The sequence below is a fragment of the Micromesistius poutassou genome, assembly GCF_964030765.1.
Source record: "Micromesistius poutassou genome assembly, chromosome: 21".
NCBI lineage: Eukaryota > Metazoa > Chordata > Actinopteri > Gadiformes > Gadidae > Micromesistius > Micromesistius poutassou.
The window spans coordinates 8131795-8275973 of NC_140291.1; the positions used below are offsets into that span (position 1 = coordinate 8131795).

A 144179-nucleotide genomic window follows, 5' to 3' on the forward strand; every position below is an offset into this window, starting at 1 on the left:
AAAGAATTCAATAATGCAATCAATCAATAAAATCATATCCTATAACAGATTTTTCTACAAATAAAAGATGCTTGCCCGTACCTCTATTTGTTTACATGCCATGTTGCATCTCAGTCTTCTTACAGTAAGCTCCCGAGGGAAGTGCTCCATGGGGGCCTTGTGTTTCATTGTGCTTCCATAAAGATCTCATTGTTTGAATGCCAATGAAGAGGTGGTTTATTCATGGACCAGAGTGACTCCGATGGAGACGTTGATATGGGGGATGAAGCAAAACAATGTTGATTAATAAGCTAAGGCTTAACTGGGATGAGATTGGCCTGCGTTGGGAGATAAAGCAGTCTGCCACTCACCACTCACCACACTAGAGTTGCCGTTATATAAACTAAAGCGCCCGATCTCCAACCTTCCCTTCCTAAGTTAGAGTAAGATCTTGGAAAGAGCAGTGGCTGCCCAGCTCCAACACCACATGTCCTACCATGAGCTCTTTGAACCACTCAGGTCATTCCCGGGGTGCTCCAGTGCATGTGCGACCCAGCAGCCTGCCCATCCATTTGTTTGTTTTTACTGTGTTTATGAGTATCTGCTGTGGATGTTAATGTTTATGCATGAGTGAAAGCACCAGTGACTCAGAGATGCGGCTTCTAAGGACTTTCTTATCATCTGTTCACAATATTTATTGTGATAACGCTACTGCTGGAACTCTCCGGTTCGGAGTACGGAGTACTTGGAAAAGTTACTCACAGTGGCGAGTTTCTGATCTCCCTACGAACATCGTCTGTCGGTATTATACCATCAGATATTCCGGTGGAGCTGTGCAGATTGCATGCACGGAGCAAACATCGGAAAAGAGGAAGAAGAGGAGGCCTGCATCGGAGACTCAAAAACCTCAGGCTCGACGACCGCCGTACGTACCACCACTCCCCACTATCTTGCTGTCAAACGTCGTTAAGACAAAAGACAGATGAGCTAGAAGCTTGGATCAAGTGTAAACCCGGCATAAAAGACACTTGTCTTCTCACCTTTTCTGAAACATGGCTGAGGGAGTCAGACCGGGACGAGGACTTAATCATAAGTGGGTTTGGAAGCCCAATTCGCCTGGATCGAGACCCAAAGACAACTGAGAATTCCAACAGCTGTTTTATATGCTTGTGTATTATTCACCCACGAGCCAATGCTTCAATTGCGGCGCAAGTGATCGCTGACATCACTCATAGACTGAATTCTATTTGCCTAGAGGCTCCCAACAAGACCTTAAGATCTTATGAACAGTATATAACTTGCTTTACAACGCAGAGGAACACCACCATAGATCTTTGCTATGGCTCAGTAAATGGGGCCTATAGATCCATGGCCATGCCGCCCTTTGGTGCCTCTTACCACAATAGTGTGTCTCTAATGCCTGTGTATAAGCCTGCTTTTAGATGCCTTGAGCGTGAGCATAAAACTCTGGACAGATTACAGTATTTTCACTCTACAGGGGTGTCTGGAATGTACAGACTGGAATTGTTTTTATGATACTTGTAGTGACATTAATGAACTCACAGATACAGTGTCTGCCTATGTCAAATATTGTGTTGATGAGGTTATTCCATCTAAAAAAGGTGGTAATTTATCCTAATAACAAACCATGGGTAACGAAGGAACTGAAAGGTGTTAGGGGTTGTTTTAGGGGACCCGCTAGAGAAAGAAACTGTCTCAAGAGAAGTTAAAAATGAAATAAGGAAAGCAAAAATTCAGTACAACAATAAATCTGAAAATCAATATAATAGTGGGGGTCTAAAGGCAGCCTGGCAAGTTATTAAAATGATGGCAGCCATTAATCAGCCTGTGTGCAAGACAGGGTAACCAATAAAATTGAATGGTATGGATGACAGTGATTTGCCAGACACTTTAAATCAATTCTTCTGCAGGTTTGAAAGGTCCCTTCCAGATAGTATAGCCACACTGACAGAGACGTTAACGCCCCAGAGAGCGATCGAAATACAACGGACGAAATTCACAACGCTATTTAAGAAAAAAAAAATAGGTATGGCTGCTGGTCCTGATGCCATCTGTGGGCGTACACTGCGCTGAGCAGCTTAGTGAGGCCTTCACAGTCATCTTTCAGAAATGTGCTGATAGTGGTGATATACCTGATTTATGGAAAACCTCTACAGTAATACCCATCCCCAAAACAAAATATCCTAAAGACCTTAATGAATTCAGACCAATCGCACTAACTTCCCTGGTAATGAAGTGCTTTAAAAAGATCCTGAAGGATACAATTATCTCATTGACTGCAGATAAATTAGATCCACTACAGTTTGCCTACCAGTGGTGTCAAAAGTACACACATTTGTCACTTAAGTAGAAGTATAGATACTGGAGTTTAAAAAGACTCTGGTAAAAGTTGAAGTATCAACTTAACCTCTTTACTCAAGTTAAAGTGAAAAAGTACTAAAACCTACTTAAAGTATAAAAGTATAAAGTAACCTTAATAAAAAAAAAAAAAACATTTAAGGCTAAACTAGTTGGTCGTCATATAATTGACACAACTGTAAGAAATAGAAGCTTAATCTAAAAGCTGATTAGTGCTACATGGTACATGCCAAGACATGGTATAATCATAAATCGAGCATTCTGCTTTAGTTCTGGCAGGCCGCATAGTCAAGCCCGCTGTCAGTTTCTTATTGGCTATGCCAAACCCAGCCTTCCTCAGCTGTTTCCACTCAGCTTATCGCTCCCTCGCTCGCAATTGACCTCTCTTAATAGGGCGCCTTATATAAACTGCTTCAGTCTGTTGTAGCAGAAACAGACTGTTAAGGACTTGAGTGTGTCTGTGTAAGCAGTGTGTTTGTCATTGTGTGTGGAGGAGAGAAATATATCCTCCAGTCAAGTCACATAAAAGTCTGCAGGACAAAGAGAGAGACCGAGCGACATCAGTGATAATGTAAACCTATGCAAAAGAAAACCCTTCAAAACATATTAAGTAACTCACATACTGTATACACAGCAACACTACACAAGTTTTGTAAATGGCACGGAGTGCAATCAAACGAGTCCCATCAAAAACTTGGGAGTAACAAACTAAAGTGTACCCTAGGTACATACCAAGACAGTCTATGTAGCTATGTAAGTGCTTGACTTAAATGTGTGTGTGTGTGAGTGAGTGTGAGAGAGAGTGATTCTAATTATGCCTAATTGATGATGTGCTAGATCCCTTCAAAAACTGGGCAGTAAAACGAGACATACACTTCTGAACTACCAACAATATTGGTGTCACAGGAGCATTTGATTGTGGTTCCGTGTGTGAGAGAGTGTGTACGTATGTGCAGTAGTAGTATGTTAAGTATAAATGTTTGTTGTGTGTCAACTGTGAGTCCCATCAAAAACTTGGGAGTGAGTAACTAACTAAAGTGTACCCTAGGTACATATCAAGACAGACTATATAGCCTGTGTGTGTGTGTGTGTGTGTGTGTGTGTGTGTGTGTGTGTGTGTGTGTGTGTGTGTGTGTGTGTGTGTGTGTGTGTGTGTGTGTGTGTGTGTGTGTGTGTGTGTGTGTGTGTGTGTGTGTGTGTGTGTGTGTGTGTGTGTGTGCGCGCGAGAGAGAGAGAGATTTAGAAAGAGAGATTTAGAGAGATTTTTATTTTATTTTAACAAAACACTATTTTAAGTTTTTACATTTCAACAGTTCAACAAAGTGCTAATGCTTTAAAATCCCAGTATGTTTAGAAAAAATAGCTTATCCAATAAAAACTTGTGCAAACACCAACTCTTCATCAACATTAAAACACCAGCGCCGTTTAAAAGCGTCCAAATCTCCAATGTGTTTATGAAATCTAAAATCTAGCCAGTCTCGCTCTAATATTGACCAGCCACACTGCCTTTGCCTCCTGCCCTTCCCTGTTCTCCTGCTAATGTAAATAGCCATATTTGCCTCACCTGAAAGGAAATTAAGGAGCTGACATTTTTATTTTTTCTCTTTTTTGTAGGCAGCTCCCATGATAAAATCCCTCACAGTAATCAAAAAAACTAAAAACCAATGTTAAAAGAGAGAAGAAGCTTGTGAGCCTCTTGCACTCTGTAAAAACATGATAAATAGTCTCTTGAAGGCAACAAAATGGACAGGTGTTAGGAACAGAAGGATTAAGAACAGAAATAAATGCATTGGAGGCTACAGCACCATGAAGAATTCTCCACTGGAGGTTGGCAGTCCGTTTTTTAGGGGAGGTTTATATAAAATCCTCCACTGTGGGCCGGGTCCGTTTGCTCCCAGTCTGTTGGACCACACAGTGGGGGAACGGTTGCACAGTCTGGCCTTGTGAATGGTTTTCACACAATTAAAATACCAAGGTTTTTTGTCAGCCTTGTGTATTGTCAGCTTCTCCGGGTGTGCTGTAGCCAGCAGGGGGCCGGTGAGTTCCCCCAGGCCTGGGCTCAGGGAGATGTCAGGGAAGGGGTCTGCAGGGTCCGGTCTGGCCTTTCTTTTCTCATAGTCCATGAGGAGGCTCCTGTCTCTCCCAGTGAGCTTCTGGCGCCACAGCTCCAGGAGCCTCGACGCCACCCGGACAGAGTGCAGGCCCAGGAGAGAACCCAGGGCCCTAGCATCACCCAGCGCCGGCCCCACTGCATCCACCAGCTGCTGCAGGCACAGGGTCTTGGTTTTAAGCAGCGCCACCGTCAGGCCGGGGGTGACGCTGCTGCTGATGTCCAGCTTGGCCCTGTGAATCAATGGCTCTCTCAACAACCAGTACAGCGAGTCAGACTTTGGGCACCTTTTACAGTTAAAAAGGCCCCAAGACTTAACGACACCCTGATAAAACGGAGACAGCCCACTTAATTTTAAAAGTTTAGAATCAATTAAAAACAAAGCAGCATCCAGCCCCAGGTAATCAGCATGTCTGAGAATGCAGCTGGCCACATCTCTCCACACTAGATCAGCCGGGCCTGTGAGATATTTCTGTAAGAACTGTAGTCTAAAGGTGGCTGTCCAGCTGGCCAGGTGGACGAGGCCCTGTCCCCCCTCCTCTCTGGTTAAAAACAGCACCCCTTGTGGCACTCAGTGTAGACCATCCCAAAAAAATCTACCATTTCTCTCTGTAATTGGGCTAGTAAGTTTGAAGGGGGGTCTACACAGGTTAATCTGTGCCACAGTTGGGATGCTACAACGTTGTTTAAAACCAATACTCTTTAAAAGGCATTTGAGGGAGCAGCCATTTCCACTTGGAAAGTTTCCCCTTAATTTTCTCTGTGACGCCCTCCCAGTTCTTCTGGACTATGTGTTCCTTACCAAGGAACACCCCCAGGTACTTAAAACCATCTTTTTGCCAAGTCAGGCTCTGGGGAAGAACTGGGAGACCGTCACGCCACTCACCGACAGCGAGGGGTTCGCTTTTTATCCAATTCACCCTCGCTGCCGATGTTACGCTAAACATTTTTACAGTGCTGGTTAAAATGTCTACATCTCTCTGGTTTTTAATAAAAACAACAATGTCATCGGCATAAGCACTTAAAACAACGCTACTATTAAAGCCTGGTAAAACCAAGCCCTGTAAATTGTTTCGTAAACTGTAAACAGGGAGAGAGCATGTGTAAAGCATGCCTGACAGAGCACAGCCCTGCCTGACATCCCTACACACCCTAAAAGGAGCACACAGACTGTTAAATTTCAGCACACTCTCAACATCACTGTACAGCACCTTGATCTTGGCTATGAAACCAGCGCTGAACCCAAATTTTTCCATAACTTTCCAGATGAAGTTGTGTTCAACGCGGTCAAATGCCTTTTCCTGGTCTAGAGAAATCAGACCAGTGCTATAACCCAATGAGCTGGAGACATCCAAAACATCCCGAATGAGGTGGATATTGTCCACCATGGACCTGCCGGGCACACAGTAGGTCTGGTCCCGGTGGACGAGATGCTCCATAGCTACCTCCGTCCTGGAGGCAAAGAGCTTGGACATAAGCTTGTAATCCACACACAGTACACACACAGTTGAGGTGGGAGGTGAGATCCAACATGGTGGCACACTGCTGCTGACAACCAAAATAGGAGAGCAACTTTTTCGATTTAAAACTTATTTCTCTTTTTCCCAGACCTAACAAATAAACGTTACATCAACTGTCACACACGTACTACAATTGGACTTTAACTGACTTGGAAGATTTCATTGACAACTGCTATTACCAACTTCATTCAATCATGGAAACAGAAACAGACAAACAACCCGATACCAAGAGGAGAAAACGAGACTCTGCAATGGACACGGACGATCTGCACACCACCGAAGTTGAGGTTAGTGTACTTGCAAGCATCAATAAAAAACTGGACATGTTGGTCACTATTCACGAAGAGTTAAACGACATGCGCAAAAGCCTTGAATTCACCCACAACCAGATCGAAACACTACAAAAGTCAAATCAGGATCTCAAAACTTCCATTGCAACTCTCACTCAGCAAATGCAAAATGTCGCAGTTGAAAATAAACAAATGAAGGAAACGATTCTAGACATCCAAACCCGCTCGATGCGTCACAATCTCATCTTCTCAGGAATTCCAGAAACGACACCCGACAATCCAGAACTATATATATATTCACTATATTCAAAACTTCATGCAAACTCAACTCAAACTACCAGCCGACATTGCCCGTAACATCACCTTCCACCAAATTCACCGTCTCGGCAAAGTGCAGGAGGATAAAATCAGGCCCATCATCGTCAAAGCAGGCCACGCCCATTTCGATGCCACGCCCTATTTGAAAATATGTTGACTTTATCTTGTTCAAAATTTGATTATGAACAACTTTTGTATTGAGATCAACATCATAGGAGTCCAACTTGATGTTGATATGAGCAATTAACTATTTTCGCGGTTTAACGCCCTATTTGAAAATATGTTGACTTGATCTTGTTCAGAATTTGATTATGAACAACTTTTGTATTGAGGTCAACATCATAGGAGTCCAACTTGATGTTGATATGAGCAATTAACTATTTTCGTGGTTTAAACCACGCCCGTTTTAGAACTCAATGGCTCATGGGTGCTCTGAACTTTATTCTACAGACTAATCTTTATGTCAGATTGATGATAATGGGCCATAGATGATATGTGCTAAAGGATTTTTGTCAAAGTCGAAAATCCTGGGATCGTTAGGCAATTTACTGTTTTTAAATAAATTAAAAATGGTGGAAAATCTGGGAACCGGAAGTCATAGGTTCTTGAGGCATATTTGTTCAGCATGTGTATATGCATGTGTTTGCAAAGTTTAATGAGTGTAGGTCAAACCGGTTGCGAGTTATGCTTGTGCAAAGTTAGCATTTTTGGGCAGTTGGAATAGCGCCACCTTTGCTGTCTGCAAATTTTGGGGCAACCTCTACCTCTACGGCGTGTCTAAAAATAGACACGCCACAGATAATGTCCGCAGACTGTTAACCTGTCAGTCTGTTAACTGTCAACCTATTCAATATATCACAAGAAACACAACAGAAAACCATTATCATTTCACTTCATGCATAAAAAGCTTTTGATAAGGTAAACTGGTCATTTTTATTCAACACTCTCCACAGGTTTGGCTTCGGAGAGTCATTCATCCACTGGATTAAAACACTGTACACATCACCAAGGGCCACAATTACCACTAATGGAATCACTTCAGAGTTTCACACTGCACCAGGGCACCAGACAGGGATGCCCCCTCTCACCTTCCCTCTTTATCATTTTTATTGAACCTCTTGCAGCAGCAATACGACAAAACAGCATAATCAAAGGTATTCGAGGTAGCAACACAAAATCGTACAACACAAAATCAGTTTATATGCAGATGACCTCTTACTTTACATACAGAACCCACAGGTGTCACTTAAAGAAACTTTCAATATCATCAATAGATTTTCTCATGTCTCACATTACACTATCAACTGGAACAAATCAATCTTACTGCCCCTCTCCGATAATGCATGGGATTCTGGAGCTCAGGACACTTCCCCCCCACTTTCGAACTGGCAACATCAAATACCTAGGGATTCAAATTTCCCCCAGGCTGTCATAGCTTTTTGGCCTCAACTATACTCCCCTCCTCAGGAAAATTGAAGACAATTTCAAACGCTGGTCAAAACACCCACTCACCGGAAGAATAGCTGCTGTCAAAATGAAAACTCTCCCTCAGATTATGATTACTCTCCCTCTTTTCTATTATCCCCACTACTCCCACAGACAATTGGTTCAAAACTCTCAATTCATTGATTTTTTTAAATTGGAATTTTATTGGAAATATAAAAAAAACAGAATATCACTCAACACTGCAAAATAAAAAATCACACGGCGGGCTTGAGGCACCAAACTTCCATCACTACTTCCTGGAAAATCAGTTACAATACCTAGTTAAATGGATCAACATAGAAAATCACAATTACCCATGGCTGGAACTAGAACAAAACCAATGTACAAATATCACAATAGCAGACCTCCCCTTCCTCTCACAATCAATCAAAAAAATCCAACTTCTGCCAACTCATTACCATCAATTCAACAGACAGCCTGGTGGAAAACAAACCAAATCACAAAATCATCACTAGCACTAAACAGGTACACCCCTCTCTGGCACAACCCAGTGTTCACATTACAGAATAAACCTTTTCACTTCTCCACATGGGCGCAAAAAGGAATCTCACATCTTCACCACATGTTTGACAACCAGCAATTCATGTCATTCAATACACTGACACAGAAATATGGGGTTGGGAGAGTACAGTTCCTTCAATATCAACAGCTTAAACTTAAAATTAAAGATAAAACAAGCCTCAACAACAACACAGTACAACCATCTGAACTTGTAGAAAAACTTTTTAACTTTAAAAAAATTAACCTCCCAGCTATATACAATGATCACAAACCTAAAAACACTCCCAACAACCAAGTGGGAAAATGACTTGGCGTTCTCTCCCAACCCTGATTATTGCGAACAAATCTGCAATAACACATTTTGACCACTAACACAAACCTACAGCTTATACAGTATAAAGTAATTCATAGATATAACATCACTCAAAGTAAAATGTTTAAAATGGTCTTGGCCAACACAGATATTTGTTCACAATGCACTTTAGGTAGCACAGACGACTATCTGCACGCCATGTGGCTCTGTCAACCAGTCTACTCTTTTTGGATCACAATCACTGAGGCACTCTCTACCATCCTGGACTCCAGAATCCCATCATCTCCAATACACTGTCTTCTTAATGACATCTCTAAAATCCACATTACGGAACACTTCAAAAACCCCTTGCTCATCTCTCTAACTGTCGCTAAGAAAGTAGTCCTCCAAAACTGGAAATCAAAGAAATCATGCCATATCCATCACTGGAAAAACTTAATCACAGAATACATTACAATAGAAAAAACATCATGCACATAGAGGGAAGCAAATGTCAGCCTTTGAAAATACCTGGTCCCCTTTTCTATCATTTTTAAATTCAACAAAAACATAACCATAAGCCCCCCCCTTTCTGTCTTAATTTGTTTATTTATATGATTAATTAATTAATTGATTGATTGATCAATTGATTAAACTTAATTTATTTATTTTATTTAACTATATTTCCTACTTTCCCCCCTACATTCACCATTCTACATATAGACACACACTAGCAACACTCAAACATAGCATGTTACCAAAGCCCTTTCCCATAACCCGACCATGACCACTCAGACCTTTCCACTCAATTACTAAGAATTCATCCCTATACGTAACTGCCTAGTCCCGTCCTGTCAGTTCTGTCATCATCCCGTCCCACTGTCTGTCTGTGTTTGTCTGTCTATCTGTCTGTCTCTCCGTCTCACTTGTCTGTCTGTTACCTTGTTGCGTTTCATGTGTTTGATGTTTCACTTCATACGTGGTGCTATATGATTCCAGGGTCACATAAATGGTTGAGGTAGGACAAACATGTAAATTAACTTAATGTAATGTATCATATTGTATTGCATTGGAAAAATATATTGCTTTATTAAAAATAAAGTTGTCCTCCGAAGGTGGTGGTGGGAAAAAAAAAAAAGTAGTAGAAACACAGGGTGCCAGTTTTTAATGTCTTGCAGGTTTCCTTTTTTTGGGAGCAGCGTGATTACAGCTCTCCTGCATGACGTGGGCATTAAACCAGAAGCCTGACATTCATTAAAAACATCTAAAAGATCTTTAGCAAAGATATCCCAGAAGGCCTTATAAAATTCCACGCTCAGGCCATCTATGCCGGGAGCCGGCAAATACTAAAAACATAATGTCATTTTTGTGTTATTTATTCATGTTTGCAGATCAGGGAACACAAGACGGCCTCCAAGTATGGATGTGCCAAAGTGGCTCTGACTAAGGAGGAGTTCTCATGGTTTGGCCGATTTGCCAGTCAACGCGCACACTTCCCGGGCTTCGGTAAAAAACCAGAAACCTTCTTCTTCAATTCACAAGGCAAAGCACTCAGAAAAATGCTTCACACTGATACATTACACACTGATACATCAACCGAATATTAAATAGCCTAATATTAGCTTACTAGAGTGTAGTACATTTTAGATCGTGGTAACGAATTACAGCTTATTTTTCAAACATCACAGAGGGCTAGGCTAGGCTAACTTGTAACTTTTAGGATCCTTCAGTAGGCAACTGCTAGCAAGCAAACCAAGGCAGGGTTGCCAACTCTCACGCTTTCAGAATCGATCTCACGCTCTCACGCACACGCAAGAGATATCACGCCAAATAGCCCATCTTTGAAAAAATAATAATAATAACTTTTTTCCGTCCATTCACTGTTGATCACTCACTACTAGACCACAGAATATACAGGAAACATGCTCGTTAGATCTATCTATCCATCCATCTATCCGGACCTACTGCATTGACTGAAGTGCAGGCTGATCTACACACCTTTAGTAGATGCAAAGCCCACTCCCCATCTCCACTCAGGAAGAACTCCATCTGACCAATCCCCATGCTGCTGCTCTTCTCTGTGTTACATGACCCCCACCCCATGGTCATCTATCTCCACATCAACTCCACCATTCAAATACTTAATTGCATTCATGGAGTCCTATCAATGATTAGATTTAGTAATAAATTATCATTTTGGATCCAAACAGTCTCTCCTGATAGAGCCCACTCAACCGCTCTCTGCATGCCTGAACCAGAGAATGGTGGGAGAGAGAGAGAGAGAGAGAGAGAGAGAGAGAGAGAGAGAGGGAGAGGGAGAGGGAGAGGGAGAGAGATAGGGAGAGGGAAGGAGAGGGAGATAGGGAGAGGGAAGGAGAGGGAGATAGGGAGAGGGAAGGAGAGGGAGATAGGGAGAGGGAAGGAGAGAGAGAGAGAAGGGAGGGGGGGGGGGAGCATGTAGCGGTTGATCAGAAAGGGGGCGGAGCAAAGAAGCATTGCACGCTTGTGTGAATTTGTGTTTGTGTGTGCATGTCTTTATGCTTGTGCGTGCGTGCGTGCGTGTGTAAATTAATGAGCGAGGCTGTGATGAGTTCCGGCTGGACAATAGGGGGAGTGGTTGTTTGAGCGAGGGAAGGCACGCGGCTCAGCGGGAAGGCGATGGGAAGGAATCCATAAACAAAGAGGGGAGAAAGAAAGGGAGGGAGGGAAGGAGGAGGGGGAGAGGGAGAACTGGTACCAGATGAGGTGGTGAGAGAGGAACGTGGAGCGGCGTGATAAAGGAGGAGAGAGCGACCAGAGCCGCGCATTGAGTGGAGACAACAAGGCTGAACCAGGTAGGGGGTCTGGGTGGGCTGCTGGTCCTAGGTAGGGGGTCTGGGTGTGCTGATGGGCTCCGTCAGGGTGCATCAGTCTGCTCCTGGATCATATCATGTCTTCTAGGTGTGTGCATCTTTAGCGTTAGGGTGCCGTTGTCTACTTTAAATCTATTTACCCTGTGCACATGTTTTCCATAAAATACAAATGATGGAATTATATTTTCAAGATAATACACTGTCTGGAACATTGTGTCATTTATAAATCGATATTTTAATACTGATGGAGAGGTCTCGCTCCTCGGTGTGAACGACGCAATACAAACCCCACGTGACTGGACGTGACCATTGACCATTATGTTAAATTTGTCTATTAGAATTATACCTAGAAAACAATAAACCTGATAACGTAACATTATATTCTTGGTGTCTTATCTTACATTGCAGAATACTGCATTGAAAATGAAAAGTTTGATAAAAGCAACGAATGGGGAGAGAGTTCACTGTTTGGAAAGACACCCACGTACAGAATTAATATCAGAACCAGTAGAGAGAAGTATTGAGGCATATTGTCCCCTTCTTTTATTGACACACGCAGACACACACACACACACACACACACACACACACACACCAACCACTCAGAATAGAAGGCAGATGGTGTTGGTCACTGGAATGGTCACTTGGTCACTTCAATTGGACAGTAAGCCTCTCGCAGTGTGAGTCAATGTGAACTTGTCTCTCTGGTCAGAGCTCTGTCAGACCTACCTCTCTCTCCAAGACATGACACTCGTGAAGAACACATCAGACGCTTTTATCCAATCTGTTAAAGGGCTCATGTCATGCCACAAGGTGTGGGTGTGATTAGCTGGCACAAGCCGTTTGGCACAGGGAAGGAATGATTTTCATAGTGACATCACAAGTGGGCATGTCCACCTAAATGTACACAGGATAGATCAGTGTACCAGCCTACCCAGTGGACTGTAGCAAACGTTGCTCATCTATCCTTCATATATCTGGGTGGACATGCAAATCACTATGCAAATCATTCCTCCCCTGTGCCAAACAGCTTGTACCAGCTAATCACACCCATACCTGGTGGCATGAAATGAGCCCTTTAACGTTATAATACGTTCGGTGTTTATGTTTTAGCATGCGGGCGGCCCCAGTGGGAAGGGAACCACGAACCTGACTGGAACTATACATGAGCTTTATTGTATCAAAGAAACAAAACAAAATAAAGCTTACAAATGAAAAAGAGACGTGATATATAGTTAAAATGCTGATCCAGAAGACACCAGAACTCGTAGTCACCCTGGATTGACCTGACGAGCAGATGAAGTTATTAGTTCATCATTGATCCGAACTGGAGGAAATAAAGCTGAAAAACAAAACCTATATTTGTGTTTGTGTAGCTGTGAGGTTAGTGAGCGGCACATGTTAGATTGTTAGATAGAGATAGAGAGAGAGAGATGATGGATAGAGAGATATAGGGATGGTGAAGAAGCGATGGGGTTCTTGTGTGGAGGGTTTGACTGGCTTAACTTATGCAATCGGGGAAATTACTGGTGTGTGTGTGTGCGTGTGTTGTTTTTCAGGCGGATTTACGTCAAAGTTCACATCAGAGCCGTGGTTTAATAGCAAAGCTTTAGTTAGCTCTATGATATGCCTACACAGTAGTATAGTTTGTTGCAGTGCAGGTATATACCGATATGAAAATGCTACAATGTGCTCTTATTTTTGCTGTATGCTGCTGAATCGACAAATAACAAACATAGGACTACGGCCAGATGCAACGTTGGCCACTATGAGGATGTAGAGAGACATGAGCTGAACACTATCGCCACACTTCGAAAAACACTTGGAACAGGACAAATTTTTGAGTTTATGATACTTTATTTTAATGTAAATATAACTATGAGTAATTTACAGCCTCACATATAATACAAATAAGAATAAGAATAATAATAATTATTATATTATTAATAATGATTATATATTTAATAGCAACCAAAGACATGCATATATGACTTATTGTCTTATCTCTGTGCCGTGTGTGTGTGTGTGTGTGTGTGTGTGTGTGTGTGTGTGTGTATCAAACAACTGCTCATTGATTTCAAACCTCTGCATGTGTTCATTGAGTAAAAGTAGTGTATGTGATGATCATCATCCTCGCCCTACATCCACTAGGATGGACAAATGCAAAGGAAAAATGGACTCAAAGGCACATGACGGCCTGTCCATAATGCGCTGTGTTTTAGTGTAATAAGATCTGTAATGATAATGGCTCCTCTCCCAGCTCATCTCTCAGTACGTTTACATGCACAGCTTAATTTGATTAAAGCCATAGCTAGACTATGCTCCTCAATTGGACAACTGCAATTGTCCGCGTATACATGGCGGTGAGTAAATCGATTCATTGGCCGAAGCGTGTCATGCCCCGGTATGATAGGTGGCGCTGTACCCATTTCAACTAGTGGTAATAGAGCCACCGGCTGACCTCTTTACGTCACCAGCAACAACAAACTCAGGCGGCATTTGAGAAAGATGTTTTCAGATGTTTTCAGACAGCTGTCAGTTCACTTTGGGTCCATATCATTTCTCTGACACTCCATTGTTCCGACTTCTCCGTCGTATGCCGACTCCTCTGGCTGCTCTGCCGGTGGAGGAGTCCGCATACGACCGAGAGGAACAATGGAGCGTCAGAGAAATGATATGGACCCGAAGTGACACCTGTGACACCTGTCTGCTGAAACATCGCTTTCTCCTCCATGTCGCTTTTCAATCTGGACTTCAGAGGAGTCTTTCCATTAGGAGTCTTTACTTGTTGTGGAAGTACCCGAGAGTCGGAGAACCAGACGCAGTCTGTAAGATTCATAATATCAGAGAATACCCCCGTCAGTTCGGCCGCGGCGCAATGAATGAATAAAGATCGTAGTTATTTTACATGTTCATTGTTGATGAGAAACATTTAGAAAAACATGTACTTTTAATTCAGCCTTGGGTTAAATCGAAGCGTAGTGTGTACTGAATGCATGTTGATGATGATGCACTCCTTATAGGGGGTAACTACATTGGCACAACACTGGCTTCCTCCATCTTCTGTGCCAGCTTTTTAAATAAATCGCAGACCCGAAGTGAGTTGACAACTGTCTACTGAAAACATCTTTCTCCCGCCGGAGCAGCCCCTCCGCCGCCCGTCCGTATACATTCCCCGCCGCAGCACAATGAATGAATAAAGATTGTAAACACGTCGGGAGAAAAAAACATTTATTTTGACAGATGTGCCCGAAGTTACTACTTTACAACCTCGTTGATGACCCACATTTAGAAAAACATGTACTTTTAATTCAGCCTTGGGTGAAATCGAAGCGTAGTGTCTGTGTGGTTCCACCTTTAATGAATGCATGCCATGCGCGCTCCCGGGGCCGGAACACAATTCTTATAGGGGGTAACTACATTCACCGGCTTCCTCCATCTTCTGCGCCACCTTTTTAAATAAATCGCAGTTTCTCGTTATCCCTTATCCGACGGCGGCGACAACAACACGACTATCGTCTCCTTCTACTTCCGGTTCACGGCCCCGGGAAAAGATCTCGAGCATGCTCAGAACGCAATTCAACGCATAATCCAATTTGACTCTGTACATGCAGGCTTAGCTCGACTATGAATCGCATTATCTAGGGGTTTTAATTCGACTATGAGTAACCCAATTCATTTTGAGTATAGCTCGACTAAGGTGTAAACATGCATTTTAGTAATCCAATCATAGTTGGACTAAGCCAATAAGTCGACTTTCTTGAGTGTCATGTAAATGCATTGACTGTAGCCTGGATATCATCTTCACGAGTGTAGATGATGGGGCAATTATCCTTCAGACCATGCAGTCGTGCTGGAACATCATGTCCTATTCAAGATTCTACTTTATTTAAACGTTATTCATTACAACAAGGACCAATCTATGTCGTACAATTTAGAATAGCTATCTATATCTTGCATGTAAAAGGTTAACTAGGTCCTGGTCCAGGTTTGTGTTGGGGGGGTCCTGTTAACTAGGTCCTGGTCCAGGTGTGGGGGTCCTGTTAACTAGGTCCTGGTACAGGTGTGTGGGGGGGTCCTGTTAACTAGGTCCTGGTCCAGGTGTGTGTGTGTGTTAGGGGGGAGGGGGGGTCTTGTTAACTACAGCTCTACAGAGCTGCTGTCACTGTAAAACATGGCTGCTTGGCCTAGTAGAAATAGAAATACAGTTTCCTCACGATGAAACACACACACACACACACACACACACACACACACACACACACAGAAGAGCCAAATCTTTATCTGTCAGTAAATTACAAAACAACCTCTCAGCGTTTCCTCCGTGGCTTTTGTCTCCTCACAGCTTTGTGGCCGCCAGGCGCCAGGGGAGGAGGCAGAAGGCGGGAAAAGGGTCCATCTTTGTTTACCTCCCTGCAGCCGTCCATCTGGAGCCCCAAGCTGCTCCGTCGCGGCTGGAAGCCATGCCCATCGGCTCCGCGTGCACGGGTGTGTGCGCAAACGTGTGTGTGTGCATTTGTGATATATGTGTGTGTGTGTGTGTGTGTGTGTGTGTGTGTGTGTGTGTGTGTGCTCTTAGGTCTGTGTGAGTGCGCTCTTGTGAGAGTGTGAGTGAGTGTGTGTGTGATTGTGCTTGTGTGTGTGTTTGTGCGTGTGTGCACGTGTGTGTGTGTGTGTGTGTGTGTGTGTGTGTGTGATCGCTCATGTGAGTGCTTGTGTTTATGAATAACATTTGACTAATGAACCTATACCATTGTGGGATTAGTAAAGGGAGAGGATTTGTCATGGAGGATAATCATGGAGTCATGTTTCTGATATTCTGGCTGGGTTTTATAACTTAATGCAATAAGTCTCTGTTGTATGAATCCACCAGTTTGCTCTGAGGCTTCAAGTTTCATGCATTAATAGAACTTCTAGTGCTACAATCTGAAAACATGCTCTGGTGTTACCCAGAGGTGTCAAGTAACGAAGTACAAATACTTTTTTACTGTACTTAAGTAGACATTTTAGGTATCTTTACTTTACTTTACTTTAAAAACACGTTACTATTGGTTTCGGTTTAGTTTTTTTGTTCAACGTCATGTGCGCCATCCAATACAGATCAGTGGCGCCATCCAGATCTAGTGATTTTGAGCGTAATTGGATGAAGCATAGAAACCCATAACACTCATTGGTTAGGCTATCCATCGCCTTTGTGCATGACGCAAAATAAGATAAAATAGGCAAACAAATTATTCAAAGCGCGGCAATGGCAGTGTCCAAAAGAGATTTGGTTGGCAGCGAAATGTCTGAAAGGTCTGAAGACACAGGCAAGAGCGTTGGGGATGATGGAGACTAGCAACACCTTCTACATCCCTGGCCCTATCTCAAAGAATTGTTTGAAATAGTCGGGAGCAAAAAGGACTCATGGAAAATGCGATGCAAACTTTGCGAACCCAAGAACCACGTACATTTGGCATTCAAGAACTCTCTGTCCAATTTGAAAAAACATGTAGAGGTAAGCTGTAGTCTTTGTTATTATCGTATGTGTATTATTTGCTACAGCTTGGCTAGCATAGGAAAATGCCAAGACATGCCTTGGTTTGCTTGCTAGCAGTTGCCTACTGAAGGATCCTAAAAGTTACAAGTTAGCCTAGCCTAGCCCTCTGTGATGTTTGAAAAATAAGCTGTAATTCACTACCATGATCTAAAATGTACTACACTCTAATAAGCTAATATTAGGCTATTTAATATTCGGTTTATGTATCAGTGTGACAGTGTGACTGCATTTTCATAGTAATACTATTGAACACTTTCTAAAAGAATGTCCTGAAGTACTAGTGTGAATAACTTCACTTCATAATTAGACTCAAATGTAACTTAAAATACACTCAAACTTAATATTACAGTGTTGATATAAAAATGTGTACTTTATATGCTTTCAGTGTATGTTACAATGACAATTTTGAGCATACAATTTAAAATATATCAAAAATATGTGTAAAAACAAATTTCAAATAAGTACACTTTAGAAAGTACACATAACTTTCACTTAAAGTATATTTTAGTATAATATATTTCTATAAAGTGTAACATAGTATAATTATTTTAAAGTGTATTAAAAGTGTTAGCGTGAAAGTGTGATGCTAGTATACTTTTTATATATTTACAAAAAGTACAATTTCTGTAAGTACATTTTCAACATACTATTGGAAATATAAATATACTTGAAATATAATAAAGTACTTTTTTTTCCCGCTTGGGTTAGGCTACATAGACTGTCTTGATATGTACCTAGGGTACACTTTAGTTTGTTACTCCCAAGTTTTTGATAGGACTCATACACATATACCTCACATACTCATACTGCGCATACAAAATGTACATTCTTGCACTCTCAGTGCCATTTACAAAACTTGTGTAGTGTTGCTGTGTATAGTATGTGAGTTACTTAATATGTTTTGAAGGGTTTTCTTTTGCATAGGTTTACTTTATCATTGATGTCTCTCGGTCTCTCTCTTTGTCGTCTGTCCCCCCCACACACACACTCATGCACACTCAAATATGTGCTCTCTTTTGCTCAGTCCTACACTCCCTCTCATTCTTGCACTCTCCTACTCAGTGCCATTAACAAAACTTGTGTAGTGTTGCTGTGTATACAGTATGTGAGTTACTCCCTATATTTTGAAGGGTTTTCTTTTGCATAGGTTTACATTTTCATTGTCTCTGTCTCAGTCCTACACTCACTCTCTAAGCTATATAGAATGTTCTGGTAGTTCTGCAGACTTTTATGTGACTTGACTGGAGGATATATATTTCTCTCCTCCACACAATAATAATAATAATAAATTTTATTTGTAATGCACTTTATATTTAAGCAATCTCAAAGTGCTACAGTACAAGCTTAATTTAAAAAAGGGACACAAGTTAAGAAAAGTTAAGAGAAGACAAAGTGTACTAAAATTTAGCAAAAAGCTTTCCTGAATAAATAGGTCTTCAGGTTTCGTTTAAAAGCATCAGTGGTCTGTGGGGCCCTCGGGTGGTCTGGGAGGGCGTTCCACAGCCTTGGAGCTGCAGAGCAGAAGGCCCGGTCACCCATAGTGCGGAGCTTGGTTCTCGGGGTTTTGAGGGTGTTTGAATTAGCGGATCGGAGGGTGCGTGTGGTGGGGTGGGGGGTGAGGAGTTCTTTGAGGTATTGGGGGGCATGTCCGTGAATGCACTGGTGGGTGAGGAGAGAGACCTTGTACTCAATTCTGAGTGGGACAGGGAGCCAGTGGAGGGTTTTGAGGATGGGGGTGATGTGATCGTATTTGCGCACCCTCATCAGGATCCTGGCAGCGCTGTTCTGGATGTATTGCAGTCTCTGTAAGCTCCTGCCAGAGATCCCGATGAGGAGTGCGTTACAATAGTCCAGCCTGGAGGAGACAAAGGCGTGGACGAGCTTCTCTGCATCAGCCAGGGTGAGAGTTGGACGGAGTTTGGCAATGTTCCTGAGGTGATAGAATGATGTTTTGCAAAGATGTTTGATGTGGGTGTCAAAAGTGAGTTGTGGATCAATTTTGACACCTAGGTTGGTGACAGAAGTGGAGAGGGGGATGTTTTGACCGGTGAAAGTGATGCTGGTGATGGTGGAAGAGTGGAGTTGATGTGGAGTGCCAACTAGAATGGCTTCTGTTTTGGAACTGTTGAGTTGAAGGAAATTTAGCTTCATCCACGCCTCTATCTCCTCCAGGCAGGTGGTCAGTGTGGATGTTGGCAGGGGAGCAGTGGCAGTGGGATTTGTGCGTAGGTAGAGTTGTGTGTCGTCAGCGTAGCAATGGTAGGCTATCCCATGCTTGCTGATGACCTTACCTAGGGGAAGCAGGTAGAGGGTGAAAAGGGTGGGGCCTAGCACAGATCCCTGGGGGACACCACAGATGACCTTGTGGGTGTCTGACCTTGCTTTGCCCAGGGTGACATGCTCAGTTCTGTTTGTCAAGTAGGAGGTGAACCAGTTTAAAACGTTGGCTGAGAGTCCAATGGTATGTTGTGGAGGAGGATGTTGTGGTCGACTGTATCAAAAGCAGCTGTTAGGTCGAGGAGGATGAGAAGAGATGGAGAACCAGAATCTGATGTCATCAGAAGGTCATTTGTGACCCTGACCAGGGCTGTTTCTGTGCTGTGGCCCTGGCGAAAACCAGACTGAAACTTCTCAAAAAGATTATTGTCTTTGAGGTGATCATGAAGTTGTGCAGCAACAATCTTTTCCAGAACTTTTGACAGGAATGGCAGGTTTGAAATGGGTCTGTAATTGGAGAGGATTTCTGGGTCCAGGGTGGGTTTTTTCAGCAGTGGTCTGATGACAGCGGTTTTTAATGCAGGTGGGATATAGCCAGCCAGGAGGGAGTGGTTTATGATCTTGGTGATGGCAGGAGATATGGCAGAGATGTTAGCCTTTAGCAGGGCTGAGGGGAAGGGGTCCAAAGCACAGGTGGTTGGTTTCATTTTTCTGACAGTATCCTCCACCTCTCCCTGTGTGATGTTGAGAAAGGAGCAGAGAGGCTGGGCATTCTCAGGTAGTGGGTCAGCAGTTTGGGGGGGCGGAGCAGCAGGGGTGGAAAGATGTGAGCGGATGTTGGCGACTTTTTGTCTGAAAAAAGTGATGTGCATGTTGCACCTCTCCTCAGTGACCTCAGAGTGGGAGAGTGATGGGGGTTTGAGGAGGTGATTTATTGTTGAGAAAAGTTGTTGTTGACACACAATGACAAGCACACGGCTTACACAGACACACAAAGTCCTTAACAGTCTGTTGCTGCTACCATAATGTTCTGGTAGTTTTGCAGGCCAGGGTATGTCTTGAATATTACTACCTCAGTTTGGAAGTCTATTTGAATTCCAATAAAGTTTGAGAAAAACATGCTCTTCGAGTTTGTTGTCTTTGACAGCATTATTAGATTTGTTTATGATTATACCATGTCTTGGGGCCCCATGTAGCACTATTCAGCTTTTAAATTAAGCTTCTATTTCTTACAGTCGTGTCAATTATATGATGACCAACTAGTTTAGTCTTAAATGTTTTTTTTTTTTTTATTAAGGTTACTTTATACTTTTATACTTTAAGTAGGTTTTAGTACTTTTTCACTTTTTAACTTGAGTAAAGAGGTTAAGTTGATACTTCAACTTTTACCAGAGTCTTTTTAAACTCCAGTATCTATACTTCTACTTAAGTGACAAATTTGTGTACTTTTGACACCACTGCAAGTACCATGTATTGAGAACCATACACAGAACCTGTGATAGTAGTATGGAAGAAGCATTACTAGAACTTCAGAGTATACAAGTATTGTGAGTACCTTTAAGTATTCTCTCGCGCTAGAAGTATCAACACTAGAAGGCCTGACCGGGCGTTCAGAATAAGAAACAGGAGGTGATGAGGAGTCATTCTCTCGTTCTCCCACCTTGGAGCAGAGTTGTATCGTTCAATTTATTTTATTAAATTCAACATAATGCACGAACATACCCAATCCTACAAGTATCATCAATGTGAGCTAAAAGTATGTCCTGGTGCTACAAGTGTCCTCAAGTGCATCTCTGGTGCTACTGTTATGTTGTTTTTAATCCAGAAAAGGCGCCGAGACAGGATCGCTTTTAACTCACTTTATTTGGTAAAGGTTTTGGTCTATTGTCTATCGTCTATGAAACAAAAGGAGAGGAATAGTATATAACACGCGCAGAGCGTCTCTAAGCTTTACATCTACGATATGCCGCCCAAGAGATTCTCCCCTCTGATAGCGGAGTCCGAGTTTAAATAGGCAGGTAGGGGTGGGCGTGTTCTGTGGCTTTAAAAGCCCGCCCCCTGACCATGCGCAAATGTTACAGCCCTACCGTATGTGCTCGGTGCTGCTCCCTGTGGCTATGTGAGAATATTACCTCTTAAAATGTGCTCGGTGCTGCTCCCTGCGGCTATGTGAGAATATTACGGCTGAAATATATTACACTACAGGTATGATCAGAATCAGCTTTATGGGCCTGCATAGCCATGTGTGGGATGAACATCACAAGACTCATGGTTTTGGGCTTTTGGGAATCCATATATATATATATGTACATATGATATATATGTAGTCATTTGGGACTTTGAGAACCTAACCACGTTGGGTTCGTCTCCAGGTCTCCATGAAACCCTGGCTCTGCTTACCTCTCAGCTCCACCCCGACGCAAACCACGACCAGGACCTGCTCTTCCTCCAGGACGTGTTCTCAGAGAGAAGCATTGCATACCTCATGAAGGTATGGTCCCTGTGTTAAGCGTTGGGCAAGTTACTAGTTACTTCTCCTAAAAAGTAACCTAAAACGTAAAAGTAAGAGTAACCTGTGATAGTAGTATGGAAGAAGGAAGAAGCATTACTAGAACTTAAGAGTATACAAGTATTGTGAGTACTTTTAAGTATTCTCAGACGCTACAAGTATCAACACTAGAAGGCCTGACCGGGCATTCAGAATAAGAAACAGGAGGTGATGAGGAGTTATTCTCTCATTCTCCCACCTTGGAGCAGAGTTGTATCGTTCATTTTATTTTATTCAGTTCAACATAATGCACAAACATACCCAATCCTACAAGTATCATCAATGTGAGCTAAAAGTAAGTCCTGCAGGATCGGCAATTCCTTCGCTGTTTTCTCGGTTTGTGCTCACATTTTTCTCTACAGAGCTTCAGCTAGCCATGTGCATTTGTTTTCAAAGAAGCCGGCGAATGCGTAGAGCCATATCCGAGGTAGGTGTTCATAAAGAGTAGACAAGGTTATACATATTGAAATAGTGTATTTTAGTGTTGTGTTAAAATAAACATAAACCCATCCTTTTTATATAGTTGACGGGGAGAATTGTTTTATCTTTGGTTGTTGAACAGAACGATCAGTGTAAGAGTGTTGGCCAACATAATAGATAACGATGAACAATTTGCGCAGCAATCGTACATTTATGTATCTGCTCAAGTACGTGTAGTAATCTAAGTTGTAATTTATAAATTCAAAAAAGGTAGGCCTACAACATCAGGTCATTGTATGATATTTCAGGAATCAACTTCGACCGCGTCTTCCGAGTTTGCATCTCAGGCTATAGGCACTAGACCTAGAAAGCCCAGAACTCCACGGGGGAGAACTTAAAGAGGGGGGAAAGGCTCAAAGGACCTGGAATCTGACAGCCAGAAAAGGCTGGAAGAGCTCCAGAAGAAGGGTTGTTTACAACTAATGTTTACAATTCCAATGTTTACTGTTTACAACCCAATAAGATATCAGATATACTTGATTTTACCCCAGAGATATGCACAATGAAAAGAAAAAAACGTTTTGATTTGTTTTTCAAGGAAAAACTTCACTCTCTATCTGGAGCCTGGCCAGAAGGAGAAGTTATTGGCAAAAATCCTGAACAGGTTCCCAGGGATGATGTTTGACATAGTGTCTTTGCTGGAGAAACCCCTGAACCCTGAATCAGATGGAGCTCTCCCTCACTGGTGCACTTGTCGGAATTGCAGGGAGATGGATTCTTACATAGAGAGGGTATGCTGTCACCAGTCCCCGCAGCACTGCATAAGCACCATGGCGTACATGCAGTATTACGTCTTGGATGAGGGGGTGTTGCGGTTGGTCTGGGCTGCATGGAACGATATCTTTGCTCTTGATGAGAGCCATGAGCCAAGAGTTGAGCAGAGACAATTCAGGCACTCAGCATATAGACAATTTGTGTTGTGGCAGCATGGCTGCCTGGGTGTGGGAAGGAGAGTTGTCATAGCCAGCTGCTGTGTCTGGAAGATTAGGGACTTCCTGACCCCAGGGCCCACTAAACGGGCTTCAGGGTGTGCCGCCTGGACGTGTAGATGTTTGTAAATAAACATTATTGTATATAGTTTTAAAATGTTTCCCTTTTTTATACAACAGATGTTTGCACCACCTTTCTTTCAGTTGTTCAATAATACACACTTTTTGGTTAGAAAAATATTTATTTTGGATATTGAAAAAATGCAAGTGCTTCATGGTTTGTTTTTTGCATTAATTGTGTAGCATCTTCTTGAAGGTTTTCTGGATTAGGGTTTCCTCGTGACACTTGTACCTGCAGAAGTTCAGATGTGGGTGGTGGCTGTACTGGGGCAAGCAGGCCGAGCCATCTTGGGTCATCAGGCCTTATAACGATCTTGCGAGGAAGGCCTGTTCCACTTCTTAGCTAGCGCTCCACAAATCAGATTGGCCGACTGAACTATTTGGTCATGGCGGATTCAACTTGTGCAATCGGCGGAAAATAACACAGACAGCTTGAAAAGATCACTGACGGCATTGACGACGGCTGATCGCACAGCACACATGAAATTGACTCTGGTCACCGATCTTGCCAGACTGACCGACGACCGATAATCTGGTTGGTGTGTAGGGGCCTTTAGTCATTTAACAGACTCTGTAATCCAAGGTGATGAACAAGTTAACATAGTATTAACAAAAAACGGTTGGTGGTTTGATATCCAGCTGAAACATGATGAATTACGTTCACAAGCTCAACCCATAACTTTGTGCCTCGCCCCCCTGTGTGTCTGCTCTACTTCCATCCAGATTCATGACAAACTGAAGCTGTATGAGAAGCACAGCCCGGCGCCGGCCCTCCACAACGCCTCCTTTCTGGTGGAGGACGTAAGTACAGTTTGTTGTGACAAAGCAAGTCACACAATATTTTTTTCAAAATATTTAACATGTCCAATCATAGAGACGTATGGAGACATGAAACATTTATCTGACTAGCTGGCGGACGAGCTGCACAGCGGACCCATGGAGAGTGATGAGAGAGAGCTGCTCTACCTGCTGAATACACCCCACCTTAAGGTACCCTAGTACTACTACTACTGAACACAGCCCACCTTAAGGTACCCCAGTACTAGTACTACTACACCTGCTACTGCTGAACACAGCCCACCTTAAGGTACCCTACTACTACTACTACTACTACTACTGCTGAACACAACCCACCTTAAGGTACCCTAGCACTACTATTGCTGAACACAGCCCACCTTAAGTGGCCTAGTACTACTACTACTACTACTGCTGAACACAGCCCACCTTAAGTGGCCTAGTACTACTACTACTACTGAACACAGCCCACCTTAAGGTATGGGTATTAAGGATGCTCCTGGTGCTCTCGTAGGTTGAGATGTATTGTTATATTGTGTCATATCCCATGTATGTGCGCACCTCAAGAATGGGTCGCAGGAGATTTTAATTAAGTTGACAAATCCATTTATATTAAAAAAATAATAATAATTAAATAAATAAAAATTATATATATATTTTTACAGAAATAAACGGAAAGCTGCACCCGATATGCGCGTTGCGCTCTCCTCTTGTACACCGGACTAGAATGCAATACTAAAAAGCAAGCAGGCCCACCTATCACATTAGCCTGGTAAATAGCACATACCTAATGAAAGGGAGAGTTGACGTACAATAGACCTGATGTTTATGTCTTTTTTTATTCTGTTCATCCTTACTTTGGCACTATTTTGTATCTATAGTATCTTGACTGTCTTACTTCTTGATGCTGAAACACCCAAATTTCTCCCCCAGCGATTGATAAAGTTTTATCTTATTTTACTTAATCTTCTATGGTTAACAAATTGATTGACTGTTCGAATTGTTTGATTGAATGGTTGATAACAATAGCTGCACTTAGACACATGCCTACCGGTTCGGCATGAGCATTTCAAAAAACGTTCATCAAGAAGCATGTTTTTTATAGTACTATACAATTGTGAATTGGGTCACGATGGTTTGTAATTTAAAAAAAATGGGTCCCCAGAAAAAAAGTTTGGGAAACAATGCACTAATGTGTTTGGGATCACCTATGTAAATAACAGGACCGGCTATTGATGGAGAGAATAATATTCTATAAAGAGGTGTGAGATGCAAGATGGCTACAAAACTATTTGTTTCTCACTCCAAAACCAGGGGCCTCGAATAGTCTTTTTTTTGCATAGGAAATTTCCTTTCCTAAGGAGATGACCCGGAAGTACTTGGAGGAAAGGTGGTTCGAATTCTAAAAATGCTTAGGAAAGGAGCCTTGATGCATCCTTTAACCCTCCTTTAGCATAGGTTACTCCTGACCAACCTTTGCGAAAGGAACGGAGATATTGGTATCCCATAATCCTTTACGGCAATATTTAAATAAACAGGCCACAGGCGGAACAGTTTACAGATGCGAAGACGCATGAGAGACGCGGTAAAGAGAAGAGAAGAAAATACAATTGATAATAATGGCTACTAATTACAGAAACATATTATTTGAATTAAAATGAATTCATTTATTGCTGGTTAGTAAGCACACAATATACACCATAAGAAAATAAAATGCTGACTTCACATTTAAGAAAGACTACTGGGGCAGTTAATTTCAACATCAACACAAGTTGAGCCTCTTTTTTTTTCACAGGAATTCAAGTGGCCTCAAATATTCCCGTTGGCCACCGTTACTTAAGTGATTCTCACTGTTGGCGATAACCTTATTGAAATCAATATGAAAAAAACACATGGATCAAAAGAGCGCTTGTTGTGGTCCTATCTTCGAAAAATTTTAATTCTACGCTAGAGATGCTGGAGGTCAGCAATACCCGCCGTCATGCAATGACGTTGGTTAGGTGGTAAGTGGAGTCAAATTCATTTTAAACAGTGCAGTCTTTTCCTATGTTCGAAAGGAAGCACCTTTCCATCTCTCCTTGACCCAATGACGATTTCCACAAAGGTCAAGGAAAGGAGGCATAAAGGTTAGGAGATTTGACTATTCGTAGAGCCCCCAGAACTCCAACACTTGTCCTTTAAGACTAATTCCCTATATAAGGGCTCTCACCTCGCTCCAATCAGCCTCGCATGGGCGTGGCCAATCACTCAATTAACAAGCTCAGCTCCTACAGTACCTGTACACACACTAATTATAGTAATACTACTTATACTACACCTGTTGTGCGTGTGTGTGTGTGTGTGTGTGTGTGTGTGTGCGTGCGTGCGTGTGCATGCTTACACCTGCATGTGTGTGCACGTGAGTATGTGTGCGTGTGTGTGCATGCGTGTGTGCGTGCGTGTGTTTGTATGCCCAGGCAGTCCTGGCCGCCCATGACACAGTGGCCCAGAAGAGCTTCGACCCGGTACTGCCCCCGCTGCCCGAGGACCTGGAGGAGGAGCTGGAGGAGGAGTCGGTGAAGATCGTCCGTCTGGTGAAGAACAAGGAGCCCCTGGTGAGAGGCCACGCCCCCTCTGGCACAACTACAATGAGATACAGAACCGACTCACCTGAATGAAAGCCTGCCGTGTTTGTGTAGAGAAGCCCTTCAAAAGATACACGAAATGGAGACACAAAGGTTTGTGTTGTGTGTGTATTATGGAAAGTAACTTATTACATTTACTCAAGTACATGTATTGAGTCGATTTTTTTGGTATATTGTATAAAAACTGTACTTTTACTTTTACTTAAGTAAGTTTTGGTTGAAGTATTGTACTTAGTTACATATTAAACCACACAAGTTACTGAGTAAAAAATTGCAGGCAAGTATGTCGAGAACGACAAAATGCTTGCTGCATTGGCCTGAGAATTTCACCTAGCAACAAGCCTACCTTTCAGCCATCAGTGCAGTCAGACTAGGGTGTAGTCGTTAGGCTGAATGGATAATGGCTGACTGTCTTGTTATGTCAAGCTTCAAAGCTTTTAGTCATTTTATGTAGGCTATTGAACAAATTATTCAGAGATAAGTAGTGTTATCACAGATGTCAAGCATATAGTGTCATGACACTCCTTCAAGTCAAAGTACCCTATAGACTAAAATAGTATACTTAATGTATGTTTTGTTGGGTTTGAAAAAAGCTAATTAAGTCACGATAACCAATATATTGGTTATCGTGATAATATAAGATATGTTTTCAAGAGTTATCTTATGACAGGATGTAAAATTGCTATGACAGGATGTAAAATTGCTCAAAATCATTGTTCAAAGTTACCTTGCAGTTGAAAACGTATGATTGGTGAGGCATTAAATATGACCAGTAAAAAAGTAACTAGTAACTAGTACTCTGAGTAGGTTTTGAAAAGAGTTCTTTGTACTTGTACTTGAATAAATTTAAACTACAATACTTACAATACAATACACAATACAATACAGTATTTGGAATTGAGTAAAATTTCAGTGATGTAACTGTTCTTTTACTTGAGAAGCTTTTTTCAGTACTTTTCCACCTCAAACTTGGGAACCACTGCTGTATGCTGATTGGCTGGTTCTGTTCCCCAGGGTGTAATGCTGTATGCTGATTGGCTGGTTGTGTTCCCCAGGGTGTAATGCCGTATGCTGATTGGCTGGTTGTGTTCCCCAGGGTGTAATGCTGTATGCTGATTGCCTGGTTGGGTTCTCCAGGGTGATATGCTGTGACAGGCTGTGTGTTTCAGGGAGCTACGATACGGAGGGACGAGGTGACGGGCGCGGTCATCGTGGCTCGCATCATGAGGGGAGGGGCTGCCGACCGCAGCGGTAATGAGTGAATGAACAGTTTGAACACACACACACACACACACACACACACACACACACACACACACACACACACACACACACACACACAGACAGATGCACTAGCCCATACACACACACACACACACACACACACACACACACACATATGCACGCACTCATACACACAGGCACAATATTTCAGTTTGAGAATGAAATACATCATTTGATTATTTTTATCAAAGAAACGGTTCAATCCACAAGATAGAAGGGATTAATATCTTCACAACAGTATATAATAAACAACATGTTTGAATGTTTGCAATGTTTTTTTTGGCCAAAGTGTGACTCATTCAAGAGCTGAGCCCATAAAACCCCCTGCCAAGCACAACCAGTGGCTTGACAGGTCATTCACCTCATCCTATCAGACAGAGCTACTGCACACAGTAGATAGGAGCGGAGCTACAGGCTTTACACTGTCCTCCTGGAGATAAAGGAACATGTTTGAAACTGTCCTTGATAGAACAAGAGGTTCTGTTTGATTAACTCCTCTATCCAATAACTCGTCATCTAATATTATAGCCTCACTTTTTCCCTGTACACATTAAAATTTGAATTTATATGGACAACATTCCTCCACTTTCTTCTCACTTCTCACTCATTATTATCCGGTATATTATTTGACGTTTTAGGGACAATGCAATGTCCCTAAAAATGGTATTTTGACAATGCAAAATACAATTTTACATTAGACAGAGAGAGAGACAGAGAGAGCAAGTGAGACAGAGCGAGACAGAGCGAGAGAGAGAGAGAGAGAGAGAGAGAGATTATAACACAGGGATGTGTCACACTAAACCTCGATGCTAAAGTTTGACTCGTACGCGACCGAATGTCTGCCGCAAATCCTTAGGCTTAGCGACACAAGATTGAGAGATTACAAGAAGAGTCTCTGTGCTCGTTGCCATGGTGATAGCATTGAACATTTACAGTGAAACAGTAAATGCAGTGAAACAACAGTATTTGTTTTTAGCTTGTGTACTTACATTTTGATTTATCTCTTATTTGCCTTTTGACATGTGTGTGTGTGTGTGTGTGTGTGTGTGTTCCCAGGTCTGGTTCATGTCGGGGATGAGCTTAGGGAGGTCAATGGCAATCTGATTATCCACAAACGGCCAGATGAAATCAGTCAGATTCTGGTAAACTGTGTGTGTGTGTGTGTGCTTTTGTATGCAATATGCATGTGCGGTCATCATCATCATCATCATCACGTAATAGTGACTAATAACCAATACCTCTGATTAGTCTCAGTCCCAGGGGTCGATCACCCTCAAGATCATTCCGGCTACCGCAGAAGAAGACAAACTGAAAGAGAGTCGGGTGAGACTACTTTATTATTCATTTGAATTCTCTCTCTCTCTCTCTCTCTCTCTCTCTCTCTCTCTTAGCCCTGGGTTAGGGTTAGGCTCTCCAGGGTCAGAACCAAAGTCATGATAGCATCCAATCAGGAGATAAGGATCCCAGCCCTAGTTCAACGTCCACCACTCCCCCAGAATCCGCTCATTATGGACCCGGACGGATTTAGGATTTAGTCAAGTGGCTTTGCTTCAATTGGTACTCGCCCCCACAGGTGTACCTGCGGGCTCTGTTTGACTACACGCCCTTCGAGGACAAGGCCTCACCCTGCCAGGAAGCGGGACTTCCTTTCAGACGAGGGGACGTCCTGCAGGTGGTGAGCCAGGACGACGCTATCTGGTGGCAGGCCAAGAAGGTGGGCGACCCCAGCCTGCGGGCCGGCCTGGTCCCCTCGGCCCACTTCCAGGAGCGGTGAGGACCACTCCCCATGTCCTCTTAAAGGGGTGATATCATGCTTTTTCGACTTTTCCCTTTGCTTTAGACTGTTATATGACGTATGTGTACATGTTTTACGTCTCCTAAACTGAAAAAATCTAAGTCTGAGCAAGGGGAAGTATTAGCGGCCACTGTGAACCCCCGCATGAAACAGCTTGTTTGCGCTCAAACTTTACTTCCGTAACAGTGTGACGTCAGACTGTTAAGGTGCAGAAGTCCTGGCTACCCGTAATGTCTACAACTTCTCGGGGGTTTGAATTTGCCGGCGTACGTGCAAAGCATGCTGACCAATCACAGCAGACTGGGCGTGTTGTTTCACTAAGGTTGTACTCTGACGCCTCCTCTGTGCTCTCTCTCTCTCTCCTCTTTATTCTGATTCTCCATTGCTGTAAATGACTGTAAATGATGTGTGTTGGCTCATTTCAATAAGGCGGTACTCTAACTGTAAACGATGTGTGTTGTTTCAATAAGGTTGTACTCTGACGCCTCCTCTGCGCTCTCTCTCTCTCTCCTCTTTATTCTGATTCTCCATTGCTCTCGTACGCCTGCAGGCGGCTGAGGTACAGGAGGAAGATGGGTACCTACCCGACCACCATCTCCCCAAAGACAGCCACATGTAAGTCTCCATGGCAACCATCTGGTCCCACCCACCGTCACATGTGCACATTCAAATAAGTCTTCTCAGTATTTTATAATCCTGAAGAAGGACTGCCAAAGGAGAGTAGAGGGGGATATGACCTCTGACCCCAACGGTCTGACCCTAACCCTAACCCTGTATCATAGCGCTGTCATGGTAAAACCCTTTTGGTCTGTGTAGCAGAGCGCCTCATCCTCATCCTCATCCTCAATCCGCTTATCCGGGATGGGGTCACTGGGGCAGCAGCTCCAGCATGGGGCCTCAGACTTCCCTTTCCCGGGCCACATTGACCAGCTCTGACGGGGGGATCCCGAGGCGTTCCCAGGCCAGTGTTGAGATATAATCTCTCCACCTAGTCCTGGGTCTTCCCTGAGGTCTCCTCCCCACTGGTCGTGCCTGGAACACCTCCCATGCCCTGTGGGCATCCTTACCAGATGCCCGAACTACCTCAACTGACTCCTTTCTAAGCAGAGGAGCAGCGGCTCTAAGCCGGGTTCCTCACGGATGAACTTCTCACCCTATCCCTAAGGGAGACACCAGCCACCCTCCTGAGAAAACAAATCTCAGCTGCTTGTACCCGTGATCTCGTCCTTTCGGTCATCACCCATCCTTCATGACCATAGGTAAGGGTAGGAATGAAGATCGTCCGGTAGATCGAGAGCTTTGCCTTGTGGCTCAGCTCTCTTTTCGTGTATCAGAGTGTGATGGTAAAACCCTTTTGCTCTGTGCATCAGAGTATAGCTGTAATGGTAAAACCCTTTTGGCTGCCCGTTAATCCTAGCCTGAATGGATTTGACTCCTCAATTCATGCCTGATGATTGTTTAATATATTTTATGAAAATAATAGACTAATTGATACCATGATGCAAAAAGCTGGAATCCCTGGTTTCCCTCCGGGTGCTTAGAGCATACCAGCATGATTTGGCACCAAATTCAGTTAGCGAAGCGCGAGAGGACAGACCTGCATGTTGTATTCTTGGATCTGGCTAATGCTTTTGGGTCAGCATGGAGGCTAGCAGGATCAGATTTATGATAGGTGCTACCTATGATGTGCTCCCATCTCCCCAGAACTTAAATCAATGGTTTGGTGGGGATGAGACATAGCCTGGCTATTGCCAGACCAAGCTCAATCATAGATTGCACGTTGGTCTGGGGAAGCTGCTGTCATTTTCTTCGGCACAAGAGGCGTGATCAACAGGCGATGTTAAATTGACTCTGTATGCAATTGGCTGCTTGCCGTTGCTTCCCTGTCATCATAGTGTTAAACCAGCCAATAGCGCGCCAGGGGAAAAAGCCAGCTTGGTGATTGGCTCCTGCAAAAACGTATCGAAACTAGAAAGAAATGTATTGCTCTTCTCCAGACCCTTCTGCAGGGCGAACTCAAATCGCCAGCAGAATGGGCGGGGCTACCCAGTCTAGATGAGACATGCACACTATGTTCTTGTGTGTGCAGCCTCCGCCATATACTATTAGGATGCAAGGTCAGTCTCTCCCAGGGGTGGTATACGTGGCGTCACAACCAGGTATTGAAATGTTTTGCAGCGGCTTTTGATGATAAACGGAGAGAAGTTAATTCATCAGCCGCTAGTAAAGAGGGTAGGCAAATGAACTTTGTACGTCAGGGGGAAAAGGCTAGACCACTTAGGGGCAGGCACAGAGCGGGGCAGCTAAGTAGTGGAGGAGCCTGGGAAATGAAGGCAGATCTTAATCAGCAGATGGCTCTACCTCCACCTATTGTTAGCACTAGACTAAGACCGGATATGTTATTGTGGTCGGACTTGGAGAAGATTGTTTATTTCATTGAACTTGCAGTTCCTTGGGAAGACAGAGTTGAAGAAGCCAATGAGCTTAAGAAAGCGAAATATGCTGAAATGGCTGGAGAGACAGCACAGCGAGGCTGGAGTACGCGACTAAGGCCTATTGAAATCTGTGCGTTGGGGTTCGTGGCTAGATCTACTACTAGCTTGCTGTCTGAACTGGGCATTTGTGGACGAAGTCTGAGGCAGGTGGGTAGTAACATGTCCTTGGCAGCAGAACGAGCAAGTGAATGGCTGTGGGTATGGAGAAAACATACTTCCTGGGGTGCAAGCTAAGGTAAGCCAGCTGACTAATGTGCTAACGTGTTTGTTTGGTCAGGCTTAGTGGTACGATGCAGTAAAGAGAGTTTTGGATGCATTAAATGTGGCAATGTGGCAGCATAGAGGGGGGTGACTCTAGGACGCTAGTTTCATTGTTAAGCCCTCAGGAGGTGTCGTGGGCCTAACTTAACAAAACATCGGTGAGAGAGGGTGCCCATTCGATAACCCCAATGACATGCTGCATACTGCTGTTAGATGGGCCATTTGCCTTGTGTTTTTCACTATTGGTTGGTAGCTTAGTGGCCAGTGTGCTCGTAAGGTTAGTTTGGGCAGGGGCTTCTGAATGTGTTTTCCTTGGATTTTGGCACAAGGGATTAGAACATCTTATCCCGTGTATTAATGAAATGTAATGTATTGACATTTTCTGAAGATGAGATCTCATCACCTGGGTTCAGACACACTATGGTAATGTTTGGTTTCCTGGTCAGTTTAAGATTTCATTTGAAGAGAATCGGGCTACGGTGGAATAGTCTTTTTGGTTTAGGAAGATTCCTAACTGAGAGAATGACCAGGAAGTGGACTCCACCACCAGTGGCTTCAGTGCTTCCTTGCTCTGGAAAGGACGTCTAGGACGGATAGAACGTAATGTCTGGGATTATTGGACTGGATCCCTTTATCTCAGAGTTGTAAAAGTAGGGACGGAGACAGGTGTAGCTTGTTACCTTACAACAGGTCCAGTGTTGCCAGATTGGATCTGGCCCAAGGAAAACTGGCCCAATCTGGCAACACTGAACAGGTCTGCATGCCAGGGCCCTAATGAACATCACCAGACACACCGGTTTACTCTGCCCTAGGTCTGACCCCATAGCCCCCATCAGACCACATGTTGTCCTGTATGATGGTGTCCCTGTTCTGCTGTGTGATGCCTGTGATATCCTCTGTCTAATGACCTGTTTGATTCCTCACCTTGCTAACGCCAGGCGACCATGCTGATAAAGGTGGGTATGTCAAAAGTCACAATCCATATAAAGCACAATTCTAGATCCTCAAACACAGAATAAAGTCTGAGACAGGCTGTTGTTACATTTATTGAGCGATCGTATCTGCATCCACTGAAGAGAGTGAAGAAGGGTCCTCTGCAAAAAAGATTTTTAAATGGTTGAGTGGTAAAATGTAACTAGAGGAATTCATCCCAATATGATATACTAATATATGTCAATGATCTGTGCTGGGGATCTTTAAATGGTGTTTCAATCATCTCTATGTTCCCACAATGCCCGGATGGGTTCTTTCATACATGGATTGCATGTATGGACCTCTCATCCACTCCACCGTCGAACCCGTGACCCTGAACACCATCTCCTAGACATCAGACTCCTCCTCTGGTCCCTCCCTCCTCCCCCCTAACCTCTCCCCTTGCCTCCCTACAGAAGACTGTGACAGTGACCGGGGACAGGACATAGGTGAGGAGGAGTGACTTAATTTATGGTTGATTGATTAATGAACAGATATGCTAATTAAAATAGTTGATTCATTCATTTTGCCACTTTCAATATGTGTTCAATGAATTGATTAATTGGATAAGTGAATGGATGAATGCCCTCTGTGAGTCCCTGCTACACTGTGCCACGGCTATCATTTTAACTTGAGATGTATTAGCGTGTAGAAATTATTGATAGCATCAACAAGCTTGTCACACACCATCAAGGGACTGATTGTTTGTTTGCTGTGGGATGGATTTGGGCCACAAGCTCCAAAACATTTGTTGTTCATTGTTTGATTTTAATAATTTCTGGGCAAACGCACAATGCTCATTTCATTGGTTATTGTGTATTTGCATATGTAGTATGATACTTTAAACAGTACATAGCTGTACAGCTGGGGTAATTCTGACATGGTGTTTCATGCTACACCTCATCGCAGCTCACTGCCACTCATTTCGATTTTAACTCACACCATGCTACAGGCATGTCGTCGCGCTCCATGCTGCAAGCGTGTCATGCTATGGGCTAGAGGTGTGTCATGCTACGTGCTACAAGCATATCTTTGTGCTTAATGCTACAGGCGTGTCATCGTGCTACAGGTGTGTTATTGGCTATAAGCGTGCTACATGCTACAGGCATGTCCTTGTGCTACATGCTACAGTCCAGCATCTTGCTACATGCTACAGGCATGTCATCTTGCATGCTAAAGGCATGTCATCGTGCTACATGCTACAGGCATGTCATTGTGCTACAGGCGTGTTATCGTGCTTCATGCTTACAGCCCAGCATCATGCTACATGCTAAAGGAAGGTCATCATGCTACAGGCGTGTTATTGGCTATAGGCGTGATTACATGCTACAGGCATGTCATTGTGATACAGGCACATCATCGTGCTACAGGCATGTCATCATGCTACAGGCGTGTCATCGTGCTACATGCTACAGGCGTGTCATCGTGCTACATGCTACAGGCGTGTCATCGTGCTACATGCTACAGGCATGTCATCGTGCCTCAGGCACATCATCATGCTACATGCTACAGGCGTGTCATCGTGCTACATGCTCCAGTCATTATGTTGAGAAGGTAGAGGCGGTAATGCATGGCTTCCAAGCCAAGCTCTGTGTTGTGGTGGAGCACTGTGGCGCTGAGCAGCCCGCTAACCTTAGCTGTAGTTTCTCCCACCAATAAGGCCCCCGTCTCCTGCGGCAATGCCTTCTCATGGGATTTTTACTCAGGTACTGTTCAGTGACCTTTCTACCGCTGCCGTTTGTTAGTGTGCCTTCTTGGTCTCTTTCAGTTTGTCTTTTCTTTGCAATTTGACAATGTGACAAATCCTGAAATCGGTCTGTTTGTATTTTTCCTGCTGCTATTGTTGGTTTTTATTTGTGTTTGGCTTCTGGTGTTTCTATATGATTTGTTTGGGCATACGTTTGCTTGCTTCAACCCTTTGTGAACCCTTTCCTCCGATCCTCCTCTGACGCCAGCCGGCCTGCGGAGAAGCTTCCGTCTCAGGAGGGACCGACAGGGGGGCTCCCCGGTAGACCCCCGCACGCCCGACGCCTACACAGACTTCCTGATCTACGAGGAAGTGGCGCGGTACCAGCCGCGGTGCGGGGAGCGGGCGCGGCTCATCGTGCTGATTGGTAGGAGGTCGGGGGTGGTCCCTCTGGGGTTCGAACCCCAATATCCTCAGTTTACCTCGTAATGTCATAGCGCCGTTGTGACCTCATTTAGTCTTTCAGACAATTACTTGAAATTAAAGTCATGTGCCAGTAGTATTTTTGAACGTTGTGTGCTGACTCACTGCGTGTCTACCTGTGTGTTGCGACCCTCAGGATCCCTGGGGGCCCGGATCAATGAGCTCAAGCAGAAGGTGATAGCGGAGAACCCCCGACAATACGGTCTGGCTGTGCCTCGTGAGTACTGCTGTCCAACCGGATTCATGCCTACAGTTTGTACTGCGCTTTGTACAGCAAACTTTTGTACAGCAAACAAATTGTATTCAGAATACCTACATGTTTATTTATAACATGGAGTGTGACTTCTTTACTGAAGACATCACTTCGATGGCAGTTTGATTTCTCAGATTTTCCTTAGAATACTCCTCATATTTTTACAGACTAAACTGTTGATTGCGCCGTCGGTAGATGATTTCACTCTTAGCGTTTCAAACCCCTCAACAGTAAGGGGGCGGAGACGCAGTCGATACATTGACACAGCTCAGGTCTGAGAGACAAGAACACCAGAGGAAGATGATATGAACAACACCCAGCATGTGACCCCAGGCCTCCCTGCAGCGGAGGCCTGGGGCCCACGGGGCGGCGGGCCCCACCGCGCTGTGGCTCATGGTGCGGTGGGGCCACAGAGTGGTGGGGCCCACGGAGAGGTGGGGCCATGGAGTGGTGGGGCCCACGGAGCGGTGGGGCCACGGCGTGGTGGGGCCACGGAGCGGTGGGGCCCGCAGAGCGGTGGGGCCATGGCGTGGTGGAGCCACGGTGGGGACCCCAGCGTGGCGGGGCCCACTGTGCGCTGGGGCCCACGGCGTGGTGGGCCCACAGTGCGTGGGCCACAGCGACAGCAAATGTGTCTTTTCTTTCGTTCCCTGGTGTCTGGACGGCGTTGGCAGACACGACGCGGGTGAGGAGGAGCCAGGAGCGGGAAGGCGTGGAGTACCACTTCATCACCAAGACCGCCTTCGAGCTCGACGTGCAGAACAACAAGTGAGGGTTTCTAATGGCGCATTTCCAGTACCCTTATGGTAGGGCGGGGGCTAAGCTGGACGGCGATAGCCACGGCAGCTACGTAAGCATCGGGACCTCATAGCAGCCCGACACAGTGTAGCCTGATAATAAATCCAAGGAAAAAGAAGAACACACACAATGAACAAAGAGCAACAATGTAAGACGTCCAAGAAGGACGGCAAACGTTTGCTCGACATTTTCTTCAATAAACAAAGCTTTCGCCGTCCAGAAATACCTCGCAGGTACGGTGTTTGTTTGTTATCCCCCTGTTGCACGGAAGGGACGATTCTGTTGACCAATCAACGGACAGCGTGTGTAGCTCAAACTTTCAGGCATCTCAGTTAGAGCTGTGACGACTCGTCGACGTAGTCTACATAATCAATGTCATAAATTAGTCAACATGAATAGGTTCAAAGCCCAAAGGTAATGCATTCCTGGAATTACGTTTTGAGATAAATAAATCACATTTCATAGGCAGGGCAGGATACAACATGCCACAATATATAAATATATATATATATATATGATGTTCAAAACCAGGTGTAACCAGGTGGTGTAATGTGAAGAATGTGATCACGGCGTTCCTCCCCAGGTTCATCGAGTTCGGAGAGTACAAGGACAACCTGTACGGCACCAGCCTGGAGTCCATCCGCAGCGTGCTGGACCGCAGCAAAGTGTGCCTGGTGGACGTGCACGCCGAGGTGAGCACGCACGGGGCAGCGCCCTCTAGTGGCGAGGGGTTTGATTTATGGTCCCAACACGTTGTGGATATGGAAATGAACAGGTTTTTAAATGAATAAGGGATCCAGTACAGCTTGGTTTTCGTTCGTGAAGGTTGAGCTGGTTGATTATAGAGCTGAAGGTGTATTTCAACTAAAGTACATTTTGTTAAATTATAAATGAATGGCTTACATTCTCGGTATAGTGAAAAATGAGCTATCATATGATCACATGACACTTACTCAAAACAGACAGTAAAACACATCTACACTGTATGTATTCATAAGTCAATGCTAACTGTGTGTGTCATAAACACACGTTTGTTATTTGACCTGGCGCTACATGTTCTTACTCATGTGTTTTATTCTCCCTCCCAGGCGCTGAAGAGCCTTCGCACAGCCGAGTTCAGGCCCTACGTGGTGTTTGTGAGGCCACAGGTTCCCAGCAGCCACTGCAGGCGCCTGGGCTCCACCTCCTCGCTGAGCACCACCATCACGGTGGGTGGAGGAACCAGAGGGGGCACTACCTAGTCCTGGGGAGCTCTCAAATCAGTAACACTGCCAGGGTTACGGGTTAAATTCCAACGGCCACGATCACACGCGCTATGAACGTACGCACTCACAATACTGTAGGGCCTTGCATGAAGGCATTTATTTGTCACCTGACGTACAATATTAGTTTGAACTCCAGAGTCATTGCATTATTTAACTTCATCAGATTCATCTCACTTCAATAAGGACCTGGCCCCATGGTCAGTGTCCCCCACGTCTCACCCCGTGGTCAGTGTCCCCCACGTCTCACCCCGTGGTCAGTGTCCCCCACGTCTCACTCCGTGGTCAGTGTCCCTCATGTCTCACCCCGTTTGTCTGTCCCCCCACGTCTCACCCTGATCTAAGTGTCCCCCTCTGTGGCTATCCCCCATGTCTCACCCCTGTCCCCCATGTCTCACCCCTGTCCCCCAGGAGGAGGACCTGGAGGAGATGAGGCAGTCGGCTGAGCAGATGGATGATCTCCACGGTCACTGGGTGGACTACGTCCTGGTGAAGGAGGAGCCCGCCGGGGCCCTGCTGGAGCTGCAGGGCCTGCTGGAGCGGGTAGCGACCGAGCCCCACTGGGTGCCCGTCTCCTGGGTCAGGACCTAGACCGGGGGGCTGGAACTGGACTACTGAGACCCAGTAGGGTGGTTGGGGGGCTTAAAGTTAAAGGTAACATATTATACCACCAGGTGTGAGTGTGATTAGCCGTTTTGAAAATCTCCCTCTTCTGACATCACAAGTGGGCGTGTCCACCTAGATGTATGACAGGTAGATGAGCAACGTTGCCACATTGCCAACGTTGGCTTATAATGGCTAATCACACTTACACCTGGTGGTATTATGTCACCTTTAAGGTACTGCTGGATCTACATCACTGCCATCGTAGCCTACGCAATCTTTACAACTAATGTGACCGTTTTTACCAAAATAAAAACGTTTTCACACGTCTGTTTCCCCTTATCACCAAACACCAAAAAACCTCAAACCAGTCCCAAACCAAGAAAGTAAGTTAACTGGCCGTTTCTGATTTGTTGAAGCTGGTGATGTCACATACTAACTAAATGACAGATTTTAGCCTATTAGAAACTTCCATTACAAATCATCTGTGCGAATGAGGTTTGATTTAGCGGCGGTTTAATGTAACACTGCACTATGATTTATATCCTGAATGTTGTACCTGGCATGTATTAGGGAGGACTTCTGTTAAGTGTTCAAAATGGTTGACACTGATTCGACCAAATGAGCTCTATTTATCAGGAAACTTATACTGTGCCATAATCAATATGCATAATCAATGTACAATGATAACAATGGACCTCTGCAAATGATTAATCTGACTTCCAATCATGGACGTGTTCCTTCAATAAACAAAAGTCAAACAAGTCTCTGGGCTACGTCCTTTAAATAAGTCAGACAGATACCACATCCTTTACTTGGGGACAAACTTTAATTTGAAATGGATCAAAGGTTATGAGTACAAAGCATAAACAAAAAGGAGAATATACACTATTTTGTTGGCGGGGGTGTTTCTGCAAGATGCCTCAACACTACCGGTGTTTAATTACTTCCACAGCTTCTTGATGGACATGTTCTTCTCACTGTCCTTCTGCATGACCTGGGGACAGAGGGTTTGAAAAGGGCTTCAGATCAACGGGTCAAAGGGTACAGCTGATGTTTTGCATAAAAAGATCGGGTCAAGTATAAACATTTAACGTCGCTGTGATCACTGGACAATCTTAAAAAGGTCAGTTACACATTGTCAACTAAAGGTCAATAAAACGTACGAGTAGAATTTATCTAGTTGGTAAATACACTTCTGATGGGCAATCTGGCCTTTTATGAAGACACAAATGGTGGAACTAATGCTAGTGTGTGTGTGTGTGTGTGTGTGTGTGTGTGTGTGTGTGTGTGTGTGTGTGTGTGTGTGTGTGTGTGTGTGTGTGTGTGTGTGTGTGTGTGTGTGTGTGTGTGTGTGTGTGTAACCTTGGCCACGGCCATCTCAAAGTCCTCCTGGTTGACATGGACTCTTCGTTCTCTCAGGGCGTACATGCCAGACTCTGTGCACACTCCCTGAAACACACACATGTTCTCATCACACCCTGCTGGAAGCCAGTCAACCAGCTGTCAGTTGTAAGCGCAATACAACAAGATGAAGAGCAGCAGAGTCTCTGAGGTCAGCGTAACACAACAGCGGCCCTGACCCCAATACATGAAGAGTGTAAAGATCCACTTACGTCTTTCCTTTATACCTGAAACTATTTTCCACATCATAAATCACATGTATGTATCACTGATCAGCAAATGATCAACTGATCATTTGAACGATCACTTCCCCGGAAAGAGCAGGGTACCCCCAGGATTGTCAAACCTAAATGTAAGACTTTTTAATACTTAAAATGAAATTGAATACCTACGTCGCACCCATTCTGGCAGAATAAATCATATCAAACACAAGATTAAACCTTGAATAATTACTATTTACAAGTGTGAACATTCATGACAACATGACAGCCCAAGGTCCAAACAGCATAACCCTTACCCAACAATTAAATTGACACAAAACAATCCCAATTAAACTGTAAATGTATTTCATTTTTTATTATTTATACTGACACTTCCCCATGATCTCTCTCGACTTCTGATTTTCCCTACTGTTTTGTGCATGCTCCACAGTAAGTATATGAGTCTTCACCACTGCGTCGACTGCAGAGGGGTCCACAAGGATGCAGTGGCAACGCAAAGCTACTTAGCGGTAGTCACCTGACTGCGAAGTAGTGTTTTCACAATACTGATTTTTCTAACTTTGATACAATACCTTGAAAAGTATCAATATTCAATACCATTTTCGATACCACAGGGAAAACAAAAGAAAGATTATTGTGCAAGTGAAATATTCAATGTGGAAACTACTTGGTTAGAGGGCATAAAGCTGGAACACAGCATAAGTGGAAGATTACATTTCCAACTGAAATAATGATCAGTTGGTGATCATTATCAAATACACCATATGGCATTATCAAATACACAATACACCATATGGCCACCAGGTAGCGGTGAAGGACATTCCGTGTCAACGACAATCGAAAATGCAGATGGCTTCTTTGCTACTGATGTGGGTTGCACACAAACGCTCAAATGCATGCCAATCGAAAGCGGAGGAGCAGGTGGTCCATTGTGCTTTATTATAATCAATTTCCACAGACGGACACTCACTTTTCTCCAACTCAGGTCAGCTCAAATGGCAAAATTTGACCGTGGTCAAGTGGGAGGGGAGGGGCAGGCCGAGGAGGGATTGGAGGGCTGAGAGATTTCATTGCACTAGCTCCATGTCCTTCAAGAAAATCAACCAATGGGCCGTGTTTCAAATACCGTCGTGGTCGATAAAAATTCTAATAAACTTTTTTTTTTTTAAGATTAATTTTTTCAGCTTTATTATAGAGAGAGATAGAGGAAAGTGTGGAAGACAGAGGGGAGGACATGCAGTAAATGACCCAGGCCGGATTTGATCCTGGGTCTCTGCGGGGCGCCCCTCTAATATACTTTTTTGATTAAATTATGACAGCCCCGGCCAAAAAATGTGCGTCGGCACACGTACGCCTGATGGCCATGCCTGGTCTGATCACAGGTCTGGGTCCATGTACGTTGTGGGCTCACCTTAACCTCGGCTCCGGACGCTCCTGGCATTAGCTCGGCGATCTTCCTGAGGTTGATGCCCCGGGTCAGGTTCATCTTCCTGGAGTGGATCTTCAGGATGTCTAGACGGGCCTGGGGGTGGGGGGGGTGGGGGGGGGGGGGGGGGACATCAGACTCACTCAAAACACAATTCTGTCAGCGATAGGGAACCCACTGGGGATCCCACTGATGATTAGTACACCATGACATGTACACAATGACATGTACATCATGACATGTACACAATAACTGGGGTGTAAGGTGGTGTTTGTGGGCAGTGTTGTAAGGTGGTGTTTGTGGGCCGTGTTGTAAGGTTTGTTTGTGGGCGGGGTGTAAGGTTTGTTTGTGGGCGGGACTCACGGCCTCGTTGGGAGGGGGGAACTCGATTTTCCGGTCAATGCGGCCAGGCCGCAGCAGAGCAGAGTCCAGGATGTCGATCCGGTTGGTGGCCATGATGACCTGGAGGAGAAAGGAGGTGGTTACAGACGGACTCCCACCGCCATGGTGGAGCAGACTTTAGTCCAACCACGCTACATCACAGTTAGTTTGGAGAGCAGACTTTAGTACAACCACTCTACATCACGGTTAGTCTGGAGAGCAGACTTAAGTCCAACCACGCTACATCATTTTAGTCTGAAGAGCAGACTTTAGTCCAGGGGTATTCAATTAAAATTTGAAAAGGTCCAATTAGAGAAAATCTCCTCAAGCAAAGGTCTGGAACATCATAATGTCTAACTTGCGTAATGATTGTGATACAGATGTAGCCTAGTAGTTGTATCATCGTCTGTTATCAACAATGGACTGTCTCTCTGGACTGGACTGGACTCTCTTCTGGCTCTCAACTCTCTCTTCTGGCTCTCAACGAAGGCGGTCGCATTTTCTGTCCCTTTCCTCCCCCTGACCTTCCCGGCATTGCTCTTGTCTCGTCTTGTCTTGTCTACTGTGTTATACATTGAGAGACTCTCTGCACTGCTCTCCAAACTACAAATCATCATGGATTTGATCAACTGGTCTCTCAACGCAATTGACACCATCTTCTAGACGAGAAGCTTGGGTTCGGGGGAACCTGAATGTCCTGCCGGAACGTTCGCAGCTGGCTACACGATGGACGCATGGGAGAGGTGGCGGGTCGTGTGCCTGCCGGCTCCTTCCGTGGAGGACGTGGAAGACATCTACATATTCGGAAGTGTGTTTGCAGGTTTTTTGCTGATTGGAGAAGGCATGGCCCTGGTTCATCGGGAAATTAAGGACACGAGGTCAGCTGTTCAATACCCCACAGGGCTGCCCGTCATGATTGAAGTGGTGGGCAGAGCTGTCGGCACTCTGTGACTATGAAAAGCAATACGGATAACATCATGGAGAAGCTCACGGCTTTGCAAAGGCAAATGGTATATTCCTGTTAAACTTCCCGCCTCTCGCCCCTTTCATCTGTTTCATCTGCATTCTTCTGAGTCACAACTCGCAATGTTGCTCGCCTTGAATGCACAGACTTGATTGGCTGAGTAGTATCACTTGGGATGGCTTGACTCGCATGCAATTGGTGTGTGTGTTTCCTCACCCACTAAACCACTACCATAAAGACTACAGAAGCTGTGCTGGTGAAATAGAAGCGCCTGTCAGGTTTTACATCATAAACCGCTGTAGGTCCAGGTTTGTATGGGAATGCTTCCGGACCGCTGTCCGCCTGTTAGTGACCTCTGCTTTAGTCCAACCACGCTACATCACTGTTAGTCTGGAGAGCAGACTTTAGTCCAACCACGCTACATCACCATTAGTCAGGAGAGCAAACTTTAAAAAGAGAGTAAACACACACGCAAGTGTATGCATGCGTGCGTGCAGGTGTGTCTGTGCACCTTGATGTTCTTGGTGGCTTCGAAGCCGTCCAGCTGGTTGAGCAGCTCCAGCATGGTCCTTTGCACCTCGCTGTCACCCCCCGAGCCACCCTCCAGACGCGACGAGCCGATTGAGTCGATCTCGTCCATGAAGATGATGGAGGGGGCGTGCTCGCGGGCCATGACGAAGAGCTCTCGTACCATGCGGGCACCTGGGAGGAGGAACACAGGGGTTACCATCCTCTAAAAAGAGGATTCTGTCCGAATAATCTGAATATCTTGTTAGAGAATATGGCGACTGGTGGCCAGGAGTCTGAATGTCTTTTAGGTTTAGATTGTGACCAGATGACTAGAGATACACCTTAGTGGGTGGACACACCACCACTCACCCTCTCCGATGAACTTCTGGACCAGCTCCGAGCCAGACACCCTGATGAAGGTGCAGTCCGTGTGGTGGGCCACGGCTCTGGCCAGCAGGGTCTTCCCTGTGCCAGGAGGGCCATACAGAAGCACTCCCTGGGGGCGGGGGAGAGACACATAACGTTATGCTGCGGTCAACACCACACTGCAGGGCCATAGCGTGAGCCTGTAGCAGTGCTATCACCAAGTGATGCATGACTATATGGGATGGGTCACACCCACAAGGTGTTTTGCATCAATACCACCAAGACTAGAAGTAGGCAAGTTATTTAGCTGTCGTTACCACCCAGCCCTCATAATACTACAAAAGGTATCAGTCCCACCCAGTTCAGTAATATTATGAAACAGAGTTATTTAGCTGTCAGTCATGCCCAGCTCTAGTAATAGTATGAAATAGAAAGTTATTAAGCTGTCAGTCCCCCCCAGCCCCAGAGGTTTTTCCTGCTGCATTTCGCCCACCTTGGGCTGTGCGATGCCCAGCGCCTCGAAGAGCTCAGGATGCTTGACTGGCAGCTCAATCACTTCCTTGATCTCCTTGATCTGCTTGTCCAGGCCCCCGATCATCTCATAGGTGGAGTCGGGCACCTTCTCCACCATCATCAGGGACACCAGGGGGTCTACCTTGTTTGGCAGGATCTTGTGCAGGGTGTAGCTGTCGTTACGCAGGGCCACGCGGCAGTTAGGGGTCACCTGGTCGAAGGGGGTCCATTAGGAACTACTGATGCATTTAAAAGGAATTCGAAACTCAAGGAAGCATTTCCTCACAATGCAGCCACGCTAGAACTTCCAGCCCTGCTCCAAACCGTGGCGCATATGGCAGCACCATCACATCTCATTAAACACAGGACAGGACACTGCTGCGGTTCTGTGGTTCAACACCGGTATTAAAACAATCAGACTGCTGCAGAAATGACATGTCTTCATCGGGACAGCCCTATTTTAAAGTTTGACATGGTGGCGCAGCCCCCATTGTACAGTACATACAGTAGTTTGGGGAGAACCCTATAATATATAAATATTATATATCTATTTAATGTTTTTATTTATCACTATTATCCCTTGCCTCACCAGAAACGTAACGAACTGGAACAAAAGCAGTGACCCCAAAATCGTGATATAAACTGAACCGGAATTCTGTGACTCGTTTCACCCCAATGCAAAGATCAAATATAGAGTTATGAAACTTATTTGAAGTATTTTTAAATTAGGTGAAGTAAGCAAAAAATATGTATAGACAAAATATATTTTTTAGCTACTCCACATTTGTTATTGGTTTCAGCCTAACTTGTACGTCACATTAGATTAAATCATTTAACTAAATGTAAATAAAAAACACAGCATTCCAGAAAGATCCACACAAAAACAGCTCTTACATCATTGATGTCGATGTTCTTGTCCACATCCACAACAAACTTGCCCTCTGGATGCACCTGCCAGGGCAGAAGAGAGGAAGGTTAGTCCTCTCCCTAAAACCAAACCACATGGTTACAGATGGTTGAATGCTGATGCATGTTATTGCAGACATCCGACTTGAAATATATTACAAATCCAACATCCTCCATATTTACACAATATTCACACAGTCATGCTATACAATTCAAATACAAATAAAAAGCAAACATCATAGCCGACACATTAAGCAACCAAACGTATAAAATGTGAGGGCCAAGAGATTGATCCCTACCTTGACGAGCACTTTCTTTTTGTCCATGGCTCGGACCACCTCTCCCACGTAGGAGCCCTGCTCCTGCAGCAGCTGTAACTCCTCGCGCAGCAAACGCACTGTAACACAGCACACAAAACCCTTAGCTTAGCGCAGCAAAGGTTAGAAATCCACACAAATTAGGGAGGCAACACAATTCTGTTACGAAAATCATGGAGAAGTTTCCAGTGTATACTTATACAATACCACTCTGAAAGACCAACAGACAATCACTACATTGAAGTATCTGGAAATGTAAAATCTGGCATCAGACCAATTTCCCTTTCTCTAAAAAAGGCGTGACCTACAAATTTGGGTATCACGTGAGACAGTATCTTCATGTAGACACAATACCATTTACAGAAGCTCTTTTTGATTAATCGCACCGCCTTAAGAGGGCTGCGGTACAAACTATTGTGAGTTTCAGCAGTATGACATACCTTTAGCGTTGAGCTCATTTCTCTGTGCCTGCAGACGCCTCAGATTCTGACTCTTGTCGTTCACAGTCAGCTGGATTGACAGCAAGGATTACAGTTAAAATTGATATTTTAATCAAACACGTCAAATAAGAGAAGGGATATAAATATGTTTCACGTGTCGCTCACCTGGAGTTCTTCTATTTTGGACAGGTAATATTGTCGGAGACCAGACCCTCCTTTGCAGTCTCCCGTTTCCATCTGCCAGAAGTGAAGAAAGGCAATAATGAAGGAGCAGATTAAGACCCCTCATCTCTGAAAAGTAACACTACCTGGGATAAAGAAGACCAATATAAAGTAACAGAGCTTCAGGCACTCACATTGGAAAGCAGAAAACTAGTTAGGACTATAATGTAGACATATATATTATAATGTATTATATTTATGTATAAATAGTGATGGTAAGGTTTACTTTTATAAATAGTGATAGTGATGAAGGCTTGTATAAATAGTGATGTAGACTGGTAAAAATAGTGATGTAGACTTGTATAAATAGCGATAGTGATGTAGACTTGAATAATAGCAATAGTGATGTAGACTTGTACAAATAGTGATAGTGATGAAGGCTTGTATAAATAGTGAGTGCTGAAAGCTTGTATCAATAGTGATAGTGATGAAGGCTTGTATAAATAGTGATTTAGGCTTGTATAAATAGTGAAAGTGATGTAGACTTGGTGATATAAATAGTGGTAGTGATATAGACTTGTATAAATATTGATAGTGATGTATACTTGGTATAAAATGTGATAGTGATGTATTATTGTATTTAAGTGATAGTGATGTATACTTGTTGGTATAATGAATTGAGATCACGTCGTAAGTGGAAGACTGGTTGTTTTGGACAGCAGGACTAACCAGACTCACCAATACACTTGTGTACACTCAATACGTTTAATTTCTACCAGGTTCTATCAGGTCGATCTGTACAGTAACATGACCAGTGGCTCTGAGGTGTTAGCCTGTGTTGACAATAGCCTGCTAGCTACCATGATACAGCAAACTGCGTTGAGCTGCCTTCATAAACCCTATTAACACACCGTCCAGCCCGTAACACCTCGTCCGCCGCATCCTGTGTAACGCTACATGTCTGGCCTGGCTAGGAGAGAAATCAGCACGGATGATGCATTTTAAATAAAATAAAGACGCTTACATGGTCGACTCCGTCCATGTCCATCTTCATCTTGAAGGTTCTACTTCCGTCGCAGTCCCGCACATCCGGTATATCCTTCCGAGGAAATCCTTTGACTGTTGGCCACGGCGCCCCCTACAGGCGGTGATACACGTTCCCAAATGGGTCCAAGTACCCCTGACTCCCAATAATGTCTGGCTGCAGCCTATAGGACATGGACATCAACATCCAACTGCTACCGTCAAAATCGTTTTACGCCAGCGATGATGTTTAGTAAATTATGTCCCTTTCAGGGTTAGGGTAGTAGTGGTTATGGTTAGGGGTAGGGTAGTAGTGGTTAGGGTTAGGGTTAGGGTAGTAGTGGTTAGGGATAGGGTAGTAGTGGTTAGGGTATTGGTTAGGGTTAGGGTAGTAGTGGTTAGGGATAGGGTAGTAGTGGTTAGGGTTAGGGTAGTAGTGGTTAGGGTAGAAGAGGGTAGTGGTTAGGGATAGGGTAGTAGTGGTTAGGGTAGTAGTGGTTAGGGATAGGGTAGTAGTGGTTAGGGTAGTAGTGGTTAGGATTAGGGTAGTAGTGGTTAGGGATAGGGTAGTAGTGGTTAGGGTAGAAGAGGGTAGTGGTTAGGGTAGTAGTGGTTAGGGTTAGGGTAGTAGTGGTTAGGGTAGTAATGGTTAGGGTAGTAGTGGATAGGGTTAGGGTAGTAGTGTGGTTAGGGTTAGGGTTACGGTAGTAGTGGTTAGGGTTACGGTAATAGTGATTAGGGTTAGGGTTGACTCCGCCAACATTGTGCTCGGCCCCGATCAATGCAAAGCAAATGCACCATCTAGTGGTGGAAATAGTGCAATACATGCATCAAGGATAAAATGTCGAACAAGGCAGCCTTTTACACTTATTAAACAGGCAAATTTGTGATATGACAATTGTATTCATGTAAAAAATATCATCATATTTTAATAAAATAATCAATACAAATTTGATGAGTTAACTTATTAAAATTCAATCATAGCATATTTTCTCTCATAGACAGGACATTGTCTTATATAGTTAGCCATTTCTAAGAACTTTATTTATTTTTTAGAAATGTTGACACTTGCATTTTCTTTGTCAATGCATAATAAAGTAGTAGCCTATGTTGATTGCTAATGCTATCTTGTAGCAGTTTCCTTATGAGGTCATAGATGATTGTCCTTGAGTGTTAAAATATACCAGCAAGGCTGTCTCCCAATGGTCTGCACTGAGATCTACACAGACAAATTAAAGCCAGTATCTAAGAGAACTCCTGTACCTGCCTGTCTGTGAGAGTTGCATGCCCAGCTGCCTAGAGTCAAAAGAGTAAGAGTCAAAATAATATTTGGGGAACTATGAAGGGTCCACTGTGACCCCAAGGTATGACCTTAACAGATAATGTGAGGAATAACGAAGTGGCCACATCTAAGGGCAAAAAATGTACCTCAATAGACATAATGAAAATCTATGTGTGACACACATTAAGTTACACCAATCTCAGGAGCCCTAACAACAAGTAAGTCTTTTTATTCAACAGAACAATTAAAAAAAAAAAAAATAGCTAGTAAACTATTAACAGAAAAGATAATCAATCAATAAAGAGGAACAAATAAACTAATGGGTAACAAGTGATTAATAAAAACAAAGCTTCTTGTGATAATATTTACAGTAAATAAGAAAGAGAATCAAGCAATGAATAACAAATCAATCCATTAAATAAAGAAAGAAAATATTTATAGTAAGTAAGAAAAATAGTAGCCTAAAGTTTGTAGGAGAGGAACAAACATTTCAAAATCATTCTATGATTTCAATGAGAAGAGGAACGGTTCAATCTTGTGATGGGTTTCTTCCTCGTCCCTGCCGTCATTGGATTTCAGCTCTGTTGATGCTGCCTCCTGCTCTTCACCTTCCATCCCAATGACCATTGGAGCTGCTTTCACATATGGACGTGCATCTGTCTGTTCTCCGTCTATTCTACAGAGGTGCCGTATATGTGAATGACATATCCTGACGTTGGACCTCCTGAAAAAATACTATGGGAGAGAAACGCTGTCAGTGGACTGCAACTGGCACCATGCTGCTGCCTCAATTGTGTCCTTCAGGAAAACATCATCTTCCTTGAAGAAGAAAGACAAATAATTTGTGTCTGTACTTGACAAAAAAAACACAATAATTGACATCCTACTCTCAAAAAAACATAAAATGGTATGCAAACAAAGGCTTATACTACCGATGAGTTTTCAGTGATGAAAAAAACTATTCAACTAGTCATCAGAACTATTTTATCTGGCTATACATACAACCTCCATCATTACGAACATATTACATACCAGGTTCCCAGGTCCCAGTTTCTTCCATGTCTGGTCTTCAGTTTTGTCTGGAAATAATACAGATTGTTGTCTGTAATGTCGAGTAGACTAATTAAATTGAATAATGAAAGTAGTAGTGCAATAGCTCAGCCATGGAGGAGGCTATTTTATTAATACACAGGATCAGATGTTATAATCTCTTGTGCCAAAATCCAAGGAAAACACATTCAGAAGCCCCTGCCCAAACCAACCTTATAAGCACGCTGGCCACTAAGCTACCAACCAAAGGTGAAAAACACGAGACAAATGGCCCAACTAACAGCAGTAAATACAGCAGTATGCAGTATGCAGCATTTCATTGGGGTTATCCCTCTTTCACCGACGTTTCGTTAAGTTAGGCCCACGACACCTCCTGAGGGCTTGACAATGAAACCAGCATCCTGGAGTCACCCCCCTCAATGCTGCCACCACATTGCCAAATTTAATGCATCTAAATACTCTTTCCTGCATCGTACCCCTAGCCCTACCCCTAACCCTGACCAAACAAACACGTTAGCACATTAGTCTGCTGGCTTACCTTAGCTTGCACCCCAGGAAGTATGTTTTCTCCTTACCCACAGCCATTCACTTGCTCGTTCTGCTGCCAAGGTCATGTTACTAACCGCCTGCCTCAGACTTCATCCACAAATGCCCAGTTCAGTCAGCAAACTAGTAGCAGATCTAGCCACAAACCCCCGTGCACCGATTTCAATTTTCATTTTTTTTCATTTTTTTGTGCAATTTTCTTGTTGGTAATAAACATTTAATCGGTTATCCATTGTATTTAATGTTGTTGGGTATCACAAAACAGAATTTAATACGAAAAAGAAGGTACGATTTTAGCGGTTTGCAAAAACCGCTAAAATCGGTTTTTGCAAACCGGATGGAGGTTCTGCTTCGGAAGAGCACCCCGTGATCCGGTGCATGTGAAACTTATAGTTCTTTCCTAGCCAGGTGTGTGTGCTAGACTTTGTGTGGGTTATCGCGGGTTCTCTTGTCCTTGAGCCTCTGGGTTGTGTTGTCTTTCTGTGTGATATGTGTGTCCTCGCCATCTAGCTGTGGCAGAGTGTTCTCCGCAGACTGATAGGGGGGCTCGAGGGTCATCTTGACCCTCTTGAATGTGTGGTGTGTTGTGTTCGTTAGGTTTGGGCCCAGAGTTGACTATATTCATAATGTAATGTGTCCGTTAGGTTATTTTTTGCCCATCACATTACTCCACATTAATCCATTACTATTTGGTTCATGGACGGGAAGCTCGAGTCCCGGTGGACGTGCTGGTGCCATCACAGGTATCATCAGACTTCCCTTCTTCTCATGCAGACTTTGTGGCCTCTATGGCAGGGAATATGGAGACTGCTCTCTGGTTTGTCAAGTTGTCCTCCTACTTCCCCTCTTCATGCCCAACCACAGCAGGGCGAGGGACCCTCCTATGGGGACTGGACAGCTGAGGAGCCCCTCTTTGCCGTGGGCACAGGGGTGCCACAACAGACTGTATCCCGTTCGGGAAGAGCTGTGAGAGAGCCAGTTCATTTCAAGGACTTTATCAGTTATGGTTAGCCAGTTCATTTCAATGCAAGAAGGGTGTCTAGCAAAGTGTGGTATTATATCTGAGCTGTGAATCTGGGTTGACATGCTGTTTGAATGTTGGTTTATTATTATTTCTGAGGAGCTGAACTTAAATGTTGTACCGCAACTGTTTTAATTGTGATTATTTTAGTTTTTTTTTTTTTTTGCAGAATAACAACTGTTTTGATTATGAATAGTGGGTATGATGCTCCATGTTTATGGTTAGGGGTATAGTGTTTGATTGTTGTTTAACAAATAAGTGAAATTCCCTTGGTACTGCAACATGTTATTGCAGGTGGCTCCGTTTTCTTTTCTTGAGTGCACTTAGGTTGTTGCTGTGTGGAAACGGGGACGCTGTTTTTTTTGAAGGAGCGGAGTTATGTAACCCAGTTCCTGTTAGGGACTCTTATTCTGAAGGGGCGGAACGGATGTGTCTGCGTGTGGGTCGCTGCGGTGTGTTGGGAGCGCTGAAATAAAGTAGATCGCCCCGTTCAGTGAATGGAGTTAACCGATTCTTTCTTTATATATTACCCAAGTATAGGCAATAATAAAACGCTCGGTTACACAATTTTCATCGTACATTTCGTATACACTCAATTCCTTGTTTCAGTTTAACATAATTCCCACATTTCCTTGTTCAAGTTTAATATCGTTTTGGTAGTTGGCCATCACTTTGCTTCAGGGAACCTGAGGTCTGAACTTCAAGTCCTGTATTCAGATCGGGACTTGCAGAGTGGAAGGGGAAAGCTGTGTGATTTCTTGGTGTTCCTTAAAGACATGGAGTTGGACAGTGCAATGCCTCAGCTTTACAACTGTTCTCATTAGTGGCAACAATTGAAGCTACATCTGCAGGTGTATAAAGGAGCTTCTCCTGTTTAAAGCGGCTCAAGTCCTACACCCATAACACAATGGTCCAAGGCCATTTAAGCAGCCTAGCTCTGCTGGCCATTGAGAGGACAGTGGTCAAGTCACTGGAAAATACAGCTAGTTGACAGGGTCACAGAGCATTTCCTTGAAGAACAGAGAGCAGAATTTACATATACATAAATTGACAATTGATGTAGGCCGAAAATGAGCTTTCCCTCTTTGAAAGACCAGCAGCACTGATATGTATGCATACTATGATCGTTTTTTATTTATAGTACTGTATAATTGTAGTGTATTGATAAATCTAGATTACTTCAAGGCATTAGGAGCAGAATTGAATGTGTCCAGCAATTATAGTAAAGCCTTTGTGAGTTGTAACGAGAATCAGACAGGTTAGACCAGTCTGGCTAATTTAAAACGGTCCTCTGAAACTTCCAACAACAGCTAGTTTGGGCATGAACACTGCTACATGAAGGCCTATTATATTACAAGTAGCACATAGAAATAGTGTATGGTAGAGCCTGTAATGGTTTTTAGTGGTCAAACCTGCATCTTTATAGAATCAGAATTAGTATTCCCATAGGGTGTCACTAACAGAAAGTAATATAAATGAGAAATAGATAGATAGAAAAATAAAGTTAGAAAAACCTAAGAAAATATACACAAAAGTATCTTCATCATCCTTATTTAACATCCTTTAACGTTTTGGAATTACGCCAAAAATCTTGCAAACTTACCTGCGAAAGAAAAAACATTCAGATTTTGAGTATAGGATAGTAGTATAGGATATATAATTAAAGTTTGTGTAATAACTTGTGACAGAATCTTCTGCTTTGATATTTTTATTAAAATATTACAAAAAGGTATAAAAAGATAGTATGATTCATTTGATGAACCATAAAACATGCAAACATTTTTCATTAACATTTAAATGAAAAATAAAGAACTTTTAAAGAACAGCACCACTTCAAAGTCCAAACGGCTTCATTAGAACAGTTTTAGACAGTGCTACAACATGGAATGTTTAGATTAATCGAAGGGTTCGGCTTCACATTCCTGCCCAAAACACAGCAGAACGATTCCAACACACACCGAATTATGCAATTGAGATAGTTCAATACTACAATGTGATTGCGTTTACATTCCTGTGTAATCAAAAGCGGTTCCACCTCAGGGGATACGACTCAAGCGTTACAGCTTCCAGGAAGCCCCCCAGACTTAGCCTAGCATGAAGTCCCTTCCCTGGCTTGGAGACACGGACACTCAACGCAACATTCACATGGTACAAAAAAACGAAACCCTTTCAACCTATTGAGTCAGAACAGCTGGACACAAGTGGACCCCCCTAAAAACATATACAACAGAACAAGGCCCTCCAGAGTTGCCTTTGGATATTGTTGCATATTGCATTACAGAGTTGTTTAGAAATATAAAATCAGTAGATAAATGAAACTGTTTAAACAATCACAAACGTGTACATAACATTGCAATAAAGTGGATATATCTGAAATATACTCCAATTCCCCCGCACCCGCTCGCTGATATGTGACGAAATGTTGGCTTTGATTTCCCTGTACAGAATATGGCTTTTCCAAATAGGACCTACACAACACAACTGTTCCTGATCGCACACACACAAAAATAGCAGGAAAGAAAGCACCACTGCCTCAGCAGACCGTACCACAGACACACGAGACAAGGCCAAGTCGGCCTGAACCCGGCTTTGGTTCAACATTAAAAAGTGAATAAAGCATGTCAAACAATTTTTTATATATTTCATTTATAATATCACAGAATGCCCCCCAAATAGTATGCGGTCAAATTATTATCATGGGACTAGAAACCATGGCAACGGGCAAGATAACCACGGAAATGCTGCAGGCCTGGGTTCCACAAGATAACGTATGAGACGTGAGCTTGTGTGGCAATTGAAAGCAAAAATCTGATTAAGGATTACACAAAAGAACAAATTTAGCAGAAACACTGAATGTGTGGAAATCCCAAACAGAGGAAGAATAGGCGTGAGAAATCTAGAACGCCGGATCGGCCTTGTGCTCAGGTGAGCCGAATGCCCAACACCTGCTCCAGCTCCTGCCTCCGCTGCTGCACCTGAAACAGAAGACAGAGTCAAGATCCACAGAGTCTAGATCAGGGATGGGCAACTTTCATGATAAAGAGGGCCAACATTTTTCATCATCACCATCAGAGGGCCACATGACCGCGCACTTCAACTCATCGGACATGAGAGAAGCTACAAAATAATTCTAAATAAGAACTATATATATATATATATATATGAGGAGCTCTTTTCCAAAACGCGATAAACGCCAAATTTAAAAAAATGAGTTTCTCGTGCCATTTTGCTGTACACTGAACCTATTCACTGCTCCATCATTGTTTAATGCCAAATCGCTTCATTTCCTTGTTTAAAATGTACCGCAAGATGCGTTTTTTTTTCGTTGTTACGCCATTACCGTTACTGACAGTTAAATGCACTGTGTTACTATGAATTGATTGAATAAACTGCGTAATCCGAACGCACCCCTGGCTGCACACACAAACTGCTAGTGAGGACGGAGACCGGCTGGTTTAACAACGAGATAAGCGATTATGATTGGCTATTCATGGTAGCCAATCGGAGCCAGTGTTTTTACACACAAGCCAGGATACGTGTGCCACACGCACACACAAACACCAAACAGATTCGATGAAGCACAGTAGAAATGGCGAGTCCGGAGCAATCAGATGAAAAGTTGGCATTTTCAAGGTGGAGATATAAGCACTACTTCAAATTCATTGAGGTCAAAGGCAAGAACATGCATGTAAATTATGTCCAGGAGCAAAGACTTTGTCGACATCCGTTGTAAGCAACTCTAATTTAATGAAGCATCCCACAACGACACACGCATCTACAAAGTTACTTTTTTTTTTTTACAGTAACGCAAATAATTACTTTCCCTGCTAACTAGTTACTTTTATTATAGAGTAATTCAGTTACTAACTCCGTTATATAGGAGTTCAGTGGACGATCAGCCTGGGCTTCCTCAAGCCTGATGTGCTGTTATCCTGTTATACTTATGGAATCAAGGCTGCTCAAATCAATTTGCTTTTAATTTGTTTATTTTGGGCTACAAAGGTGCTTCCCCTGCAATGTGTACATTGATTGAAAAGACAAATTAAAAAATTTATCATAAAAAAAAGGCCTGGTTTGACTAATTGGCTTTGCATCTTTTCCTTCTGCCCTTGTAGTCCAAGACATGCTGCCCACCGGCTTTCAAAGTACAATGCTGCCACTGGTGGATTTGTATCAATTCTATTCACATAATTATCCCTCCCTGCTATTTTGTAGTTCACCAAAACACCCTGAAACAACTTGAGTCTCACATACTTATGCCACCATACGCCACTAACAGTGCAAGCAGGCCAATGGCAACCAAGCGCGCAGTCCTTCCTCCCTCACTTTAAAAACCACCAGCCGCTACTGATCCAATTAATTTTATATTTTCCATGCTCAAATGCATTTTTAACATGTCTATACTCTTGTATAGAGTATAAAGCAACATTTACCTAAGAATTATGTTTCTTAGGTAAATGTTTAGTGAGCCATATTGAGAATGGTGCAGTGGTGACAGGTAAGGGGGCAGGTTGGAGTCTACCTTGGAGTAGACGTAGCGGCCCACAGCCTCTGGTAACCAGGGAGACTGGTAGAACTCCGCCCTCCTCTCCTCCTCCGGATTCCCCGCCATGTCCGTCATCAGCTGGGATACAGAGACAACAGGGTTGTAACAGGGTTACATCATGGGACCGCACACTGGAGGAAATCCTCCAGTAAAGAAAAGGGAGCTGATCGCCTTTTTGCAAGCAGAAGGTCAGAAGGGTGACAGTTGGTTAGGTTTGACCCCCCTCTTCTGGGAACACACCGTATAGTTGACAACCTTTTGGCTACACACACACACACACACACACACACACACACACACACACACACACACACACACACACACACACACACACACACACACACACACACACACACACACACACACACACACACACACACTTTCTTGCAGATGAGCAACAGGAAAATCTAGTTCTAGCTAAAGACACTATCAGCCATGTAGAGGATGTCTCTCCTAAAAGGCCAGTACAGGTCCACTGGGATACATTGTGGAATGAAGAGACTCTCGTTGCGGCGCAGTATCAACCAAACATGGACAGAACGGGACAAAGGGCTTCCACATCTATACCTCCACAACTCATTTAATGTGATAAAAATGGTAATCCGTTGGGTAAGACTGAAATGTAAGAATATCCATTTCTCCTTGACAATTTGGGCCGTTTCTTTTCAAAACCTGGCCTCTGCTCTAGATCGGTTATTACATTGCAAATTATTATAATTTATTTTTAAACAGAAGACAATTAAAATTAAAGTCAACTCGTGACGTATCGCTGGCCTCTTCCTCAGAAGCCTTTCCCCTTTGCGTGGTACAGGTGCATGGGACCGGGGCGTGGGACGGGTGGGTCTGACCTTCAGGTCCCTGCTCTGGGACTTGAGCCAGTCCTGGATGAAGTCCTGGGGGTTGTTGCTAAAGCTCAGCATGAAGTCTCTCTGGGTCTTCAGCTGGTTGATGGACTCGATGGTCTCGTGGATCTCGTGGAACAGAGAGACAGAATAAACATGGCGGATATGGGATGTTATTAAAAAGACCAGCCAGTATTCAGCATCACCAAGGGGTGCCCTTGTTTTTGTGATTCACACAATAAACCCATCGAGTGGGCCTGAAAAGGTGAACCGCAGGCACACAGTGGGGGGGTCCAGTCACAACATTATAACCACCGTTTTCAAATCGGTTTTATGTAAAGCCTCAGCCAAATACTTAGGATGTTGGGGCAGACACCAGTCCTCAGGCCACTGGTGCATAGGATCAAGGGCCGGTCCACCTCCCAACAGTAGATCCTTCGTGGATGAATATGCAAACTAGAAAGCTGAAACTGTTGCTATCCACCGTCCGTTTCTATTTCATGTCCTGTGATTCCGTTTCTGCGGGAGATGTGTGTGTACCTTCATCTCCAGCACGGCGATCTCCTGCTGGTTGGTGGTGGAGGACAGGAAGCCGTTCATCTGGCCCTTCAGGGGGTCGTCCACCTCCACGTCAATATCGTAGCACGCCGTCTTCTTCTGCTCCAGCGACTCCACACTATGTCAGCGTCACAACAATAAGAAATACATACAGCATTGATATATCCTGAAACAATAACCACAGAGTACATACAGCTGTTTCAGCTTTAGCTTAGCCAGGACATTTTATAAAAGTTTTGATAATTTAGCCTAGCTTTGGGATTTACAGTTCTTTTAGGAAAAGTTGGAGGGCCAAATGGTGAAGAAAAAAAAAGTCATCCCAGCCAGACAAAAAAAGACAGGAGATGAACCCATCCACACCAAGCAGAACCCCATCCACACCCAGCTTCACCAGATGGAAGTGCTTTATTGGAAAAAAAGGATCAAAGGTCGTGAGAGCACTCATTGTACCTGTATCGGCGTATGCATATATTATATACAAGATATTAGGGTGAGTATAGGGTACCGAATATATTGGAAGAACCAAATCTCTCAAATTGTACAAAACAATGTAGGCCTTAACATTTGTAACCCCTCAAATTAAAACCTCTAAAGCTGACAGAAGAGAGGCAAGCACGGGGGAGTGCGATCCAGGCTAAAGGCCAATCCATTCAAAACACCGCTTCCCACCATCTTCTTATCAAATGCCCGCTCAATCCGGCATTAGCTCAGGAGGTAGAGCGGGTTGGCTGGTAACCGCAAGGTTGCTGGTTCGATCCCCGGCTCCTCCTAGCTGAGTGTTGTGGTGTCCCTGAGCAAGACGCCTCACCCTAATTGCCCCTGACGTGGAATTCCTGCAGCTTAAATGCAGACCATTTTACAACACCTGTGAATTCAGTGTTGTTTACAGCAGCGCTGTTTACATTCCACCTGACGCCAATGCTAAGCTAGTGCTAACAAAACTTCATGACTGTATACACAAATGTCTGGTTCCACCCCAAAAGTAACTTTATTGTGGCGGTGAATTTCAATCATGCCGACATAAAGACTGTAACTCGCACGTTCCGTCGTAACGTGAAATGTGCAGGGAACAATATAGTCGATCAGGTATATACCAACATAGCACACGCATACAGAGCTCAGGCGTATCCCCACTCCCCACTGGGAATGAGGTGGTGGAGAGGGCCTCTAGCTTTAAGTTTTTAGGTGTGACTGTGTCGGAGGACATGTCGTGGGGGAAAAACATCACCTCGGCCACGGCAAAGGCCCAACAGCGCCTCTACTTCCTCAGGAAGCTGAGATGGTCGAAACTGCCCCAGAAACTTAACGGTGGAAGTCATCTAATTAGTGACATGCATGAATGGGTGAACGAGATTCCCAGTGTCCCTACCTACTATCCAGCGAAACCACAGCTAAGGGAACGGGCTTGGCAGAATCAGTGGGGAAAGAAGACCCTGTTGAGCTTGACGAAACTGCCCCATGGTAAACTTCTACCACTGTGCAGTGGAGAGTGTGCTGACCTATGGGTTACTGGTGTGGTTTACCAGCGCAGAGAAGGAGGCCATACACAGAGTGGTGAGAGCCGCAGGGAAGATCATTGGGGTCATCCTTCCAGACATCGCGACTGTGTACACCTCCCGCTGCATGTGGGGCCAAAACTAGAAGGCTGGCCAACCGTCTATACCCCCATGCAGTCCGGCTGCTAAATGGACAATCTGCCCCCCCCCCCCCCAAACTCCCTATCGGACACCCCTCTGTGACATAATTGCCTCTGTCCATACACCTCAATTGGTCAAGATACTGTTGCATTGCTGCAAAACACTCCAACAACAACCCTACCCCCATCAGATGAATCTATTTATTGCACTAAGCACTTTACTGGTTTCAGCACTTTCTGGGTGTTTCTATGGGGTATTTATGGGGAGGCTATGGGGTATTTATGGGGAGTTATTATGTGTAAATGGGTGATTGATTCATGGAGATTTAAATTATGTATAAATGGGGGGACAACTAAAATGATATGCCTGTCTGTGTTTTGCTCTAACAACATTTCGTTATCCTATAAACTGAACTGAACTAAACTCTCTGGGGCATATCTACCTAACCTGCTAGGCTACATCACGTGTCTGATATGTGGCTTGATAAATAAATTGATACATCTTGCAAATTCAAGCACACCGCCAACACTGACAGATTTGTCAGAGCGGGGTGGGGAGACCTCGTGGGCCCGTCCCTCACCTTGCACCATCCAAGCGCTGGTGGTCGCACGCCTGCTTGTTTGTTTGAGCCCTTGCAAGGATGCATGACAACGGATATTATAGCCTGGCTTTGATATCTTTGTTGAGCTTTTTAGCCCAGCTTGGATATTTTAGCTTGGCTTTATAGTCTAGCTTTGAAACTTTAGCAGAGCTTCTTATTCAAACCTAACTTTGATATCTAGCCTGGCATTTTAGCCCAGCTTAACACTTTGATGGTTCCCAGCCTCACTATGGATTCGCTTTGGATAAAAGCTTGTGCATTAAATGTAGAGCAGGGCATTGCCCGGATGAGGGCTTTAATAACCACTTCAGAAAAAGAGTGATGTGATCCTACCTGATGAGGTGGTTGATGACGATGGGGTCAGGGTGCTGCAGGAGACCCGCCAGCTTCATGGGGATCTCAGAGAACTTCATACGAGCACAGCTGAAGATCTGCCAGCAGGGGGAGAGCATCAATACAGTTAACAACCCAAGTGGAGTTCACACGGGTCGTTGCTTTGGTTGGAACTCATTTGGGTTGTGCTTTTTTGTTGTTTTGTCTTTTACTAGTCAAACTAGAAATTGCATTTCCTGCAGAAAAAACGTATGAATGCTGACAGCTGAAAGAAAAGCGCAAAGCATTGCTGAAAATGCAGAAAGCGGGAAAAAATGCCTAACTGTCTGTATGAAACTTAAAGTGATGGTTCAGAGAAAAATTCACCCTAGGCTAATTTCCACCATGACATCCAGCCAAATATCCCCTCAGAAGCATTTCTAGTGATGATCGAACATTGGTCAAGATAGGGTTATCAGCCGAATGGCTTAGTACTGGCGCTTATGGAACGGTTCACATATCTCGTAAATTACCCCACTGATAATGCCTGGAATGTTACCACACTGTGTTTCCATGCAGTAGTACACATAGGGTCTCGTACTCACAAAACGAGGCATTGGAAAGTTTGTTAGTACACCGAGAGTTTATTAAAAATAACACTTACCTGATATCTTCTACTCTCTGCTGCTATCGCTACCACTGCTTCAACATCACTTCCGTATTTCAGAAAAGTTAGTAAAAGTCCTCATCAATCAATCAAAAAGCTAGTGAATTCAACACTGCATAGAAATGTATTTACAACTTGATGCTATTTGAAATACGTTTTAAGTGTTGACCTGATAATACAAGCATTTATAAAAATTCATCGAAACTTTTTCATACTCTCGCTTTGTTGACGGAAACAGCTGTTGTCCGCTGCATAGACGTCGACGCAGTGGACAACAGCTGTTTCCGTCAACAAAGTTTGACGCAGAGTGTTGAATTCACTAGCTTTGGAGTGTTGAATTCACTAGCTTTTTGATTGATTGATGAGGACTTTTACTAACTTTTCTGAAATACGGAAGTGACGTCAAAGCAGCGGTAGCGTTAGCAGCAGAGAGTAGAAGCTATCAGGCAAGTGTTCTTTTTAATTTAATTTATTTATTTTTTTTTCTCTGTTGTTGTTGCTGCTTAATGTTGCTTCTGTTTTGTCTGTAGCGGCTGCTGTTTGAGCTCAGTTTTATGTTAGTTTGTGTGTGTATGCATGGACCTCCACTGAGCTCTCTGTCTTTTGTCCACTATTCAGCTTTTTAATCATTGAATGTATTATTTGTATGTTGATAACCCAATATTTTGTATTATTTTCTTTTAGGGTGACTTTAAACATCAGTCCAGGGACAACAGATGCAAAATAGCCTTTGGCTAATTCTGGCATGTTTACATTTGTTTAAATGTTTTTATTAATGTGCAATGTCCCTGATCCTTAAACTTTTAAATAAATAAATAAATAATAAATTCCTAATGTACTTACAAACTTACCAATGCCTCGTTTTGTGAGTACAGACCCTATGTGTACTACTGCAGAAGTGTGGTAACATTCAAGGCATTATTAGTGGGGTCATTTATGAGATATGTGAACCGTTCCATAAGCGCCAATACTAAGCCATTCGGCTGATAACCCTATCTTGACCAATGTTTGACCATCGCTAAAAATGCTTCTGTTGGGGTATTTGGCTGGATGTCATGGTGGAAATGACCCTAGAGTGAATTTTACTCCGAACCATCACTTTAAACTATAATTATGAATAAATTGTAAATGATATTGAAATTCTGTTTTGATATTATTGAAGATACACGTGTGTAGATTTGTTAAATGGTTTGAATGAATGTAAACGGTTGAAAAATGATTTAGTTACGATGTCTTAAATAGTGTCAGAATGGGCAGACGGCTTCAATGACTATGAATCTAAATTCTGAAAAAAGTATAAAAGATATAGAAAGTTACGATGTCTTAAGTAGTTGAAGTGTCAGAATGGGCAGACGGCTCCGCCGTCCTCCCATTGACCCCATGTCCCATTGACCTCCCATGTTGAAAAACAGTGGAAAAAGCTGAAGTTAAAAAATTTGAAAGAGTTGAAAAACGCTGAATAGATAGCCATCATGTCGTTAAAGGAGCATTTCACTGGTGGAGACATGAATCTGTATTGAAAGTGGGTCATATATGTAGTCGAATAGTAACATAAATGTCTAATTTGGTGCCTTCTTGACCAAGAAAAGGCAGACAGTGACTTTATGGCGCTTGTGGATTGAAGACGACAACTCCCACAGTGCCAATCAGCGTTCACTCCCTGAGGGAGGTAACATAACAGCCAAACAGCGTTCACTCTCTGCAGTCCAGAGTGAATCGCAGCAGGAGGAGAAAGTGATTGTTGCCGTTTGCGGACTCCCGGAGCTCTATATCTAAATAATATAATATTATATATAATATCACGGCCAAAAGCTGTGTGTGCCTCCGGATGATATTATGAATTAAAGACTGCGTCGGGTTCTCGGACGTCTCACCTCCACAACAAGTAAAGAGTCCTACACAGGTTTGGGTACCCGACGGGTGACCTGCACAATTTGGATGAAACTGGTGAATAGCGCGGGCCAGTCGGGGGTTTTGCGATTGCGAGACTTCTCCGTTCCTGGATATGTTATTCTGGAGCGGAGGAGTCAACTAACCGTCCACAGTGGATGATGTGCGCTTTTTGTACAGCAATCTAACTGTGCGTTCACACCAAAAGACACATTTTTCGCCCAAGTTTTGTCACGTGACAAATCATAATCCATCGCTGTGCTTTTACCTGTTGTGGAAGAGGGAGAGACGTCGGAATGCCCGTCGTTTATGGGTTCATAATATCATCCAGAGACGCACACAGCTTTTAGCCGTGATATTATATAGATATTTATTAGGGCTGTCAAGTGATTACATTTTTTTAAATCAAATTAATTACAGGCTCTGTGATTAATTAATCTAAATTAATGCATACTTACATTTTGCCGAGAAAGTATTTCAAAATAATTTAATTCAAATAAATTATGGCAGATGAGTGATTCAATGCACAGTAGACAGACTTTAAAGTTCAATGTCTCTTTTATTTAAAACATGTCTTTCATTAGCATACAGTGCATTTTAAGATCAAATTAAAAACATTTCTATCTCACTCAAGATGCAATGCATCTCAGGCAAAAAATATACAATACTTAGTTTTGACTCTAGAGGGCACTATAGGACCGCGATTAATCTGCGTTAATTTTTTTAACGCGTTATTTTTTCTGTGATTAATTAATCGAAATTAACGCATTAATTTGACAGCCCTAATATTTATATATTATATATTATATCATATATTATATAGAGAGCTCCGGGAGTCGCAAACTGCAACAATCACTTTCTCCTCCATGCTGTGGTTCACTGCGGAGTGCAGGGAACGGTTGGTCCGGCCGGTTGAACGCTGATTGGCTGTTACGTTACATCAACCACGGAGTGAAAGCTGATTGGCTGTCATCACATGAATGTCGCGGCAAAGTTCAAATATTTCAACGCCAGTGAAAGTGTCGCATTGCAAATCCTCGTGAACTCGCTCACCCGTGACAGGGCTTTCATGCCGTGCCACAAGTCAAATCTTGCCGCAGGTTTTTCTAGTGACAAATTTCGCCCGATTCGCGTCTCTATGTTGAGTTGTGTCACCCCGTCGCGTTTGGTGTGAATGCACAGTAAAGCACCACGCCAGACACCAGATAGTGTTATTCCCCGGTGTTCCATCTAATGTGTCTAATTTTCCTTCGGGTGCGGGTCGGGCGTCGGTATCAATTTATAGGGGGTCTGGACGGGGGCAGAATGTAATTCGCGCTACTGTCGGAACACGGGTCAGATGCGGTTTTAGTATTGTATTGTGGGTATGGGCTCGCAAAATAAGATCTGTGTATTGATTCTCGGCCATGGTGGAGAAGGAATTGGAAGAAGAACTTTGACTCTCTGAAGTCCAGATTGAACTGTGACTTCAGATTGATGTGGAAGAACCAGAGACGTCGGAGAACCTGACGCAGTCATAAGTATTCATAATATCATCCGGAGGTGCACACAGCTTATGGCCGTGATATTATATATTATATTATAGATGTCTACATATTATATTAAATTATATTATTTAGATACAGAGCTGTCTCCCGTCTGAGCTCCCGGAGTGTTCTAGAATATCTTATAGAACACGGCCAAAAGCTGTGCCTCTGGATGGTATTAATTCAAATATTTTTATTGGCTTTTAAATGCAAAAAAATACAATTCATAAAATCGACAAAATCACAAATTGTATGTACCAGAGAAAAAGTAAGAATACTGAAAGCCACGTACCATTGTCACTGGGCTATGGTCAGATAACGATGCCCTCATATTCACTAGACCTCAGCAGGGGGAGGAATTTTTTGTCTAGCAGAAGTAGCAGAATAGTCTATCCTGGAATATGATTGGTGCGCTGTGGAAAAGATAGATTACTGTCTAGACCCCGGATTTCTATACCTCCATGCATCAATCACCCCGTAGGCCTGGAGAAAGGTGTTAATAATCCCTGCCGATATACTTAGTTTTGCATGTGTGGCTCTGGATCGATCAAGAGTGGGGTTTAGAACACAATTGAAATCTCCCCCGAGAATCACTCGGTGGCTATTCATTCGGGAAGTTGCGAAAAAAAACTGCTGAAAATTTTTAGTACCACAGGTAAATTGAACAGATGTCCTTGAACAATAATAAATCAACCATCTTTATCGAAGATCACCATTGATTGCACAAATTGCACATCCCTATGAACGGCATTTAGCATTACATTTAGAATGGAAGATCTGAGAATAGCCCTCCCTACTGACTCTAGCGTGGTCTTTATTAAGCAAGTGAGTTTCTGTCAAGAAAGCTATGTCTGTCCTCAGCTTCAATAGGTGTGAAAAAACCTTACTATGCTTTACGGAATGATTAATCCCTTTGGTATTCCAATTTGTAAATGTAGTATTCACCCGCCCTGGTCTACTAGTAATAGGGACCGCCATACCCAGGTATCAAAAATGACATCGCAGCCTCAATAGAAAATAGATCATAATAAAACTAAAGACCAACAATCCTCCCCAGAGTTATATTCGATACCGAAATATATGAAAAAAAAAAAAAACGACACGACATAAAACACATTCACAAAAAAACGCTGCTGCTGGCCTCTCCCCAAACGAGAGACCGCACGCACCCCGAGTCGCACAACATATCAAAGCTTACCTTGTGGGACTGAGCCTCACCAAAACTATATGAATATCAGGATAAAATGTTACAGCTAAAACTTAAATCCTATTCCGACATAAAACACTCATTCAACTTTGAGAGTATCGCCTACGTCAAGTCCCACTTTATGTGAATAACATCGGCCCCTTTATAATATATAAAATATTTAGCCCACTTAAAATAGAAAGGGTGGAAGTCCAAGTATCATTGATTAGTCCAACATACCACTATTTCTCCAATGTAAATCACAGGAACAAAAAAAGAATGTCGCAAACAGTCACACTTTGGGTTTCAGATTCTTCATTATAAAGTCCTTGGCTTGTTTGGGATCCTTAAAGCTTGTACGCTTGCCATCCAATGTAGTTATCCTCATCTCCGCTGGGTACCACAGACCGTAGCGAACCCCCTCGCATACCGTCAGCAAGCCCCGCACCTCGTTGAACTCAGCCCGCTGCTTGGCCACTGCCTGGGTATATTCTGGTTGGACATGGATTTTATCACAGTCCACGGTGGTCAGTTGTTTCATCTGCCTGGCTTTTTTTTAGGATTGCCTCCTTCCAATACACTAAATAGACTCTAGAGTCATATTCCTCCTATAAATTCGTGGCCTTTTCAAAGGGGTTCCTGCACTGGTACCGCACTATGGATGTGTTGTGTTGTGTTTTTGATGTGGATGTGATGTGCACAATGGATGTGTTAGTGGACGTAGTACCTGTCTGAAGTAGCGGTTGCAGTTGAGCACTATGGATGTGTTGTGGTGGATGTGTTGTGTTGTGGATTAGTGCTGCCACTAATGACCCATTTTCTAACGACTAATCTTTCGACAAATGTATCTATTAGTCGACTAATCTAAACGACTAATTAAAAAAAATATATCCATTTTATTTTGAACTGAAGGGCCAAAACAAAATGTTACCCGAGCCATAAACAATACAAATAACTTAAATATAACCAAATAAAAAAATAAACGCTGAAAGCAGGCAGGCACGCAGCTATGCTGCTCGCGTTTACACTTGCGTGCATGGCAGGGTTTAAAACAATACTGCCAAAGTCATATTAAGTAATCTAACGCAGGTGCGCAAGGCACACACACAGAAGATGCCAACAGAAATAGTTTTCAACAGTTCGGTACCGCGCCGTATTAATTCCCAAGTTTTGAAAAGAAAAGAAAGTATTTGAATCGAATAAGCGACGTTGTTTTTGATTTGTTTATTTGGTTTTGAACTAATATTTTTGGATGCATGCATCGGCTTTGAGTTTGTTTGTTTGTTACTTTGAAATCACATACGCTCGCAACACACACACACACGATCTTCAATCAAAACAACATCAAGTAAGTGATGCCGCAGCACGTTGAAGTCCGTTCCAAGGCATCCATAGGCTTTATAGTTTATATGTTTGAAAGCAGTGACACAGTCTTTTACCAGTTGGCCTGAAATACTCAACTTGATTCGGAGGACTCACCTGCCTCAGCCATTTTTCCTATCAAAGCAGTGAAGGCAGGGGGAGGGGGAAGAAAGAGGATAGCATTTAACCAGAAGGGCGCGCACAGCGCAGATTTGTGGTGTGGAGGTGAATTACAGTGAGCCATTTGAGACGGGAGGACAAAAATAAATAGACGGTCAATAGTAAAATGACTGGTAGACTAAAAAAATTGCTGTTGCTTTTCATGACCGATTACGATGACTAAGTCGACTAATCACGGTAGCACTATTGTGGATGTGGAAGTGATGTTCACTATGGATGTGATAGTGGATGTGTTGGGGATGTGATGTGCACTATGGATGTGTTAGTGGTACCTGTCTGAAGTAGCGGTTACAGTTGATGAACTCCTTCTCATGGCAGTCCTGCAGCTTGTTGGTCTTGATGTACAGCCACAGCGCCTGCATGATACTGGCTCTGGTCTGTGTATGGACGCCCAGCAGCCTGGCCAGACGCAGGTCCAGTTTATACTGGGGGGGCTGGGGGGTGAATGGTGAAGAGGGTCAGACCATGCATCCCGTCCACCAGGCTCTGACCGCCAGACTGCTGGCTGCTCCCTCACCACGCGGGCCTCATCTGACGCACAACTAAACCCGTGAGTGAGTGTTGGCTCAACCATGGTGGAATGAGCTCCCCACAGCTCTTCCACTGCAGGCTGAAAACTCATCTGGTCAGACTAAATAGAGTATTTCAAGCTTTTTTTTCTTTGATCAATTTCATGTACACCCAGTATTCTTGAAATTTCTTGTTTTTTTCTTCATGGTTGAATGCACTTTTTGTAAGTTGCTTTGCATACAAGCATCAGCTAAAAAAATGTAATGTAATGAAAGGGAGGTAGACAAGGAGAGAGGGGGTGAGACACACAAGTACTAAATAAAGATCTCACATTAGGTGTGTGTGTGTGTGTGTGTGTGTGTGTGTTCCACACCTGGTGGTCCAGCATTAGCAGCAGGGTACACTTCACGTTGATCTCCCCAGGCCTCTTGACCTGGAAGCCGTCCGTCTCCTGAGTGGCGGCCATCCTGTGCCACTGTCCAGCAAAGAAGACCAAAGAGCCCCATGCAACATGATTCAAAACTAAACAAAAGTCATTATAGGAAGAAACCATGAAGCCTTGATATCTTGTGCACTTCAAAGTAATTGTATTGTTATAGCTCTCAATAACAGTTCCAGTCTCAAAGGGCTTTACAGGCTGTGTGTATGTATGACATTCCCTAATCCTAGCCCCCCAAAGGGCAAGGAAATAACCCCCCTTAATTAACCGGGAATAACTCTTGAAGAGGACGCGGGGGGGGGGGGGGGGGGGGGGGGGGGGGGGTTCTAGAGGGGGATCATTCCAGGGAGGGTTTGGAGTCCAATTACTTCCCTCTGAGTACTAATGATAATAATCCCTCATGACGAGGCCCGACATATGCTCTTGGTCGGACAATGGATTGGGTTACTTTCATAAGGAGAAGAACCCAAACCAACCCAAAGCACTGCTACATAGAGATGAATGTTACATGGACAGGGTTCATTCAGCTCATTGTTTTTACCATTCCACGACATTAGTCCTTATTCACATACTCGGATCATTCATACCGGGAGAGGAGTCCTGCTCGAAGATGAGGGAGGTGTGGTGTTAAGGTTTCTACACACTGGCCCAACCGCTCATCTGAAACGTTTGGGGAGATTTGGACGAGTTCAGAAACAAATCTCTTCTGTGTGTTCAGCTATGTTGGAAGCTTTTGGAACTGCGCAGACGGTGTCATGTCTGATTCAACATGCAAAGTCTGAGAGCGTTGGCATCTGAGGATCGGAGCCTCTGATTGGTTGTGTGCTGCTAGCACAACCAGCGCGGTGTGGGAGGGGCAGACTAGCGCCACCCGAGAAGGAGACTTATTGCATCTTCACGCAAGCGCAGAACGTACACGCTACTGTGTAGTTGGCAGTAGTCAGCGCGGTTTGTTTCAATGCGAATTTTCTGCCAAACGGGTCAGACGAGAGGCAACGAAGTGGTCAGATAAAGGCAGTTGGCCATTGGTTTGAGTCTGGTAGACTGCACCCGACCAAAGATTTTGCTAGTCGACTAGTAGTTGTTAGTACAAGCCATTAGTTGACTAGTCGTCACACATTTATGATTTTTTTTTTAGATTTTTTTTTTGGGATCAGAAAATGGTTTGAGTTCCAGGGCTGAGAAAGAATGTTATAAGTAACATTGTTAACACTGTGCTACATTACAGAGAAATACAAAACCGTAATAATGAGCCTTTAAAATAAACAATAATAATTTTTTTTTAATTACAAGCGCACGCACAAAGCGAGCCGCCTATTAACGGCAAAGCGGTATTGGTTCTGAATGTGTCAGAACAACCAGCAAGGAGACTGAACATTTTGTAAATTTATTTCCAAAATGGAGCCTTCTGTCTGCTCCTCTTCATCAGTAGCCATCAGCATGTATCTCTCCTGCTGCTTTCCCCTTTTCTTCTTTGGTGCGGGGCCGAGCTTACTTTCTCTGTACTACTGTCACGATGCTCTCTCCGAGCAGCTTCGGCATGAGATAAACTCTCAGCCAGACCCAACACCGTCAATATCATAATTAGTTTGTTTGATTAGTATGATTGAGTGAGTTGAATGAGTATGAGTATGAATGAGGTTTTTTTTTTTTGCAACTGACCGACCAATGAAAACTTGGTCGACTGAGACTCTTCTCATCGACTAACGTTTGGTCGACTATTAGGGGGCAGCCCTAGAGTCTGGGCGGTGTGTAGGCCCCTTTAAGGAGGAAGAACCAAGTACCTCCACCAGGTGGTTGTCAGGTCCATAGAGCTCCTTGTCAAGTTCGATGACCAGGCTCTTGAAGAACGAGGAGAACTTTCTCTTCTGCTTCCCAGACTATGGACAAAAGGATGAAATAAAAATAAAAATAGACAAGAATAAAGATGAAAACAGAAACAGAACATCCCCCTTAGTCCTTCTGAATCCCTAATGCCCATCTCAACACATACTTTTCAGTAGAACGCCACAGATAAAGAGAAAAACAATCATATGGTGTTTTTCCATTCCTGGCTGAAAACATTTGAAACTGACCAGCTGATCTCCCTAAGAAAACACAGAGCCACATGTCAACGCTGGGCTGCATAACAACACTGTTTAGCAAGACAAAAATAAAGGCTGTTTTGTGTTAGAGTTGTGACAGCGAGCGCAGACGCTGAGGGGAGGAACCCAGAGTGCACCAGAGTGTTAACGGCTGCACCCTGTGCCCCCAGCTCGCTTCAGCCCTGCTAAACTTGCATGGTTGCGCAACCCAGCCCCCTCCCTTCCTCCCACGCAGGACTCTTCGTCTCCCTCCCATCCCTGCTCTCCCACCCTTAACACCCCCAGAATAAAATGAAATAAATAGGAATAGGACAGATTTAACAGAAAGCCATCTGTTCATAATGCTGCTTAAACGGACAGTCCTGGTCGTCGGTTGGGCAACAACATGTTGAACCGAAAAATGCCTTTATTTAAACATTATGAAGCTTTACTTATAAACTGACATTCTACAAATTGCAATGGGTGGGACAACGTAAATGTACAAAACAATACAAAAATAACTTGACAGACTGCCCTGGTTGTCGGTTAATTGATGGAAGGGCGGTTGCATCCAAGAGCTAGAGACACACAACCACCAGCAGTTTCAATTCCTTTTTTCAAGGGAAACCCGTGGTCAGACAGGTTTAGCGCTGCTGTGTGCATGTTTGGGCGTGCAAAGCACATGCAGATCATTTACATCTGGTTCCTTGGCAGGATAGTCAGAATGAGAGTCAAAGCAGAACCAGAACTTCAGTGCTGGGCAGTCAGGTCTCAGGGGAGATGAACTACAATAGTGCACAGAACAAAACTTGACAACCTGTTGCTAAGGGAAACAAGGTGGAAAACAGCAACAAGGATACATCATGATTCGTACCATGGCTGGAAGGGCTTTGCGTTTTGGGTCATAACAAGGGGCTGGTGTAGGTAGCAGGACTCGAGACTTACTCCTTTTTCGTTCAGTCGCACCCCTTTATTAGACGTGAAAATGTTCTTTGACACCAACCATCCATCTGTGTTCCTTTATTTGAACAGACAACTCACTTTAAATAAATTGTACGTTTTTACATGTTTTTACCGCCAGCACCTTGGCATGTCTTCCTCACGAACAAACACTTCCTGCTCCTCCTTTTTAAAAAAGCTCTTCCTACTTATGACATTCTTATCATTGGGAAATATACTCTAATTAGGAATCTTTTTCATTTCTGGAGATCTGTTATCTAAAGTAATGCATTTCTTTGCATGCTATAGCACTAGTTCTGTGGTGCAATTTAATTGAAACTTTGCGCAATGTACAAAACCCTTTTTTTTCTGATCAAATCAGCGTGTCTTCATTGAAACGGACAATTCCGGTATTTTGAACATTGAGCCCCCTTTCTGGTTTGTCTGGGATTAAATAGAGTGGTTGACACCAAAATTTAGACTATTGGACCTGTCTCGGGTATTTCTCTCATTTCAAATCGCCCCTGCCTGCTTCAGAATGGCTGCCTATGGGCATTCACAAACCTGTCCTTAAAACAACCGTAAACATTTGTTTTCAGAAATGTGCAACTCATTGAGTGGTTAGTGGTGTTTGTTGATGTTCCAAATCAAGTATTGTAGCGAAATACAGTTTCTGTTGTGTTTTATTTGGCATTTTATAAATCCATTGAAACCGAAACTGGACTGGAACCGGAAACGGGAATGGGGCTGTTTACGTTTGGTTGTAGTCTTTTCGCTCGGTCCTCCGTATCAACAGTAGGGCTACAATATTCAAAATAGCGGAATTGTCATTTAGGTGGGTCGTGTTTCCAAATCGAGCGGTCACACCGGCGCGGCAATACAGCCGGCGAGTATTTCCAGCACCGACCCAAACCCTGGCGCACATCACTCCGCCATCCATCAGCATTCACTTTATTAAAACATAGAACAAGACCACAATCAAACCCTCCGACATGCCCTTTACTTCTGCTATGGATGCGGCCATGGTATTCAAGGTATGTGACCCACACACCTTGCAACTCTTGAAACTCTCTTGAGTTCCTTCACACAGCACTTATGTGATATTGCAGTTTTGCTTTTTGAAGCATTAGTCCAATAAAACATGTTCTACCCTAGCAGCCGCATGATAAATGGTCATAGGGTTGGGCGATTGGCAGTTGACGATGTTTACAGTAAAACATCACGATGGATGATGACATCGTCCTCATTGGGGGTTAGTTACGTAGGGGGAAAAAAAAGTTGCTTCCACTTAAGTGTTGAAACAATGGCGTTGGTTGCTAAAAAGGGTACTACTTTGCCAATATATGGCAATTTTTTGGGATTTAGACCTCATGAGTTGACAGCCAATGGACACGACTGTTGTGTGTGCAAGATCTGCTCATGTGTGATCCGCGCAAAAGACGGGCAGACGACCAATCTAAATGACCACTTGCGTGTGCGCCACGCAGAAGTTAATAGAAATTATGATAAACAATATCACAGAGCAGGATTGTGAACGTTTACAACGTCTCATGCCAATTTACAATAGGCAAAATGTGTCGGTGGTGGCCGACTAACTTTTTAAAATTAGAATATTGATGCTGCGCGCCTCCTCTTTGCAACGGAACTTGTTGATATAAAACCATTCAATTTAACATACACACACTAAAACATATTTTTGTTTTTTAAATAAATATTCAATAAAAATTCATGTTTTCTGCAGTGTGCCTGTCTGGTATTGAGCGGGTCTGCAGGATCGCAACTCTGCACAACCCAGTCAGTAAAAAAGTGAACGGTCTTGGTCACGTACGACTCGTAGTCAACGCTGTCCAAGCATCGGTGGTGATGGCAACTTTCTCTACCAAGTACAGGATCTCACGGAGGGAGGCTGCTACTTCACTGTACATTTTCTCCAGCCACAGAGTCATAGTTTGGCGACATGGCACAGTGTAATCTGGCTCGAGAATCGCGGAAGATTAACATGTTGTGTCTCTGGCATAGGGTACCGTATTTAAAATAGCATGCATATGCATTAGTTATATTCTCAATTTAATTTACAGAGCAATCCCTGCAAAGTTTTTAGGTTAACTATAGAAGAGACTAGGTGTGTGACTGACTGACGGGGGGGGGGGGAGGGGGGCATCACGATGGTGGCTCTCCATCGTGATGTTGGTCAGCCATCACGATGGACAATGACATCGTCCATCAGCACAACCCTAAATGGTCGCATATGCAACTATTTTGGTCGCAGTGTTGAGCTCTGGGTAGGCAAAAAGTGTTGCTAGGAGTAGGCCAGAGCCTGGGTATGGCCAAGGGACAGGGAGGTTGAACATGGCAACAAGATTGAGCGACCATAACTAGGTCATCAACCCAGGGGATCCAAAGGTAGGTACGCCAAAACCAAAACAGTGGACAGTTTAATAAGGATTGGTGTACCTCCTCTAGAAGTTTGCCCTCCACCCTCAGCTCCCAGGATGCCACCTTCTCGTGGTCCTCAGCCTCGGGCTTGGCGGCGGTGAAGGTGTTGGAGATGTAGATCCTCAACTTGCGCTTCTGCTGTGGGGACACAAGAGACGACCGATGGGCTCAGGGTTCTGTCTGGCTGCCAGACAGAAGTTCAACAGACACAACTTGTTTCTCTGAAAGGAGAGAGTTGAGGAAAGGACTCGCAAAAGTTGATTAGTCAGACATTCAGAAGACTCATCATCTCCTGTTACAAAGTCCACTTATATTATTCAATGTCCAGTGGAGACCCAATACCCTGAGGGAGCATGACAAACAAAGCAATCCCACAGAATTGCTCCTTGAGAACAAGCAGATCTCGTCATGACTTTTCCCAGAACCGGAATTAGCCTTGTGACCGAAAGTTCTGTCACTATCTTAAAGGTCCCATGACATGCCACCAGGTGTGGTGTGATTAGCCTACCCAATGGACTGTAGCAAACGTTGCTCATCTATCCATCACACATCTAGGTGGACACACCCACCTATGATGATATAAGGGCAAATTTCCAAAACGGCTTGTAACGACTAATCACACCACACCTGGTGGCGTGGGATGTTTTATGGCCTTTTATGTTTGAGCTCTACCTATGGAGAAATATAGAGCACCCCCCCCTCCCTGACCAGAGTGCCCTCTGGTCACCAAGCACAGGACCATAAGAGGCATTAAGGAGCACATACGGTCCGCAGAACATGCCCAGACTGAAAACAAAACAGACACAACTGATCAGTAAGCTGTACACTTACAAGGTCAGCTGAGTGGGGGGAGTGCACTCAAGTAAATTAAGTAGACGGAGCAGAACCAAATCTCAGCAATATAATTGAATCTCAATATATATCTCTTATAATAGCAATAAGAGTGTAATAAAACATTGTATATAACTTTTAAATTCATTAAAGATTGAGGTTTGTGGGGTTGAATGTAGATATTACTAAAGTAAAGTCACTATAGCAATACCAGCACTTCTTGTATCTTTACTTCACTGATGAGAAATTCATATAGCCTGCGTAGTTAAAGGCTAGACCTACATATTATAAATGTGGAATCATTGTATTTGTCTATTATAAGGAGGAGCGATCATTTGTGAACATTGACTCATACAGACCACAATGTGGCAGTAATTATTTGAGCACCATTACAAGTGTCACATGGAAGTGTAGTAAAACAGGCAGGCCTTGGTGCCACTTGTTTCACACTCGTTTCTGTGCCACTTTTGTGGTCGGATGCGCCAGATCTGAACCAAGGTCTGACGGCCACACTCAGAACTTCAATGCAAACTCTGTGGCCGGATTTCACTTGCCTGCTAAAGACTTCCTGTCAAAATAAGTCTGCTGAAATGGTGCTGGGTGGAAGAGAAGCACTTATGTTGTTCTGTTTAAGATGGTATGACAGTCAGCAGCCTTTGTAGTTGTTTAGCCTTTCCTCCATAGCATCTTTGGCCTAGCAAAGGCTCTCGTACAATTTTAAGATCCCATATCATTCTTTTTTTAGTGGTAATAATTGCATTGGGGGGGTACTACTAGAATAGGGTTACATTCCTGTATGTTAAAAAATACCCTTTATTATTCTCACACTTAATTTCTGCAAAACCAATTTCAGCGTTTTGTATCATGTCGCTTGCAGGCCCCTCTCCCGAGTGGCCCAGTCTGCTTTGATTGTTCAGCACACCCACTCTGCTGCGATTGGTCGAACGCTTTGCCCACATGCAAATTCACATCCGAGAAGATGTAAACATTGCAGGTAGCCGGGAGGCGCGACTACTGCACTTCAGCACTGCACAGTCTGACATCACACTGTTACAGAAGTAAAGTTTGAGTGCAAAACAAGCTATTTCACACACTTATTGAGGGGCGTTCTTGGTGGACGTCAATACTCCCCTGGCTCAGCAGACGTAAAACATGTATAGATACATCATATAACAGTCTAAAGCAAAGGGGAAAGTCAATTTGGTGTAAAGATATACATTGTGCATCTTCAGAGTAGCTTACTGTGATGGGTTTCTTGATGGCCTCCTGGATCTCCATGCGTTTGCGGGCAATGGTCTGGTCCAGTTTCCTCTCGAAGGCCAGGAGGTCCATGTAGGCTTGGGACTCAGGAACCAGGTCTCTGATCTAAGCAGAAGGAAAAACAAATACTGTTATTTTCAGGGATCATGGGCCCAACTTTTGCATGAAGAAAGACATTGATTGAATAAAAACATAAGCCTAATTGTGGGATAATAGTATAAAATAGACCTGTGTTATCTTAACAATATGAATACGAATCATTATCATAATGAACCCAAACAATTCCCCATTCAACGTGCAGAAGATGCCGTAGGCTTACCCTTTGTGGAAGGACCTTATCAGCCATCTTGCGTCTTTTTGCCCTAGAATAGAGAGATCATTAGGAAACACCTCGAGAACATCATGGATCCATACTGTGGAAAAATCTGGAATCCCCACTCATAGCTCTATATTTACAGTACATAAGCATTCAGTCCCTCCACACAATTTACCAAAAGCATGCACATATGTATTCACTTATGGTGCCATCCATTTGAATGGTACGTCAGTACATCTGACCTGCTCTAGCAAGAATGTGACGTAATTTCCTGGTTTGCAGCACTTATAGCTTTCCTGTATCTCATTGGCTAGTCATTGTTAGCTATATTGTTAGCTATTATTAGCCTCTTTAGCAAACCAGCTCGAAAACAAAGAACACAACTTTACTTTGTATTGCACGCACAGCAAGACCATGCAATGAATAAATTGGTGACCGGAATAAAGTAGCAATGTAATAAAGTGTTTAAGAGCATTTAAAAACGACATTAAAATGACCAACGTGATACAAATACAAAGAAAATAAATGTCTTCAGGGGCACAGCCATTTTTGTTGTCGAGTCGTATGGTCGTCCTCACTCGCGCATTTCCACTAGCGGGTGCGCTTCGGCCCAGCACGCCTCAGCCCAATAGTGAAGGTGCGGTTTGGCCCAGCTCAGTTATGGCTCGCGTTTCCACCGCCGACAGTACCCTTATGGTAGAGCGTGGTTTAAGCCAATTGGCGATATTTCTTGGGATAGGGGGGGGTTCATAGAAAATGGAAGATGTAAATTGCAGCCACTGTGGCTCCATAATGTGAAGGCGCCCTCATTATAACTAAACAACCCGTTGCACACAAAATACCTAATTTTTCTTTTCTTCTGGGCCTGGAGGCATGACAGATTTATAGGGCAGACGCACACGCCAGTTCCCATTGAAGAAGTGACGGTTTAATCATGGGACCCTTGTGTTCTGAAGGACTCTTCTGCTCACTGGGATGTGTACTGGTCTTTTGGCAGAGCCATAGTTTGTCTTGCTGAACGTCTTTTCTTCCCTGGCCCGTAAATTTGTCAAAAACAGTACCAACTTAATGTTGATTTATGAACTGCCTCATTCGCAAAAAGGAACCCAATATCGTAGTTTTGTTTTAAACGTGGAAATACATATTCTATGATCTTCAAAATGGTAATCTATGCCATTTTATCCCGGATACTAGAATAACAGTCAAAAAGCAGGAGTAGATCCTATGTTTTTGCCCACCCTGCCAACTAGTTTGTGGACGTTGCTCTACGCTCCCAAAGCAGGAAGCCTTCTTTTGGTGACTTTGAAATGCCTATAGTATAATTTTGAGGCTGTGGTTGATTTTGATGTTCCCGTGTAAGAGGGTTAAGCTTCCCGGACTCTTCTAGCATACCACCCCAGTAATGTGTGTGGCCGTGTGAAGCTCCATCTGAGCAGTGGTTGATCCAGAGTATTTTCTTCCGGCAGAGGGTAAAGCTGCTTGCAACTCGACGCCTCCATTAATTTCAATGAGGGAAGGGCGGCAGAGAAGAGGCGGTTACAACCGCGGTGGTTGGACCAGGAAGCAGCAATCTAAAGTTTTGGATACCTTGAAGAACGCTGGAAGGGTGGCTATAACATGCGACGCATGGATATCAATTGCCACGGTGTCCTACATTACCGTAACCGCGCATTCCATTAACGATGAGTGGGAGTAGGCCTGCACGATAAATCGTTATAAAATCGCGATCTCGATTCACCCTGTGCGCAATTTAAGTTTTAAATTACTTTGATTCTTTTTTTTATGAGAACCCAGGTACGTGTGGCGAGAATGAGCCAACCTCTCAGACAGAAACGGAACTCATTCCAAAAAAAAGCTTGCATTCGGTGGTGTGGAAGTATTTCGGATTTAAGCAAGACGACGAGGGTCAGTCTAATGTAATTTGCAAGTCGTTGCAGCACCGCAAGGTAACACCACAAATCTTTACCAGCACCTCAAACGTCACCACAAAGTGCAATATGATGAAGCCATACAAGACAAGAAGTCGTCCGAAAGTTGTCCAACAACGCAGATATATATTACGGACACCTTGCACAATGCGACCCCATATCCACGTAACTCCAATAGGAGTAAGGAAATCACAGAGGCAATTGCTTACCATATAGCAAAAGATATGGTTCCAATAAATACCGTAGAACGTGACGGATTTCAAAAAATTATCCATACATGGACAAACGATACGCAATACCCTCCCACAACTATTTTTCATCCGTTGCACTGCCAGCTACGTATAATAAAGTTTGGGCTGTAGTCGAGGCAGAAGTGCAAGAAGCTGATTATTTTGCAGCAACCACTGATTTATGGTCCAGCCGGACCATGGAACCATACATGAGCCTAACTCTCCACTTCATTGCGACAGATTTCGCCATGAAGAGCAAGTGCCTACAGACTGCTTATTTCCCTGACGACCACAAAGGTGAGATCTTGCCACAGGGACTGAAGGATGCCCTAGCATCTTGGAGTTTGGAAGAGGAGAAAATGGCATGTATAACAACCAGGGCTCCAGACTAACCTTTTGCATTGGTTGCACTGGTGCGCCTAACTTTTCTTTTTAGGTGGACCAGCACAAAATTTAGGTGCACCCAAAAATGTAGGGGTTTCAAGTGCTTCACCTAGCCGGCATTGAACATTTCCAAATAAAACATTTCCAAATAAAAGGGCTTGTGCTTAAAGGGTTATTCACCTATAAAACAACATTGTGCTCCAACACTATATATCATATATTTATAGGTTATTTTGCTGCAATTGAATATACTAACTCCAAATTAAAAAGTAAATCTCTTTACCGATACACTTCCGGTGATTTGACGCGTCAAAAATGCACAACTACAAGTTCTGAATGGGGGCGGGTCACAATGAATGGGGCCGAGATGATTGACAGTACAGGTGATGGTGCTCTTTGGTTGACAGCGGGAGAGGGAGAGGAGATGGAAGACGGAGCCGCGCTGTCTTATATGTTTCTAAACATATAGGTTACAGATTAATAAAGGCCTGCATGAGACTCGTGGTACTACCAACAATTAGTAAAAAAAATATAAACCTGGTGTGCAGTCAGTCACAGGAGTTCGGTCACAGAACACATAGAGATGATGCAAAGGAAATTTATGTTTTCACCCGGGCAGCGTCAGGTGCACCAGTGCGACCTAGAAAAATTATTAGTCGCACCCTTAAATATTTTGGTCGCACTCTGGAGCCCTGATAACAACAGACAATGGATCAAACAGTGAAGGCTATCTCCATCAACCATTGGACCAGGCTCCAATGTTTTGGCCATAGGCTACATCTGGCAATTGGTGAGTTTCTCTGTGTGTGTGTGCGTGTGTGTGTGTGTAACAAGTTAGCCCTTGAACTGTTGGAACTACTACTGCTACTACATAAATAAATAATGTTATTTGTGATACTATAGACTAATCGTTTATGTTGTACTCATTCAGATGTTGTATTTTTCTTTTAGAAAATGCCATGAAAGATCAACGAATTGACCGTGTCACAGGCCTTTGCAGAAAGATTGTGAGCAATCAGTCACAGCTGGCTACGGAGGAGAAATCTTGCCATAGTCCAGGAAGAGCTCAAACTTCCTGAGCATCAACTAAAAACAGAGTGCCCAACAAGATGGGGATCGAGACAAGAGATGATTCAGAGGATCCTGGAACAGCTTCCAGCCATCTCACAGGTCTTCAATGATCGAAAGGTTAGACATCTAGTGCCTACATACAAGTCATTGAGGCAATGAACAACACCCTAAGTCCTCTGGCTGAATTCACCGATGCCCTCTCTGGAGGGCATCGGTGTATGTTAGCATATCCTCTGTGAAGCCGGCTCTCCACCTTTTTAAAAACTCTGTTTTGGCTGTGCAAGATGATGACACACAATTTACAAAATCAGTGAAGTCAAACATCCTGAAATATCTGCAAGAGAAGTACAGTGATCCCCAAACTCAGGATCTACTCAACATGGCCACAACCCTTGATCCTAGGTTCAAGATGAACTACATCAGTGAGGAGAAGAAAGCCACAGTTAGAGCAAGACTGACAGTCGAGATGACCGGCATAACTCTAGTTATGGTAAGGTCATTTCCACATTTCAATACAGTTGTCTAGTCCTGAACAGTTATATTATTTTACTTAATATTGATTGAGATTATTAATTATTTTCCAGCAGAATCCCCAGCCAAATGCCTCCCCAGCACCCCCCATGAAGAAGGGCCGAAAGACCCTTGGAAGTTTCTTCAAAGCAGCACAAGGCAATGACGACAAGTCCTCTTCTCTAGAGCAAGCAGTGTCCACAGAGCTGGAGGCATATCTTCTGACATGCAACATCAACAGTGAAGATGACCCCTTAATCTGGTGGCAGCAAAACAGATATGTATATCCACGGTTGTCTGTGTTCGTGAAGAATACCTATGCATTCCAGCTACCAGCTCACCTTCTGAGCGGCTGTTCAGTACAGGGGGCAACATTGTGACATGCCACCGTGCATCACTAAGGCCAGCGCATGTTGACAGACTTCTGGCCAGGAATCTTTAAGTGCCATATTCAGGGTCACATATAGGGTCATATGAGAGGCCTATGTCCCAAAGAAAATATAATTTAATGTACTATTTTGTAATGGCCAAATTAATATTCATTTTCTTTTGTCACTGACACCCTAGTAGGTTGGCAGATTTGTTTTATTTATGCTTATTTATGTTATAATTTTAGAGCTTAATTGAATGGCAGATTGAATGTTTGTTTTCTTTTTTCATTGAAGCTTTCATTTACAGGTGCGTTGAGTTGGTTCAAGAAACATTATAGAAGTTATAAAAGGCCAGCAATTAAAGACAATGTGCTGCTATATGTACAAAATAAATCATTCCGTTTTTGATACTGCACTTTAATCAGTTATAAAGGGCCATATGAAACGCAACGTGCTAGAGGTGCCAATAAACTGTTTGGTACTGCCAATTTGTTTTTTTTGTCATGGTTCATGTGTGCATTAAACTACATTTTGTGAGAAAAAAAAAATCGTGGCAGAGAATCGTTATATCAATTCTAAAGTAAAAAATCTGGATTCATATTTTCCCCAGAAACGTGCAGGCCTAAGTGGGAGCTAGTGTTACTTCTGCTCCAAACAAGAGCAATGTACGACACACGGGTGAAAATGTGGCCGACTTGTTGAAGAGGGTTGCAGATGAGTGGCATCTGAATGACAACGACTTAGTTAAAGTCACAGACAATGCTTCTAATATGGTTGTTGCTGCTCACCTTAGAGGATTTGTGCATGTGAGATGTTATGCCCACACCTTGAATCAGCACCGTCGGTGCGTACCAGCTGGAGGAGAAGCAGAAGCTACTTAGTCTGCCGTGTCACAGACTGATAACGGACGTCAGCACCAGGTGGAACAGTGAGTATGAGATGGTGGATCGTTTTTGGAACAGCAGGCGGCTGATCTCTGTACTCTCACTGAAACAGATGTCTCCAACGCAGAGGATGCAGTTAAGGCCCTAAAGGCAATGAAAGATGCTACTACACTTATTTCAGAGGAGAGTAGCCCCAGTTTGTTTGATTGCCCCACTGCAAGCTCAACTCTGCCAGGAAACGACGGGCAACATTGCAGAATCATCAATAACCTGTGAGATAAAGCAGACCATCAATGCGGACCTTAGCAAAAGGTACACCACTGACCTAGAGAGAAGCATACTTTGTTCAGCTTCTGCTCTAGACCGAAGAGATTCAAGGGAATGCCTTTCCTTTCTGAGGAGGATATAGAGGAGACATTTGGAAGAGTTGTTGCTGAGGCTGCATCACTTGAGGTAAATAATACTATTTTATTGTAACATTATTGTACGATTTTCAAGGCTTACCATTTCCTTTGTGGAATTATTACATTTGACAACATAACACACAATTAATGCACAATACAATATTGAACAGATAGGTAGCCTAATTCATTTATGTTTTTTTTTTTTTTTTTTATGTGGTTAAGATTGGAGCTATTGACATGATATGGAAATGTGAAAATTAGGCCGCTGTGGTAATCTGTTCTTATTGTGTTTACCTACAGAAACAGGTGAGAGTGGAAGATAAGGAAAGCCAGCCCAACACAGAGGACACTCACACCACAGAGAAGCAGAACCAAAGCCCCTCCCCTCCAAATAGAAGAGCTGCCCCCTCTTTGCAAAACCCCTCTCCTCCCAAGAGAGGAGCACCATCCTCTTTGCAATGGCCCTCTCCTCCTAAGAGACGAGTTCCATCCTCTTTCTTGGAGAATCTGCTGGGGAATACCTTCGCTGGTGCCACAGCTCAGCAGCCCATCTCTGCCTATGCTAAAGCTGAGGACGAGGTTAGCAAGTTCTGTGGTGCTCCACCAATTCCTCTCTCTGTGGACCCTCTCAGCTGGTGGAAAAAGAATGAGGTGATTTATCCCCGGCTTTCCAAGTTGGGCAAGCGATACTTCTGTATTCCGGCCACCAGTGTCTCTGCAGAAAGAGTCTTCTCTACTGCAGGGGATATTGTCATTGCCCAACGGAGTACACTCACACCAGAGCATGTCGACCACCTCCTGTTCTTACACAAGAACTTGCATATTGCATGAGTATCCACCAGTTATTAACTGGTAATGAAGCACTTACTGTTACTGTTTGTACTTCCATGGTACACTGCCATTATTACATTGTAGCACTGTTATGATATTTCTGTTTACTTTTCTTCCACATATTGCAGTGTTTTTATATGAGCCATACTTTTTGCACAATGTGTTTTTTTCTTTAATGATCATCCCAAAAGTAGGAATTGATTAGCAAACTCTGAGTAGCAAACGCAAATTCTAAACTCGATAATCGGTTTAGAATCTAATCGTTGACCTCAGAATCAGAATTGAATCGTGAGGTGCCAAGAGATTTCCACTCCTAGTGTGCAGCTTTGAAGCTTTGAAATAGCTATTTTAGACACTGTTCTTTAAGAAGTTACCAATCTGGGCAGATTTAATTTACTGCTTGGTAAATCCAGATTGAGTTGGTTTGTGAGAATTGAGACTGCCCTGAGGGATTCTTCTTAACAGATAATGATCCAAGACTTTGCATGAAATCAAGAAAAACTGTTTGTGAAACTAGAACTAAATGCTTTGACTTCATAAATAATGAACAGGTAGGGAAAAGGTAAGGCATTACGGCACCCAGCTCAGCACTCAATGGAGATCAACCCCATAACCCTGACACCCACGTTAAACAGTAAACACAATTGGCCATACACGCCAACAACAACAACAACACACATGTTAAAAAAATTTATGTGGCCATAGCCCCTGCCACTCACCCTCGTCTTAGGGCCCCCCCCATGGGCCCCTGAGGCTGCTGCTGCTGCTGGTGAAGGAATCGTTTTCTGGAGGGGTCCATTGTTGCCGGTCCCATGGATGGACGCATGACCATGTTCCCTCCACCATAGGAGGGCCCCGGCATCTGGCCCCCCATTGACCCCATACTCCCTAATGGGGCCCCTCCTCTGTGGGTCTGCATTCCTGGGCGCTGGAGTAGTGAAAGGTAGTTTACATCGGACTAGGGGAGGACTGTACACACAGTTCCAAAAATTTCTGTTCTGTGATAGTCACATTTTTTCACTATATTAACATTTACTAATGGTTGTTTACCTTTACATGATCTGACGAGACATAACGACAAAAACTTCAGATGGTAATTGGAGAAGGTAGATCAAATGAAGAAGTTAGTATATGCAAAATTACGTATCGCTGTTTGGGTCACATGGTACAGACGATCATACACACACACACACACACACACACACACACACTTCAACTTCCAGAAATCTAAACTGAGAATTATTACATGCCATTGAACTACTGAGACCAACACTGTAACACTCATACAGTTTGAACAGTATTAGACCAACACTGTAACACTAGTTCAGTTTGAACAGTATTATACCAACACTGTCACACTAGTTCAGTTTGAACAGTTTTAAACCAACACTGTAACACTAGTTGTAGTTTGAAAAGTGTTAGACCAATACTGTAACACTAGTTCAGTTTGAACAGTATTAGACCAACACTGTAACACTAGTTCAGTTTGAACGGTATTAGACACTGTAGCATCAGTTTGAACAATCTTGTGAAACACACACTCAACAAACAGTCAACCCAACAAACACCATTTAGACCCGAGCCGTCTCCTCTTCCGCTTCTCTTTCAGACTCTTCTCTATACTGATATTAAACCATGTCCTTACCTGGTGATACTGAGTGACACCGGCCATGGACCGGTGGTAGCCCGCCGGGTTATGCGGCATCCCGGCCATCCTCATCCCGGGTGCGTGGCCAGCAACCATAGGGTTCATTCCCACGTTCAGCGGAGGGCTGGAGAAGCCTCCCCTCGAAGACATCTTAGGGCGACAGGTGGTTCAGATCTGCTCACCCACCGATCCAGAAACTCAAAACGAGTTAAAGTTCGTGTTTGGGACCGTCTGACAGTCCGCACGCTGTTACCCGGAGCTAGCTGCTGTTAGCCTGTTAGCACCGTGTTAGTTCCGGGGTTAGCTTCCCCGAGACTGACAGTTTGTTTTTATTGTTGACATTAAACAATGGGCAATGTATCCGCCGCCGTCTTCTTTCTTTGTGTTAACTTAACATAATGCTACTTTTAGTCATAGCACTTTGAACCGCGAACTCCTGCCTGTGTTACGAAACTAACTTTGTTCCGTAGTACGTTGAGCGTCCTGTTCCCGCCCCCAATGCTACCGCCAGGTCTGAGATTAGCGCCTCGCCGCGGTCCAAAATGTTTTCGTAGGATGGTAGGGGTAAGTACCGCCTTTTTCGCCTCTGATTGGTTAGAAGGGCTCTCCTCCGATTGGTTATGGTACAGGGCAGGCTGTTGGCTAGTCTACCACTAACAGAAGTAAACTGTGGTGTATTTTCTACAATTGACTGACTGCGGCTTCATTCATATGTGGTAGCCTACTAAAAATTACCAGGATGCCTTTACTTTGGTAATAATTTGGACATAATAGTTTCATTAAATAGTTTATGTTAAGCAGGCAGGATGCAAGTTAGGACCAACACATCTCTCGTCACCTCAGGGAGCCTTAATAAACTCTGTGTTTACTGTTCTGTTAATTGTACTGCTGTTGTAAGCCTATTTGCTGGTTGGGATAACTTAATTAGCCTAATTGTTAGAGGTTGTTGTCAATGTTACTCCACTGCAGTGTACAATAGTCATTACATTTCTCACTGCTTTCCATACCTAGTTCCCTCTGTGTGAGTGTGTGACCTGCACTGCACACAGCTGGGAAAAATAGTGCAGTTTTATTAAATGCATAAGTCTGCTTATGTACTCTTTAGTAGGATAACTATTCAGTCCCTGAGAGCCATGGCAAATTTACGAAACGTAGGCTGGTCAGATTTATATTCCAAGTTCAAATGTTCACCACAAAAGTCCCCCAAACAACTAGGACTAATCTAAACACGATCTAAATGACAATGTGAAAAATAAACCCAAACAGCTATGACTAATTAAACAGGCTATGAAAATGTGAAAGATTGTTAGTTTACTTCTGTTGGTGGTAGATAGACTCAGACATTATAAAGAGTAGACGCCACATCGACTGCTAGGCCTACTGCCTACTGGCGCTGACGAGCCGTAGGGCCGCCATCTTGGACCGGTCAACCGCTCCACTCAGTGTAATCTGTTTGGCTGGTGCAATGAACTGTCAGCGCATTTAATTCATCATACCTCACTGAATACCAAACAGATTTTCACGCGGGTTGTTTTTCTGAAAAGGTCATACATGTAGTTATGATGCAGGACACATCATGGTTCGGCGTGTTTTAATATTTCGTGGTCTTAACAGTAATATAATATTCTGATATATGTCATATGATATATAAAATATATTTCCAGTCCAACTAGCAATCTGATTGAAAAACCTAATGTGTCTTCAAAAACTAAACAGGGACAGGTCGTTTTTTCTGTATTTAGCCAGGGACAGGCAGCCAAAAACGGGGACGTCTGGTCACCCTATGATATGTGATGTAGGCTATGATAGGTATTTTGCAAATCACACACTATAAATATGATAGCGAAGTAGAAACAGGGGCAGTAAATTCAGCTATTTTAATACATTAAAGAAACAATGAATATATGATTAGGCTATATATAAATAGCCTACATAAACTAATATATATATATATATATATATATATATATATATATATATATATAAGCACATAAAAGTTTTTGTATGAGCTAAAACCCCTGAAAGAGGACTGTTTTGCAGAGCTTCTTTCTCGTGCTCCCTTTCTGCAGTTGAAGAGAGGTGAGTTTGGCAATGTGGTGCAGCCTTAACTTGTGAAACACAGACACAACCAATGACAACAAGTCTGGTTGTCGATGCCAAACCGTGTCTTCTCCTGAAAAGTAATCCCCTGGGCCCTGTTTGTGATGGTCCGCCGATTTGAGCAGTAATATGTTGCAGTGCACTGGCATCTTGTGTCTTCTGCTGCTACGCAACTCAGAGTATGACCGGTCCAACATGGTGGCCGCATTTCTTGCGTCCAAGCAGCCAATGCGGCGTTTCTATGGGTAGACTAGCCGACACAGCCTGCCCTGTGCCATAACCAATCGGAGGAGAGCCCTTCTAACCAATCAGAGGCGAAAAAGGCGGTACTTACTCCTACCATCCTACGAAAAAAATATCACGCAACACGGGTGGCAAATCTTTTTTTCGTAGGATGGTAGGAGTAAGTACTGCCTTAGGAGAAGTCTGGGAATCTCATAAATATTCACAAGGAGCCATCATCTGATTGGCCGATGAAGGCGATACGTATCCTGGCTCATCCGTTTTTGAGCGAACGTTTTTGGACTTTATTATTTTGCTCCATTTTCTAAGTCTTTATTTATTTTGGACTTAGGTTTTGAACAGTGGCGATTTCTCTAACTGTGTGTTCACACCGCACTTTGTCCCATTTCGCCTATTCGCGCGAATAGGCGAATGTTGCCGCGCGACAAATCATAATCTGTCGCTGTGCATTTTTGTGTGCATTCGCGGGGCGAATTTTTTTTTTGCCTGACAACGGTCATTCATGCCATTCTCATCAACCATGGCCGAGATGTGTGTCTGTACCTGTTGTGGAAGAGGGAGAGCCCGTCGTTTATGGGTTAATAATATAATCCGGAGGCGCACACCGCTTTGTGCCGTGATATTATATATATCGTATATATTATATGATATAGATATTTATATATTATATGTAGATATAGAGCGGGAGTCGCAAACGGCAACAATCACTTTCTCCTCCAAGCTGCGGTTCACTGAACGGTTGAACGGTGATTGGCTGTTTTACGTTACTTCACCCAGGGAGTGAACTGATTGGCTGTTACGTGACGTCACCCAGGGAGTGAACGCTGATTGGCTGTTTTACGTTACTTCACCCACGTTACCCACAGGGAGTGAACGCTGATTGGCTGTTTCAACGCGAATGCCGCGAAGAAGTTGAAATATTTTAACTTTATTCGCGGGGCGAATTATTCGCGGCGCGAATCCACGTGAACGCGCTCGCCGTTCACGAGGAAAAATTTCGCGCTGTCAATCAAATCTTGTCGCGCGTATCGGCGAAAAAAAAATTCGCCCGATTCGCGTCTCCACGTTCACTTAACATTGAAACGTGTCGCGGGGCGAAGTGCGGTGTGAACACACCTTGAGACTGCAAGGGAAGCTCGGCTTCCCCTAAAATTTCAAAAATTAAATGGTCAAATATATACTGTTGTGTTAACATTTCATTGACTAAAAATGCGTTAGAATACGTCCATCTCGAAGACGAGTTCATTCTGAATCAGCTGCTTATCGCAGGTCGACTGACTCAATTTCCTTCTCATACACTCCTGTAGCGTCACAGTGCATTTGCCTGTTGAAGCTCAGCGTCCATCCACTTCAATGGGGCTGCATAGAACTAGTGATGGCTCGTTTGTGAATGAATCAGTTCGAACGAACGACTCTTTAATATGAACGAACCGACCTGATTCCCCGTTTCAATTCGTCTCGTTCGTATTGTTTGCTCGCTGAGACTCGACTCCCAGCTCCACCCACTAGTCGCTGCTCGTTCGTTCACTGACTGTGTTTAGCGGTGACTCGAGGACTGAAAAGTCACGAGAGCCAGCCGGGCAACAACATCCCGATTCCGAACATGAAGCACTCCTCAGCTAAAAGGAACTTAGTTAATGTTATGTTGATTGATGACCGTTTGCACCATTGCACGATCGTGATTCGTTTAAGAATGAGAACGAGGGAGGAGCTGAGTCTGACCGACTCGGCTGAGAACTGTGCATTCGCATGGCCTACTGGTTAAAGAGTTGGACCGGTAACTGGTGGGTGGCAAAAACATGGATGGGGGGAGTGGTTGTGCAACACTCTCCTACGTCCTCATCCATGGATGAGGTGCCCTTGAGCAAGGCACCTGAAACCCCCACCTGCTCCTCAGGTGCTGCACTGCGGCTGCCTACTGCTTCAGGTGTTCACCGGCTCCCGGATGGGTCAAAAGCAGAGAAAGAATTTCCCCCAAAAGGGGACAATAAAGGTTAACTTAATTTGCGATTTGTTTGAACGAGGGAGGCGCCAAGTCTGACCTATTCAGTGACTGAGAATCATGATTCACCGCTACCGGAAATGCGAACGAACGAACGAACAACTCTTCTTGGCAAACTGACCGACGCAAACTGATTAATTCAAACAATCATGAAATCCACCACTACATAGAACAGCTTTGTTTAGTGAGTCGAAAGTCGAGGGTCATTGGATAATGCTGCGATTATGTCCCTCCAATGGACGCTCAGCGTCTCTGGGGGTGAATGGAGGAGTGGGCTGGCCTGGACGCTGGGCTTCTGCGTGATGATTGGAGGGTCTGCGAAAGACTGAGTTGCCGTTTGATTGACAGCGATTTTGAACTATAAAAAGTCGCCGGAACTCTCTTCATTCCTCAATCCCATCGCGGATTTTGCAAGCGAGTTGAAAGACAAACTGCAACCCATTTCTTGATATTTGCTTGGCGAAATTGCTAGATAATTTTCATCGTACATTTCATACACTTATTCACACAATTCATTGCTTCAGTTTAACAAAATTCCCACATTTCTGTTCAAGTTTAATATCGTTTTGGTAGTTGGCCATCACTTTGATTCAGGGAGCCTGAGGTCTGAACTTCAAGTCCTGTATTCAGATCAGGACTTGCAGGGTGACAGGGGAAAGCTGTGTGATTTCTTGGTGTTCCTTAAAGACATGGAGTTGGACAGTGCAATGCCTCAGCTTTACTAACTGTTCTCATTAGTGGCAACAATTGGAGCTACATCTGCAGGTGTAGAAAGGAGCTTCTCCTGTTTAAAGCGGCTCAAGTCCTACACCCATAACACAATGGGCCATGGCCGTTTAAGCAGCCTAGCTCTGCTGGCCATTGAGAGGACACTGGAAAAGTCAGCTAGTTGGTATGACAGAGCATGTCCTTGAAAAGGAACAGAGAGAATAATTTACATATACATAAATTGACAATTTATATGATGTAGGCCGAAGATGAGCTTCCCCTCTGAAAGACCAGCAGCCGCCACTGTTAACCACACACTCTGGCTTTATATGTCCATGCACTCGGGTCACAAGCGGAAACAGACGCCATTGTTGTGCACGGAGCGAATAATGTTTTTCCATGCATTTTCATTGCCGACGTGGTGTTTAAGGATATATTTTTTAATGATTGGTTCTAAAACAGACTCATTATTTCAATGTTAATCTATACTTTAGAATAGTAATAAAAGCAAAAAATAATTTTGCTGCTGTAGATAGGTGCTCTCTCTCCAATGAGAAACAGACTAACCAGAAAAATGACTAAAAAAGTTAAAACTGTACAATTCAGTGCGTAGAAACTAGCACTATTCCTTTTCATTTCTCGACACAAACAGCACACATTCAGACAGGTAACAAATAATTGTATTATGCTAGACAGATGGAAAAATGAGCCATGATAGCAGCAATTGAAACTATTGAAATATGTACACTTTCACATCACACAGAGGATACATGTTACCTTTACAATGTAAACACAGGATACAGGGACATGTTTAATGCAAAAAAAGAATACCCGACCAACAACGCACCACGTTATTAGCCCATAGAGCTCTGCTCTTCAGAGCACAGTCTGCCTGTACAGTCAAGTAGGTTTGCTAAACCATGTTGATCACAACATGTTGAGTCCCCTTTCATGTTTTCTATTTAAATGTTAATTAGATGGATCCTGGCCATGATCTAGTGTATGTGTGAAATAGACCAACCATAATTCTTGATTGTCTGATGATGCAACAACTTGTAAAAATAAAAGGTTAACCAAAATCACAAGGACATAAAGTACAACTCAGGCATATATATTTTTTGTTTGTTTTCTGATTTTTTGAGAAAAAAGGTATGTGCACATATAACGGGCCCCATTAGCATCAGTTACTCTTCACTCGACTGACCGGCCTCAATCAGCAGCTCCATTAGTTGAGTCCTAAAAAGATATTCATAATTTTTGGACTCTGGCATATCATTTACAAAACAAAGTGAAATCGAAGGGAAACATGAGCGCTGGTACGATAACCTTTTTTTGAAAGAGCGAGTACATCAAAGATACGATAGCTGTTGGTGCGTCTAACTGCTACCTCATTGTGAATGTGAACACCTGTCTCCCACTGTGTCTTTTCTTTGCGTATCGATTTGTGTGTGTGTGTGTATACTGTATAGGACATGTCACAACGCTTGGAGATGGAAAAGTGCGCTCTGGAGGTGGTTGCTAAGGAAACGCTTCATCTTTCATGAGCATGCGGGGGCTCTCCTGGTTGTCCATGCGCCGCCGGGGCCCCATCATGCCTGTTAACACACAACCCACAACCCCTTAACACACAATACATATTCCTCAACATCTGTGTGCATTGATCAAAATATGAACCAACAGGAAGGGGTAGAAGGGCAGTACAAGTACTTTCTTATGGATATAAACTCACCACTTTTATGCTTGAAAGATTTAGATCTTCTTGGAGAGTTTGGATTCTGAGACAAATCAGAAAACAAAAGTTAGATTTGACCTTTGGGGCCCTGGACAAAAATAACTAATTTATGGGGGGGGGGGGGGGGTTGTTGAGAATACTATATCCATCCAAATATTTCACTTTTCCATTTAAACTTACTAAACAGAGTATCTCAAATTGTGAGGTAGCTTTGCACCCAGATGATTCAGAAATATTTTTAGTGAAGAATGTTGAGTAAATAATACTGCTTTCCCCATACAAAAACTATTGTAATATAATAGAAATTATACAACAGAAAAAACAACAGTCCTCTACAGCAGGAATGTTCCCTCAAAAGGTCCTGGTTGGTTTAGTCAGCACAACAATGGGTCTTCCCTTTCTCAAACCACTTTTCTAATTTAAATGTTCAGATGCCATTTAAAACCGCATGCTGCTCATTTGAGCAGATGGAAAAGCTTGACAAAAACATTATCACCCATGATACTATTGTGAAAAGAGAAATTAAAATCAATAAAAGGTGTTATCATGCATGCTATGCAACAGACAACAAAATCTACTGAACCATTCATCTTTTTCGTATCAAACATACCTTATCCGATTTCCTTTTCTTTGCTGCAAGACCAAAACAAAAACATGGTTTTAGATTCCAATGATGACTATTTTGTAATCAAACCACTGTTGTTATGTTTTCCTCCTAGAAGTTCATATATGTCAATATTCACTTATTCAAGCATCAATCTCATACAAAAACTCATGAACAAAAGGGGGGCGAACACTAAATACTTGATGTCATTTCTTGAATAAAATCGTCCAGAAAACATTCCACTTCACCTTTCTTTTCGGCCCCGTAAGACCAGTCATTGTCATTGACGTCGTCGTTGTCTTCTTGGTCACTTTCGGACTTGTTATTGGTGGTGTTCCCGGTGACTATCCTACAAAAAAGGAGGACTCTTTACTACTTTGCCCATTTAGTCATTTAGCATTTGCTTTTCATTAAGGAAGATGTAGGGATTACCAGTTATATTTTGCTACTAGTTTAGGTTAGCATCTTATACCTCTGACCTATTGGTACCTAATATGGATCCCTCTGATGTGTCCCTTCCTTCTCAAGGTGTCTACCTTTCCCTAGTGGGATTTTGAGATATTCTCCTTGTCCCTATAAGGATTTAGGGGCTTATAAGGAGGGCCTGGGAAGCCCTTTGGAGACTAACTGAGTGAAGAGCTATACAAATCCAGTTGTCTTAGCACTGAGATTGTGTGGGAGAAACACTTATTCTGCAGTCTAGCTTACCTGACACCCTTACATTTAATAACCATTATTGAGCAGGTATGGGTTATGGGCATTGAGCTCAAGGATGTGTGGGGGGGGGTCGAGGACATGGGGTATTGAACCCAGAACCACCTCAGCAGGGGCTTCCACCCGGAGTGCCTCAGTAACTTCAGATGGAGGTCAGAGCAGGTAGGGAGCGACGGGCGCCACTAGAAACATTTCGTCTGCATTTGTCATAGTCAGACTGTTGGTTTGGCTGTTGCTATGGCAGCAAAACTGGTAAAGTAGTAAAGCCAGCCTCTTGCTTGATTTGATTGGCTGCCTGGGCCGAGATGGTGATACTCCCGTGCCTTGCACTGAAAAGAATATCCGCGCGTCTGAAACACTAGAAAAGCGCAAAGTGCAGCGAGAGACAGGAGGCCGTGGCAGGCCCGCCGTGTGATGGCCGCCTGAAGATGACGTGCATCAGGGTCAGAGACCTCCTGCTGGGGGGTCACCACGGGGCGTACCTGCGGTTGGCGATGCGGCTGCTGTTGCGGCCCATGCCCAGGCACTTCTCCAGGTGCGGGGCGAAGCGCGAGGCAGCGATGCTCCGACTGCAGTTGGGACAAACGCACTCCTTGTTCTTCCACTGGTTGTACACCTGTCCAAACACATCCACTCCAGGCTGGTCCACGATTTCTGCACATTTATAACACAAACAACGTTTTTCTCCTGTTTGGGATGATGCATGCACTTTCAGCACTATTTAGCCATTGCCTCTCATCCAAAGTGTATTAAGAAGTAAAGATACAGGTAATAACTGTACTGTGGACATTGGGGATCCAACACTCTAGCCACTACACTGCCTACACTATGAAATATCTTAGAGGTTGTTGTATTGAGCCAAGAAATAGTGCATCAAAAAAGCTAAGCCAAATGAAAAGTTGTTCTTTATATTGCTTGAAAGGCTTCACTGCTCTCTGAGCTTGCCACGATCTAGAGAGCGCAATACATTTGATTCAACTGTTTGAACCAATAATATGCATAGACAGGCCTTTAATGTGCAATTAAAAGAGCACATTGTCCATCTAGAAGTCCTGGCCCTCAACGATACAGGACTATACATCCTAAATTACCAAGTGTACCTCAAACAATTAATTGTAATCATCTCTCTCTCTCATTATGACTAGTGATCCTAGTTTGTTGAGACAGTAATTGTTTGTCTGACTCGTGTACTTTTTACATACTTACATTTTAATAAATATAAAAAAAATGATACTTTGCAGAGCCCTTTCTTTGGCTATTACTTGTACAATGTGTAAAAGGAGAAGTGGTTGGCAATTGGCAGGAATCAGAGATTTTACAGGGAAGTCCGGAGGGGTTTTCTTTCCTTTTTCCGTCCAACATTTTAGTTCATCTATTTATTAAAAAGCACACCAGATGAATACATTTAGTTGTTCAAAATCTCCCCCCCCCCAAAAAAAATCGACCAGGGCCCAAATCCCCCTGACCCTTGACTTTAGGTAAGGACTCCAGACCCCCTCCTTTAGGTAAGGACTCCAGGCTCCCCCCGACCCCCTCCTTTAGACTCCAGGCTTAGCCCCAAATGTTGGCATATTCTGGCGGATTTGAAGATATAACACATTGTTGTTGTGCTTACCAAAGTCCCTCATACTTTCTTGGTCCGTGTCATCCAGGAAGAAATAGCCCTGTTTGACGGCCCGGTGGACCTCAAAGCAGAGGCCCAGGCACGCATCCTCCACCAGATCAGACAGGATGTCTTGCGCTAGGCCCTGCCACCCAACAAAACACAAATCTGTGACAACATTCAGAAGCTATGGGCCACCATTGCGTTGTATAGCTTGGCCCATTGCGACATTAGACATGCTATACGTACGTGTAACCTGGCACACAATCTACCACCACACACTTTACCTCCAGCTTGCTGTTGTCCAGGCTGGACATTGAAACCTCTTCCATTTTCATTTGCCAGAATTACAAGATGTGCCGACACTGCTGTGTTCATGCTGTAGTAAAGCAGGATGAGCCAGGAGGGGCTGTGATGAGAGACACACGGTACAGACACAATAAGGTCTGGGCCAGCAGGGGCTGTAATGGGAGACACCCGGTACAGACACAATAAGGCCTGGGCCAGGAGGGGCTACAGACACACGGTACGGACACAATAAGGCCTGGGCCAGGAGGGGACAGACACACGGTACAGACACAATAAGGCCTGGGCCAGGAGGGGATACAGACACACGGTACAGACACAATAAGGCTTGGGCCAGGAGGGGCTGTGATGGAGGACAGACACACGGTACAGACACAACAGTTCGGCCACAACAGTAGAGATAACGAGTGTGTCTCTCTTCTGTCTGTGATGTACTTACAAGTGCTCGGTCAACAGCCAGGGACGAGGGTCGATTCCCGGCCCAGCCGCTTATAACCTAGCAGTAGGAGAACAAGTCATAACCTAGCAGTAGGATAACCAGCCATAACAGTGATCCAGTGACCCAGTGATCGGCCACCACCGGGGGACCAGACCCAGGGTGTAGCTTAGCCCGGCTAAACACAACAAGAGCTCGGCTGGGAGGTTGGATGGAATAAAATAGCAATGTGTCGATTTGAAAACGTCTATTCTCCGATCCCGATGAGCAATGTGAATGCTGCGGATCACATCCCGAGTTTTTAAACACCGTGTCTCCCCTTAGACCGACTACTGCACTGCGGCGGTACATTACCGAGTCTACCAACCGTCACAATGACAAATATAATATCACATATTCCGATTTATGAGTGATGTAGTGTGAAGGAATACATAATCGCAGGCTGTTAATTGTGTTTATTTACCTCATTCGGCCGGCATCCATCTTTACACCGGACCAGGCAGGAGCAATCGATCGCTGCACGCGTCTCACCGGATACTGCTGCACTGCTGCTGAACCACCAGGGTCCTTACCCTAAACTACCTCATATTTACCAGGGTCCTCCACCCTACACCCCCTCTACCAGGGTCATCCCCTCGACACCACCTCTACCAGGGTCATCCTCCCGACACCACCTCTACCAGGGTCCTCCATCCTGACACCACCTCATATTATCTCTCTAAATTGTTTTAATGCATATTTGTTCCCAGCAAGAAACAGACAAGACTCATTTTTAATCACAATTTAAATCATTCCTTTAATATCATACAATTCTTTGACATTTAGGGGGCTCACAAATCGGCTGGTATACGGTCAATTTATGTAGGTATTCACACCTGATAATTTCTATGGTTGGATGTAGGATTTTTTTTTTTACAATCCAAACTAAAAAGTCTTCACATAACTGAACTGCATGCACATTTACATTAGCCGATTACTTATTTTCACATCCTGAAAATCAACAGGCATTAATCTTTCCAAACATTTGGAGCAAGGCCCCAGCATGGTGGAGGTGAGATGATAGCGCTGGGAGGTGGGAGTGGGCGGGCCAACATGTGACGTGGTGGAGGTGAGATGATAGCGCTGGGAGGTGGGGAGGTGGGAGTGGGCGGGCCAACATGTGAGGGTCTCTTGGTTCTGTTCGCTGTGGTCCAATAGTCTCAGTCTGTATCAGAGTCTGAACCTGACCCGTAGCTGAACTCGACTGGGTGGTGCGCTGACTTTGCAAACTTCTCATGCGTCCAGAGCTCCTCTTCATCTTCCTGGTCCTCTTCCTCCTCCTCATCATCATTGCCCTAGAATAAATAAATTAATAACAGCAGCAGACTCCATTGTACAAGAGAGCAAACCGAGTACAGTGAAGTTTTTCTTTAAAAATAAAACCCCTTCCCCTCTGTACCTCAGGATGGATGTCTGTGTGGCAGTCCAGATAGTCGTCATCCTCAGAGTCCTACGTGTGTTGAACAAACATCACACACATCAGACATCACACACACACACACACACCTAGATACCATCAACCAACCCCTGCACCACACTGTGGCCCAGCTGGCCCGAGCTTCAAAAACCATCCAACAATTACCCCCTTTATTGTATTTTTTGTTAAAATAATGATATTGATAGGATAGGATATTACTGTGTGCATTATTCGATTTTTTCTCTGCAATGCTATAAGCTTGAATGTAATGTTAACCAGGATGATATGGATGTACAATGAGGTGGTGTAGGAGAGGTGTAGAAGTGGTGTAGAATGGTGTAAAAGTGATGTAGGAGTGGTGTAGAATGGTGTAGAAGTGGTGTCGCTGGTCATGTTTACTTACGGAGGCCATGTGTCGTTCTTTCTTTACAGGCTTTTCCAGGTTCCAGGTTACGTATTCCATGTTCTGCCAATAAACATACAATTTGTAGATTGTTTTATTAGAACGATATACTAAGTATCTTATAATAGTATAAATACAATTTTTTTGATTCTTGGCAGATAATTAGACATACGCACCCTTGGTTTTTGGTTCAAATAGTCGGCCTGGGTCTCTGGTGATAAATTCTAAAAAGAACACTTTAATTAGCGGATAGCATAGAGGAGGCTTCACCTGCTGGGGATTCGTGTTAAGCTAGAAAGAGAGAGAAGAGGGGATCCAAAGACACTTTGAAGAGAGCAAGAGAGAGAGTGAGAGAGAGAAAGAGAGATAAATGAAGGATAAAGGAGTAGGCCAATAGGGAGATTCTGACAGACAAAGAAAGCAGAGAGAAAAAGACGGACATCTTTTTATTTTCTTATTCAACACATTTCTTGCTTTTGCAATGTAAAGGTACACTTCCCCTGCCAATGAAGCACTTAGTATTGGATTGGGTGAAAGAGGAGAGAGAGAGGATGAGAGAGAAAGGGAAGAGTCTCGTACTCTGAACCACTCCTGAAGGTCCAAGGTGTATCTGTGGAACCTGGTTTCGGCCTCCTTACAGAAGGGAGCCTTCTGCTCCGTGGAGAGGGTCTTCCACATCAAGTTGATCCACGAGAACTTATCTCTGTGGTCGCGGAAGTCCCCCGTCAGGCTGCGCATCTTCTGACTGCAGAACACTGACGCCCCAGCACTGTGGACGGACACACACACACACACACACACACACACACACACACACACACACACACACACACACACACACACACACACACACACACACACACACACACACACACACACACACACACACACACACACACGATTTTTAGATAATAAGATAAACGGGTTGGTCCAACAAAAGGTTGGTTTGGACAAACCAACCTTTTTCATATCCAGGTTGATTCACCTGTGAGTAAAGCATATAATCCAGAAATGTATATTATAACAACAAGCACCTGCTAGACGTCAATAAGGAAGCAAGGAATTGGGATCCGGGATTCAGGATCATTTGCAGCAGGGAATACAGTGTCTTCACTGGAGCATTGTGTGATGGAATGATGGAATACACAAGGTCACGATGATACGTGTAGTAATGCAAATACATTCTGGAAAATGAAGACGGTCAAGTGTGAGTGAACTCCCTGTTTCAGCTCGAGGGGGGCGACAGTAGCTCAGGAGGTAGAGCGGGTTGACTGGTCAGTGGAAGGTTGCTAGTTCAATCCCCAGCTCCTCCTAGCTGAGTGTCGAGATGTCCCTGAGCAAGACACCTCACCCTAACTGCTCCTGACGAGCTGGCTGTGACCTGCATGGTTGACTCCTCCGTCGGTGTGTGAATGAATGATTGTAAGTCTCTTTGGATAAATGCGTCAACAGACTCTCCTAAATAGTAAACGTGAATCCCAAATCCCCAAAAATCATACCATCGTCGCGCCTTATTATGAGGGATGTTGTACTGTATATGAAGTGTCCGAGGAGCTAAAACTTCACTCGGACGCCAACGTCAGAATCAACGGCGGTCCAAATCAAGCTCCACACATCCACACACACCTCGCCACAGGTGTCCCTTAGTCATGACTTCGAAACTAAGGTTTACTTAGTTTTCTTTTAACAGGACTTCAGGCACGTCAAGAAAAGACCACTGCCTGTGATACACATACAGTTGAAACCTTCACGTAGTGTTTTGTGGAGACATCGTTTTACTCACCAGTTTTATCTAAAATACATGTAATTTTAGTAACAGTGACAAAAGCGTCATCATTCAGTGACTATTCAGACTATACTAGACTGATTTGATTTGTTTTGTTGAACACAACAGCAAGAAAAGAGAATGGCGGGTGCTGCAAAATCAGCAGGAGGCAGTTCACATCAAAACAGCAGCTCTGAGAGGCTATTCTGACATCCTGCAAAGATATTCAAGCAGAAACTCTCCAAGCACTCACAAGTTCAATGGATGCAAGAATTGTGAAGGTGATATCAAAGAGGGGGTCCTATGTTAACATGTAACTTGGCCTGTTAAGATGTTTTTGATTGAGCTTTTTATTTCAGTAAATATGACATCCTAATGCTGCAAATTCAACAAATGACAATTTTTAGTTCTAAAGAGAGCCTCCGTGCTTACAATTTAGACTTAAAAAGTGCTAGAGAAACATTTTTCTCCAATATCATTAAAACCAATACTAATAATGCCAAAACCCTATTTGCAACTGTTGACAGACTGACCAAGCCCCCAACACAAATTCCACCTGACCTTCATTCCACTCAGAAATGCAATGAGTTTGCAGCATTTTATACTGATAAAATTGAAGGCATCAGACGCGCCATCAATGTCTCCACTTTAAACAAAAATGCTGGACTACCACCATATTCAGGCAAAAGTAACGTGGCAATGACATGCTTTAATGTCACAGACTCTAAAACTCTTGTGGCAACTGTGACACAACTGAAGCCATCCACCTGTTGCCTTGATACTTTACCTACCAACCACTTTAAGAATGTTTTTGACTGCCTAGCAATAGACATATTGCAAATAGTTAACAACTCTCTCCAATCAGGCACTTTCCCAAAAGGCTTAAAAACTGCAGTTATCAAACCCCTTTTAAAAAAGCGGAGCCTAGATGCCTCTGTTATTAACAACTACAGACCAATATCAAATCTACCCTTCATAAGTAAAATCATTGAGAAAATTGTCCTCCAGCAACTTAGTGACTTCCTGGCATCAACTGGTTGCTATGACACCTTCCAATCCGGATTTCGACTCCTTCACAGCACTGAGACCGCCCTTATTAAAGTTGTAAACGACATCCGTCTTAACACAGACTCTGGCAAAATCTCAATACTAATGCTACTAGACCTCAGTGCTGCATTCGACACTGTAGACCATACAATACTTTTGGACAGATTAGAAAACTGGGTGGGGCTTTCAGGCACAGTTTTAAATTGGTTTAGGTCCTACCTACAAAATAGGAACTACTTTGTTTCCATTGGCGACTTTGTTTCAGAATCAACAAACGTGACATGTGGAGTCCCACAAGGTTCGATCTTAGGACCCTCTCTATTCAACATCTACATGCTCCCACTAGGGCAAATCATGCAAAATAACAATATTGACCATCACTGCTATGCTGATGACACGCAAATCTATGTATCTCTATCACCAAATGACTATCAGCCCATAGATCTGTTGTGCCAGTGCATTGAGCAAGTCAAAGACTGGATGTGCCAAAATTTCCTTCAACTAAATGAGGACAAAACCGAGATAATTGTATTTGGTGCTAAAACCGAAAGGCTTAAAGTTACCCAACACCTTCACTCTCTGTCCTTGAAAACCTCAATCAAAGCCAGAAATCTAGGGGTTATTATGGATTCAGATTTACATTTCGACAGTCACATCAAATCAGTTACAAAATCGGCATATTATCACCTTAAAAACGTAGCAAAACTTAGAGGGCTCATGTCTACCGAAGACTTACAAACACTTGTACATGCCTTTATCACTAGCAAGCTTGATTACTGCAATGGTCTCCTTACAGGTCTCCCAAAAAAAACTCTAAGGCAACTACAGCTTGTTCAGAATGCTGCTGCTAGAGTTCTAACAAAGACCAAAAAATTTGAACATATTACACCAATTCTCAAATCATTACATTGGCTCCCTGTATGTCAGAGAATTGATTTTAAAATCATGTTGCTAACCTACAAATCCCTACATGGTTTAGGGCCAAAATATTTAACTGATATGCTTCCACTACATAAGTCTTCTAGACCACTAAGATCCTCTGAGACCAATCTGTTAATTATCCCCAGAGTCAACACGAAACATGGGGAAGCAGGATTTAGTTACTATGCAACAAATAGCTGGAATAAACTCCCTGAGGATTTAAGACTTGCCCCAACTCTGACAGCTTTTAAAACAAGACTGAAGACTTTTATGTTTGCTTTAGCTTTCTGCTAAATCTTAAATCTACAATGTTTCTATTTTTATTTTAATTTTATTAGTAACTTTGCCTTTCTAAAATGCATTTTTATTAACTCTGCCTTTCTAAAATGTTGTTTTTTAACTTTGCCTTTACTTTCTATCTATTTTACTTTTTACTTATCTATTATTTTATTTTATTGTATGACAATGTTTATATGTGAAGCACTTTGAGTCTGCCTTGTGTATGAAAAGTGCTATATAAATAAAGTTGCCTTGCCTTGCCTTGCCTTCTTTACAACCTATAAATTCTTTTGAAACTCTGTTGTGCATAATCATTTGGAACAGTGCATTTTGAGTTTATTTTTGAAAAAAAAAAACTTATCATTGGGAGGTTTTTTCAATAAAATTTGAATTATACTCTAACGGTTGATGACTTGAAAATTATACTGACTGTCATTTGCATTGACTATTTAGGAAAATCTGAGAAAAATATAATTTGCATAATAATTTGGAACGCAGTGTAAATAAACATAAAAATGGACTATGATCTTGAGTCCAATACAAAAGTTGTTCAGAATCAGGGCATGGCATCGAAATGGGCATGGCCTTTGACTAAAATCACCACAGTTCATAGACGGAATGTTTGATTTGAGCAGGACCAACTTAGCGGCTGTTGGGGACCAAAGTTCCAACTGCTGAAGTAGAATGAAGTCGATTGACAAAACAACAGGCTCAAAATCGTCCAAAATGAACTTAACGCCAAAAGGCGGGGTTAACTTAACCTAATCATCATCAAACTTGGTGTAGTCAAAGGCACATGGGTCACGATGAACTGCTTCAAATTATATCCATATTGGGCTATAGGGACCGCTATAACAATTAACTGAAAATGCAACCTTTCCAAATTCTACCCAGATCGGGCGATAGGGGGAGCTATAACAATTAACTTAAAATGCAGACTTTGGACGGACATATATTCTGACCCCTTTCTTCTACAGTCATGAAATACTGTAGACATTAAATGTCCACAGGATATATATGAGACAAATTTAGTCTCTTCTCATGTTGAGCACGTTCCTAGGAAACCAAGAACCTGTAACAAAGTGGTGGCTGGACGTCCAAATTAGCCCAATCAATGTTAGGTGACTAAAGGCGGGGTTAACTTTAGTCAATCGTCACCAAACTTTATGCTCTTCAAGAAGCATAGGTCAGGGTAAACCAGGCTAAAGTTAATCAAAATAGGATGATAGGGGGCGCTAAATCAATCAATCAAATGAAAAATTGAAAGACTCATAACTCCTCAGCCTTTTGACGTACGGTCATGAAAGTTTGTTCACCCATCACCAGATCCAAGCTGAGGCTATTCCAGCGTTGTCAACCGTATGCAAAGAAAAAAGGTCTTAATTGTCTTCGTCAGGGTCTGGGCTTTAATTATTATTATTATTATTAAGACTGCAGACACTGGAATCAAACCCAGAACCTTTCAGCCTGAAGTCAAACCCCCTAGCCACCTATAGACTATATTCCCCAGCTGTGTGTCCTCGTGGATCATGGAGCAGACTCCCTACAGTCCTCAGTTCTGACGGTGGAAACTCACCAGGATGGCTTCTTCGGCTCTCCATCAAACAGGAGGGGTTTGATTTTGATTTTTGAGTACTTCTGGACGAAAAAACAAAGGCAGAAGATTGTTAGGAAGCAGTTGGTGCACATTGTGTCCTTTCAAAGGGAGCCATGCTGTCCTATCCTGCTGCAGTTTAGAAAGTTCAATTAAATAATTGGGGCTGACAAGCAATTAAAATATTTGATTACGATTAATCGAATGATTGCTGTGAATGATTCAGTTATTATAATCTTTTTAAAAGCTCACAAACGTCATTCAGTTTGACAACTCCCACCCATGCAACTGTCAATCAATGGTAGCATATACTTTTCATTCAGCATTGATTGGGATATATTCATATAGTTTTGCACACAAGGAAACAAGTCGATCAATGCATCATCGGGACAAATACATGGAGCCAAAACTACATTTAAAATATTAAACAACTTAAATAACCAGGGTACAGTTCCGTAGGTACAATTTCAGGCCTTCCCTCCCTCAGTGGACAGAGCTGTTAAGTTTAGACTAACCTATTACGTCTAGATTTAAAAAGCCTTCTTCTGCCTCACATTGAACTATGGTGACATGTGGTATGATGGCTGCAGTCATTTGGCTATGTAACGCTTGGGTTATGACATTTAGAGACATCATTATCTAGAAATTCTTCCAGTAAAGGGCTGGAGCCGCCTGTTCTAGGAATAGGACCATTATAGGACTAGCCACAGACTGGGAATAGGACCATTGTAGGACTAGCCACAGATTGGGAATAGGACCATTATAGGACTAGACTGGGAATAGGGCCATTATAGGACTAGTCCTATAATTTCACAAATTATAGGACTAGCCACAGACTGGGAGAGTGAAGCCCAGTGAAATGCAGGCTGGTTATCCTATAACAGATCAATGAAACAGGCATCATGTTTATAGTTAAGTGTAGTGTACATTAGTGATGTTATAATTTGCGTCGAGGCATCGGGTGTGTGTCGAGTACGTCGGCTCCTCCCCCAGCGAAGCCCCGGTATCGAGTAGGATTGACATAGGCCAAATGACGTCACGTGTGACGTTCGAGGCTTCGCCTCAGGCTACTGCTTCCCAATATGGGTTCAGTATCACTGAAATGCCTTTAATGCTCAAATGATTTGATGTTGTATCAGCACACGACGCAAACATCACATTTTGGGTTTGGTTGACTGGAAACTCTTTTTCTTTCATCATCATTTCCCTCACCACTAGGTGTCCCTAGCGTACTCATTTGAAGCTTTGAGGTCGAACCACTTTGGTGGTTCATCTGGCTGGGAAGCTTTGACGTTTCATGAGGCATCATCTCTACTCCACACACATAGCAACTTGACACATAGCATTATTGAGAGTTGTGCGATTTAGAGGATGCAAGCATGAACTGTCTCAGTGACATGTTGTGCTATCATTCGTTTTTGGGTCACGTGATTCGCTCCTGTAATATCTAGTTGCCGACCACAAAGTGATGTGCCTCTACGCAGCTCGTCTCTCATTGAGATGAGTCTAGTGGCAGCAGCCTGCTGTCCAAAGGGCCAGCAGGCTTGTGTGAGTGCGTTATAATCTCGTTTATTGCCCAGCACTAGAAATAATACAATGTATGTAAAACATTTAAATATATCTTCCAACACTTTTTTTCTGCAATTCTTTATATTTAATTATTTACACTTTATTTCCTGTTTAATTGCATTCCTAATTTTACTTTATGTGTATTGTCTGTCTGCCCTTGTACAGTTAAATCATAAGTACAGCTCTGTGGTACAAACCTGGTGCTTTATAAATAAACTTGAACTTAACTCATAAACAACAACATCAAATACAAATACAAAAAAATAAATCATTCAGATGGAAGCTCAAGGTGTTACGGCTTACAGTGTACTGGGGAATTCTTTGAATGCTTCATCAATGTTTCTGACCTTAGCGGTTCGGAAAAGCATTTCCAGGTCCTCCTTCAAAATCTCCTTCTGCTCTTTGGTCAAATTCTGAAAAACAAACCCACAACCCCTCAGCCCATGGGCACATGGACCATCTGAACAACAAACCCACAACCCCTCAGCCCATGGACCACCTGAACAACAAACCCACAACCCCTCAGCCCATGGGCACATCGCCTAGAGGGTACTTACAGATAAGAAGGCACTCAGAGTCGCTCCATAACGTTGTTTCAGCTGAAAGACAGAGGCAGTGACATTTAGGATAAGATGTGATGGTAAACAATCAATGCAGGCATACATAAAGGTGAACACGTACACCGTCAGCAATAAGCTGCTCCTTCACATCATCATGAAGGACTCTACGTGGTCGCATGTGGGCGTGTCGATCAAGTTGTATGCTACGTAACTGTGTGTGTGTGCTGACCCCATTGGCGCGCGTGTTGTAGCCGTCCCGCTCCGCCTGCCTCAGGGCCCTCCAGCGCAGGCTGCTCGCTTTGAGGTGGTCCTTGGGGGCCACGGGCCCCGACGCCGCCCGCTGCTCCGCCACAAACAACTGGAACCCGTTGCTACGGGGACACACACACACACACACACACACACACACACACACACACACACACACACACACACACACACACACACACACACACACACACACACACACACACACACACACACACACCCCAGTCAGTTTCTCACTCGTACAGTTGGGAGATGAATAGCGATGCCAATGCATTGTCAATGGGCCTGGTTCTAAGTACTTCTAATATATAGCATTACCGAAATGCATGTAATAATAAATTACAAACGGGCAATGTATCAAGTAAACTGGGTAGAATCAGATACTGGTGTGGACCACCTCTCAGCTAGAGGTCAAATGGAGAACACCATGTGATCTGCTGTGATGGAGGCGTCAGGCCTTACATGGGGGGCTGGTTGGGCAGCTCTACACCTCCTCTCTTTCTGCACTTCGGCCTGGAAGTGGTGGAAGTCTCCTGCATCAAACAAGGGAGATCACACTTAAAAACATACCTGAATATACAACATCATTCTCAATTCCAATATGCCTTCAACAGAGAAGACAAGATGCGCCTGGGAACAGGACCTTGGCGTCCAGCTCTCAGCGCAGACCTGGAAAGGTAGCCTAGATTTCATTCACACTTCATCTTTGTGCCTTAGACACAATCTAATACAATTTAAGATCCTACACAGGCTTTATTTTTCTAGGGATCGGTTGGCTGCCATTTACCCAAACGTTGACCCACACTGTGTGAGATGTCATCAGGGCATAGCCACTACTGGGCATATGTTCTGGGCCTGCCCAGCACTGACAAATTTCTGGATCCAGATATTTGAGGCTTTCACAAATGTGTGGCAGGCATGTTCCACCAGACACTATCACCGCTATTTTCGGTGTTAAAGCTGGGGAGGTTCAGATCTCTGCAGCCCAAGCATATGCCATTGCATTTGCTTCACTCTTAGCTAGGAGACTTATCCTGAGGCAGTGGAAGTCTGCTAATCCCCCATCTTTCTTTTGCTGGGTGAAAGAAGTCCTCGCTTTTCTAACCCTAGAAAAACTGAGATATTGTAGGGGTAAATCCTCCAATAGATTTCATAACACCTGGAGTCCTTTTCTACAATAGAGACCTCTTATTATTTATTTATTTTATTTTTATATTATTATTTATTTTCTTTCTTTTTGTAATTTTCTTTCTTTGACAATGTGTGTGTGCGTATGCATGTGTGTATGCATTATGTGTACCCTTGGTGGGTGGGATTGGGGTTGTATGTATAATTGTACTGTGAAAACTGTGAAAATTTAGTGAAAATAAAGTTATAAAAATAAAAATAAAAACATACCTGACCCAAAATCCCACTGCGGGATTAGAACCAGCCATCAGTCACGCAGGATCAGATACAGACAACCTCCTTATGACCCCTGGGGTCACCAGGTACAGATGACCTCATGACCCCTGGGGTCACCAGATACAGACGACCTCCTCATGACCCCTGGGGTCACCAGGTACAGCCAACCTCCTCATGACCCCTGGGGTCACCAGGTACAGATGACCTCATGACCCCTGGGGTCACCAGGTAGACCCCTCCTGACCCCTGGAGTCCCCTGAAGCCAGGGAATATATAAAGGTGACATTATCTCAAACAAGGGGTGAAGTCGGTGTGACTCACAGCATCCAGGTCGTCCTGCTCCTCCAGCCTCCTCTTCAGTGCAGAGTACTGCCCCGTGTTGCTCATGGGCTGGAAGGGTTTACCGTACTGCTGCCTGCAGGGAGCACAAAGGCACTCAGAGATCAGCGGGGAAGGACTTCACACCTCAGCGCATGAATCTGATGCTTGGAGAAACAAGGTCTTTCCACAAACAGCCCTTTCATAATATTCACGTGTTCGTGGCCAGAAGGGATTCTCTCTCCCTACCGGAGTTTGATCAGGTCTTTGTTGTACTGGTCCCGGGATAGGTTGTATTTCTTCACATATTTCACCTGCAATTGGATAACAGATTTAAAAGTGTTGGAGCACCAAGTTATAGAATCTAAACCCTTTGTGTGCCCCTTAAACTCTTTGTGTGCACCTTATCTATTGGTTTTAAAAGCAGCACAGTGCTGCTTTGAAAGAAAAGTCAGCTTAGAAGCCTGGATTCACAGATCAATAATATTTTGGCCGATATTCTGATGCATTTCTTATTATTATGTTCATATTGATCTAATCTATGACTACACACCTTGACGTGGGCTGGGAGCTTCTTGTAGCAGGCGCTCAGTAGGGAGATCAGCTGCTTCTGCTCCAGATCTGGGTGCTGCTTCTTATACAGCTCCAGGTGCTCCTTCAGGTACAGAGTGTGGGCGAGCGGGGGCCTCTTCGGGAGCTCGGGGTGGATCTGGGGGACGTTCGCAAGTCAAAATGGAAATCTGATCATTTTTTTCCCCCACAATTCCTGGTTGGATTTTGATTCCCACGAAAACACAGATCCATTTCGGCAAACTGCTTCTGTCCTCTGATGTGCTCTGTGTGTCGGACAGCCACAGGTGAAATAACCTAGGATTTGGGGCTAATAGGTTATAATCAGTGTTTCCTAAGGACTGCATAATTCCAGCTGAAATGTTGCCATTTCTGGCAGTAAATACATTTGAGAAAAATCTGAATATTTTTAACAAGTAAAAGTTAATTACTCTTGAAAAAGTGTACTTGCATTATTATGCTATTATGTTAACTAGAGTTTGCGCATGCTCAGCCTATAGCTGTAATTAAACCAATAGCTATAATGTGGAAACCCCAGTCGATAATGTAACAAATTTCTGAGCGCATAATATAATAAATAATAATATAACATTACGTAATGAAACAAACATAATCATTTTCTACTTAAAAGCCGTTTTCACACATGGCCATCGCATTTTTGCCACATTTGTATATTAGGAGATTCGACCCTGAGGGTAATTCACACTTGATGTGCGGACATCGATGTTGTTCATCAGTAGACATCAGTAGAATCAACGGGGGGTTTAGGGGGTGGGCTTGCAAGGGGCGGGATATGACATAGGGTCTAAGTTCACAAGAGGCGGGATAAGTGCGGCTGCTGTCACTGTAGTTTGTTTTGGTTTGACTACAGACAAAATGGAGGCAGAACGGGCAGAACTCATCGTGATCATCTTAAATGTTGCTAAAATAATGCATTATATTCCGTTCCATCCACAAAATCCGAAGCATCGATCGATGAAAGATTGGAGCATGAGTTAGAGACAAATAGAAGAAACGACTAAGAAGAAAGGCGTTGCGAACGACTGTGTTACCGGAGAAAGAGAGCATATTTTTTTGCTTCATTTAACATATAACAAACACTGGGACAAATATAGTTGATTTGTGTTTGACTGAGAAAACAGGGAGTGGAAGGACGGGACCCTATAATGTTCAGCTAACTGTTAATTTATTGTATGATGTGTACTTTTAGGGTTATGATAAGACCAATCTTTTAGCGTTCACCACAAATGAGTCCTAAAAGCAGTGCCAACATTGAAATATTTTTTAACCATTCAGCGAACAAAAGGCAACAGGCTGATTATCATTTAGGGGGCCACTCAATGACATGCAGAAGCATCATCAACACACCCACTCAAATGGTGTGAGAAATAATAACTTTCTACTCCTCATTCACATATAAGGTAATTTACATTTCTTACGGAAATAATACTACCTCAGCGGTAGTATTATTCAGGGTACAAATGTCAGAATATGTTGTTCACACATGCGGCCCATCAGGAGAATAGCAGGAGAATGTCAGGACTTACATGTGTGTCTGAAAGCAGCTAGTGTGTGAGCATTTGATTACATTATAAAATGAGTCAATTTATGGGTTACAGGGGTAATTGTTCAATGGAAACTGTAGTATGCTATGCATGCAAATAAAGTATTCAATATCTTTTACTGTTATACAGGACTCAAAGTGCATTGACATTTTAAAAATGCATGGCAACTACTATTGGTTAGTTGAAAATAATAATAACAAAATAACAGCTAAAAATGTTGTTCATTTACAGAAGCACCTTAGTGAAATAAACTAAGTGTAACAGCTAAGGCAGCAACCTACCTAACTATAGTGAAATAAAGCACAGGCTTGTGTGGGGGAGAGGGTAAAGTGTAGTCTATCGACATAACGTCTCAGCTGGGAGGGTGTGTCGATGCCGGGACTGTTCCTCGATCTTGCCGTCTGCGTCCGCGTGTGTCTGCGCGTGTGTGTGCGGTACGTGCGTGTGTGTGCGGTCTGTGTGTATGCGTTGTGCGTGCATGCATGCATCCGTGCGTGCGTGCTGCTTGGCACATGTGCACTTCACTAAGTGTGGAGGAGTAACTTGTCCGACAGGCCTGCTATTATATAGTAGTAAGATATTATATCCATTCTCATGATCGTCATATCTGACCTGTTGCTTCTTGGGCCTAAACGGATCATTGATGGCCCCTTCAGCCTCCTCTAGGAGGTCTGTCAACGTTCGTTGCTTGCGCATCTGAAAAACAACAAAGCAATTCACAGACACCATCAGGCCAGTTTAGAGGTTTCATTCGAGGATAAGTTACCTTTACCTTCATTACAACCTCATGTCTAAAGTAAGCCTGAAAAACACGTCTCATATCCAGTCAATCTACTACTAGAAAGCTGTTAGAAGCTGTTAGAAATAACCCTTGTTATTAACGTGCTGTCAGGGGCCCCAGCCCTCTGAGGTGTGAGACGTGCTGTCAGGGGCCCTAGCCCTGAGCTGTGAGACATTCTGTCAGGGGCCCCAGCTCTCTGAGCTGTGAGACGTGTCCCCTTGACCGACTCAAAGTGTCTCTAACCTTCTGGAACATCTGCTTCCACTTGGCTTGACATTCTTCAGGCGAGTGTTGGGAGAAAGCGATCTTCTTCCAGTCCAGAACCTTCTGCATCCGGGAATACCCGCAGTCCTTCTTACCGGCCGGGATGCTGGACTTGATGCGACCCAGCAGACGTTTGAGGTCAACCTGTGTCCAACCTGTAAACAAGATGCAAGAAGATTCATTATCAACACATACAAGGATGGGGAGACCAACAGACTCAACAAACTGGTGAGGAAGGCCAGCTCTGATGGTGGGCTAGAGCCGGACAGTCTGGAGGTAGTGGTGGAGAGGAGGTTGAGGGACAAATTCCAAGTCCATCTTGGGTAACCCCTCCCATCCCCTTTATGTTGAGCTGGGGCAGATTGGGAGCACCTTTAGCCACAGATTCATTTCCCCCAGGTGCAAGTGTCTCAAGCGCTCCTTTCTGCCGAAAGCACATACTTATTTGCTTACAATTGCATTTATACACTTTAATATACTGTGTAGTACTGGTACTTTATAATTTATATTGTTTATACAGTCTGTTTTGTCTGTCCGGTTTGTTCTGTTTGTCTTTACTTTAGCATTTGATTCAGCGTTAATTTTTGTTTTCATTAGTATGGTTAGGGTTAGTTTTCCACTTCTGCTGGGCTGTTGTAACAAAAGGAATTTCCCCTTCAGGGGATTAATAAAGTTGTTATCTATCTATTTATACTGGACATGCAGGAACAACAACTTCTGTAAATGCTAAATACTGTCAGTTCTATATCAGGCACTCAATGGGTTGAATGTAATTATTAGTATAATGTGATGTCAATAGGGGTTCTTAGACTTCATCATTTCTATTCACTGACCTGCTTCTCTGGTCTCCATTTCTCTGTTAAGCCTCCTGAGCTGCTCTCAGATATTTTCTACTTTAATTATTTTAAATAAAACAAACTAGTGTAACCGAATATACCAGTTGTTGTTTTTATATCTGACAATACGTTGTTTCCGTGTTATGCTAAAACGTTCACGTGCAGCTGGCTGCTTCTTCCTCGTGACTTACTCTGACTAGAATCAGCTCTACTGTGCTTTAGCGCCCCCACTGGGACGGAACAGGGATCAGCTCTACTGGGCTTTAGCGCTCCCACTGGGATCATGGTGCGATCCTTTTGTATGGCACGCCCACCTTCCCAGTGGGATCTCCCAGCTTTCTTACGGCCAAGGGTGGATCACCTTAGAAATGATTTGGCTCTCCAAGTACCACCGGAATTAAAATAAAGTTTACAAAGAAGGCATTAATATTAATAATATGATTTATTATTCACATAACTTTACTTGACTGAACAACCAACTGTAGACTATGTAAACTCATGTATTGTATTTAAACACTTGCAACGAGACAATACTAACAACAGGTCAGAATATAATGTTTAGGTTTGAAGGAGAATGTAGCCTACTCAGGCACAAATTGAAAATTAAGAATAGTAGGCCCTACTGTGACCTTCTCAAAGTAATCCTGGGGAATGTACCCATAAGAATAATAATAAAAAAGAAATTGGTAATGGCGACTCTGGGCCTATCATGCTTAGTGAGAGGGCTGTGCGTGGCTCTGTGAACAGAGTTCTGTGATGTCTGGATCGATTGAGGTTAGCTTTAGCCTCAGACTTGGTTCATGATGTTGTGTCAATAAGCGCCCCCACTGGGACGGGACTGGGATCAGAAGTCTGACTTGAACTAATTCGATTCATAAATAAATGAGTGTCGGTAGGTTAATATATGAATACATTAAGAAAACATATATTATGATGGACACCACTGTATGCAACATCTGTTTCCTTGGTAAGGTATCCCCTTCCCTCCCTGAGAAGATTGTTCATGTCCCTGTTTTGCATTTTCCACTTTTATAAAATGTATGATAAGTCCTGTGTGTCCTATAGTTAACTATATTATGGTGACTTCCTATTTAACTACCTTTTGCATATTGTATATGCATGTTTCAATGCAATGGTTTGGATCTCAGTGTCCTTTGGCCTTGAATAATGGAAGATTATCTGCCTCCTAAGTCTATATACCACTTCATTTCCTTCTAAAGGTATCTCTATCATCCACTCATCCATCCGGAGCATGAATCTATAAACAGGTACGTTGACACAATGCATTGTTGGTTTGTGTAGGAGGTAGTTTTATTACCACAGGTTAAGAACATGACAAAACAAGCGTTTTTTTAAATAACTCAATGTTTCAGTTTCAAATATTACAGATTTAATGCTGAGTATGTGCCAAATTGAATACATTCAGTGTGAAACTGCGATTTTCAACAACAACAATATCAACAACAACAATAGCATTTCTGTATATTTGGCAGATGGTAACACATCATTTTTTAGGGGTAAATTTGAACCTTTCACATTTTAATATCTATTGTAATTCAAATGAAACAAACAAGCTGCTGTATTAAAGGATAATTCCGGTATTTTGAACATTTAGCCCTACTGTTGAGACGGAGGACCGAGCGAAAAGACTACAACCAAACGTAAACGGCCTGTTTCCGGTCCCGTTTCCGGTCCCGTTTCCATTTCAATGGATTTACAAAATGCCAAATAAAACACGACAGAAACTGTATTTCACTACGATACTTGATTTGGAACATCAATGAACATCACTAACCACTCGGTGAGTTGCACATTTCTGAAAACAAATGTTTAAGGTTGTTTTAAGGACAGGTTTGTTGATGCCCTTAGCCAGCCATTCTGAAGTAGGCAGGGGCGATTCGAAATGAGCCAAATACCCGAGACAGGAACAATAGTCAAAATTTCGGTGTCAACCACTCTATTTCATCCTAGACAAACCAGAAAGGGGGCTCAATGTTCAAAATACCGGAATTGTCCTTTAAGGAGAATTGCATTACTACCAAATAATCTTTTTGCTAATGAATAAAACACAAATAACATCTCAAAATGTTTGTCTGGCAAAAAAAAAGAAGATAAATATGTATAAATTTATTTGTATGGGTTATATTTGACAATGTCTAAATTTAATTAATTTGGTTTAAGACCTAAAGAAGTGATTTTAAATGTATATAAATTAACATGTAGCCTATATACCTTTTTAGGTTACTGATGTTCTTCTGTCTACAAGGGCATCTGAGATTCGTAGTATACATCTTGTCCAGGTTGCTCGTCAAATGTTACCTTAGCATCATCTCCGTCCAGCTAGAGACAAACATGACAATCAGGGTCAGTGGGGGAGTAAAGGTATGCATGTGGCATGTTAGGGCAGTATATATATATATATATACTGTATGTGTGTATATATATATATAATTTATTTATTAATTGTATTTAAAAAATAAGACATTACTATATATTCAATCAACACACTGCATATTAAAAGGAGAACCATCACGCCATTTTCTTACAAAATTCTTTACAAAATAGCTTCAGACACATAACACAGCACGTGTTGTGCAACAAGACCATTAAAAGCCTCCAAACATCAAAAGTTGGACTATTTATATCATTTTTGTAAAGTGGACCATTAAAGAACACCGAAGAATACCGGTCCAATGACAACAGTGGTGAGTGTATGGGTGTGCTATGCTAATGAAATGCTAATGAAAAACTCCCAGTCGGCATCATGGACTTACACATCTCATCTCCAAGGGGGTGAACAGCCGTCCGGTCATGAACATGCGCAGAGGGATGGTCAGGATGAGGATGAACGGGAGCGCCAGCGAGGCGGGGCTGGATTTGACGATCCACAGAACGCCGAGGCACACGACCTGGATGGTTGTGTACACGTGCATTCTGGCTGTGCTCACCTGTTTACGACACAGACACACACAAATACAGACACAGACACACACAAATACACACACACACACACACACACACACACACACACCTCTTGCTATCATCTTAAATGGACAAACTACACCTTGCTACCGAGTCCTCCCTCCATTCTTTATCAATATAAAACATTTGCAGCTTCTCAATGATATGTGCTGACTCGTCTCGCAGGCGTCTTGCAGCGCTTGCCATGGCCTTGCTCTCATTAAACATTTAGTCAAGGCTGTCTCTACAGGGTCAGAATGAAACGTCTTCAAAACATGCAGTAGAACAATTAGTGTGATCAATCTCAAGAGGGAATCAGTAAAACCCTGAGAAGTGATAAACAAACTGTGAATTCTATATTATTATAACAATAGTATCATATAACATTTTAATCAGTGATGATAGCATCTTATAATGAGATAAAAATGTTTAACATATAAGCATTTCAAACTAGAAAATCAATATCACCAATAAAAAGCAATGCAGAACTTCTCAATGTCACAACTTAATGATCTTAAGAAAGAAAAAGCAGTGCAAAGGTTTGAGATGTTAGATCTTCTGCCTGGTCTTCAGACCCACCTGGGTGGCGTAGGGCTCGTCAGGGTGATACTTCTGGGGGATGAACAGCAGCAGGATGCGGTCCCACAGCTGGATGCCGTTCAGTGAGGTGATGCCCATGTAGAGGAAGATCCCGAACAGAGCGGACATGGGGATCATCTTCAGGATGGGCTCCATCAGGATGGACAGGCCTGGGGGGGGGGGGGGAATGAGTGAATAGAAAAATCAGCCATCACCACCAAATCAGACTTTTTCATGGATTTAGTTTGCATTACAGTTTATAGTTTGCATACATTATGGCTCAAACGTTCATCTGCTGAATGGTCTTTCCATAGAGGGGTAATTCCTCTTTGGTATAAACCCCCCCAGTGGACCACCTACCAATTAGCAGCCCCACCAGGACCCCACAGACTAGTGGTGGATTTCATGATTAGTTTGCTTGATTCAGTTCACGTCGGTCAGTTCGCCAAGAAGAATCGTTCAGAATCGTTTGTTTGTTCGTTTCTTCAGTCGCGTTTCCTGTAGCGGTGAATCACGGTTCTCAACTGAGTCGGTCAGACTCAGCTCCTCCCTCGTTCTCATTCTCAAACGAATCACGATCGTGCAATGGTGCAAGCGGTCATCAATCAACACAACATTAACTAAGTTCCTTTTAGCTGAGGAGCGCTTCATATTCGGAATCGGGATGTTGTTGCCCGCCTGGCTCTCGTGATGTCTCAGTCCTCGAGTCTTCGCCACTTAACACAGTCAGCGACTCGTGAGTCAGTGTCAGCGACTCAGTGACTAGTGGGTGGGTCTGGGAGTCGAGTCTCGGCGAACGAACGATACGAACGAGACGAACTGAAACGGGGATGAAGGTTGGTTCATTCTTGTTAAAGAGTCATTCAAACTGATTTGTTCGCAAACGACCCATTGTTACCACAGACCCACGGACCCCAGACCCCCCAGGAGACCACCTACTGACCAGCAGCGCCACCAGGACCCCGCTGACCCACTGACCCCGGACCCCCTGGACCCCCCAGGAGACCGCCTTCCGACCAGCAGCACCACCAGGACCCCACTGACCCGCTGCTCCAGGACCCCCCCAGGGGACCACCTACCGACCAGCAGCACCACCAGGACCCCGCTGACCCACTGACCCCGGACCCCCCAGACCCCCCAGGGGACCACCTACCGACCAGCAGCACCACCAGGACCCCACTGACCCGCTGCTCCAGGACCCCCCCAGGGGACCACCTACCGACCAGCAGCGCCACCAGGACCCCGCTGACCCACTGACCCACTGACCCCGGACCCCCCAGGGGACCGCCTTCCGACCAGCAGCACCACCAGGACCCCACTGACCCACTGCTCCAGGACCCCCCAGGGGACCACCTACCGACCAGCAGCGCCACCAGGACCCCGCTGACCCGCTGCTCCAGGACCCTCTCTATCTGCGGTTTGGGGCCCTTGCTCATGACCGTGAGGGCGTTGGCGTGGGTGACGGAGCGCACGGTGGCCGCGCTGAGCCATGGCATGCCGAAGATGGCGCTCAGCCCGCCCATGGACACCAGCAGCAGCAGGTCGAAGTGGAAGCCGGAGCCCTTCACCATCTTCCTCTCAGGCTTACTCACAATAAGGCTGCCAGCAGGGGAGGAGGAGGAGGGGGGGAGAGTAGGAGGGAGGAGGAGGGAGGAGGGGGGAGGGTAGGAGGGAGGAGGAGGGAGGGAGGAGGGAGGAGGAAGGATATGGAGGACGGAGGAGAGTGGAGGGAGTGGGAGGAGAGAGGAGGAGGAAGAGGGAGGAGGAGGAGAGACGGGGAGGAGGGAGGGGAGGAGGGAGGAGGGAAAGGGAGGAGGGAGGAGGAGGGAGTAGAGATGAGGAGGGAGAAGGTGGAGGCGGGAGGATATTGAGGATGGAGAAGAGAGGAGGTGGAGGGAGGGAGGGAGGAGGGGGGGGGAGAAGGGGGAGGAGGGAAGGGAGAAGAATGAGGAGGGAGGGGGAGGGAAGATATTGAAAGCAGAGATGTATGGTAAAATGACGAGGAGATGCAAGTAATGCTCAATCAAATGACCACATTCTTTTATATGCAACAGTGTAACATAGAATAAAGTATTCGGAACTGGAAGGAACCTTTATTCCCTTTAGTCTGTGTTGGGAGCGATGACTCACGTGGTGATCTGCGACTCGAGGAAGATGAGGATGAAGACGAGGATGGCGGGAACGCAGCAGGCAAACATGACCCACACGGGGAAGGCCTTGTGCTCCCCAAAGGGGTTGATGAGCCAGCCGCGCTGGGCCGGGTTGGACACCGTCAGGCCCTTAGGAACCACAAGTTTCTGTCCAACACAAACAAGCTAGTGTTCACATACACACACTCCTGTCGTTGATTACCGTGTGTGTGTGTGTGTGTGTGTGTGTGTGTGTGTGTGTGTGTGTTGGTTTAGTCACCAATATTCAACGTTTAAAGAAGCAGTAAGTGATATTTTGGACCACAAAAGTTGCAATATATAAAAAATCATGACATAAACCACCTCATGGTTTTCATTATGAAGCCACCATGTTTACAGCAGGGTCAGGGTTCAGGTTCTGAGCAGACAGCATCGGCGCTATAGCGCACAATCAACCAACTGCAGTCCATTGAAATCAATAGAAAACATTTTAATGAACTTGCTGAACTTGCTCCCTCCTTTAGATGTTGTATGTAAGTAACATCTCATTGATTCTTTGATGAGACAAACAAAGCAAAATGAACGAACCAACCTGTGTGTAAACATCTTCAATGCTAATATCTGCTACTACCATGAGGAAGATGGCGATGGGGACACCAAAGTCCCCAAGCAGCCGTCTGACCTGGTGAACACAAGAGGTTTACATTTTTTCTTCTTTCATACTGTTCCTATTTATTTATTTATTGATACCGTTGATACTGTTGATACTATTGTTAAGGAGATTATTTCTGTTTAATTGCATGTTTCTTTAATATAAAAAAATATATATATGTATTTATTTCTGATCTGTTTTCAGTTATGAATCACAGAATTACTGAATGACGATAAGCATATTGTTTTCTCATAATTCTTAACAATAATAGGCCTTTATCACAGAGGTGCTACTATCACAGACTAGTATGATAAAGACAGGTGTAGCTCATGGTGTTCATTATGGCCTACAGAGCCATCTTTAACTTAACGACCTACACCTGTACAGCACTGTACTATTACACCTACATCAGGTTGCTTACTTTTCCAGGCAGAAATGTTCCGTTCTTGAACTGCCGCAGGAAGAAGGCGATGAAGAAGCAGCCCAGCATTAGGCACATAGAGAGCAGCGCTGTGTTGGGGTAGGCTTGGTTCACCGTCACCATGGTGACCGTGGTGTTGCCGGTGGCATTGTCGTACAGGCGGTGCTCCATCACCACGGGGTGCCAGGGCTCCTCCCAGGTGGCGTTCAGGTGGTCGTAGTTCAGGACCAGAGGGTGGGTCTTGAAGGTCTGGGGGGTTTGGGGTTTCAGGTTTATACGTTTACTATGTTTACTACTACTCGTTTACTATGTTTACTACTTTTACTACTCGTTTACTATTCTTACGTCAGTTTTCCTATGTTTACATATGTTAAACATATGTAGCAAAGAAAACTGACGTAACAATAGTAAACAAGCAAGTTGACCTAAACGGTTAGCTAGTCAACCAAAACAATCTGCAAGACAAGAATCAGCAAGTAAACCTAAACAGTTAGCTAGTCAACCAAAACAATCTGCAAGACAAGAATCAGTTTCAGTAAAAGTTCCAATCAGTACTATTTCAATTGTTTTTGTTCATGTTATTGATTTTGATATACTGCAGGAGCTGTTGAAGTGTATCAAAAGAATCCCGTGGTAAAACCATAAGCCGAGGGGGGTGAAGGGGAGGGCTATGGAGAGGAGTTACCCTGCCCAGCTTGGCGAAGGTTTCATAGATGAAAATGAGGGAGATGAGGATGGAGAAGATCTCTTGGGTGAAGCGGGAGATGAAGCGGACCAGGAAGCTGCCCTCCAGGGCTACGATGACCACCACGATGATGACCAGCCACACGCCCACCCACACCCGGCCCACTATGTACTCTATATCCTGGGACTGGCAGAACTGGGAGGAGTGGGACGGAGATGGGAACATATCGAAAAATAAATGACACATAACACAAATAACACAATATATAGATAGCAGGTCAGATAATCATAATAAACAATGTTAATAACACAAAAAATATGACAAAATACCAGTAGGAATATAAGCAGTGGAAACAGCCATAATAAAAAGATAGCGCAAACATTCACAATATTTTTGAAATCCAGGGGCCTGATTTATCAATCGTACTTACGCAGAGATTTGTGCGTAAGCAGTGCGTATGAACATTGCCACACAAAATTAACTTATACTTAGGAATGTGTGTAAATATAACTTATACTTAGGAATGTGTGTAAATATAACCACAGCTCTGGCCATGCATACAAACAGAATCTAGGGGTAGAATAGCGATATTACAAGCAAAAATCAAAGCATTTAAGAGTGTTAATGTATGCATTAAGCAATCAACATCCATATATGTCCCGTGTTTCCTTTAATTTGAAAAAATGTAAATACTCCTTTGTCTAATTTTAAACAGACAAATTGGTGTCAAACCCTATAAGACAGCTGTGAGAAATGGAGTGCAATGGCTTATCTTGCGTTATTGGAAGACTTGGCAAAACATGCTCTCCACAGGGAGCGCGTTTTCATAGATCACACTGATCTGCTTGGCGAGTTGCTGACGTCTCATGTCTGTGGGCCGTGACTCCCGACCCAACTGAATTAACTGCATCAGTCACTTTTTTCCATGCAGCAAGCTTTCTTATTTTTGTAAGCCCTCCTGTATTAAGTGAACCAAAAAGTAACTTTTGGTTTAATTGAACCTCGTTTAAGAACGTTTCCATTTTAGTGTTGGAGAAGTTTATTCTCTTCGCTCTCTTCACCTCATCCTCATCTTCAAACCGCTTATCCGGGGTTGGATTGCAGGGGAAGGAGCTCCAGCAGGAGGCCCCAGACATACTTCATACTGGGGGGGGGGGGGGGGGGGTCATTTACTCACCGCAAAGAAGGCCTCCTCAAAGACCAGCAGCGGGCCGGAGAAGCCGATGACCAGGACGGGCTGGGCTGACAGCAGGCAGAAGAGGACCCCCTGGAGGCTGGTGGAGACCAGCAGCTCTGACACGCCCATCATGTTGTCCACCTTGTCCGCTGGATGAGGACCGAGATCACAGCTTTATTCCTCACTTCTTCCTCACATTATTCTATCGTGTATCGGAAGCATTGTGTGTGCACTCAAACACACACACACACACACACACTGACACCATTCGTCTAACATACAAACAAGCACACACACGCAGTACACACACAGACACAGACACACACGACGGCATTAGCTCAGGAGGTAGAGCGGGTTGGCTGGTAACGGTAAGGTTGCTGGTTCGATCCCCGGCTCCTCCTAGCTGAGTGTCGTGGTGTCCCTGAGCGAGATGCCTCACCCTACATGCTCCTGACAAGCTGGCTGTCGCCCTGTGTGGTTGACTCCGCCGTCAGTGTGTGAATGTGTGCATGAATGGGTGAATGTCAGCCATCACTGTAAAGCGCTTTGGATCAAAGCGCTCTATAAATGAGGACCATTTTACCATTACATACCTAGCAGTCCTCCGAAGGTGATGGCAGGCGACAGGGCGGCGAAGTAGATGAAGATGACAGCGGCGAGCACCTGGCTGTTGAGGGCGTCCGTCAGGTCGCTGCGGTAGTGCTGGTAACGGCCCCGCATGTCCCGCAGCATCCCACCGAAGGGCCGTCCCGTGCGCGCCAGGGGGTCCTCCGCAGTGGCCGCAGCGGAGAGAGAGGCTGGTGACGGTAAGAGCAGAGAGCCGACCGACCCTTCACTCATAGGACAACACAGGTGTCACTCAGAACACTGATGAAGGGTCAGCTCCTCATATGTAGCGGGGGTGCAGGTTGTACAGGAAGCTAATGTGTGTGTGTGTACACAGACAGACTCAGTCAGTCTTTCCCAACCCTTTATTACCCATCGTTAGGTCTGAAAGTCGTACACCAACGTTCTGTATGTGTTATATTGTTTAACCCGGTGAATACCTGCCCCATGATGTCCATAGTCCCCAGTGAACATCTTAAGTCCTGGTCAGCCACTATGTCAGCGTGTGTAGATATACACAGACTGTGTGTGTCTGTGTTTGTGCATGTGTTTAGTGTGTGTGTGTCTGTGTGTGTGTGTGTGTGTGTGTGTGTGTGTGTGTGTGTGGGTATGTGTGTGTCCTTGTACACACCCCTGCGGGCGGCGATGATCAGGGGATCCGACGGCTCGGGGGGCCACTGCCTATCCTCCAGCAGCTTCTTCTGGAAGCCCAGCAGGCCGCTGAGCGCTGCCTCGCTCTGGATCTCCGTGGGGGGGATCACCACGCTGCAGTCCATGAAGTCGGACACGGCCGCCGTCACCTGGGCTGTGCCCTGGGCTCGCAGCGCCGCCTGGTTGAACACCTGGAGGGCGGGGGGGAGACCTCGTGAGGGGAGCACCAGCAGACCACTGCTAAACCAGAGGGGAGCCTGGACCGGGGCACCTCCTTAACCACCGCTAAACCAGAGGGGAGCCTGGACCGGGGCACCTCCTTAACCACCGCTAAACCACAGGGGAGCCTGGACCGGGGCACCTCCTTAACCACCGCTAAACCACAGGGGAGCCTGGAGTTATGGTGGCAGAACTTAGCTCTCTGTTAGATGAGCACAGGAAGGCATTATCGATTTTAAGTCATCTTTAGAGGCATTGACAACGAAACTGGACGGCTTGCACTCGACTGTGGCAGACCATGGGGAAAGGATCGGTTCTCTGGAAGACAACTCTAATGAGGTGGACCATCGTCTCCAACAACTAGAGAAAGCATGTTCTACACTCCAACAAGACAGCGGGCTGCTGAAAACGAAGCTAGCCGACCTGGAGGGGCGCAGTAGGCACCAAAACATCAGGATTATCGGCCTACCTGAATCGCTTGAAGGCTCACGACCAACCACGTTCTTTTCCCAACTACTTGTTGATGTCTTTGGCACGGAGGTCCTTTCTTCACCACCTGAGCTCGATCGTGCCCACCGGAGCCTTGCACCCAAGCCTGCTACAGGAGTTAAGCTACAACCTGTCATCATACGCCTATACCGCTTCCAAGTTAAGGACCTGCTCATCTGTGCATTTTACATTTGCAGATACACTGTCCCCACTGCTACTTAACATGTTTAATGAATCACTGCAAAATGGCTCGCTCCCTCTCACGTTGCGTCAGGCTACTATTTCTCTTATATTGAAAAAGGATAAAGACCTACTGTCCTGTAGTAATTATAGCCCTATCTCTCTGCTTTGTGCAGATGTCAAAATACTGGCTAAAATGCTGGCTAGGCGACTGGAGTTTGTCCTGCCAACTATCATCTCTGCAGACCAAACAGGGTTTATAAAGAACAGACTTTGACTCCCTCTCAGCCATCACATCTGCCAACATCAAGCCCTCACCATTACTCGCCCTGTTTGGTGTCCTACCCACTGGCCTCTCACTGCCGTCCTATTTTACTGAGCTTGTTGCCTTTCTCACACTGCTAGCAAGACATGCCATTTTGTTGCGGTGGAAAAGCCCTTGCCCCCCCTCTCACTCTCAATGGATAAAGGATGCAGTTCATTTTATGAGATTGGAGAAGATTAAATACTATCTTCATTTTTCAGAACGGAAATTCCATAAAATATGGCAACCCTTCCTAGATCATGTCAGATCTCTCCAAATAGACATTGACCCTGATGTGTAGACAACCTAGTTGTATCCCCCCCCCATAAGCATTAGCTTGTAGCACAGTTTTTTTTTTTTTGTATTATTATTATTATTATTATTAGGTGCCAAGCACAAAGTGCGAGGCAACCTAATGTAATTGTTAGTTTTATTATTATTATTCCGACCGCTCGCATGCTTTTTATGAAACTTACTAGACCTGTAGAGGTTGACCCAAGATTAACAGACAGCAAATATTACACTGATTATCCCAAAGGTGACGCTATACCAACAGTCCAAAAAAATTGAATTTAGTTAAAAATAGTAAATTGCCTAAGGATCCCAGGTTTTTTTAATTTGACAAAAATCCTTTAGCCCATATCATCTATGACCATTATCTTCAATCTGACATAAATATTAGTCTGTAAAATAAAGTTTAAAGCACCCATGAGCCATTGACTTCTAGGGGCGTGGTTTAAAACGCAAAAATAGTTAATTGCTTATATCAACATCAAGTTGGACTCCTATGATGTTGACTCCAATACAAAAGTTGTTCAGAATCAAATTCTGAACAAGTTAAAGTCAACATATTTTCAAATAGGGCGTGGCATAGAAATGGGCGTGGCCTGTCACTAAAATCACCACAGTTCATAGACGCAATGTTTGATTTGAGTGGAACCGACTTAGTGGCCGTTGGGGCCCAAATTTCCAACTGCTCAAGTGAAATTAAGTCGATTGGCAAAACAACATGGCTGCCATAGGCTAAAAATCATCAAATTTTAACAAACTTCCTCTCCGTAATAGTTGACCGATTCTGACCGTAAAAAAAAAATCGTGTTTGTCATGTTTGTAGCGCCCCCTACAGGATCTTTAAAAAGCAGCCCCTGCACCCCATTTCACCAATATGTATGAAACTCGATAGGCACATATAACGTGCCAAGACCTACAGAAAAGCCTCTTGGACCCATGCCCCAAAACCCACAAGAAGGTCAGTACAGTCAAAAAATGGTGCTGAATGAACAATTTGTGACTGTACGTTGAAGGGCGTGTCCGTGGCGTGCCGTCAAAGTTGGCCATTTTGAATTCCGTGGTCTTGTATTTGAACAAAAAAACTCCTAGGGAATTCATCAGATCTGCTTCAAAACTGGACAGTACACTTGAATAATGTTGCTGAATGAACACGTGCTATTTGTGACGTTGAAGGGCGTGTCCGTGCCGTCGTCGGCTCAGCCTTGGCACCTTAAACACTGCTCGCAGCTTTAATTATTATTATTATTATTATTTTTATTTTTTATTTTTGTGCTGTTAGTGTTGTGTTATTATTATTTTGTTTGTGTCTCTGTAACCATATGTGCATGCATGAATTGTATACATTTGTCTTTGTATATGTTAAGGCATGCATGGACAATATTAGACTCACTACCATTATTACCTGTATCAAAACCCATTATACCCTATTTCATCAGTACTTCTCTGTAAGGGAGGGAAGGGGGTGGGGATGGGAGTTGGGGGTAAACTGTCTCTTTGTTAGTATCTTGTTTCACAGAACCAATCTGTGTATTAATTTCACTTCATGTAGGAGATGTATTGTATATATGTTATGCTCAAAATCTCACAAATAAATCGTATATAAAAAAAAGAGGTGGAGGAGAAGAAGAAAAATGAGAAGGAGGAGAAGAAGAAGGAGAAGAAGGAGAAGAAGAAGGAGAACAACAACAACAAGGATAAGTAATATGTAAAGAGTTCTAAATCCCCTCACTTTATCAGCCATGAGGGCTGCCATGGCCCGGCCGGTTTCGTGGTAGTCAAAGTTGTTCTCCCCTGGACCAATCAGGACGAAGACGAAGCGAACGGGCACCGCGGCCTCCAGAGCCGAGTCCAGCACAGTCGCCACCTTAAGCCGCACGAACGCCACTGTGGGCTTCTCCAGGAAGTCCAGGGATCCTGGCGGGAAAGACAGAACGCAATGATATCCATAGGAATAACACACAGTTTGTACGTTGTATATATACACTGTTGTGGAGGATATCGCTAGCGTTTGCCAGTGTGAAAGTGCATTTTAGTTTTTTGCTAGATCGATGTATTAACAGTTGTTACTCCACTGGGAAACAGTTGTTACTGTGTTGGTTCTAGCAAATTCGCTCACCTATTATAGCGTTACAACAATATGATGCAATGAAAATGGATGCATTTAATGTTCCCCACAGGACTTTGTATGAGCAATTCTCATACCCTTGCTTTTTCTTTTTGTATTTGTATTTTTTATTATTATTTCTAGCTATTCCAATCTTATTGATATCTTATTGTACTCATATGTTCTATGATTCATTGTCCTGTCTGCTGTTTATTCAACATAACATCTATGAAACACCCATCACCTACCTACTAGCACCATGGAGGCCTCCACACTGTCAGCTGCGTCACTCTGATGAGACCAGATAATGGAGATGAGTTGACAGAGCAGGCCTGATTATGGATCCTAGGATCAGTATTTTGTTTGTTTCCTTGTGCAGCAGGTGTTTGATCATCAGTAGGAGTAGAAGTGTGTTGTCTGGTCAAACTGGTTGACTTCGCCCCCATGTACTTCAAAAGACCCCTGATTCTAAACCTCGTGAGGGCAAAACACAAACATTTTGTTGGTATATCATAACAAAGACTAAAGACTCATGTTGAATATTATTGTTCAATATTAAGATACTTCCACATTTCGTAATGTGCTGTGAACCACTTCATTGGAAGAATATTGGTATTATTGTTTTTATATGTCTTTAGTAAAATATTTATGGCATTAAAGTACTTTATGGACAGAACCAGACAGAGTGGATAACAAGATGAGACTCAAGCCTGGGTTCATATAAGGCACATTGCCTTATATACAAAACAAATAGAAACATTTTCTTATTTCTTCGGACCAGTGACACACCTTTTCTTTGACAGCGATGTTGTGTATCTCTGTACCCTTAGTAAGGACCTGGCTTTCTGGGTCTGCTGATTGGCTAGGGAAAAAAAATAAATACATGATTGTTATCGGTTGAGCGTCAGTCAAAAAAATGTGTATGGCAAAAAGAGAAAATCCAATCAAAGGAAGATGAAGAAGTCCCTCAGAGATGATGTCTTATTATTTTCCTGTCATCCACATTATTATGGCTAGTGCAAAGTGAGGTTGAAAATATGTTTTAGTAAAGCCACATAGTTTAAGACAAAGAAATATTAAATGGCTTAAATCAAGTGAAGGGATTTGAACAGAGTCTAAATGGAGTAAACAAGAGTTAAACAAATAGCTAATGTGATAAAGTTTGAATACATTTGAGATATAATATAGAGTAGCTGAGCTGTTCTGATTGATTGTGTGTGTGTAACTTGGAAAGGTATGTTATTGACCTTATTCCACATCTTGTTCATCGAAATAAGCTCACAAAAGGATAAGGCTTGTACCATTGGAGTCTCATGCTTTCATTTTTCATGGCATATCGTTTGTGTGATAGCATGTGTTGCCAGATCGGATAGACACAAAACTGCCCAATCAACCAAATACCCACCCAAAACATATATTGCCAGAAAACCTATTAATCATATTCTTCTGCAATGGCAAATACACAAATACACACCTAAACGCAACCTAATTATTAACTATTACGTTATGTGGTATACAAGGAACCTCTCATTTATCTCTCACACATGCAAAAAAAAAGTGTCTTCAATGAGATCACATTAATACACAACACACAAAATAGGCATGTGAAAGACAGTGTGCAGGAACACAGCCACAGCAAATGTATGTTTGGTACATGAGCTAAAATAAAACAACCCTCAAAATAGTCATGCATAAAATGATCTTACATTTCTGTAGAACTTCAACTTGAAATTATCGTACAAGAACTTAAAGAACCTAAACCAGAGAACTATGTACAGTCAACGCCGGCTCGACCCATACATCATGAATTATAAACCAGAGAACTATGTACAGTCAGCTCCAGCTCGACCAATACATCATGAATCATAAACCAGAGAACTACGTACAGTCAGCTCCAGCTCGACCAATACATCATGAATCATAAACCAGAGAACTATGTACAGTCAATGCCAGCTCAACCCATACATCATGAATCATAAACGAGAGAACTATGTACAGTCAACGCCACCTCGACTAACACATCATGAATCATAAAATAGAGAACTATGTACATGACGTGGAAAAAGATAGTTTAAGCATTGGTGTTAGCATTTAGCTTATACCGGGACAACACTGCATATGTAGCAAGCACCTAGCCTCTAGCCAAATAAACAGTGGTTCCCACAGACAAACACCCGATATATAGCAAACATAATTCCAATCAATTAATAGTTTTAGTGCCTGTGTAACAAGAAATAACGTAACCATTTAGGCTCAGAGACGTCCGCAATGGAGTGTCATCTAGAACGTCCTCACACTCAAGCCTTAACGTGAATGAGACCAACTGGAAACATACAAAGCGGGCAGGAAATTAAACTGTTAAACTGTGATTCTGAAAAAGGTATAAATGATATTGAAAATACACACACAACAAGTGTGTGGATTTGTTAAATGTTTGAACAAAGGTTAAAGGTTAGAAATTGACCAAGTTACAAAGTCTGCAGTAGTTGAAGTGTCAGAGAATCGGCGGACGGCTTCACTGTCCTCCCATTGATTTCCATTGTAAAAATAATATTTTAAAAGTAGAATATAACGTTTAAAATATATTTCAAAAATCTGAATCTGAGCGAGCGATTCCAAGCTAATCTGAATATTTTAAAATTGGATTGGAGTCTCTAGGTGCAAAATGTGGAATTAGTCGGGTCCTAAGGTTTGTAGAGAATAAGAAAGAAAGGAAGAAAGAAAGAAAGAAAGAATAAAACCTAAAAAGAATATAGTTGAGCGCTGCATGCAGCACTCACTTAGTGAGGGTTACTACGTTTTTGAGCCAACGGGGTCCTGGCTACCTGGGGTTCTGGACCTACCTGAGGTTCTGGACCTACCTGGGGTTTTGGACCTACCTGGGGTTCTGGACATACCTGTGGTTATGGACATACCTGGGGTCATGAGTCTACATGGTGTTCTGGGTCTACCTGGGGTTGTGGATCAGAGAGTTGAGAACACCCTCCCGGTCTCCAGGTCTGATCTCCTTCTTCCTCACCAACTCGTCCACCATCTTCTCAGCGATGGTGGCCAGACTCTGCTCCTTACAGTCCAACATCACCACACCTGCGCACGGCAAGAAAGACTCAAACTTACTATACTAGCAGACGACTTCAATGTGGTAGAGGAGATGTGATAATTAATCATTCATTCATTCATTTGTTAATTTATTTATTAATGTGTTCATGGCTAAGCTTTTTTTCTGCTGCATTTGACAGCATTTCAGGTGCTATTTTCATCCATCCAGTCATCCATCTATTCAATCAGCCATTCATAGTTTATCCGTTCATCAATCAAGCCATCCATTCATCCATGATCCCTTCATTCATTCATCCATTCAGTATTCTCTAAATTCATCCATCCATTCATCCATCCATCCAGTCATTCATCCTTCCATCTATCCATCCAGTCATTCATTCATCCAGCCATCCATCCAGTCATTCATCCATCTATCCATCCATCCAGCCCTCCGTCCTCCCCCCATGTGTCCTGACCGGTGTTCAGGGTGCGTCTCAGCTGCAGCAGGCTCTTGAAGGTGAGGTAGGAGATGTGCGAGGAGGGCATACCCCCAGCCTGGGGGCTCTCCTTGCTGCCCCTCCAGTGGCCAACCTCCTGCCAGAACGACGGCTGCTGCTCCTGGGCCTTCATTGGCTCAGCCCCTGGTCAACCTTTGACCAAAAGGGACGATTGTTAGGGGTTACACTCTCAAAGGGGTTCACAGGTTTACATTCGACAACAACCCCTTAACCCTTAAGGAAGACTCCCCTAAACCTCGGAGGGAGGAAGCCTTGGGAAGGAAGGAACACACAGAGGAAGGATGGATCCCTACTCCCAGGACACTAAGGAGTACCAGAATGGGGCAAGGCACATAACGGCAGCATGGAGCTTAATGCACACCCACAGAGCCCAGGGCTAACACCTGCCCCCAGCGCTGGACAGCTCTGATCCTTTGACAGGAAAAACATATATTTAGGGTCAAGTTGAAGAACAATGTGCCGGCCAGTGTGTTTTTCCACTCTTGTAGGTCAAAGAGATTGCTTGATAGGTTTGTGTTGGGCTGGGCTGCCCTCTCCAATCACACAGAGCGGCAGGTGTTTTGGCAGCACCCTTATCAGGGTGTCGCCAAAGTCCTTTGTCCTCTGTGTCAACCTGGAGCAGCTGGCGGAACGACACCAGACCAGAGATTTATGCTCACTGTCATCGTGGCTCATGTTGTGAAGGGGCATGGCTGCCATGAAGATGTCCCAGGCTGAACACCCCCGGCAGGGTGATGTGGTGACTGCCTCAAGCTCCTCTGGGCCTGTCTACGTCCCAGGAGAGGGGAGGACAGTGGTTCTGTGCTGGTGGCAGCTGGTGTTTGGACCATCAATAAACCATTCATAACCCCTCTAGGTGCATTTGTCCAAACAGCTTATATTTTACAGCACAACACCATAGCTCAGCTGCAAAGGGTCATAACTCAACCAAAATATGTAATGCTTCCAAACAAAGATATTGTCTCGTAACAAAAGTCGATGCCCTTAAAATGAACATTTCCTTTGACATTTTGTAAACAATGATGTATGACAATGATCTATCTGTCTATCTATCTATCGAACTATCTATCTATCTATCTATCTATCTATCTATCTATCTACATTTGACACGTATATAAGAATTGTATCAAAACCCATTTAATTGAGGACGATCCCTACCTGGATTCTATGTTTCGTGTTTACGATGATGTTCAAGGCAGCTTGACCGGAAGTAAAAAATATTACAAATATGATTAGGTCATAATCTTAATCATAATCATTATACATTTTATTTGGCACAATTAATAAATTTAAGATTCAACTTTATTATGCTTAGAATGGTAGCCTATAGATTAGTTCCAAATACCCAGTTCTCAATATAACATTTTATAGAAACAAACAAAATGCAACATGTCAGGGAATGGGGTTAGCCTAGCGATTGTTAGTACTTGCACTTGGTTCTATGAACATCTTTACTGTACCGACAGCGATATATTGTTTCACTTTTTATGACAAATGTACTTATTGTAAGACGCTTTGGATAAAAGCGTCTGCTAAATGCCCTAAATGTAAATGTAAATGTAACATGTAATATTAATCAACACATCTAATGTGTGTTGTGCACATGAGCAACAATCAATATATATATATGTATGCTAATAATAATACAAGAAATAATACTCAAAATAACTATCAATTTTATTTACCAGAAAACGAACTAACTAACTCTAATGTTTATCTCACCGAACCAAAATACTCTGCAGAAAATCTCAAAATAGCTTATATGGTACAGAACCATAGCTCAGCTGCAAAAGGTCATAACTCACCCAAAACATGAAATACTTCAAAACAAAGTTAATGTTTCATATCAAAAGACAAACAATGATGGTCCAAATATTTAGTTGTCAGTGATGCAGTGGACCCTGGAAATGTTCCTTGTATCCACATTTCAGTTTTATCCTATTTATTAATCGACACTGCATGTTAACGGTACTAACTGAATCTGTATCAAACTGAATACCATTCAGATGCCAATTTCAAAAGTACAAGGTTTTACCCGACACATTTCCATGGAAATGGTCACTGCATGTTTATTTACACAAAGTAACTGACTGACAACTCCGAAAACAGAAAACGTACACAGCCCAATACAACACAAAAACACGTCAATACCAAAAGCAAGTGAATGATCATCCTAACACAGCGACTCAGTAAAGCTGGACAGCGAAACTAAAGGCTTTGCCCCATGATGAGACTCATGCTACCTATGCCTGACAGATTCAGACATTTGTATGGACTATTGTACATGTGATGACACAATGTAATAATTCATATGTGTTGGAGAGGACAACTATTCAACTGAGAAGCAACACACTGAGTTTTGATCAGCAGGATGTATTAAATTGGTAATTCTGAAAGTGATACATTTGTATTTACTCATTTGAATAGCATTTAAACATTTGCAATTTGTTTAAAATAATGACATTATAAAATGTGTTGTTAACAAGCACCCAGTTGTTTGGAGGTTTGTACATGTTGTTTTGAATATATTCACTACTTGATAATAGTGCCAAAGTACTTCAGAATAACTGCCTAGATGTGGGCCACGCTAGAGGGGCTGTGTGTTAGATGTGTGTGTGTGTCTGTTTGTGTGTCTGTGTACATTACAGTATGTCTGCTACTGCAGGGCTGCATATTGTGCAGTGGATGTATGTGTGCACATGTATCCTGACTCAGTTTGGTGAATGGTACATGGATGCATGTGTATTATGACCAGGGCTGACAGACTGTGGGTGTAAGTGGGACAGGCTTGGGGGGCCCAAGGCAGAGGGGGGCCCATGGGAATTTTGATTAGTTTTATAACATAACTAAATGTCATGCGGCAATATTTCACGGCCACAGTTCAATAAATTGAAGTCTGGCTCTCAGAAGAGAAAAGTGAAGAAAGACAGGGAAGGAAGACAAAATTGAGGAAGTCAGTTCTGACTAACTTAAGAAAGGTGAGCACAAACGTTTAAACACACAAGATGAAACCCCATTCTTAACTCTGTTATCATTGCTAAAACGAACAGAGACAACCCAAAGCAAGAGCAGACAATTGGCTACACTTTCAAATGATGAGGCCTTGGTTATTAAGGTAAAGGATAAATAAAGTGTACGGTAGGCTAATATTGCAACAGCAGGCTACTGATTTAAAGCAACCTAATATAAAATGAATACTAAGCCGTTATTAAGCTACATGACAAATAATAATCTATGGCATATAGGCTAGTTAGCCGCAGACGTCATTGCATTACAAAATGGCTATATCATTTCATTAATACACAGGATCAGATGTTATAATCCCTTGTGCCAAAATCCAAGGAAAACACATATTCAGAGGCCCCTGTCCAAACCAACCTTACAAGCACGCTGGCTACCAAACTACCAACCAAAGGTGAAAAGAAAAGAAAAATAAATAAATAAATACAATACAATATACCTATCCTATCCTATGGCTATCATAGCCTAAAAACAGCAATGCCACCTTCAACAGACCCAGGCTCCGTTTAAGTGCAAGCTCCAGGTAGTGACAATGCCCCCTGACCAATCCAACCTTATAAGCACATTGGCTACTAAGCTACCAACCTATATCAGATTGTTCATTTGTGTGAAACGGCATAGAAATAGCATGTGGATTGTGGAAACAATTTGTTTCAATAGGGGCTGCATGAATGAACACTTTAGTAGGCTAATGCCATGTGTTAATAAATAATAATAATAATAACAATAATAATAATAATAACAATAATAAACTCGAGCAAAGTATATCCCAGCCTTCCAAAACAAAATCTTGTTTTAGGGTAAATGATGACGTTGGTTAAATTATTTGGGAATGAACAGCTGATACAGCGGTAATAAGTTGTACTTTTAAATCAATGCATCTGCAAACACTGTACAGCAAACACATATTTTCTTTACACAGACGTGTACAAGCCCATCAATTTTAGGATTGATGAATATTTGATCGTGAGAAAAGTAGTCAGTGACAGCTTTCTCTACCTGTGAGTGACTGCAGCCTCTACCTGTTAGTGACAGCTGTCTCTACATGTTATTGACAACATCTACCTGTTAGTGACAGCAGTCCCTACCTGTTAGTGACAACATCAACCTGTTAGTGACAGCAGTCTCTACTTGTTAGTGACAGCAGTCTCTACCTGTTAGTGACAGTGATCTCTACCTGTTAGTGACAGCGATCTCTACCTGTTAGTGACAGTGATCTCTACCTGTTAGTGACAACAGTCTCTACCTGTTAGGGAAGCTGAACTTACCTGTGGCGGAGCAGCAGCTGTGAAGATCGTCGGAACTCAGGTCGCCAAAATAGTGTTACTTTATAAGCCCCGCCTCTTATGCAGGGCTGTCACTCTGAGGGGATGAGGGTCAGAGCGTTGATGGGGCGTTGAACACCCAAACACACAAATACACACACCCACACACACACACACACAGACACACAAATGCTAGCACACAAACACACATGTACACACAAACACACACACCCACACAGACATATACACACCCGCACAAACTCAAACACACATATGCACACACACAAATGGTAACACACACACACACGTCACACACACACACACACACACATACATACACACACACATGAAAACACGTGCACACACATGCACACAGCACACGGACAGATTCCAATGACTTAATGTACCAAAAACACAAACATAGATATATTTTTTCACGTTCTTTTCATCCACACACAAACAGACACACACACGCACGCACAAGACAATGTTCCGGTGTCACCCATAATATTGATAGTAATTACAACTTCTAAAGCATGGACGCCCCGTGGCATACTGCCAGCATCTAATCCGCCTCAATGTCTGTTTGGAGGATAACAGAGGCTAATATTACACCCCCCCCCCTCACCTTCAGCGGTGCCACAAGATCTCTTCTCTTCTTCTTCCTCCTCCTCCTCTTCATCCAACTCCTCCACCTCTTCCTCCTCCTCCTCCTCCTCCTCCTCATCTTATTCCTCCTCCTCCCCTCCCTCCTCTTCCTTTTCATCCTCCTCTTCCTCCTCTGCCTCTTCTTCCTCCTCCTCCTACTCTTCCTCCTCCTGCTCTTCCTCCTCCTGCTCTTCCTCAACCTCCTCCTCTTCCTCCTACTCCTCTTCCTCAACCTCCTTCTCCTCTTCCTCCTCCTACTCCTCTTCCTCCTCCTCTTCCTCTCAACCTTTGTATCCTTTTCAGGGCCAGCATCAGCTGGTCATCCCATCCTTCTCTCACTCTCTCTCTTTCTTTCTCTCTCAAACTCACTCTTTCTCACTTTCTCAGTATAAATCTCCCTCTCTCTCCCTCAATCTCTCTCAATCTCACTCTCTCTCTTTCTCACTTTCTCTCTCTCTCTCTCTATTCTCTCTCTCTCTCTCTCTCTCTCTCTCTCTCTCTCTCTCTCTCTCTCTCTCTCTCTCAATTCAATTCAATTCAGTTCAAAAAAGCTTTATTGGCATGTGAAACAAATATTAACATTGCCAAAGCAATATTAATGGAGGTCAAAGTATAAAAAGTACTCAATATATAAAAAGGAAAATGTGGGGTATTATAAAAAACCCAGTATCTCCTATAAACAGATAAATTAAAGATACACTCTAAATACACAGTATTTATAATATGGAGGACGTGCGCAATAGTGCAATCATTGTGGGATGAGTCTGTTAATGGGGAGTTTGGGGAGGCCCTTCTATCATCACAACAGGTGACAAATCTGGCTGCTGTGATCGCATTGTTGTATTTCTCCCAACTGATATGGCAGTTTGTTAGCATCTGGTATGACTGGCAGGAAGATAGAAAGTGCAGCTCAGTTTCCAGTTGGTTTTGTGTGCAGTAGGAGCACAGTCTGTCTTCTCTTGGGAGTCAGGTCTGTCTGTGGCATCCCTTCTTGATGGCCAGGCTGTGTTCACTGAGTCTGTACCTGGTGAAGGATTTCCTTAGTTTTGGGTTGGTCACGGTGTTCAGGTTTTCTGCAACTGTGTATTCTCTGTTAAGAAGCATGCCAATTTATCTCTCAGTACTCCTCCGTTGGGGTACTAAACATCTGAAATGGTGCGAACAAGTTTGAGCTACACACGCCGTCTATTGATTGGTCGACAGAATCGTTGCTTCCATGCGACAGGGGCATAATAACAAACAGTACCCGTGAGGTATTTATGGACAATGGTGAAAGCTTTGTTTATTGAAGAAAATGTGGCCCAAAAGTTTGCTGTCCTTCTTGGACGTCCTACATTGTTGCTCTTTGTTTATTGTGTTGTGTTCTTCTTTTTCCTTGGATTTATTAGTAGGCTACACTGTGTCAGGCTTTTATGAGGTCACAATGCTTAAGTAGCTGCCGTGGCTATCGCCATCCGGCTTAAACCCCGCCCTACCATAAGGGTACTGTCGGCGGTGGAAACGCGAGCCGTAACTAAGCTGGGCCAAACCGCATCTTCACTACTGGGCCAAGGCGTACTGGGCCTAAGCGCACCCGCCGGTGGAAACACGCCATAAGGGGCCACTTTTCTGGCAGTAGCTCTCTGTTGCTGAGCTCCTTGTTGTGGAGTGTGTTTCTGTCACTTTCCTTAAGGTGGATATTAAATTTTAGCACTCTCTTCTTAATTTTAATAATGATTGGATATCGTCCTAATTCTGCTCTGCATGGATTATTTATTGTTTTTCTGTGGACTCTTAGGATTGATTTGCAGAATTCTGCATGTCGAGTATCAATTTGATGTTTGTCCCATTTTATAAAATCTTGGTAAGTGAGTGGACCCCAGACCTTACATCCGTAGAGCGCAATGGGGCAGTGCGTCAGAGATTCTGATCCAGATCCTAGTTGGGATTTGTAGTTTGATGTTTCTCTTTACGGAGTAAAAAGCCCTCCTTGCCTTGTCTTTCAGGTCATTCACAGCTTTGTTGAAGTTTCCTGTGGTGCTCATGTTTATGCCGAGGTGGGTGGCGTTTTTGGTTTGCTCTTCTAGAGTAACATTGTCTAGGTAGAATGTGTATTTCTGGAGGCTGGGCCTTTTTTCAAATATCATTATTTTGTTTTTCTCCCAACAGGTGTGGCTGTTCATTCATTCACGCCCCAAGATCAGGGGTTCTCACAGTTCAACCAGCCCAGACTCACAGGGCTCTGAGACCACTGGAACATTGATCTCTTCAGGCCTTAGCGAACACACACACACACACACACACACACACACACACACACACACACACACACACACACACACACACACACACACACACACACACTCACTCAAGTTATTTACAATTTAATTCAAATCAAGAAGCACTCAGTAACCTTTCCACTGCAGGATATTTATTTATGTACATATTCTTTTAACCTTTAGCGAGCCAATCTGAAACAGGTCTGCTTGCATTTCTGGTTCCTCTTGTTGGATGGGTGAGCACTGTGTCTGAGAGCCCTGCTCTGGATGTGAGGGTGTTCCTTTAAACCATAACATCTAGAGCCCTGGTATGGATGTGAGGGTGTTCCTTTAAACCATAACATCTAGAGCCCTGGTCTGGATGTGAGGGTGTTCCTTTAAACCCTATCATCTGTATCTCCCACAGGCATCCTGCTCCCTCATGGCACATTTCTGATCCACAGTTAGTTTCTTTGTATTGATCGCTTGCTGATGAATAGATCATATTAAATGTGTCATGTATGCACTTATTGTATGTTGTACATCCTTGTACTGTTGTGACAGTACTTAGCATGGGGTCATCCCTATTTTCCCCGGGTCCTATGTTTCCCAGGTCCTATGTTCCCCGCTTTGTATGTGACCGGGGAGCAAATGTGTTTTTCGTAGGCGGAATCCGGAAGAATCATGAATATTAGGGTTACAGTTAGGGTTAGGGTTAGGGTTAGGAGTCAGCATGCTCAGAGTCAGCTTTCTTCTGACAAATTGACTTATGTAAGTCGCTTTGGATAAAAGCGTCTGCTAAATGCCCTCACTGTAAATATCTGTCTAAACAATAAAAGCCTTTGACCCACGTCTCAATCAACCCACATTTTATTCTTGCTAAACATTTTGGTGGTGAGTAAGTACAATTTAGTACAAAAGCGGCTGTTGATGTTAAAGTTAAAAATAGGTTTAAAACGTTTTTGACGCCTCATCCTCATCCGCTTATTCGGGTTCGGGTCGCAGGGGCAGCAGCTCAAGCAGGGGGCCCCAGACTTCTCTTTCCCGGGCCACATTGACCAGCTCTGACGGGGGGATCCTGAGGCGTTCCCAGGCCAGTGTTGAGATATAATCTCTCCACCTAGTCCTGGGTCTTCCCCGAGGTCTCCTCCCCACTGGTCGTGCCTGGAACTCCTCCCAAGGGAGGCGCCCAGTGGGCATCCTTACCAGATGCCCGAACTACCTCAACTGACTCCTTTCTAAGCAGAGGAGCAGCGGCTCTAATCCGAGTTCCTCACGGATGAACTTCTCACCCTATCCCTAAGGGAGAAGCCAGCCACCCTCCTGAGAAAACTCATCTCCGCTGCTTATTCCTGCAATCTCGTCCTTTCGGTCATCACCCATCCCTCATGACCATAGGTGAGGATAGGAACGAAAATCGACCGGTAGAGCGAGAGCTTTGCCTGCGGCTCAGCTCTATTTTCGTCACGGTGGTGCCGACCACCTGAGTGTCCAAAACACTCAGATGAGGCCGAAGATCCCTAAGCCGAAGATCGATGATCGATCTTCGGCTTAGGGTACTCTGGTACCATGTACACTTATGAGCACCCTTATGTTCGAACATGGTGTTGTTATGGACAATCCATGACTAGCACAGAAGTCCAGTAACAAACGACCCCTGACTTTCACTGCCACCCATGTGGCACCGCACCCGACCCCAGCGGGTCTTCCTGCAGGTGGTGGGCCCACAGGACGAGGGGGGGGGGGGTTCCGTGGCAAACCCGGCCACCAGGTGCTCCCCGGGATTGCTCCGGGCAGGGTCTCTCCTCCTCTATTTCGTTTGTTCATGGGGTCTTGGTGAACCATTCTTAGTCTGGCCCCTCACCTGAGACCACTCTGCCATGGGAGACCCTACCAGGAGCACAAGGCTCCAGACAACACAGCCCTCTGGTTCACAGGGACACACAAACCTCTCCACCACGATAAGGTGACGGTTCCAGGAGACGCTATGTCTCCTGGAACAGGAGACGGACGCAACTGGTAATTTATCTTTAGGATCATGTTATGTCACATAGCAGTGTTTCAGAATAAACAACAAACAGGACATGTGTGTATGGGGGTATGTCCTTCCCTGTAGTCAACCAGGCACTGAAAAGGACATGATTGAAGTAAGTGGATCTCCAGTCCCCAGCAATAGAAAGAGAGAATGTATTTATAGTCAACATGGCCAACATGGCACTGCACAGCCAACCAGCAGATAGAGCATAGAAATCACAGCAGCGGGGAATGTACAAAGAGCAGGTATGGAGGAGGAAGGATACAGCAGGAGCAGGCCTCACTACTAGACCACTGCTCAGTTCCTAGTATGTCCGCAAGGTGGAGACAAATATGCATTGCATATCTCTTTTAGCAGCAACATTTATATTTAGGGGATTTTGCTGACGCTTTTATCCAAAGCAACTTACATTCATTCACACACCGACGGCGGAGTCAACCGTGCAGGGCAACAGCCAGCCCACCGGGAGCAGTCAGGGTGAGGCTCCTTGCTCAGGGACAACTCGACACTCGGACAGAGCTAGGAGGAGCTGGGGATCGAACTAGCAACCTTCCGGTTACCAGTCAACCCGCTCTCCAAAAGTCCTTCTAGGCAAGTCCTCTCACTCGCGGCCATCTTGGCCACGCCTTTCGGGCAGCTATTTGGTCTTAACAAGACCAGGGCCCTATCTAATGAATAGGGAGAGAGCTGTATCTCCATTTTCCGAGATCTAAGGGGCATAAAAAACACATGTTTGAAATCACGATGAAAAACAGACTAAAATCGCTGAAAGGGTTTGGTGGTTTTGTATTAAATTAACGTTTTAAAAGCCCTTTTTCTTACAGGTAATCTTGGACTGCGCATGCGCAATGCTTCACGACACAGTTTTCATTTACGGCATAACAACACCGGCACTGCACTGACAGCAAGTTAGCTTTAAAAGTTAGCTTTTGCTGCCGAGCCAACAAGATAACAGGTAGTCGAAGTTTTCCAGTCGATGCTGCTTGTGCCGCTCCAGCTGCTGGTTCTTCCCTCCTGATTGAAAATAATAAGTGTCGCAAAAAGCGTGACCGCGTATGACCTGCAAAATGATTGGAGCAACGGCACCGGAAGAGGCGGGACATGTGCAAACAACTGCCATCTTGGCGTTACGAAGTTTCCCCATGCATTTCAATGGGTGATTTTTTCAGTGATGTGTCTCCTCCTTCTATAGTGTCTCTGGCTCTCCCTCCTGAGCTAAGCCGAAATTTTTACATTGCTTATATGATTTAGAATTACAGTGCTACAAGGACACGGTCATGTCAAATGTATTTTTGTTTCCAAGGGTTTAGCCGCAGCGTTATTGCCTGTGATGGCCATGTGTGCCTCATGGACATCCCAACACCATTGACCGTCAATATGAATATCATTCATATATATATATATATATATATATATATATATATATATATATGAATGTATGTATATGTATGAATATGTATATGTATATATATGAATATATTTATATATATATATATATATATATATATATATATATGAATGATATTCATATTGACGGTATGGCACTATATCCCTATTCTCGCCCATGCACCAATCTTGAATTTAATAGACCATTTTCGTTGGTTCGAGGTCTGGTGGTCTCTGTATATAAAAAATAAATAAATAAATAAATATATATAACGAAATAAATAAATAAATAAAAATATGTATGTGTATATAATATATATATACAAACATATTCATACATATATATTATATACATATTATTTATTTATTTTGTTGCTTCGAGGAGGTCTGGTGGTCTATATATATATATATATATATATATATACACGGGCATACAAGAAGTCCTGATGGCCCCCCCATTTAGCCATTTGGTAATGCAATGACGTCTGCGGCTAGCCTATATGGCATAGGTTATTATTTATCATGTAGCCTAATAACGGCTTAGTATTCATTTTATATTAGGTTGCTTTAAATCAGTAGCCTGCTGTTGCAATATTAGCCTACCATACATTTTATGTAAGGCCTCATCATTTGAAAGTGTAGCCTATTGTCTGCTCTTGCTTTGGGTTGTCTCTGTTCATTTTAGCAACGATAACGGAGGTAGTTAAGAATGGGGATTCATCTGGTGTGTTTAAACATTTGTGCTCACCTTTCTTAGAAAATAAGTTAGTCAGAACCTGATTTCCTCAAAATGTGTCTTCTCTTCCTGTCTTTCTTCACCATTCTCTTCTAAGAGCCAGACTTCAATTTATTTAACTGTGGCTGTGACATATTGCCGCATGACATTTAGTTATGTTATTAAAGGGATAGTTCACCGATTCAGAACCGGCAATCTATCATTATAAAATCGCTATTATAATATAAAAAAAAGTGTGTTTCTTCCCTCAGTCTAACCCAGTCCTCCAGTCGCCCAGCTGTCCTGATTACATTTATCCTGAGATGACATCAAATGACGCGTTTGATATAATCTCAGGAGAAATTTGCTTGCCTGCTAGAAGGGCCGAGGACTACAAACCACTAGTTCCGCAAATTTGTAAGCCCACCAATAAGGAAGTAGTAAGGAGTTGGACTAAGCCAATAAGTCGACTTTCTTGAGTGTCATGTAAACGCACTGAGTATCGCTTACAGCTTACCGGCATTTCCTGGAGTGGATACTGCAAGGCGAGAGACATGGGAGAGGCAATCGCCTTGTTTTGCCATCCAAGCTCATTATCCAGCACCAGATGGGCAGTACCGTGGCTACCAGGAGACAGTAGATGCTCAAGATGAGCTGTGACTATTTTGACTTTAGCAAACGCACCCTACATGTTTTATTTTTGTAAATAGTTCATATTCTTTCATGTATAAAACTTAAAATTCATTTTGGTTGTTGTGATTTGTTTAGTAACCCAAGTGCTGTTATACTAAAGTAGGCCTACAGTATAAGATAAACACTTATTTCAACTGGGGAGAAAAGGTTGAGTACAAATACTTGATATGCTGAGCTACTGTAATTAGCAAATGTTTTTATGCTGTACAGTAATATACAAATGATACCTAAAGTACTTGATATTGTAATCTATTCTTGCTACATTCATACATGATGGCTGTATGCTGAACCTACTTTGCATCTTCGTGATTTATACCACAGAAGTTTTAAAAAAACATGGAAAAAAGGTAATCTGAAGGTAAAAATTATTATTGCAGTGTCCCACCCACAAGTTTGTTATGGTGAACATGGGTTTATACAGGAGTCCAAGGTAAGGTGGTAAAAACAATATAAGATTTTATTCACAAAGGAAAATTATCCAATATATCAACATTACAAAGATAAAAAATAAAAATAAAAATAAATGCTTTAATATAAAAGATGAGTTGAAAAAATAAATAAAATATGTAAGGGACATCAAGCAGGACTCATTCACAATGATCTTCTTTCCATGCCAGTCATTGATTCTTTCAATGACTGATGATGACGTTGACGTGGGGGTGACAGTTGTGTTGGGCTGATAACTTTCGTCTGCTTCACCCACAGTGCTAAAGCTTGAATCAAGGGTCCCAGGTGTGTCTGGGCACGATGTCTGTAAAACAAAGAAGAGGTTTTTTTTGTAAAGCTGACCAATTATATAAATATTATTCCTTTAGAATGATTAGTTGAGAGTTAAAAAGTGTTCTTGTGTAAGTATATGTAATATATTGGTAAAATATTTGGTTTAAATCATTTGTAAAGTAGTTTTTCAGAATCTTACAGATACTTACTGTCTTTGGACAGCAGAGGGAAGGATTTTCACTGGTGTGGATGTCAAAGGGAAAGTGTCAGTCTTCAGCGGGTTGGCCGCTATCACTCGCGGAAGTGGTCCTTCCCCCTCCAAACCGAAACAGGCGGGCAGAGCAGCGAGCGCAATGTATTGTGGTAGTTGGAGGCTGAGCCAGAGAGACCATAAGAACACTCTTTCTGCCTTTTCTCAGGCTAGGATGAACCGATTTAATTTTTTTTTTGCACATTTATAATACATAGAATTATTCACTTCATAAAACCTTCATATGTCCACCGGTGAACTAGTTCTTTAAACTATTTGAACAACAAATATACTTATAATTTTATTATTATTATTATTATTATTATTATTTTTCAGAAAAAAAATGTACAGACTGAATGGTGGATAGGCAGGTAAAGCTAATCCACGTGGAAGTAAAAGTTGGAGATGAGAAAAAAAAAAAATTTCAGTATCACATCACTGTACAATGAAAAGCAAATACCCTTTTTCCAAGGAAATCACTCACTTTGCATGATAAATGAAACATATTTACAACACTTTGAAAAAATATGTTTATTCCATTTCAGAAAATTGCCAGCAAAAACTAAACTAAACTAAACTAAACTACTTATTTCAAACCACACTTCATTACAATAGACATGAAGGATACCAGAGCAAGTGGTAATATAGCGTTTCATTCTGAGACCAAAAAAAAGCAGCGGGACAAGGAAACAAAATACACCTGGTTTTTGTTCCCGCTCAAAGTACGGGACAATGGTGTCACAGGAGATGGTCCATCCATTTGATGTTTCTGTCTGTCCACACAGAAACATCTTCTGGTCCTTGTCCTTTGTAATCAATAGGTCTACTCCACAACCCTGGACACCTGGTGCATCAAAGGAGCAGACCTGTCATTAGTGTGAGGAGCCACACCTTGTCTTAGACCACCCCCTAGTGAGGAGGGTCTGTTAGCATGTGTGATCCTGCCTATCATCCCAAATTATAAAATTACAAACAAAGTGTTTTGATGGCGTTTTGATGATGTTTGAGTTGCCGGTTCGATTGCCTTGTATCAAAACAGTTCCATTACTGTTATTCATTCCAATAGGGACCACATTTGTGTGGTTTTTGATGGTTTGATGATGTATGGTGTCTGATGGTTTGATGATGTATGGTGTCTGATGGTTTGATGATGTATGGTGTCGGATGGTTTGATGAGTTAGTAACTGATAAACTCGACCCAACACATCTTGTCGGGTCAGGAGGCTGATTCCCTCAAAGGCTGCTGTAGATTACTGATTTATTAGCATTGTCAGGCACAGTTTAGCATGGTTCCTTTGGTAGATTTTCAAGTTCCGTTATTATTATCCATTATGTTTTCTTGAAGAAAGCGGTTCCTGTGAGGAACACTGAGAGCCAGCTCTGAACGATGTGGACTTGTTCATTTAGGCAGAGGACTGTCATCTCAGGTCCGTGGTCGGCGGTCAAGGGTCAATCTCCTCAGGAACAATGTTGAGGATGACGTCCTCGTTCCCGCGCCGCACCACAGTCCTCAGCTTGCCCTCTCTCCTGATGGCTGCGCTGACATCGTTGGCTGAGGTGATGCGTCCGTCGTTGATGCTGATGATGACGTCGCTCTCCTGGAGGCCCGCACTGGAGGAGAGACGAATGATGTTAGAAGCTCGTTATTTAAGTTTATTTATTTCATGATACATCGTCAGATAGCAGAGTAAGATAACAAAATCTGTATGAATACAATTATACAACAATAAAACAGCAGTTGATAGTTCAGATGCAGTAAATCATACGGAGTGTACTGAGTGTACTGAGTGTGTAGTGCTGCAAGGACAGCCAGTTAACCGAGATTCACTGCCAGGATTCAGTCTGGGGTTAAGTCCAGTTTTTGAGGAATGTTTGTAATAAAAAATAGGAAAGGAACTTTCCATTACCTCAAACAATTGAGACACTCTACCAGATACGACCAAAAGCAGACCGCGCTTCTACATAAAAATCTCTGGTGGTCAGAGTTCAAGCTGAGAACACTTTTCTGTCCTTTTCCTAGCGTCAGCATGAACGATTTTTCATTTGTGGTCACAAAGTTTCCAGCAACATTATGCATTCTGACTAAGAGGCTGTTAGTAGGGTTCAATATTTTTCCCAAAATTAGATGAATCAGTTGTCGGGAAAAGACGACCCATTTCAAGTTTTTTTTTTGCCCAAGTAGGCCTAATGTATCATTGAAATATGCGTTCCCAAATCCGAAACTGAAATTTTTTATATTATTTGTATCATTATTAGGGCAAAATAACACAGTTTATGTCCATCAACACAGTTTGCAATGATCAATTCTGCTGCGTGACATCTGCTGCAGTGCTTATTATGAAATGCCAGGTGATGCCACTTGTCTAGGCAACCCTTATAAAACCAATATTTTACAGAACTCCATTATAAAAACTAACGAAATCTGTTAAACATTGAATGATTCCTAAACCATTCTGTTAAACTAAAACCTTTCTGTGGCTGTTGAGATTTGTAAGCGGCTGCAAATGGGAATAATCTCTCTAAGTTAAGTTGTGTCCGGCGTGGCTAGAGTCCACGGACCCGCTCCCAAGGGGGACACGGATCAGTGTTTCGCAGTGTGTGTTGCTCCTTTCCCGGGGCTAGTGTTAGGCTGCACGTGGTTGTGTGTCCGGCGTGGATGTGTGTGTTCGGCGTGGCTGGAGTCCACAGACCCGCCCGGACACAGATCAGCGTTTCGCCGTGTGTGTCGCTCCTTTCCCGCTGCTCGAGTTTCACCTCCATCAACGTTACCGTATCAAAACAATAGACTCATTGTGTTTTTAAATTTTATTTTATTTCCCGTTTCCAGTCATAACCTTTTCCCGGGAATCCCGGGATTAAACCCTTAAACCCTGTTAGCCACTCACGTCTCAGCAGGGGTGCGGCTTATAACCTCGATGACATACGCGCCGGATGTGACGTCAGGGAAGTCCGACTGCCTCTCCTTCAGCTCCTTAGCCAGCCTGCAGGAGGGACAGTCAGTCAGACAGACAGGCACCTGTACTGGATTAACTGCCATATTTGACTCCTAAGTACACTGTTTCAAATGCAAGGAATTGTCAAATGGCATTTGTAAAGATGATGTACGCTTTGATTTGTTGACCAGCATGTAGGTTTATGACGATTTACGTGGATTTAAACAAATACCAACACGGAGAAGAATAACATGGTTGGGTGAAGTGGTTTGTGAGGTTTGAGTTGCACGACAGTCGTGTCCAAACTCACGTGGGCGTGAGGGTCATCATACGGACTCCAATGTACCTCTTCCGTTGGGACATTTGGCCTGAAGCAGAAGAAAAAAAGTTTTTTTGTCAATTGTGGTCCAAAAAGTAATTTGGTATGATTTAAGATGAGGTGCAGTGATAAGTTCACAAGCCTAAATGAGACCAGTCAGGACTAGACCCAGCCCGTCAGCATGGAAACATGGAGTACCTTTGGCCTGTCTGTCATGGGACTCTGCCAGGAACTGTCTTATCTTGTCGGAGGGGATGGCAAAGGAGATTCCTGCAGTTACCTTCAGAGTGTTGATGCCTATCACCTCACCATCCTACAGTGCACCCACACACGCACACACACACACACACACGCACACACACACACACACCCACACACACATTAATGAACATGCAGACCCACATACGCACAAACACACATACACGTACGCACACACATACATACTCATGCACACACACACACACACACACACACACACACACACAAACCACAAACACACACAAATACCAGATGTGTTAAACCCATGCAGAGGGTTTAACACAAGGTCACCCTTTTACTGGCATAACTGCAACCATGGCAACGCAGAGTGTTGTGATTTAGAGCTGCAGGGAGAGTGACGACATCGTCCGTGATGCTGGCTTCTCCAAAGAAGATTTCACCCCAAAGGACATGAAACCAATGTTAACATTGGTCAAACTGTGACTCGGGAAAGGTCTGTTTTGTGTTGAAAATGTGTTTGTGCTTTGTCATTTGAGACTTTAGTTCTCACATTGAACACTTCTAGAATATCTTCTCAATGCAATGTCATTACTGATTAGGTCGGGGTGAGTATTTTCATCCCTGATCCTACAAACCCTTTAAACAACAGGTTCATGTTGCTCTCACCAGATTCACCAGCGGTCCTCCAGAATTTCCGTACTGTGAGGAGAGAAAACAGCAGTAGGGGTCAGAGGTCATACGGTCAGTGTACATTTAAATGTCACGCAGGGAAGCACTTCCTTTCGGGCCTAATAACGACCCCTAGCGACCCCCTAGCGACCCCCTAGCGATCCCCTAGCGACCCCTAGCGGCTCCTAGCAACCCTCTAGCGACCCCCTAGGGGCCCCCTATCGACCCTTG

At 43.5% G+C, this 144179-nt stretch overlaps 7 protein-coding genes and 3 pseudogenes across 12 annotated transcripts in view; 3 read left to right on the top strand and 7 right to left on the bottom strand.

Annotated features, from left to right (window-relative positions):
• Nucleotides 1-18722: 18722 nt before the first annotated feature.
• LOC311366811 lies at nt 18723-19738 on the bottom strand (annotated as a pseudogene). Its single transcript has one exon. The product of its transcript is annotated as an uncharacterized misc_RNA (transcript).
• Nucleotides 19739-21575: 1837 nt separating this feature from the next.
• On the top strand, nt 21576-38880 carry LOC311366812 (MAGUK p55 subfamily member 3-like; the record flags this gene model as incomplete). Its single annotated transcript, XM_084485584.1, has 17 exons — nt 21576-21591; nt 21876-21994; nt 24304-24381; nt 24490-24570; nt 26832-26969; nt 28169-28250; nt 29340-29425; nt 29532-29606; nt 29857-30053; nt 30629-30693; nt 35450-35512; nt 35762-35920; nt 36113-36193; nt 36904-36997; nt 37611-37719; nt 38116-38235; nt 38701-38880. The coding sequence occupies 17 exons, from the start codon at nt 21576-21578 to the stop codon at nt 38878-38880; spliced, it is 1743 nt and encodes a 580-aa protein (XP_084341710.1).
• Nucleotides 22458-23579, top strand: LOC311366709 (P2X purinoceptor 7-like; annotated as a pseudogene). Its single transcript has 3 exons — nt 22458-22478; nt 22819-22955; nt 23070-23579. The product of its transcript is annotated as a P2X purinoceptor 7-like (transcript).
• Nucleotides 38881-39702: 822 nt separating the features above from the next.
• On the bottom strand, nt 39703-47581 carry psmc5 (proteasome 26S subunit, ATPase 5). The gene is made up of 12 exons (XM_084486041.1): nt 47527-47581; nt 46506-46577; nt 46341-46410; nt 45883-45980; nt 45572-45628; nt 44658-44888; nt 44168-44294; nt 43800-43990; nt 42307-42405; nt 41929-42039; nt 40258-40344; nt 39703-39889 (listed from the first exon to the last, which is right to left on the bottom strand). The coding sequence occupies exons 1-12, from the start codon at nt 47554-47556 to the stop codon at nt 39836-39838; spliced, it is 1227 nt and encodes a 408-aa protein (XP_084342167.1). The 5' UTR covers nt 47557-47581; the 3' UTR covers nt 39703-39835.
• Nucleotides 47582-53116: 5535 nt separating this feature from the next.
• smarcd2 (SWI/SNF related BAF chromatin remodeling complex subunit D2) lies at nt 53117-84271 on the bottom strand. Of its 3 annotated transcripts, none has more exons than XM_084485837.1 (14): nt 83784-84271; nt 82858-83066; nt 75529-75571; nt 75192-75314; nt 73137-73253; nt 69465-69560; nt 67615-67716; nt 67004-67165; nt 66669-66686; nt 59942-60039; nt 57353-57488; nt 56819-56941; nt 55947-56048; nt 53117-54399 (listed from the first exon to the last, which is right to left on the bottom strand). In XM_084485837.1, the coding sequence occupies exons 1-14, from the start codon at nt 83934-83936 to the stop codon at nt 54346-54348; spliced, it is 1536 nt and encodes a 511-aa protein (XP_084341963.1). In that variant the 5' UTR covers nt 83937-84271; the 3' UTR covers nt 53117-54345. The 3 variants fall into 3 exon arrangements, with proteins under 3 accessions (XP_084341963.1, XP_084341962.1, XP_084341964.1); XM_084485836.1 differs by having other exon boundaries at nt 73137-73256; XM_084485838.1 differs by lacking the exon at nt 66669-66686 and having other exon boundaries at nt 73137-73256.
• On the top strand, nt 79518-82138 carry LOC311366710 (E3 SUMO-protein ligase ZBED1-like; annotated as a pseudogene). The gene is made up of 3 exons: nt 79518-79628; nt 80982-81356; nt 81608-82138. The product of its transcript is annotated as an E3 SUMO-protein ligase ZBED1-like (transcript).
• Nucleotides 84272-89501: 5230 nt separating the features above from the next.
• Nucleotides 89502-94759, bottom strand: atxn7l3b (ataxin 7 like 3b). The gene is made up of 9 exons (XM_084485441.1): nt 94698-94759; nt 94238-94294; nt 93780-93901; nt 93505-93637; nt 92372-92543; nt 91424-91524; nt 91182-91204; nt 90569-90614; nt 89502-90434 (listed from the first exon to the last, which is right to left on the bottom strand). The coding sequence occupies exons 3-9, from the start codon at nt 93828-93830 to the stop codon at nt 90358-90360; spliced, it is 603 nt and encodes a 200-aa protein (XP_084341567.1). The 5' UTR covers nt 93831-93901; nt 94238-94294; nt 94698-94759; the 3' UTR covers nt 89502-90357.
• A 306-nt stretch (nt 94760-95065) lies between these two features.
• On the bottom strand, nt 95066-109979 carry LOC311366518 (upstream-binding factor 1-like protein 1). The gene is made up of 16 exons (XM_084485304.1): nt 109831-109979; nt 108977-109152; nt 108565-108648; nt 106371-106526; nt 106067-106131; nt 105821-105914; nt 104558-104628; nt 104058-104199; nt 103826-103867; nt 103616-103681; nt 101682-101743; nt 96673-96862; nt 96270-96317; nt 96094-96156; nt 95673-95723; nt 95066-95568 (listed from the first exon to the last, which is right to left on the bottom strand). The coding sequence occupies exons 1-16, from the start codon at nt 109847-109849 to the stop codon at nt 95434-95436; spliced, it is 1464 nt and encodes a 487-aa protein (XP_084341430.1). The 5' UTR covers nt 109850-109979; the 3' UTR covers nt 95066-95433.
• A 2113-nt stretch (nt 109980-112092) lies between these two features.
• slc4a1b (solute carrier family 4 member 1b (Diego blood group)) lies at nt 112093-126950 on the bottom strand (the record flags this gene model as incomplete). The annotated part of the gene is made up of 16 exons (XM_084485915.1): nt 112093-112173; nt 112608-112781; nt 113374-113543; nt 114731-114972; nt 115504-115670; nt 116095-116184; nt 116576-116824; nt 117261-117455; nt 118438-118586; nt 119031-119234; nt 119675-119885; nt 122907-123091; nt 123530-123572; nt 124071-124143; nt 126233-126368; nt 126797-126950. The coding sequence occupies 16 exons, from the start codon at nt 126948-126950 to the stop codon at nt 112093-112095; spliced, it is 2523 nt and encodes an 840-aa protein (XP_084342041.1).
• Nucleotides 126951-140341: 13391 nt separating this feature from the next.
• The window catches only part of LOC311367142 (serine protease HTRA1B-like), a 20223-nt gene continuing 16385 nt past the window's right edge, over nt 140342-144179 (bottom strand). Inside the window, exons 6-10 of the mRNA XM_084485980.1 lie at nt 143946-143978; nt 143259-143373; nt 143052-143109; nt 142694-142789; nt 140342-141419 (exon numbers count right to left, since the gene is read on the bottom strand). Of these exons, the coding sequence (XP_084342106.1) occupies nt 141251-141419; nt 142694-142789; nt 143052-143109; nt 143259-143373; nt 143946-143978 (471 nt within the window). The 3' untranslated portion in view covers nt 140342-141250. The remainder of the gene's footprint in view (nt 141420-142693; nt 142790-143051; nt 143110-143258; nt 143374-143945; nt 143979-144179) is intronic.

Bases quoted from the DNA above. Each gene is read 5' to 3' on its own strand.
- psmc5 (XM_084486041.1), bottom strand. From the start codon at position 47,556: ATGAAGATGGACATGGACGGAGTCGACCAT. The intron at 46,411-46,505 runs GTGAGCGACACG...CTGTCAATCCAG, and splicing joins CCAAAATAGAAGAACTCCAG to CTGACTGTGAACGACAAGAG. The intron at 44,889-45,571 runs GTAAGAGCTGTT...CCCTTCGACCAG, and splicing joins AGAACATCGACATCAATGAT to GTGACCCCTAACTGCCGCGT.
- LOC311366518 (XM_084485304.1), bottom strand. The intron at 108,649-108,976 runs GTTAGAGACACT...GTTGTTTTTCAG, and splicing joins GGAAGCAGATGTTCCAGAAG to ATGCGCAAGCAACGAACGTT. The intron at 96,157-96,269 runs GTGCGTATGTCT...GTTTATTGGCAG, and splicing joins ATTTGAACCAAAAACCAAGG to AACATGGAATACGTAACCTG.
- smarcd2 (XM_084485836.1), bottom strand. From the start codon at position 83,936: ATGTCTTCGAGGGGAGGCTTCTCCAGCCCTCCGCTGAACGTGGGAATG. The intron at 75,315-75,528 runs GTAAGCCTACGG...CCTTCTGCTTAG, and splicing joins ATAAGGTCCTTCCACAAAGG to ATCAGAGACCTGGTTCCTGA. The intron at 73,257-75,191 runs GTAAGCTACTCT...GTGTCCCCACAG, and splicing joins CCATCAAGAAACCCATCACA to CAGAAGCGCAAGTTGAGGAT.
- atxn7l3b (XM_084485441.1), bottom strand. From the start codon at position 93,830: ATGAAAATGGAAGAGGTTTCAATGTCCAGCCTGGACAACAGCAAGCTG. The intron at 91,205-91,423 runs GTGAAGTGGAAT...TTGGTCTTGCAG, and splicing joins TTACGGGGCCGAAAAGAAAG to CAAAGAAAAGGAAATCGGAT. The intron at 90,615-91,181 runs GTATGTTTGATA...GATTTGTCTCAG, and splicing joins AGAAAAGGAAATCGGATAAG to AATCCAAACTCTCCAAGAAG.